The 121122-nt window shown below is 42.4% G+C and overlaps 11 protein-coding genes across 11 annotated transcripts in view; 9 read left to right on the forward strand and 2 right to left on the reverse strand.

Annotated features, from left to right (window-relative positions):
- LOC117058660 (vomeronasal type-2 receptor 26-like) overlaps positions 1–9259 on the forward strand; it is a 10793-nt gene extending 1534 nt beyond the window's left edge. The window contains exons 3-5 of the mRNA XM_033169977.1: positions 803–1663; positions 6552–6678; positions 8358–9259. Of these exons, the coding sequence (XP_033025868.1) occupies positions 803–1663; positions 6552–6678; positions 8358–9259 (1890 nt within the window). The remainder of the gene's footprint in view (positions 1–802; positions 1664–6551; positions 6679–8357) is intronic.
- A 35416-nt stretch (positions 9260–44675) lies between these two features.
- Positions 44676–45565, forward strand: LOC117058721 (vomeronasal type-2 receptor 26-like; the record flags this gene model as incomplete). Its single annotated transcript, XM_033170065.1, has 1 exon — positions 44676–45565. A coding segment is annotated over exon 1 (888 nt), but the record flags the coding sequence as incomplete, so codon positions are not given.
- An 11712-nt stretch (positions 45566–57277) lies between these two features.
- On the forward strand, positions 57278–58208 carry LOC117057461 (vomeronasal type-2 receptor 26-like). The gene has a single exon (XM_033168308.1). It carries the CDS (start codon positions 57282–57284, stop codon positions 58206–58208), a length of 927 nt encoding a protein of 308 aa, XP_033024199.1. The 5' UTR covers positions 57278–57281.
- Positions 58209–58658: 450 nt separating this feature from the next.
- Positions 58659–67814, forward strand: LOC117057462 (vomeronasal type-2 receptor 26-like). The gene is made up of 6 exons (XM_033168309.1): positions 58659–58727; positions 59843–60021; positions 60839–61130; positions 63156–64016; positions 65348–65474; positions 66814–67814. Exons 1-6 carry the CDS (start codon positions 58659–58661, stop codon positions 67713–67715), a joined length of 2430 nt encoding a protein of 809 aa, XP_033024200.1. The 3' UTR covers positions 67716–67814.
- Positions 67815–73271: 5457 nt separating this feature from the next.
- LOC117059486 (vomeronasal type-2 receptor 26-like) lies at positions 73272–80991 on the forward strand. The gene is made up of 4 exons (XM_033171286.1): positions 73272–74105; positions 74816–75043; positions 78326–78452; positions 80090–80991. Exons 1-4 carry the CDS (start codon positions 73272–73274, stop codon positions 80989–80991), a joined length of 2091 nt encoding a protein of 696 aa, XP_033027177.1.
- Positions 80992–81568: 577 nt separating this feature from the next.
- On the forward strand, positions 81569–86938 carry LOC117057463 (vomeronasal type-2 receptor 26-like). Its single transcript, XM_033168310.1, has 4 exons — positions 81569–81642; positions 84256–84393; positions 85489–85780; positions 86066–86938. Exons 1-4 carry the CDS (start codon positions 81569–81571, stop codon positions 86936–86938), a joined length of 1377 nt encoding a protein of 458 aa, XP_033024201.1.
- Positions 86939–90389: 3451 nt separating this feature from the next.
- LOC117057464 (vomeronasal type-2 receptor 26-like) lies at positions 90390–92337 on the forward strand. The gene is made up of 2 exons (XM_033168311.1): positions 90390–90510; positions 91424–92337. Exon 2 carries the CDS (start codon positions 91426–91428, stop codon positions 92335–92337), a length of 912 nt encoding a protein of 303 aa, XP_033024202.1. The 5' UTR covers positions 90390–90510; positions 91424–91425.
- A 2286-nt stretch (positions 92338–94623) lies between these two features.
- Positions 94624–95574, reverse strand: LOC117057465 (olfactory receptor 11H6-like). The gene has a single exon (XM_033168312.1). It carries the CDS (start codon positions 95572–95574, stop codon positions 94624–94626), a length of 951 nt encoding a protein of 316 aa, XP_033024203.1.
- A 6390-nt stretch (positions 95575–101964) lies between these two features.
- LOC117057466 (olfactory receptor 11G2-like) lies at positions 101965–102912 on the reverse strand. The gene has a single exon (XM_033168313.1). It carries the CDS (start codon positions 102910–102912, stop codon positions 101965–101967), a length of 948 nt encoding a protein of 315 aa, XP_033024204.1.
- Positions 102913–112202: 9290 nt separating this feature from the next.
- On the forward strand, positions 112203–113165 carry LOC117057467 (olfactory receptor 11G2-like). The gene has a single exon (XM_033168315.1). The coding sequence runs from the start codon at positions 112203–112205 to the stop codon at positions 113163–113165; it is 963 nt and encodes a 320-aa protein (XP_033024206.1).
- A 4661-nt stretch (positions 113166–117826) lies between these two features.
- Positions 117827–118790, forward strand: LOC117057468 (olfactory receptor 11G2-like). Its single transcript, XM_033168316.1, is given in 2 exon segments — positions 117827–118420; positions 118422–118790. Coding segments are annotated over 2 exon segments (963 nt in total).
- Positions 118791–121122: the final 2332 nt, after the last annotated feature.

A 121122-nucleotide genomic window follows, 5' to 3' on the forward strand; every position in this document is an offset into this window, starting at 1 on the left:
TATGAAATGCAGCCATTCTTTGAAATTCCCACTTCTCCGGATTTTGCAAAGCAATTCTCCAATCAAATAATGTGTCCAAAAATGCACAGATTAAGGTAAACTGTGCATAAAAATATATATGTTAGTAAAAATATCCTTAAAATGCATTGTATCAGTGATTATTGCTTTGCAAAAATGTGCATATTAGGCAAAATTTGCATACAAGTTTCAGGAGAAATTTTCATGAGGCTTAAAAAGAAATCTAATTGATGTGGTTCAATAAGAAACTTAAGAGAAATATTGACAGATCCTCCCATTCCTAACACACAGATGGGTCAGATTTAGCTAAAGCCCAAATCCTGAACTGGACAAATTTTGGTGCAACTAGATCTGTTAGGTAGAAATGGTCCCTGATTGGGTCTGGCCCGCAGAGGTGATCTGAGACTGTTGGGGCACGGTCTTGGTAGGAAGAATGTGGTTTGTATTCACATGGCTGTACCAAGCAGTGGATTGAAGCAAGCAGTAAAACTGAGCAATTGTATACCCTAGGCTGAGCATCTGGTGAGTTGAGGTTTCAATCCTGCTAGTTGCAGGAGCCTGCTTCCTCAGTATGTTCATTGCAGGAAAGGAACAGGGAAAGTAGAATGCAGTAGCTGAACAGATATTCAATCCTGCAGTCTGCAGGATCTACTTAAACATCATGGTCCTGGCCAGAAATGAACAGAAGAAAGAAAACACAAGTACACACAAGTAATTGTTATATATTGAAAGCCATTCTTCTCTTCTCATCTTTTTTTAAAAAACAAAAACAAAAAATCCTTAGCTCATATATGGCTCTTCCCCAGTCAAAAATAAACAATCTCAAGGAGTTTTCTTCCACCAGATGTTTCCAAATGGGGACCATCAATATAGAGGAATTATCCAGTTACTGCTGCATTTCCAGTGGACATGGATTGGAGTGGTTTCTCAAGATAGTGAAAATTCAGAAGGTTTTATAGAGAATGCACTTCCAATGTTTTCCCAGAGTGGCATCTGCTTTGACTTCATAGAAACATTCCCAAAGCTAACATCTTCCAGTGGTGTCACGGACATGGTGGAAGAGGGCTTTAATGCTATCAGTGTTATTATGGGAAGCACTACGAATGTCGTGGTTGTCCATGGAGAAATTCACTCCATGATGGCATTGAAAATGGTGCCCCAAGTTTTATACTTTGAGCATATACTAATGAGGACCAAGAGTAAAGTTTGGTTCATGACAGCCCAGGTGGATATCACATCATTTCCATTTCAAAGAAATTGGGACTTAAGTTTCCTTCATGGTTCTCTGTCCCTTGCGATTCACTCAGTGGATCTGTTAGCTTTCCAGAAGTTTCTTCAGATCAAGAACCCAACCACATCAAAAGAAGATGGTTTTATCAAGGACTTCTGGGAAGAGTCATTTGGCTGTTCATTCTCCAGTTCTGTGGCAGATAATATAGGTGGGCAGATCTGCACTGGGGAGGAGAAGATGGAGGCACTTCCCGTGTCTGTTTTTGAAATGAGAATGACTGCTCATAGCTACACCATCTACAATGCAGTCTATGCGGTGGCACATGCTTTGCACACCAGACATTCATCCCAATTCAAGCACAGGGGAATGGCAGAGGGAGTAAGATGGGGGCTTCCAAATCAACAACCGTGGCAGGTAATGTCCTGATCAGATGAAAGCTGAAGATACCTGCATTTCTTTTGGTGCAAAAATGATGGGCGAGCTTTCTCAACCTTCCATGAGATTAACAAGAAAGTTAATCTCATAGAATAACTTAACCATACTTCAAGCCTTTTATTTTACCTCCACAGATTAACAGAACTCCTCTCAGTTTGTAAAATAATTTCTTTCCATCCCTTCACAATCTAGCTGGCAGGTTCAGCTGTGCATCTTTTTTGTGGAGGGAGTTTCAAACCATTGTGCTGCTCTGATATTGTGTCCAGTATGTAATTCAACTATTCCTTGAGGAGGATGGGAGAAGACGGTGGCATCATTTATATGATAAAAACTTTGGTTAATTATTATTTTTGTAAATAATTTTTATTCATTTTCAATTTAAAACATTCAAATTAATAACAAATCGGATTGAATCTCGCCACATTGAAACACAAAAAATGAAACCAATTTTACAATCTGAATTAAATAATTTCAATGAGGTTTCCCTTCTTCTGGATGTCGGGAGAGGTCCACCCATTATTTTTTCCTGCTTTCTTCTCTGTTGTTTTCCCAATTTCCCAATTCTTATCGTAACCTATTATCATATCTCAACAGTTGTTGGCTTATGACTCCCAATAAGATTGAGCAAATGCATATATCCGTTAGCATGCAGGAGGACAATCCAAATTGTATCCTTGTCCCTCAATAAGACCTTTTTCCTTTTCCTTTTTTCCTTTTCAGCACAGCCCCCCTTCCGTTCCATCATCCTGTCTCCATATCTGGGCTGTTTTCCAACTCTCCTTCATTAGATTTATGACGCAGTAACCTCTCAAGTTGTTTAACAAGCTGTTATTACAAAGTCCTTTGAAGAAAATTAGCATCATTATCATAGGGTAGATTTCACAGTCAGCAATCATTTGGTGATTGTTTGGCTTTTCCAGACACCAAACCTGCCCCCCAGGCCCTGGGGGGGGGGGTAGATCCTAGCTTAACTTTCACTTTCACCTTTTATAACAATATTCCGTGCAAGCAAATGCACTGTTTTGCATGAATTCCCCCGAAGTTATAATCCAAAAGGTATTTTCAACTCCCTCGAAAGGGGTAGAGTTCGTTTCTTTCTCTTCTGCACCACACCAACAGATGACATTTTCTCAGCTCCTTCATCTTTTGTCAAGTCTAATTAAAACATACAACAGGGACAGCACAGCCAAATAGCAAGTTAAGATTAAAAGTCCTCCTACCTTCCGTTTAAATAATTAGTTCTTTCTTGGTGAGGTTCGGCATATAACAGCAGATGCAGATATATAGGAGGAAAATTAACTGCTCACTTCACATGAATGAAAACACAACGATAGGAGTCCTTTTCAAATCCAAACTTTGACATCCAGTGACTGGTTCATTTAGCAGATCTTTTTTATCTCCTTCTTTCTAGAACACACCCATTTCTTAGTTCGAATTTCAATAATTTTTAGAAACAGGGATCCTTGGCTCGTGAGACTGACTCTGGAGAGTTCCCACTTCGTGCCGTGGTTCACCCAGAGTCCCTGCCCCCTATCTTGTTGCGGATTGCAGATAATGGATGATCTGTGTGTGATGCAGCCCCCCTACCCTGGGGGGGGGGTCAGCAGGGCTAATTACCCTTATATTAACCCTGAATTACTGGCACGACTGAGGGTCCGATCTCTTGGGAGGCAGCCATATTTCATGGCCAGAACCGGTACCAAAATTTTGGTTAGTTTTAAGTTCATCTGTTCTTTGGTGGAGATGAACATGCCTGACATATTGGATCCATGTGACTTCTGTTGTTGATGTTTTAATGTTTTATTTAGCTGTATCATTTAGGTCTGATTATGTATTTCACTTCATTCTAGGATTTCTAAGTGTAGAGTGGGCTTGAAATATGTTTTTAAAAGCAAAACAAAATATATAACCAAGTTGGGGCTAGGGTATCAAAGATTTATCCAGAGTGTCTTACATTGCATAGAAAGCTGCTTTATACCAAGTAGAGACCACTGGTCCATGTTAATAGGTATTGTCTACACTGACTGGCAGCAACTCCCCAGTATTTCAGGCAAAAGCCTTTCACAGCCCTACATGAAGAGGTTGGGGATTGAACCTGGAACCTTCTGCATTTAAAGCATGAGTCACCAGTGAGCCAAAGCCCTTCCATGGGTGCCTTACTGGAGAAGGAGAAGAGGGTATCACTGCCCCTCTCCTTGCAGTTTTGAAAAAACCTGAAGCAGCAACAGGGCTGCCAACCATATTGTTGGCAGTCGTGATATCTCACTCCACAATATCTCACTCCATACCACAGACTTAAACCATGGGGATTGTGGTCTTTTAAAGGTAGTAGAGGTCACTTGATGGAAAAATCTTAACCTCTCTTGCTAAGCCTACAGTGCACAAGGTTCTTTAGTGTAAGCCAAAACAGTGGAAGAAAAACAGTGGAATCCGAAGAATTGATGCTTTTGAATTATGGTGCTGGAGGAGACTCTTGAGAGTCCCATGGACTGCAAAAAGATCAAACATATCCATCTTTAAAGAAATCAGCCCTGAGAGCTCACTGGAAGGGCAGATCCTGAAGTTGAGGCTCCAATACTTTGGCCACCTCATGAGAAGAGAAGACTCCCTGGAAAAGACCCTGATGTTGAGGAAGATGGAGGGCACAAGGAGAAGGGGATGACAGAGAATGAGATGGTTGGACAGTGTTTTCGAAGCAACTGGCACGAGTTTGCCCAAACTGCGGGAGGCCGTGGAGGATAGGGGTGCCTGGCGTGCTCTGGTCCATGGGGTCACGAAGAGTCGGACACGACTGAATGACTGAACAACAACAACAAAACAGTGGAAGTTAAAGTAGTGGTGCAGATGTGGCCAATATTGTATGATGTAGGGTTTTATGTGACCTTTTGCTGTTTCTAACATTAACTTGCACAAAGCTTTCATGGGTTCATAATACTGAGCCTTGGATGTATTTTCACCATGTTGTATGATAACATAATTAGAACATTTATATAAATTTTCCTTCTTATTTTTTTATTATTTAGCTCCATCACATTCTCAGAAGTATTTCATTTAACAACAGTGCAGGAGAAATGGTGCATTTTGACTCAAATGGTGAATTAATTGCTGGCTTTGACATTATAAACTGGCTCATGTTTCCAAATCACTCCTTTCTTAGAGTCAAAATTGGGAAGATAGACTCTTTGGGTACCCGGGAAAAATCATTCACCATTCATGAGGATGCCATTGTATGGCCCAACCAATTTAACCAGGTGGGTTTTCTGCACCTTTCAGGGTTCATTCCTCCTCCAGGAAGAAGATGGTTACTCAAATGGCTGTTTCTCAGTATTCTATAAATATAGTGAGCCTTGTTCAATCTGAACATTCATGTGCCTATTAATGTTTCTTCTGCACTTACAAGGAACCATTCATTCAGAGTGGTAGCACCAACACTCTAGAACCATAGCTGTCAATTTTTCCCATTTCTTGCAAGGAATCCTATTTGGAATAAGGGAATTTTGACAGCTTGTGTCTAGAACCCACTCCCGATTAATATTAGGCATGATCCTTCACTGTTTTTATGTTTTTGGGTTTGTTTGTTTTTTGCTAAAACACCTTTTTCATTTGTTTAGAATGTGATGGCAGGATAGGTAAGTATGTTGAACACTACTGTCAGCTGATTGAAGCAGGTGGCACTGTGGTCTAAACCACTGAGCCTCTTGGGCTTGCAAATCAAAAGGTCAGCAGTTCATTTCCATGCAATGGGGTGAGTTCCCATTGCTCGGTCCCAGCTTCTGCCAACCTAGCAGTTTGAAAGCATACCAGCTCAAGTAGATAAATAGCTACCACTGTGGCAGGAAGGTAAACAGCATTTTTGTGCATTCTGGCTTCCACCACGGTGTTCCGTTGCACCAGAAGCAGTTTAGTTATGTAGGCCAAATAATAATAATAATAATAATAATAATAATAATAATAATAATAATAATTATACATTAAATACATACACATCACCCGGAAAGCTGTCTGTGGACAAACAGCCTGAAGAAAGATGCACTCTGCACCCCATAGTCACCTTGGACTGGACTTAACCATCCAGGGGTCATTTACCTTTACCTTTTTATCTACACAGATACATGCGGGGGAGGGGAAAGGGAGGGAGGGAGGGAGGGAGATAACTCGCTACTTACACACATTCAACTTGTGGGTATTCAGCTTTACGCACTTGGCAATATTAAACAGGTGACAGCACACTTCTTCCAATAGACGTTTACTTTTGTGTTGTGTTGTTAACCTTTTACTGAAAGGTGGTAAATAAATTTATTAATTTATAAATAATATATTTATTTATGAGATTATTGAGGCCCTGTATAACTGAAGGTCTTCTATTTTGGGTATTAAAGATAAGGAAAAGGTCCCTCTTGGTACTTCTGCCACGCTCAGAAACCTGGGGGATAGCAGTATGAGAAAAGGTGTTCTCTGTGGCAGCTCCCAAAATATGTCCCCTTCCCCACAGAGGCATGTCAAACATCCTCATTTTATAATTACCATTGATTAGTGAAGATGCACCTCTTTATCCTGGCCTTCGACAATTAACAACAATTAAGGCCACCTCTACTGTTTGATGTACATTCCTTTGGTTTGTTTTAAAATGTGCTGTTGATTTTAATGACGATTTATCATTTGATTTAATGACATATATACGACTGTATTTATGTTGCTAACTGGTTTTGTAGCCTTTGATCTAAAAAGTGTTATATAAATTAACCATACCATAATGTGAGCCAAGGACTCAAGTCATGGTGGAAGTTCTAAAAGTCCACTGCATTCGTAATACTCTCTAGTGTTTATGCTATTGCCTAAAACATTATATTCTGATATTCATGGACAGACCCGGCCCATTTCTATATGCAATGATCATTGCAGTTCAGGTTATGGTCGGACCAAGAAGGAAGGGAAGCCATTTTGTTGCTATGATTGCTTTCCATGTCCAGAAGGAAAGATCTCCAATCTGAAAGGTAAGAAAGGTTTTTTAATGTTATATATAGATGTTTGTATGCCACCTATTTCAAAGATTATTTTCACCCTCCCTAGGGCATATAAATGTTCAAGAAGGTGACTCTGGGCTACTAATGAGTTGTGTTTTATTTAATCTGTATATGCTCTCAGCTCAGCTAAGGACTTACCAAACACCAGGTCCAGGCAAACAGAGCCCTTTCTGTCATCAAAACAAACTTTCTGATCTGCTTAAACCATGAGCCACAACTTTCTTGTCAAAATCTTTCCTCTATTCCACTGATCACCTTCATCATGCACACTGATTCACCCTTAAAATAAGCTGAGTAACAGCTGCAGTTCAGAAAGGGTAGAGACACCAATTCTAGTCTCATACCCTCCAACACTCTCTCATCAAAATAGGGATGTCCTATTCCATAATAATAATAACTTTACTATTTATAACCCATCCATCTGACTGGGTTGCCACCCTGGGTGGCTTCTAACAGATATAAAGCATGATAAAAACATTAGACATTAAAAAACCCTTCTCTATACAGATGGCTCAGGGGTCAGATAACTCCATACTCTCCAACATTTCTCTGAGGAAAATAGGGACATTCTAAGGAAAAGTGGGGCATTCTGGGATCAAATCAGAAACCAGGATGGTATCAGGGATGTGTAAATTGAGCTCTCTACATACACAGAAGCCTCAACACTGTGATGGTTTTATACTCCTTACCTATTGCTGTTTATACAACCCAGGTGGGAGCCTGCATAAATCAGTCTTCCTCGGAGCTGTCAGCTGGGACCACTGACTTCCTCTTCTGTCTAAAACACACAAAGTGTGGGATCTTTACGACATTTTTCCTGTGTTCCCGAAGTCTCCCAAGAGGCCTTGAGCGTGCAGATTCATGCATCTGCTCTGCCTCTGACCCTGAACTTAACACTTGCAATGCATGTGAATCTGCCTGTTCTCTCTCCTGTGTCTCTTCTTCCTGCGTTCCCTCCCAGACCACATCCTCCTCCCCCTCCATGGGCTGGGAATACAAATCACCCCTGCTCGCTCCTTTGCCTCCTTCCCCTTCAGCAACTCCATCTTCAATCCCATCCTACTGCCTCTCATACAGCTCAGTCTCGTGGGTGTAGCTTCTGTCAGGGACCTCAGAGTGCTCTGAGGGCACCATGACAGATGGCTTCTGTAAAGCGGGGACATCCATGGAAAATAGGAACACTTGGAGGGACCGTAGCCTGCTGAGATTTAGTTGTATTCCACCAAAATACTGAAGTAGTTACAAAGTGTGCAGCTATCTGCATTATTTCTACAAATATGACACTGAATCAGAGATGGTCAGATGTGAGGGGACCAATGTGGCCTAGTCTACATGGGCCAACAGACACTGGCCTTTTGGGAAGAAGGAACAGAGCAAAAGAGGCAAGCAAAGACCACACCAGGGCCTGGTTCAGTTGGCTAAAGACAGGGCTAACTGAAGAAAGAAACATCTGGTGCCTGCTGCTGGTTCAAAGTCCTGGTTTTTTTGCTTTCTGATCTGCTGTGTTTTCTAAATGTTGTTGATGGCTTTGAAGAGTCGACTAAAAAAGTGGGATAAAAAACAAAAGGCTGTGGAAGCCTTTCCCCCTACCACCACTGAACTCTAAACACATTCAGTAAACATATTCATTGTTTGTTTGTTTTTTTCAGACATGGATGACTGTTTTCAATGTTCAGAAGATCATTATTCAAACATTGGCCAAGATCGATGCCTCCCAAAATACATAAGCTTCCTGACTTACAATGAGCCTCTGGGAATCAGCTTGGCCACTTTTGTTCTTTTATTGACTTTCATAACAGCTTTGGTGCTTAGGATCTTCATCAAGCACAAAGAAACTCCGATAGTCAAAGCCAACAATCGGACCCTCACCTATGTTCTCCTCCTATCCCTCATTCTCTCCTTCCTCTGTCCTTTGCTATTCATTGGCCAGCCCACAAAAATAACCTGCCTCCTTCGACAAACTGCTTTTGGAGTCATCTTCTCAGTAGCAGTGTCTTGCATTTTAGCAAAAACAACTATAGTGGTTCTAGCTTTCATGGCTGCCAAGCCAGGGTCCAGAATGAGGAGGTGGGTGGGGGGAAATCTGGCCATTTCCATTGTTCTTTTCAGCTTCCTCATTCAAATGATGATTTGCAGCGCCTGGCTGATAGTTGCTCCCCCACTCCCTGATTTAGACAAGCACTCAGTGCCTAAAGAAATTGTACTGGAATGTAACGAAGGATCAGTCACCATGTTCTACTGTGTCCTAGGCTTCATGGGAATGCTGGCCATGGTCAGTTTCACTGTGGCTTTCCTAGCTAGGAAGTTACCAGACAGTTTCAATGAAGCCAAGTTTATCACCTTCGGCATTTTGGTCTTTTGCAGTGTGTGGTTGTCCTTTGTTCCAACCTACTTAAGTACCAAGGGAAAGTACATGGTGGCTGTGGAGATCTTTTCTATTTTGGCCTCTAGTTTTGGGTTATTGGGCTGCATCTTCTTCCCCAAATGTTATATCATTTTGGTGAGGCCAGAGTTAAACAGCAGGGGGATGCTTACAATAAGAAAGAAATAAAGCATGAAAAAGTCTGTAATGAGCTTCTAACTTCTAACTTCATCAATACACCACTGGTCCTTTATTATCTAATGAAAGGGTAATAAAAATAACAGTTTTGAATATGTGGCAAACACATTTTCTTCAGCAATTCCAGAGGGAATCCTTAGCATTGGATGAATAACTACATTCATGCTTGATGATTAACAGGGCTATAATTTGAGCTGCTGCTTCTCAAAAAACCCTGTGGACTTACAGTGGCCACTGGCAAACCTAATGCAAAATATGGTAAAATTAATCAGAATTAATCAGACTTGTGATCCACAAGTCTCATTTTGGATACTCCCAAATTGCGTTGTCTTGGGAAAATAAACTACCATTTAAACGAGACATTTTTTTATCTTGCAGAAGAGAAAACATGGTTTCTGTGTGGAACAACCAGTTGCCTTTGAATTGAGAATGGTGGTTTTAGTGGTCTTGCTGCTGGAACTGTTTTCTTACAAAGTATGTAGGGTTCACCTAGCAAAATGCAGGCTCCAAGGTCCACACCGTCCACTTCACACGTTCCATCAGCCAGGAGAGTTCCTCATTGGTGGTATTGTTTCCCATGGTGGCTTCATCTCCTCTCCAGCAACATTCACTGAGGAACCCCCACCAGCGCTGCCTGAAGAGCTTGTGTAAGAACTAAGACTCACATTTATTACTGCAGAGGAATGTTCAAACCAAGAGTTGCAGCCTCAGAATAATCACTAAGGCTGCAAATTTCTACCCATTGACCTAGGGATAACCTCTTTTGATTTCAGTGGGACATATGCTGATGTAAAAATCCATAGGAATCTCTTGTGAATTAAGATAATACTGTAGAGGCTCCAATTTATCGATAGGGAAATGAATATAAATGTATTGAAATGTATATATATTTGTGTGCCTGAGATAACCCTTTTGAAAAGCCGGTTTTGATAGACTTTATGTGAACAGGAGTGTTAGTGAGAATGAATTAAAAGAACCTGTTCTGAACCTGGATGCTCATATCGTTTCATTTTCTGCTCTTAGGCTAAAGTTTGTTTCACAATGACGGTATTTATTATAAAGCATTCATATATTATAAAGGTATCTGAAGAAGTGTGAATGCACATGAAAGCTCATACCAAGAACAAACTTAGTTGGTCTCTAAGGTGCTACTGGACAAGTTTTTTATTTTTAAAATATATTATAAAACATAGAATTCTGTGAATTACAACCACCATCACTGCTTCATGACTAGGGAAGGGGTCATTGCAGGAGAGAGCTCAGAAACTTTGTAAATGTCAGGGAAAGACCTGGATGTGTCACTGGAAGACCTCAGGGGTTTCAGGGTTCCTATGGGCACCACATTAGCAACCCCTGGTCTAGATACCATTGGTCTTAACAGATTGGAAAACTGGGACAAAACTAACAAAATGAATTTCAGTTGGGACAAATGCCAGGTTCTGCACTTAGGCAAGAAATAAGACCTGCACAAATAGAAGATGGGGAACACCTAGCTTGCCAATACAGTCAAACCTTGGGTTACAAACGCTTCATGTTATAAACACTTCGGGTTAAAAACTGCACTAACCCGGAAGTAGTACCTCGGGTTGAGAACTTTGCCCCAGGATGAGAATCGAAATCGTGCACCGGTGGGGCAGTGGCAGTGGGAGGCCCCATTAGCAAAAGCACGCCTCAGGTTAAGAACGGTTTCAGGTTAAGAGAAGATCCTCCGGAATGAATTAAGTCTGTAACCCGAGGTACCACTGTAGTACATATTAAAAGGATCAAGAAGTTTATATCAACAGAAGTGTAGTGCCCCAATCAAAAGAAATGATAGAACAGCTCTGTTCTGCCCTGCTCATACCACAGCTGGAGTACTGTGTTTAGTTGTGTTCAGGATATTGACAAGCTGCAACATATGCGGAGGAGGGTGACACATATGATCAAGGGTCTGGAAGCCGAACATTAGGAAGAAAAGTTGAGGGGGTTGGGTATGTTTAGCTATGAAAATAGAAGAGTGAGGGGATGTAGGATAGCCAATTTCAGATATCTCAAGAGCTGTCACCGGGAAGATGGAGCAAGCTTGTTTTCTCTTGCTCCAGAGGGTAGGACCGGAACCAATGGATTCAAGTTGCAAGAAAGGAGATTCTGGGTAAACATCAGGAAGACCTTGCTGATTATAAGAACCACTCAGCAGTGGAATGGACTGAGAGTTAACTCCACTGAACGCAAAATGATTAACTACTGTGTTGATATGTAAAAGGATATATCAGTTCCTTCTGATACTGTTTACAATTGTCATTCTAGGGTGGTGCCTAAGGTTTACCAACACATCGTGGCCTTGGCATTTGCAGTCAAGGAGATGAACAAAGACCCTCACATCTTACCCAATATCACCTTGGGCTTTCATTTATATGACAGCTATTACAATGCAAGGAGCACATATCTGGCCACACTGCTGCTTTTATCCAGGGTGGAGAAATTTGTTCCTAACTATATATGTGATGTCAAAAATAATCTGGCTGGGGTCATTGGAGGACTGGATTCTGAGATCTCTTTTTATGTTGCAACTGTTTTGGATATCTATAAGATCCCGCAGGTAGGACACCCATGTACAATACCTCTATTAGATTGCATTGAGAAAGAGGCTGAATTCACAGCACCAGTTCGGGGGAGCAAAACGCATTCAGGCTGAGGATGAAATTAGGAGCAGAACCATGTATACCACCTTCAGATCCTTGGGAAATATATGTGGTACAGAGTAATAAAATAAAATAACCATAATAAAGGGAAAGAAAGGCTGCAATACCAGAAAAAAATATGTCACACTACCAATCTCTTACACACACCTCAAGGACACAGACCTCCCTAAGGTCACTGAATGTTTAGGGGGAAAGGGTTTTCAGATGAAACACACTCTGAAGGTATGGCAAATTGCAGATACAGTCCAATTCTGCAGGAGAACAGTAATGGTACTGAGCAGCTGGTTCCAATGTGAAATAAATGTTCATAAGTGAAGTCTGAGAAGCCTTGAAGAAGAAAAGGCAGAAATTGAAGTTGTGGCAGTTGGGGTGAAGACAAATGAAGATTCAGAGAAGAAATGTATATCCTCCCCATGTTGCAGTTCTGATGTGGCTGCAGTAAATAATGTCCATTGCAGTGTTAGGCAATCCTCTGTTTAGGGCATGGTGTGTCCCTCCAATCAGTTTTATCCATCGTACAAGACTCTGCCAAATTTTGAAAGTATGCGTAAGTTTAAAAAATATAAAAGAATATAGGAACAATGCCCCTGTCTGGTCAACAGAACAAATGTGCAACAAGCAGGAAAGGGGGATTTCCAGACCATCTGCATGTGTGTCATCTGTGTAAATGAAACAGGGCATGCAATGCCTGGTGGGTGTCAAAGGGCATATCTGACTAACAGGATTCACCACATAATGCATATGAATAGTTTGAAAGAACTCTGCAAATATTACTTTGTCTCTTCTCTTCCTCCATTCCCTCTTTAGCTCATTTATGGCTCTGCTCCTGTGATGAATAATAAAAGCCCAGGGCTTCCCTTCTACCAGATGGATGCCCCAGAAGCCCTTCAGTATGAGGGAATTCTCTCTTTGCTATTGCATTTCAGGTGGACGTGGATTGGAGTCATTGCAACGGACAATGAAAATGGAGAAAGATTTGTGCAAACCATTTTTCCAATGTTTACCAAGAGTGGTGTCTGCTTTGCATTCCTAGAAAGAATTCCCAATTTTAGTTTTATTTCTGAAATTACTGGAATGCTACAACAGGGTGCAACAATAAGCCATAAAATGTTTAATAGCAAAGCTAACGTAGTGGTTGCCTCTGGAGAATCTTATTCCATGGCAACTTTTAGATGGCTTCCAAACCTATCAGAACATGATGACATAAAAAATAATGTAAAAAGTAAAGTATGGATAATAACAGCCCAGGTTGAGTTTGCTTCATTTGTCTTTCAAAGGTATTGGGATGCAGGAATATTCAATGGTGCTATATCCTTTGAAATTCACTTCAAAAAACCACCAGGATTTCACCAGTATGTTGTGCACAGAAACCCTTCTGGCAAAGATGGGGACGGTTTTATCAGGGACTTCTGGCAACAGGCCTTTGGATGTGTATTCCCAGATATCACTTCAGACAAGGTGGAGGGGAATATTTGCACAGGAGAAGAGAAGCTGGAGAGCCTTCCTGGATCATTTTTTGAAATGAGCATGACAGGCCACAGTTACAGCATCCACAGTGCTGTCTATGCCATGGCCCATGCTTTACATGCCATGTCCACATCCAAACTCAGGCACAGAGGAATGCCATACCGAGGGAGAGGGAAGAATCTGATTCAACCGTTTTGGCAGGTAAAGGCTGAACAGCCTCAATTGGGAAAGCCCTGTTACTTCCTTACACTCTATGGGTTTCCAAAGTCCTATCAGCTTGCTCTTTCCTCTCAGAGTTCAAACATTTGCGCAGGTGTATTAGGAAAAAACCCAGAACTGAATTTATAATTCTACAGGCAGAGTAGGAGGTGGCACTGATGGTATCCTAGATGATTCCCCACATATTGTGCTGCTTGCAAATGACAGTAGACCCTATAGGGAAAGGAAATGATGGCTGTGTCCTTCCTTGAGCAGGTACTGCCCTGTGTTTGAGCAGAAAGAATTTGTATGAGGGAAGCTTTGCAGTCGGACAGTAATGATAAAATCACTTCAATAGTAGCTGAATTTTTAAGCTCAGTCCATACAGAAAGACTAAGTCATTGCAAAGAGGATTAGGAGATTTCAACTAAATAGTAATATAGTTATTATATTGTTATATCATTTATATCAATTGATGTTTTAACTAAGGATTCTTATGAGAAGTTTTAAGTTATTTTTTATGGACTAGTATTGAATTTTAGAGTTAAAGATTTAATTAATACAAGCCTTATTTTGTTGAGCTCATATTTTATATATTTTAAACATAATATCTGTCCAAAAATGTTTGGTTTGTTGTGCCGAATAAAGGTTATTGAATATAAAAATATAATTCTACAGACAGAGTAGGAGGTGGCACTGATATGATAGTATCCTTGATTATTCCCCACATGTTATGCTGCTTGCAAATGACAGTAGACCCTATAGGGAAGGGAAATGATGGCCGTGTCCTTCCTTGAGCAGGTACTGCCCTGTGTTTGAGCAGAAAGCAATTGTATGAGGGAAGCTTTGCAGTCAAATGATATCCCACTCCATTCGAAGTTTGATTTCAGATCATGTCCGTTGCCAAACATTTTGGCTCCCAAACATCGAAAACCTGGAAGTAAGTGTTCCGGTTTTCAAACAGGAATTGAAAAAGCCAATAGGAAGCAACGCCTTGGAAATCGAACGTTTCAGAAGTCGAAAGTCCTTCCAGAACAGATTGCATTCAAATTCCAAGTTTTGACTGTACTGTGCTGTGTTTGAAGAGAAAGCATTTGTATGAGGGAAGCTTTACATCCCAGTGGGGTGCCACTGCATTCATATATACGAAGCTGTGGTAACGGTTGAGAGAGATGTTTGGCATTCCCTCTATCCCATATCAACCAATTCCTTCCTTAGAGCAGGTGGTCGCACACCACTGCTGTGTCTTCCGAGATGTTCATTGATGGGGAGGAGGAGGGGGAGGAGGAGAGAGAGAAACCTCGCTACTCACACATATTTAACTTATGGGCATTCAGTGAGAGACGGGTTGGAAGGAAGTTTGAGAGAGAGGCATGCATGTGAAAGAAAATTGGTTGACTCTCTGCAAGCTTGGACCTGAATCAACCCCTCATCATTTGTTGTAGGCTCTTCTCATAGGGAAAAAATGCTCCTCCCTGCATTAGACTGCAGTCTTTTTGAAACACGTCTTTTCTGTTTTCAATCTAGCTCCATCACTTTCTGAGAAGCATCTCATTTAACAATACAGCAGGAGGTGTGGTCTTCATCAACCAGAATGGAGAGGCAGCATCTAGCTTGGATATTATCAATTGGATTATATTTGCCAACCAAAGTTTGCACCGGGCAAGAGTTGGCAGGATAGATCCGCAGGCCTCCCCAGACCAATCACTATTCCTTGATGAAGATGCCATCACGTGGCACAGTTGGTTTAACCAGGTAGAGTTGCATTGTTTGCTAATTCAAAAGAGATTCAGTATTGAATAAGCAATCATTATCCACCTGCAGGTCTACTCACTATCTTTTGAGGTGTAAATTGGTGAGTGGTGTATGACCGAAGCATCCAGGTACCAGATTAAGAGCCAAAACTTTACTGCTAGAAGACCAATATTTTATTAAGGAGGTTACAAAACAGAAGAAACCTTTTACTACAAAATAAAGTTAAGCATAGCTACAGGGTAAATATGCCTTAGGGGGCTCCTAGTTCAGATGAAAATAACAAAAGCTAGATTGTCTCAGACTAATCCCAACCATTCAGACCCCACTACAAGCTGCATCCATGCAAATGTGGTTTTTGCACCAAACAATCCTTCAACTGAATGTGGGTCATTAGGTTCAGATCAAATATTAGGTTTTCTATGAAAAGGCCTGGGACAGGAGGGCAGGTTTTCTTTCAGTCTAATAGAGCCTCTGGGTACATTTCCCCAGCACAAGAGGGTATTCATGCTCAGAGACCATGAAGCTACAAAGTGGATTTCTTCATGATCATTGTGACCTTGAAGCAACAATATATCAAACAATGCAGACAAGTGGTAAGTTGGACTAATTAAATGGATTGTTTTTTCTGCTGGAAGACTCCAACCAGAATCCGAAGTAGAAAAAGAAAACTATTGTAAAATAAACCAAAGCAATTTGTATTTCTTTACACTTATTAAATACTGATTTCTGACAGAGTGAAAGATGATGTATGAATTGATAAGCCCCAGGACATTGTGTTTCTTACTAGAAATGTGGGGAAAGGAGCATAATAATACCAACGGAAGAAACTGAGAATAGACAGCAGCAGGTGCAGGAGAACACTCATCTCCTCAGGGTGCCAGTGGAAGAGGTGGAAGGAGAAGTGGTGGAGAATGAGAGAGTGAAGGAGGGACATGAGAAGAAAGGTGTGAAGAGCAAGAGAATATTAGTAATGGATACATCAATCTTTAAAAAGGAGTGATCTCAAAATTAGTTTTAAAATGTATTGTCAGGGACTGGGTAGAGGAGGAATGGTGGAGACCTCCTCCACAGCCCGACCCTTCCAGAGAAGAAGAAGACAGTTCAGAATTACAACAGGGGTTTGAGGGAGGTCACAGCTCAGAGGAAGATGAGGGGGCAAGTTGGGAAATAATGGGAGAGGAGAAGGAGGCAGAGCTGGAGCAGCTGGCTGACACTTTATCACTAGAAAGCATTCCAGACCCACCATGTCCCAGATCCCAGCAAGCCTTAAAAGTAGGAGAGTAAAGGGCTTGAAGACAGATGGCCCTAAGTGGCAACAATAGGTGGGGTGCTGTTGACGAATGAGGGTGTGGGAGAGAAGGGGGATGGAGATTGACTCAGGACAACCCCATGATTCCAAGAGGATGCATTCCCAAGCCTCTCTGTAAATACTGAATAAAAAGTAGATGGTAAGGATTTTTCCTTTTCTTATCCAATCCTGGCAACCTGCAGTGGGACTTGGTTCCTCTGCCACCTGACAGGCATATTTTGTTCTAAACATGCTGAGAATTGTGTTGCAGGTTGCCAAAGAAGCAATTGCTCTCTGTATAGCCATTACATATTACTGAAGTGCTGTGTCAGCTCAGTAACATGCAGAAAGGCCCCAAAACATAAAGGATTCCAAATACATATGTCTGAACCTTCTGCTCTTTCATTTACGGAATAGACTCGGCCTCTTTCTGTATGTACTGAGAGATGTCTTCCAGGATCCAGCAAGAAAGTGAAGGAGGGACAGCCCCCTTGCTGCTACGATTGCATCCCATGTGCAGAGGGGAAGATTGCAAACCAGGATGGTAGGAGAAATAATTAGATTAAATAGATCCAGACTCAGTACTTAGCATTGAACGGTGCTGTGAGGAAGGTTGAGTTTAAGTTTCAAAAGAGATGATCTACTGTTTGTGTGATCCTGCCTCTTTGTGATCATTGCCCTTCAGATAGTCTAAATATGCTAATCAAATGAGAATGACTATGCATTGAGAGTAGTTGGGTGGTTCAAATCATATCTAGAGAGGGCCTTGCTACTCCTTCTGACTGTGACACTTACATGACCACATAACTCTGAACCAATTAAATTCAACAATACCACATTACAGAGCATCAGGCAGTATACAACATGTCTTTTAATTTGAGCAGAGCTCTTTTCTTCTCAGACAGAAAGTCAACATCAGACCCGACAAGGTGATATGAGCTAAAAGTCATTTCCTTATTTTTTCCAGATATGAATGACTGCAATAAATGCCCAGACAGAGACTATCCGAGCATGAACCGGAATGCATGTCTACCCAAGGATATAAGCTTCTTGTCTTACGAAGAACCTTTGGGCATCAGTTTAGCCTGTTGCTCTCTTTCCCTTTCCTTGATCACAGCTCTGGTTCTAGGTATATTTATAAAACACCACGACACACCCATTGTCATTGCAAACAACCAAAACCTCACCTACACTCTCCTCATCTCTCTCCTGCTCTGCTTCCTTTGTGCACTGCTCTTCATTGGCCGACCAGAGAAGGTGACCTGCCTCCTCCGACAAACAGCTTTTGGTATCATCTTCTCAACCGCTGTTTCTTGTGTCCTGGCAAAAACCTTCACAGTGGTTTTGGCCTTCATGGCTACAAAACCAGAATCCAGGATGAAGAAATGGGTGGGGAAAGGACTAGGCCACTCCATTCTCCTTTCCTGCTCCATTGTTCAAGTGGGCATATGTACAGTGTGGCTGGCAACCTCTCCCCCATACCCAGATGTGGACAGGCACTCAGTGATGGAAGAAATCATACTAGAGTGTAATGAGGGGTCTGTGGCAATGTTTTACTGTGTCCTCATCTACATGAGCTGCCTGGCAACTGTAAGTTTTGCTGTGGCTTTCCTCGCCAGGAAGTTACCAGACAGTTTCAACGAAGCCAAGTTCATCACTTTCAGCATGTTGGTCTTCTGCAGTGTTTGGCTGTCCTTTATTCCTTCCTACCTGAGCACCAAGGGAAAATATATGGTAGCTGTGGAGATCTTCTCCATCTTAGCCTCCGGTGGTGGGATGCTGGGTTGCATCTTTTCCCCCAAATGTTACATAATCATTCTGAGGCCTGAGCTGAACAACAGGGAACAGCTAATAAGGAAGAAAAATTAAAGAAATAAGAAATCTATCCTTTGCTGTATTTTGAGCTTTTCTCTTTGTGTACAGTAGAATATTTGCAAATACGTGTTCAGCAGTTGCCTTATATAAATTTTTCTAGATGTGGTGATTGATGTTAGCCAATCATAAATATTAAGTATTGAATTCACTCCTGAGAAAAGAGTGAACAGGGGATTAAACTCTGATGCTCTGAAAAAGCCATTTTCTGTGTTGGGGAACCAAGAAGCTGTCAGCTTCCAGGAATCTTGGCAAAGTTAAGAGACTTATGCCCCAAAACCACATGAAAGCCCACAGTTTCCCACAGATTTCGGTTTCACTTTGCAGCCAGCGCTTCCACAAAAGGGATGAAGAATTAAAAGTAATATAGAATGAACACTCTTATCCATCAAAACACCCTTCCCAAAACACTCTTTCTTTCTTTTTAAAAAATTATTTTTTTAATTAAGAAAAATTAAATCAATACAATTTATCAATGTTACAACCAATTACATTTTACGCCATTTCTCTTTCCAGTCTATTTCTGAAATTCCTTTGTATTAAGACAGCTACTTTGAGATCTTTCATAGAATGTCCTGGGAGATTGAAGTGTTCTCCTACTGGTTTCTCTGTCTTGTGATTCCTGATATCAGATTTATGTCCATTTATCCTTTGGCATAGGGTTTGGCCTGGAAATAGACTGGAAAGAGAAGTGGCTGAATTGCAACTAATCACCAAACTTAAAACCATGGAGAAACCTGGTCTGAACAAAGACATTGGATTCTTATCTCATTATACATGACAAAGCTATCTTTAGCCATCTCACCCCTTGCCTTTCCCTGTAAGACCAATTGCAGTCATTAAGAGTCATCAACAGGTTTTCCACACCTATCAGCTGATCCACCCATTCCCACCACCCTTCTGAGTAATAAGGGTCTGGTGACTTCCGTTTCAGTGTATCTGAAGAAGTGTGCATGCACACGAAAGCTCATACCAAGAACAAACTTAATTGGACTCTAAGGTGCTACTGGAAAAATCCATTGAAGTTGAAAAGTGTCCCTGGATTAATGGGAAAAAATCTGGTAACCTTAAAATAGAACTAATAAAAGGGTCAAATGATACAGGGTTGTCTTCCACGTACTTAAGATCAGGTAACTTGGGTGGCTGAAGAGAATATCAAATAAATTCATAGAGGATAGGAATATTAGTGGGTTGAATCAGTTGAAACAAAATGCCTGTGCGAGCTCCAACCCCCAACAAAGAAATGAATAGAAACATAGGCTTCTGACACCTTCAACCGCTAGCAGGATGGCTGAGATTTGTTTATTTTTCTGGATTTGCTTGGAACCCGTGAGAAAGCAGACCTTTGATGCCATTGAACTCAGATTATGCAAACATCTGGCCATCTCCATTGTTCTTTTCAGCTTCCTCATTCAAATGATGATTTGCAGTGCCTGGCTGATAGTTGCTCCCCCCAGGGGCGTCGCAGGAGGGCGGAGGGGGCGGGGGGCTCCGGGCGGCGCCCCTGCTGGGGGTGACACATCGGGGGCAGCCCCGCCCACTGGGCTTTTTAAAAACTTTTTTTAAATTCTTTTTAGGCTATTTTTGGCACTGCCGGGGTGGAGCCGCAGGGGCCGCCAGCGAGTCGGGGTGTCACCCCCCCCTCGCTGGCCGCCCCTGCGGCTCTGCCCCGGCAGCGCCGAAAATAGCCCCCGCCCTCCAGCGGCTTTTCGTGCTGCTGGCTGGCTTGCAGAGGTGGGGCAAGGAGAGGGGCGGGCCAGTGAAGAGGGGTGACACCCCTCTTCGCTGACCCGCCCCTCTCCCTGCCCCACTTGCGCTCCCCCGAGGGGGCCCGGGCGGTGGCTTCGGGAGTCTCTGCAGCTTGCAGAGGCTCCCAAAGCCCCCGCCCGGCATCCCCCGGGGGCGGGGGGTCGCCGCGTGTGCATGCGTCATGACGCACACGCCACGATGCCCCGCCCCGGGAATGCCGGGCCGCTGCTTCGGGAGCCTCTGCGAGCTGCAGATAGTCCCGAAGCCCCCGCCCGGCATCCCCGGGGGCGGGGCGTCACAGCGTGTTTGTGCGTCATGACGTCATGACGCACGCACGCGCCACGAAGCCACAGCCCCCAGGGGTGCCTCTTGGCCTCCCGCCCCGGGCAGACAAGGGGCTAGGAACGCCCCTGGCTCCCCCACTCCCTGATTTAGACAAGCACTCAGTGCCTAAAGAAATTGCACTGGAATGTAACGAAGGATCAGTCACCATGTTCTACTGTGTCCTAGGCTTCATGGGAATGCAGGCCATGGTCAGTTTCACTGTGGCTTTCCTAGCTAGGAAGTTACCAGACAGTTTCAATGAAGCCAAGTTTATCACCTTCGGCATTTTGGTCTTTTGCAGTGTGTGGTTGTCCTTTGTTCCAACCTACTTAAGTACCAAGGGAAAGTACATGGTGGCTGTGGAGATCTTTTCTATTTCGGCCTCTAGTTTTGGGTTATTGGGCTGCATCTTCTTCCCAAAATGTTATATCATTTTGGTGAGGCCAGAGTTAAACAGCAGGAGAATGCTTACAATAAGAAAGAAATAAAGCATGAAAAAGTCTATAATGAGGTTCTAACTTCATCAATACACCACTGGTCCTTTATTATCTAATGAAAGGGTAATAAAAAAAATAACAGTTCTGAATATGTGGCAAACACATTTTCTTCAGCAATTCTATAGGGAATTCTTAGCACTGGATGAATAACTACATTCATGCTTGATTATTAACAGGGCTATAATTTGAGCTGCTGCTTCTCAAAAAACAATGGGGACTTACAGTGGCCACTGGTAAACCTAATGCAAAGTATACTAAAATTGATAAAAAATAATCAGACTTGTGATCCACAAGTCTCATTTTGGATACTCCCAGATTGTGTCATCTTGGGAAAATAAACTACCATTTAAACGAGACAATTTTTATCTTGGAGAAGATAAAATGTGGTTTATGTGTAGAACAACCAGTTGCCTTTGTATTGAGAATGATGGTTTTAGTGGTCTTGCTGCTGGAACTGATTTCTTACAATGTATGTCAGGCTCACCTAGCAAAATGCAGGCTCCAAGGTCCACACCGTCCACTTCACACGTATCATCAGCCAGGAGAGTTCCTCATTGGTGGCATTGTTTTCCATGGTAGCTTCATCTCCTCTCCGGCAACGTTCACTGAGGAACCCCCACCAGCGCTGCCTGAAGAGCTTGTGTAAGAACTAAGCCACTCCTTCATTACTGCAAAGGAATGATCAAGCCTAGAGTTGCAGCCTCGGAATAATCACTAAGGCTACAAACTTATACCCATTTACGTTTGGGATAACCACTTTTGATTTCAGTGTGCGGATGTAGAAATCCATAGGAATCTCTTGTGAATTAAGGGAATAGTGTAGAAGCTACCATTTCTCGATAGGGAAATGAATATAAATGTATTGAAATGTGTATATTTTTGTAATTCTGAGGTAGCCCTTTAGAAAAGCTGATTTTGATAGACTTTATGTGAACAGGAGTGTTAGTGAGAGTGAATTAAAAAAAATAGCCTGTCCTGAACCTGAATGCTCATATTGTTTCATTTCCTGATCTTAGGCTAATGTTTGTTTCATTATGATGGTATATACATGTATTATGAAGCATAGAATTTTGTGAATTACAAAATGAATTTCAGTAGGGACAAATGTCAGGTTCTGCACATAGGCGGGAATTACCAGCTACACAAATCTAAGATAGGGAACACCTGGCAATGCCAGTAGCACATGTGAAAAGGATCAAGAAGTTTATATCAACAGAAGTACAGTGTCCCAATCAGAAGAAGTAATAGAACAGCTCTCTTCTGCCCTGCTCAGTCCACATCTGGAGTACTGTGTTCAGTTGTGTTCAGGATATTGACAAGCTGCAACATATGCGAAGGAGGGTGACACATAAGATCGAGGGTCTGGAAGCCAAACCTTAGGAGGGAAAGTTGAGGGGGTTGGGTATGTTTAGTTTAAAAATAGATGACTGAGGGGATGTAGAATAGCCATTTTCAATTATGTCAAGGGCTGTCACCAGGAAGATGGATCAAGCTTGTTTTCTCATGATCCAGAGGGTAGGACCAGAACCAGTGGAATCAAGTTGCAAGAGAGGAGATTCTGTCTAAACAGGAAGAACTTGCTGATTGTAAGAATTGTTCAGCAATAGAATGGACTGGGAATTAACTCCCCTGAAATCGACATGATTAACTATTGTGTTGATATGTAAAATGATATATCAGTTCCTTCTGATGCTATTTTCAACTCTCATTCTAGGGTGGTGCCTAAGCTTTACCAGAACACTGTGGCCATGGCATTTGCAGTCAAGGAGATCAACAAAGACCCTCACATCCTTCCCAACATCACCTTGGGCTTCCACTTATATGACAGCTATAAAAATGCAAGGAGCACATATCTTGCAACACTGCTGCTTTTATCCAGGGTGGAGAAATTTGTTCCTAACTATATATGTGATGTTGAAAATAATCTGGCAGGGGTCATTGGGGGCCTGGATTCTGAAATCTCCTTTTATGTGGCAACTGTTTTGGATATCTATAAGATTCCGCAGGTAGGACACTTATGTACTATACCTCTATTACCTTGCATAAAGAGGCTGATTTCACAGCACCTGTTCAGGGTGTACTACCTGTTCAGGGTGGGGTTAAAATTGGAGCAGAACCAGTTTTTTGGAAAATAAAGATGGTACAAAATTAAAATTAAATAAAATTACCTGAATAAGGGGAAAGAAAGGGTGCAATACCAGAAAAATATGCGGTACCCCCAATCTCTTACACACACCTCAAGGGCATCCCAAAGGCCAATGATGGGAGAGTGGACTTCTCCCTCAACAGCCATGACACCATACCCAATATGTAAATGTTTAAGGGGAAAGCACTTTCTAATTAAACACACTCTGGAGGTATGACAAATTGCAGATATAATCCAGTTATGCAGGAAAACAGTAATAGTACTGAGCAGCTGGTTCCAAAGTGAAATAAATGTTTGTAAATGATGTCTGAGAAGTCTTGAAAAAGAAGAGGGAGAAATTGCAGTTCTGCTGTGTGTTGGGGTTAGTGCATCATGAAGACGAAAGAAGCTCCAGAGAAGGAAGGTGTATCAGACACAAGTTGCAATTCTGACATGGCTACAGTAAACAATGTCTCATGTAGGGGTAGGCAATCCTCTGTTTAGGGCATGGTGTGTCCCTCCAATACTTTTTGTCCATCATACAAGATGCTGCTGAATTTTGCAAGTATGCATAAGTAAAGAAAGAAAGAAAGAAAGAAAGAAAGAAAGAAAGAAAGAAAGAAAGAAAGAAAACAAATGTGTAACAAGCAGGAAAGGGGGATGATCTCAATTTCCAGACCATCTGCATGTGTGTCATCTGTGTAAATGAAACAGGGCATGCAATGCCTGGTGGGTGGCAAAGGGCATATCTGACTAACAGGATTCACCACATAATGTATATGAATAGTTTGATAGAATTCTGCAAATATTACTTTGTCTCTTCTCTTCCTCCATTCCCTCTTTAGCTCATTTATGGCTCTGCTCCTGTGATGAATGATAAAAGCACAGGGCTTCCCTTCTACCAGATGGCAGCCCCAGAAGCCCTTCAGTATGAGGGAATTCTCTCTTTGCTTCTGCATTTCAGGTGGACGTGGATTGGAGTCATTGCAACAGACAATGACAATGGAGAAAGATTTGTGCAAACCATCTCCCCAATGTTTACCAAGAGTGGTGTCTGCTTTGCATTCCTAGAAAGAATCCCCAATTTTAGTTTTATTTCGGAAATTAGTGGCATGTTAAATCAGGGGGCAATGATAAACCAGAAAATTTTAAGCAGCAAAGCTAACATAGTGGTTGCCTCTGGAGAATCTTATTCCATGGCATCTTTAAGATTGCTTTCATACTTTTCAGATCATGATGACATGACAAAGCATGTAGAAAGTAAAGTATGGATAATAACAGCCCAGGTTGAGTTTGCTTCATTTGTCTTTCAAAGGAGCTGGAATTCAGGATTCTTCAATGGTGCTATAGCCTTTGAAATTCATTTCAGAAACCCACCAGGATTTCATCAGTATGTTGTGCACAAAAACCCTTCTCACACAAATGGGGACGGATTTATCAGGGACTTCTGGCAACAGGCCTTTGAATGTGTATTCCCAGATATCACAGCAGACAAGGTGGAGGGGAATATTTGCACTGGAGAAGAGAAGCTGGAGAGCCTTCCTGGATCACTTTTTGAAATGAGCATGACAGGCCACAGTTACAGCATCCACAGTGCTGTCTACGCCATGGCCCATGCTTTACATGCCATGTCCACATCCAGACTCAGACATAGAGGAATGGCATACGGAGGGAGAGGGAAGAATCCAATTCAACTGTTTTGGCAGGTAAAGGCTGAACATCCTCAACTGGGAAAGCCCTGTTACTTCCTGACATTCTATGGGTTCCCAAAATCCTATCAGCTTGCTCTTTCCTCTCAGAGTTCAAACATTTGCGCAGGTGTATTAGGAAAAAACCCAGAACTGAATTTATAATTCTACAGACAGAGTAGGAGATGGCACTGATGGTATCCTAGATGATTCTCCACATATTGTGCTGCATGTAAATGGTAGTAGACCCTATAGGGAAGGGAAATGTTGGTTGTGCCCTTCTTTGAGCAGGTACTGCCTTGTGTTTGAGCAGAATGCATTTGTATGAGGGAAGCTTTGCCGTCCAGTGATATCCCACTCCATTCAAAGATAGGAAGCAGTGGTAACCGTTGAGAGAGATGTTCAGCATTCCCTCTATCCCATATCAACCAAATCCTTCCTTAGAGCAGGTGGTCGCACACCACTGCCGTGTCCTCTGAGATGTTCAGCGACGGAGAGGAGGAGGAAGAGGAGAGAGAGAAACCTCACTACTCACACATATTTATCTTCTGGGCATTCAGAGAGAGACAGGTTGTAAGGAAGTTTGAGAGACAGACGTGTGTGAAAGAAAATTGGTTGGCTCTCCCGGTGCTTGGACTTGAATCCACTGACAGTTGATTAAATCACCTCTCACCATTTACTGTTGGTTCTTCCCACAGAAAAAGACAATTGCTCTTTAGACTGCAGCCTTTTCCTTTCTTTTTTTAAGATTAATCTTCATTGGTTTAAAATCAACACATACAGAACATTTATTAAAAAAGAGCAAAAAAGAAAAGAAAGGAAAGAAACAAAAACATAGCAAAATTATACAAAAGGAAAAAAAACATACAGTACATCTTTTACACAAAAACAAAGAAAAATATGTAACACTGCTTCACCAATACAAAAAGTATTTCAACTTCCGAAATGCTTGATCCTTTGCGTCCTCAATTCCTTGCTTCTGATATTCCAAAAAAAAAAATGATCTGTACTAAATCTTGTTTGTATTCTTTCTACCTTATTTCAATTTGAGAGTTATTTGATGCATTCAAAAGGTTTTATATGGGGACACTGTTTTTTTAGGTATTGTCTATACATCTCCCACTCCTCTTTAAACTTTTGGGTTGATCGATCTCTAATTTTTTCTGTCATATATGCTAATTACATATATTCTAACAGTTTTACTTGCCACTCCTCTTTTGATGGAATTTTATCTCCCTTCCACCCCTTAGTAACCAGCATCCTTGCTGCCGTTGTATAAAAAGATTCTTCTTTTCTTTCTTTGGGATGTCTGGTGTCATTATGCCTAAGAGGATGGTTTCTGGTCTTTTGTTAAATGTTATCTTGAACAATTTTTTAAATTCATTGTGTATGAGGTCCCAAAAGCTTTTTTTTTTTTTTCAACCCCACCACATGTGGTATAATGTTCCCTCTAACTCTCTACACCTCCAGCATAAATTTGAGTTGGTTCTATACATTTTTGATAGTTTACTGGGGGTGATGTATATCATCTTCTTAAAATTCTCTTTTATAGTAAAACATGCCGTGAAATTCAGTTCCCTCCTCCATAGGTTTTCCCATTCCTCCATATGTATGTTATAGCTGAAATCCTTCACCCACTTAACCATAACCAACTTCACCTCCTCCTCCTTTACCTCCCAATCTAATAATAATCTGTACATTTTGGAGAGTAGTTTTCCTATGTTTTTTAATAAGCCCTTTTCTAGTTCCAAGATTCCCATTGCAAATCTATCTTTCTATCAGCCTTAAGGACATTGTTCAATTGATGATATTGTATCCAACCTGTAAAATGTTGTCTTATAACTTCATATTTTCTCACTTTTAGTTGATTATCTAAAAATTCTTTATATGTTGCCCAATTCTTATTCATGTTTTTTTTTTCTTTACTGAGAGGGCTTCTGTTCTAGTAAATTTCTGTATTTATCCCATACACTGTACAGTGATTTCCTTATCACATGATTCATGTTTGTACCTTCACTTTCTGGTACCACAGATAGGCATGCTACCCATATCGGTTATCAAAACCTTCTAGATCTAGTAAGTCAGTATTCTGTAGATCCATCCAGTCTTTGAACCAACAAAGACATGCGGCTTCGTAGTACAACCTTAGACTGCAGCCTTTTCCAAACAATTGCCTTTTCTGCTTTCAATCTAGCTCCATCACTTTATGAGAGGCATCTCATTTAACAATACGTCAGGAGATGTGGTCTTCATCAACCAGAATGGAGAGGCAGCATCTAGCTTGGATATTATCAATTGGATTATATTTGCCAACCAAAGTTTGCACAGAGCAAGAGTTGGCAGGATAGATCCACAAGCTCCTACAGACCAAGCATTTATCCTTGATAAAGATGCCATCACATGGCATAGTTGGTTTAACCAGGTAGGGTTGAATTGTTTGCTGATTCCAGAGAGATTCAGTATTGAATAAGCAATCATTATCCACCTGCATGTCTACGAGTTGATGAGTGGTATATGACCAAAGCATTCAGGTACTAGATTATGAACCAAAAGCTCATTGCTAGAAGTCACACATGGATTAAAATAAAATATTTTATTAAGGGGGTTACAAAACAGAATCCCAGCCATTCAGATACCCCACTACAAGCTACATCCATGCAAATGTGGTTTTTGAATCAAACAATTCTTCATCTGAATGTGGGTAATTAGGTTCAGGTCAAATGTTAGTTTTCTATGAAAAGGCCTAGAGAAGAAAAGGGCAGGTTTTATTTCAGTCAAATAGAGCCTCTGAGTACATTTCCCCAGCACTAAAGGGTTTCTGGGCTGAAAGACCATGAATCTACGAAGTGGATTTCTGCACGATCATTATGATCTTGAAGCAACCTTACATCAAACAGTGCACACAAGTGGTAAATTGGACTGATTAAATGGATTACTTTTTTCCCCACTGGAAGACTTCAACCAGAATCCTAAGTAGAAAAAGAAAGCTATTGTAAAATAAACCAAAGAAATTGGGATTTCTTTAAACTTATTAAATACTGGTTTTTAACTGAGTGAAATATGATGTATGAATTGATAACTCCAAGGATTTTGTCTTCCTTGCTAGAAAGGTGGGTAAATGAAGTGGTTGGGGAAAGGAGGCATAATAATACCAGAGGACAAAACTGAGAAGAGACACCAGCAGATGCAGCAGACCACTCGTCTTCTAAGGGGAAGAGGTGGAAGCAGGAGAAGTTTTAGAGAATGAGAAAGTGAAGGAGGGAAATGAGAGGAAAGGTGTGAAGAGCAAGAGAGAGAGAGCATTAGGAATGGATGCATCAATCTTTTAAAAAGAGTGATCTCAAAATAGGTTTTCAAAGGTATATTTTTGTTCTCACCATGCTGAGAATTGTGTTGCAGCATTCTAAGGAGTGTCATAGGTCTTGGATAGCTTCAGTCCAATCCATGTATTTGTCCAGAATATTTTTGTATTGGAATTCACAAAGAAATAATAATAATAATAATAATAATAATAATAATAATAATAATAATACAGCCCAATCTGGGAAGGTTTCCCCAGCCACTCTGGAAGTCTTATTCGGAACTCTTTCCCAGGCAGCATCTGATTAGTCCAAGTATAGGTGTAGCTAAAGACACCAAAATCAGTTCTAGAGCTGTTTACCTAGTCAGCAACATACTCAAGAGTAAGAATTATATTTTAAAAAAATTAACAGGGAAACTAGAGTAACTTCAAAGTGTACTTTAATGGACAGGGCAATCTTTGCAGAACAGATGGGGCACTGCACATCCCAGAGCAATATTGAGGTAATATCACATAACTTTAAATATTGCTAGTAATAATAAGAAAAGAAGCAATGACTCTTTGTATTGCCATTACACATTACTGAAAGGCTGTGTTTAGTTTAGTAACATAGAGAAAGGCCCAAGAACATAAAGGGATTCCAAACTCATTAGTCTCTTGATGAACCTTCTGCTCTTTCATTTATGGAATAGACTCAGCCTCTTTCTGTCTGTACTGAGAGATGTCTTCCAGGATTCAGCAAGAAAGTGAAGGAGGGACACCCACCTTGCTGCTACGATTGCATCCCATGTGCAGAGGGGAAGATTGCAAACCAGGATGGTAAAAGAAATAAATAGATTAAATAGATCCAGACTCAGCACTTCAGACTGAAAGGTGTTGTAAGGATGGCTGAGTTTAAGGTTCAAAAGAGGTGTTGATCTACTGTGTGTGTGATCCTGCATCTTTGTGGTCATTGCCCTTCAGATAGTCTACATATGCTAATCAAAGGAGAATGACTGCATTGAGAGTAGCCAGGTGGTATGTGGTTCAATTCATATCAAGAGGGGGTGGAGCTTGTCACTCATTCTGACTTACTTGGACTGCACCAAGGCTACTGGAATGATACGTTCCAATATCATGAGCAGGAATGGCCCTGGCTGTGCCATTTACATACCGAATAGCTCTGAACTGATTGAATTCAACAATACCACATTACAGAGCATCAGACAGTATTCAACATGTGTTTTGGTTTGAACAGAGCTTCATTTCTTCTCAGACAGAAAGTAAACATTTCAGCAAGCTGATATATGAGCTAATTTCTTTATTTTTCCGCAGATATGAATGACTGTAATAAATGCCCAGACAAGGAATATCCAAGCAAGAATCGGGATGCATGTCTATCCAAGGATATCAGCTTCTTGTCTTATGAAGAACCTTTGGGCATCAGTTTAGCCTGTTGCTCTCTTTCCCTTTCCTTGATCACAGCTCTGGTTCTAGGTATATTTATAAAACACCACGACACACCCATTGTCATTGCAAACAACCGAAACCTCACCTACACTCTCCTCATTTCTATCCTGCTCTGCTTCCTTTGTGCATTGCTCTTCATTGGCCGACCAGAGAAGGTCACATGCCTCCTCCGACAAACAGCTTTTAGCATCATCTTTTCAACTGCTGTTTCTTGTGTCCTGGCAAAAACCTTCACGGTGGTTTTGGCCTTCATGGCTACAAAACCAGAATCCAGGATGAAGAAATGGGTGGGGAAAGGACTAGGCCACTCCATTCTCCTTTTCTGCTCCATTGTTCAAGCAGGCATATGTACTGTGTGGCTGGCAACCTCTCCCCCATACCCAGATGTGGACATGCACTCAGTGAAGGAAGAAATTATACTAGAATGTAATGAGGGGTCTGTGACCATGTTTTATTGTGTCCTCATCTACATGAGCTGCCTGGCAACTGTAAGTTTTGTTGTGGCTTTCCTCGCCAGGAAGTTACCAGACAGTTTCAACGAAGCCAAGTTTATCACCTTCAGCATGTTGGTCTTCTGCAGTGTTTGGCTGTCCTTTATTCCTTCCTACCTGAGCACCAAGGGAAAATATATGGTAGCTGTGGAGATCTTCTCCATCTTAGCCTCTGGTGGTGGGTTGCTGGGTTGCATCTTTTCCCCCAAATGTTACATAATCATTTTGAGGCCTGAGCTGAACAATAGGCAACAGCTAACAAGGAAGAAAAATTAAAGAAATAAGAAACGTATCCTTTGCTGTATTTTGAGCTTTTCTTTGTGTGTACAGTAGAATATTTCTTCTTCTTCTTCTTCGGTGAAAGTGTTGCGAATAAATTGAAAGTAACTTTTCCACTTTGTGTTTCCATTGTGTAAAATAGATGTGTTTAATTTTGTTAGAGTTAACGCTATTAAAATCTTAAGGTGGAGATGGGAGATTTAATCCATTTTTATTCACCATTTTATACATCTGAGCACTGATGTCAGGGACATAACAGAGTCAGACGAATGTGGGGTAAGGTCTGACTATGAGAATGAGAGAACACAGTCACAGCCAGATTGGGTGAATTTAGACTGTTAGAGCAACAGACACAGGAAACGAGCAACTCTGGAACAAACAGGGAGACTACCTTGAGGGTGTTGCTATGCAACCAGAGGGAAGGCAGTGAACGCGGTATACTTTGTTAGATAGTGCAGATGAAGTCTGTCCTATTTCTCTTCGAAGCAGACAGGTGGAAAGGGTTAAGAGTCATCGGAAGGACAGGTGGGGAAGGACCGGGTATTGTTGGGCTCCGTGTTGCTTGTGAGATTGGGACTCTGATTGAGCACCTCGTAACCAAGAGATGGTGGGCTTTTGCTGCTCTCTGAATATTAATTGTAGATAAACATACCATAAATCTGCCAAGAGACTAATTACTTCTTATCGGAGCTTGTTGCCTTCATTACATCTGAGCTCTTTCATTTGCTCATGCAATAATTGCTGCATGATACCAACACTCATTGTAGTGTTCAACAACATTTTTGCCACCCTAACAGTCTCTGCCTTGAACACTTGTGTCTCTCTCCTACTGAAGGAGAGGTTTTATTTATTGTGATTTCACCATGCTATGTATTATCTGAAAAGGAGAACATTTATTTAAAAAACAGGACTGCACAGCAACAATCTAGTTTCTTTTTTTTCTTTTTTCTTTTTTCTTTTTTTTAAATTAAAATTTAAACTTTATTACAGAAAAAACAACGATATGATAAGAAAAAACAAAAAAGTGAATATACATAACATTATGCACAATGTTGCAAATAAACTTGTATACATATTTCCACACTGTATTCTAAAAAGGGGGGAGAAAAAAGTAAGAAATAAAAATAAAAAATATATAAAGAAGAAGAAAAAAATAGAATAGCAAATTACTACACCTTCACTCTTTAAACAATTTAGCATATGGATCATATTTAAAAGAAATTAATAGAAGACTTCCACCGCTTTCCCGCACAGCACTCATTTGTCTTGTTCAAAAATACTCTGTCCTTCATTATTTTTCCTTCCTTAAATTCTCTCTTAAACTGTCTGTTTCTTGGATTCTTATGTTTCCCGCAGCGTTAATCTAAACACAGCCCAATTTTTGTACCTGGACCCTGCTTACCTAGATATTCATTCAGGCATTCCCATTGTCTCTGGATTATACCCTTTGTTTTTTGCCATATTAAATCCATCAGTTTTGCTAATTCCAAATACTCATATAACTTACTTAACCATTCCCCCTTTGTTGGAAGGTAATTTCCTTTCCAATGGCTTGCTACGAATATTCTCGCTGCTGTTGTTGCGTACATGAAGGTATTAGTTTTGTCACTAGGAATATCGTTATACAGAATTCCTAATAAATATGTTTCTGCCCTTTTGGTGAATGATATTTTTATCAATTTTCTAATCTCTTCATGAATCATATCCCAAAATCTCTGGGCAGGTCCACCACATATGGTATAATGTGCCAATCGTTCTGTTACATCTCCAGCATTTATTACTGATTGACTGATTTATTTTTGCCAATCTATCTGGTGCCAAATACCACCTGTGGTGCATCTTCATATAATTTTCTCTTAGTAAGTAGCAGGCTGTAAAATTTATATTTTTCATCCAAAAAAAATCAGTCTTTATATTCAATTTCATAATCTAGATCTCGTTCCCACTTTTACATATTCTTTTCTTTAATTTCTTGTTCTAAATCAACATTATCTAATAATCTGTACATTTTGGAGAGTGTCTTTTGGTTATTCTGAAGAACTTCTTTTTCTAATTTTTTTATTTTATTCCCAAACCCCCTAGTCCTTATATCTTTCGCATACGTCACTTTAAGCTGAAAATATTCTAACCAGTTTATTCCCATTATTTTAAGATCTTTGTAATCCTTTTATTTAGTATTCCCATTCGTTCCTTCTATCATATCTCTATACATTGGCCAGGTATTTTTCCTATAGTTTTTAATGTAGAGTTTGCAATCTAGTTTCATCATGATCAGTCGGACATATTCCCAAACCGATGGTACATAAGATGGGCTGAAATCCTATGCACCCCTTGCATCCAACTTGTACCTAAAACTCTGCATAAGCCCAGAGCCGTCTCATCCATTGGGGCTGGTGGCGCGGCGCACCAGGGCGCAATGGCCTGGAGGGCGCCTCCGCCCTCCAGCCCCGCTGGCAGCGCCTGCCGGCAGCGCCCTCTGACTCCCGGCAAGGGAGCTGGCCGGCCACGCCACGCCCTCTGGCTGCCCAGCAGAGCACAGGAGCTCTGCGCGCCCTTCCAGCGCTTCCGGGACGGGAGGCGAGGGCAGCCGGATCGCGCTCTGCGCGCAGCCGGCCGCCCGCCCGATCGCGCTCCGCGCGCAGCCGCCCGCCCGCCCGATCGCGCTCCGCGCGCAGCCGGCCGGCCCGCCCGCCCGCCCGATGCAGCGCGAGCTGCCCAGCCGCGCCGCGCCGCGCCGCGCCGCCTGCCTGTGCGCGGGAGCGCGAGCCGGCCGCCCTTGCCTCCCATCCCGGAAGCGCTGGAAGGGCGCGCAGAGCGCCGCTCCAGCGCCACGCCCCTCATCCCCCGCTCGCCCACCCCCCTCCCAAGGGGCGGCAAGCGCGGGAGGGAGGCGGCGGAGAGGCGGCATGGCGGGGGCGCCGGAGGGATAGCCGCGCCAGGGCGGCAGATCCCCTTAAGACGGCTCTGCATAAGCCTGCACCAGAGAATTGTAGAGTTGGAAGGGACCCCTGAGGGTCATCTAGCCAAACCCCTGGGGCAATGCAGGAATCTCAACTAGACCATCCCTGACCAATGGCCATCCGACTTCTGTTTTTCCCCTCAGCCAGGACACATAACAACGGAGACTGGAGGTGGGGGAAAGATAAATTTTGACAACTAGACCATCCATGACCGATGGCCATCCTTCTTCTGTTTTTCCCCTCAGCCAGGACACAAAATGGATGAATGCATAACAACAGAGACTGGAGGTGGGGGAGGGAAGCCCAGCAGAGGGTAGGGCAGTAGGGCGGTTCATTAAAAAAAAAATGCCTGCTCCAAAGCTCTTGTCTTACTAAACTAGGGATTATATAGCTATATCTGAAATTTCATGCATATCAGTTAATATCTTGACCCTGCTCCACTGAATTGAAATTTCAGCCTTCACAACATAGGAAAACAGCCAAGTAAACAGCTATTTTCATGGAGGAGGGTCAAGATATTAACTGATATGCATGAGATTTCATATATAGCTATATAATTCCTATTGTAGTAAGATAAGACTTTTGGAGCAGGCATTTTCAAAACAATTTTTTTTAATGAACCACCCTAGTAGGGCAGTAATTGTTCCTTGATAATTTGTCACCCCCCTCCATGATGGCACTTGGGGCGACCCGCCCCCCTTCCTACGCCCCGCCTATTCCTACTCACTAGTTGTTTCTTTTAATCCACTCCCTGCAATCACTCACTACAACATTAGTTCTGTACTAATAAATAGTGGGTTAAGCATCCGCAGAAAATGTTTTCCATTGTTTTGGGGGTTAATGTGATCCCAAATACGAATACTTCGAATTTTTATTTAAAAGCTAATTTTTTTAATTTCAGCCTACTAAAGATATTCTTTAAAGTTAACCATATTTTACAAGTCATGTAAAACTTTGCAATAAAATACCATGGAATTCAATGAAACTTTGCAATAAAAGATCATGGAATTCAATTAAACTTAGTCGCAAGTAACTCTTATGGATAGGCTTGCAGTCATGCCACATGGCTGGTGTGAACCCAGGTCTGCTCAGCCAAATTCCATGATGCTGACTACACCGTGCTACATTTTGGAGTCTCCATTGCTTACAAGGTCTTCTATTATGAGCTTCTAAGTTCTCATTTCACCCATACGCCACTGTTCCGTTATTATCGAATGAAAGGGAATTAAAAATAACAGTTCTGAATATGTGACAAACACAGCAATTCAACAGGAAACCTCTAGCACTGAATAAATAACTACATTCTTCCTTGATTCTAAACAGGGCTACAATTAAATCTGCTGCTCCTCAAAAATCCCTGTGGATTTCCACTGGCAACATAACACAAAGGATACTACAACTTAACCGGAATTATTTAAATAGTGTCTGGGAGCAGCAAGTCTGATCTTGGATACGCCCAGATTGTGTCCTCACAGGAAAATAAAGTACCATTTAAATGAGACAAATTTTATCTTGGAGAAACTAATTCTAGATTTGCCAGTGAAATCATTGTTTCTGTGTAGAACAGACAGTTGCCTTTGTGTTGAGAATGGTGGTTTTAGTGGTCTTGCTGCTGGTACTGATTTCTTACAATGTATGTGAAGTTCATCTAGCTAAATGCAGGCTCCAAGGTCCACACCGTCCACTTCACACGTATCATCAGCCAGGGGAGTTCCTCATTGGTGGCATTGTTTCCCATGGTGGTTTCATCTCCTCTCCAGCAACATTCACTGAGGAGCCCCCACCAGCACTGCCTGAAGAGCTTGTGTAAGAACTAAGCCACTCATTTATTACATCAAAGTAATGATCAAACCTAGAATAATAATGGCTGAGGCTAAAAACCTATACCCATTTACGTTTGGGATAACCACTTTTGATTTCAGTGGGACATATGCTGATGTAGAAATCCAGAGGAATCTCTTGTGGATTAAGAGAAAAGGGTTGAAGCTCCCATTTTTCGATAGGGAAATGAATACAAAAGTATATATATTTGTGTGTCTGAGACAGCCCATTTCATATCCGATTTTGATAGACTTTATCTGAACAGGAGTGTTAGTGAGAATGAATTAAACAAAAAATACCTGTTCTGAAGCTGAATGCCCATATCGTTTCATTTTCTGACCTTAGGCTAAAGTTTCTTTCACAATGATGGTACATATTATGAAGTATAGAATTCTTTGAATTACAACCACCATCACTGCCACATGAGTAAGGAAGGGGTCATTGCAGGGGAGAGCTCAGAAACTTTGTAAATGCCAGGGAAAGACCTAGATGTGTCAGGGGAAGGTCTAGATACCATTGATCTTTACAAATTGGAGAACTGGGACAAAACTAACAAGATGAATTTCAATAGGGACAAATGTCAGGTTCTGCACATAGGCGGGAATTACCAGTTACACAAAACTAAGATAGGGAACACCTGGCATGCCAGTAGCACAAGTGAAAAGGATCAAGGAGTCTGCATCAACAGAAGTACAGTGTCCCAATCAGAAGAAGTAATAGAACAGCTCTCTTCTGCCCTGCTCAGTCCACATCTGGAGTACTGTGTTCAGTTGTGTTCAGGATATTGACAAGCTGCAACATATGCGGAGGAGGGTGACACATAAGATCAAGGGTCCGGAAGCCAAACCTTAGGAGGGAAAGTTGAGGGGGTTGGGTATGTTTAGCTTTGAAAATAGAAGACTGAGGGGATGTAGGATAGCCATTTTCAATTATGTCAAGGGCTGTCACCAGGAAGATGGATCAAGCTTGTTTTCTCTTGCTCCAGAGGGTAGGACCAGAACCAATGGAATCAAGTTGCAAGAGAGGAGATACATCATAAGAACTGTTCAGCAGTGGAATCGAAAGGGAGTTAACTCCACTGAACACAATATGATTAACCTCTGGCTTGATATGTAAACCATATATCTGTTGATGTTCCTACTGATACAGTTTGCAACTCTCATTCTAGGGTGGTACCTAAGGGTTACCAGCACATCTTGGCCTTAGTATTTGCAGTGAAGGAGATCAACCAAGACCCTCACATCCTACCCAACATCACCCTGGGCTTCCACTTATATGACAGCTATAACTATGCAAGGAGCACATATCTTGCCACACTGCTGCTTTTATCCAGGGTGGAGAAATTAGTTCCTAACTATATATGTGATGTCGAAAATAATCTGGCTGGGGTCATTGGAGGACTGGATGCTGAAATCTCCTTTTATGTGGCCACTGTTTTGGATATCTATAAAATTCCACAGGTAGGACACCCATGTACAATACCTCTATTAGCTTGCATAAAGGAAGAGGCTGGATTCTCAGCACCAATTCAGGGTGTATCACCAGTTCAGGGTGAGGATGAAATGGTGAGCAGAACCATGTACAACACCCTCACCAGCCATTTTTGCATATGCAGCATTTTTTGCTTAGTGAGAGGGGTATCTGAATTTTATTGCAGGGGAAGCAGGGAAATTGCATACAGGTATGTGCCAGTGCAATAATTATTCCTCTTCATGACACCACAACCAACAAATGAATGTTTAGGGGGGGAAGGGCTTTCAAATTAAACACACTCTGGATGTATGACAAATTGCAGATACAGTACAGTTCTGTGGGAGAACAGTAATAGTACAGAACAGCCGGTTCCACAGTGAAGTAAATGATCGTAAATGAATTCTGAGAAGTCTTGAAAAAGAAGAGGAAGAAATGGCAGTTCTGCTGTGTTCATCATAAAGATGAAAGAAGCTCCAGAGAAGAAACATTTATCTGACCCTCTGTTTAGAGTCAGATTGCCTAATTTTGCAAGTATGCAAAAGGATTTCGGTTTTTTTAAGATAAAATAGGAAGCATATCCCTCTCTGGTCAACAGAAGAAATGTTTAAAAAGCATTAATCCCAATTTTCAGGCCATTTGCATGCCTGGTGGGTGGCAAATGGCATATCTGACAAAGATTCGCCACATGAAGTATATGAATAGTTTGAAAGAACTCTGCAAATTTTACTTTGTTTCTTCTCTTCCTCCATTCCCTCTGTAGCTCATTTATGGCTCTGCTCCTGTGATGAATGATAAAAGCCCAGGGCTTCCCTTCTACCAGATGGCAGCCCCAGAAGCCCTTCAGTATAAGGGAATTCTCTCTTTGCTTCTGCATTGCAGGTGGACATGGATTGGAGTCATTGCAACGGACAATGATAATGGAGAAAGATTTGTGCAAACCATTTTCCCAATGTTTACCAAGAGTGGTGTCTGCTTTGCATTCATAGAAAGAATCCCCAATTTTACTTTTATATCTGAAATGTATGGCATGCTACAACAAGCAGCCAATATACAAGATCAAATTTTTAGCAGCAAAGCTAACGTAGTGGTTGCCTCTGGAGAATCTTATTCCATGGCAACTTTTAGGTGGCTTTCATACCTATCAGAACATGAGGACATGACAAAGAATGTAGAAAGTAAAGTATGGATTGTAACAGCCCAGGTTGAGTTCACTTCATTCATCTCTCAGAGGAACTGGGATTCAGGAATATTCCATGGCGCTATAGCCTTTGAAATTCACTTCAGAAACCCACCAGGATTTCATCAGTATGTTGTTCACAGAAACCCTTCCGGCACAGATGGGGACGGTTTTATCAGGGACTTCTGGCAACAGGCCTTTGGATGTGTATTCCCAGATATCACTGCAGACATGGTGGAGGGGAATATTTGCACTGGAGAAGAGAAGCTGGAGAGCCTTCCTGGATCACTTTTTGAAATGAGCATGACAAGCCACAGTTATAGCATTCACAGTGCTGTCTATGCCATGGCCCATGCTTTACATGCCATGTCCACATCCAAACTCAGGCACAGAGGAATGCCGTATGGAAGGAGACGGAAGAATCCAAAACAACTGTTTTGGCAGGTAAAGGCTAAGCATCCTCAACAGAGAGAGCTCTGTTACTTCCTCATAATCAGAGTTGTGCCCAACCTTAGGAGGGGGGGCATGACATCACAGTTGACCTATCACCCTCCGTCTTACCTTTGTGAAAGGGACACACTAAGGCGAATAAACTTCACCCTGCCATATCCCTGTGCTCCCTGGCGATCATCAGAAGAACCCGCTAAGGTGAAGATAGGGTGTCTTCACTCTTGCTCATCCTTTTGAGGATCACGGTTTTATTTTGGAAACATTGGATGGCCCTCGGCACCCACCCCCCAGACGGTACCTCTGTTGAATACACATGGGCTCACAAAATGTTGTCGCCTTGGTCTTTCCTCTCAGACTTCAAACATTTGGGCAGAGTTCAGAAATGAATGTATAATTCTGCTGATAGAGGAGAAGGCACTGATATGATGGTATCCTAGATAATTCCCCACATATTGTCATAGTTGCCAACACTCCCTGCTGTTCCCCACTGCTATATACATCGCTGTCAACCCTCCCTGCTGTTTCCCAATGCTATAATAAGGGAATTTCCCACCAAAAAAGGAAAAGGTTGGCAGCTATGCATATTGTGCTGCTTGCAAATCTGGACTACGTAATGGCAGTATACTTCAGAGGAAAGGGAAATAACGGTTGTGTCATATTTTGAGTGAATACTGCCCTGTATTTGAGAAGTAAGCATTTGTATGAGAGAAGCTTGGCAGCCCAATGAAACGCCACTGCATTCACAAATAGGAAGCAGTGGTCCTAGTCAATAGAGAGGTTCGCCATTCTCTCTAGCCCATATCCACCAAATCCTTCCTCAGAGCAGGTGGCTGCACAACACTGTGTCTCATGGAGAGAGAGAAAGGAAAAGATGGGAAATGGAGTGTGGGGAAGAAGAGCTGTAAGAAAGACTGAGAGAAAGGCATGTTTGTGAAAGATAATGGGTTGGCTCTCTCCACTCACAGTTGCCTAAATCATGAATCACCATTTGCTGGATGCTCTGCACACAGGAAAAATGGTTGCTCAACCCTGTATTAGACTGTAGCCTTTTCTAAACACCTGTCTTTTCTGTTTTCGATCTAGCTCCATCACTTTCTGAGAAGTATCTCATTTAACAATACTGCAGGAGATGTGGTCCTCATCAACCAGAATGGAGAGGCAGCATCTAGCTTGGATATTGTCAATTGGATTATATTCACAAACCAAAGTTTGCATAGAGTGAAAGTTGGGAGGATAGATCCACAAGCTCCTCCAGACCAAAAATTCATCCTTGATGAAGATGCCATAACATGGCACAGTTGGTTTAACCAGGTAGGGCCACATTTTTATCTAATTCAGAAGAGATTCAGTATTCAAGAAGAAATAATTATCCACCTGACTATCTAATCACTGTCTTTTGAGCTGCAGGTTACTGAGCAGTGGATGGCCAATGCAGGGTCACCAACTTGAATAAAATATTGGGTGGGGCAGGTAAGCCCCACCACTGCTTCTATGTAACTTATGCCCCTGGTTTGTCTGCACCCTCTTCCTTCTCTATTGGCCCCATGTGGGATCCAGAAACGTTCTGGAGAAAAGTTAAGTTGCCACTAGATGCCACTTTCCAGTCACTTCAGCACCATCTTCAGTTTAAAAAGCAAAATTCATTACAATAAATAAATAAATAAATAAATAAATAAATAAAGTAGCATCAATGAGTTGTATGAGGTTGCCATGGTACCATACTGGGAATCCCAGGCTCAAAGGTTTGGATAAAGCACTTCATGAATAAATACCATATATACTTGAGTATAAGCCTAGTTTTTCAGCACATTTTTTGTGCTGAAAAAGCTGCCCTCGGCTTATACTCGAGTGAGGCGGGTGGTGGGGGTGGCGAGAAAGAAGCCCTTTCTCTCCGCTCGTGCCGCCACCCGGTCTCCCCAGTCAACCATTCCTTAAGAAGTGTACAAGAACGGCGGTTCTTTGCTCTCCCCAGGCAGCTTGTTCCATTCCTGAACTGCTCGCATAAATGCAAACTTGGCAAAGGAAGAGAGGAAGGAGCAGCCAAAGGGTTGCTTTTGGGCTGCTCATTCCTCCTCCTCCTCCACAGCGGCAAAGGTGAACCGGCTTATACTCGAGTCAATAAGCTTTCCCAGGTTTTTGTAGGAAAATTAGGTGCCTCGGTTTATATTCGGGTCGGCTTATACTCGGGTATATACGGTAAGTAAATTCACCATGCATATCCCTAGAAGAATGTTCCCTGTGGAGCACCCTCCCTCCAGATGTCAAGGAGATAAAGACCTACAAAACTTTTAGAAGACATCCGAAGGCAGCCCTCTATCGGAACAAGTAGGTTACAAAACAGAAGAACCCTTTTACTATAAAATACAGTTAAGCAAGGCTGACAGTGCAAACACACCTTGGGGAAGCTGACTGAAAACCAAAATAGTGAAATCTCGGTTGTCTCGCCCTAATCCCAACCCTTCATCTGAATGTGGGTCATTAGGCCCAAGTCAAATACCAGTTATTCTATGAAAAGGCCTGGATACAGGAGGGCAGGTTTTCTTTCAGCCAATCATGGCCTCTGCGTACATTTCCCCTGCGCTAGGGGGTGTACATCTAAAATAAGCCAAAGGACTTGTTATTTCCTTATAAATATTAAATACTGTTTTTTAATGAGTGAAATATGATGTATCAATTGATAACCCCCCCCCCCCCGGATTTTGTCTTTCTTGCAAGAAAGTTGAGAAATTGAAGTGGTTGGGGAAAGGAGGCACAATAATACCAGAGGAAGAAACTGAGAACAGACAGGAACAGATGCAGCAGACCATTCTTCTTCTTCTTCAAAAACAAAACAAAACTTTATTTAAACATTTAAGTGTTGCAAAACAAAACAAGAGGAAAAACCCAACAGTTCAAACAAACAATATATACATAGCTGTCAACTTTTCCCTTTTCTTAAGGAAATTCCCTTATTCTCAATAGGATTCCTCGCAAGAAAAGGGAAAATTGACAACTATGAATATTATTCAATATATTCAAACAAACCTAAATAAAGAAAGAAAAAGAAAAAGAAAAAAACCTTCCCCCCTTCCCCCCATCCCTCACACTTCCCTCTATCTTCCTTTAACTGCTGTACTATTTCTTATTGTTGCGTTGTTCACTATATTATTTATTTATTTATTTATTTATCCTATCATTCCTACTAAATTTCGTGTCACCTTGCAGCTATTAAGTTATACCATATTAATTTTCAGACTTTAGCACCCACTTTCACTATGTATTCCTTAACACAGTCCCACTCTTCCTTAATTGCTTGATTACAACATCCTCCAATTAATGCTGTTAATTGTGCCATCTCCGCAAATTCAGACATCTTTATTCTCCGTTCTACTAATTCTGGTATTTTGGCAGATATCCAGTTTTTCACTACTGTAGTACAATTCTTGCTGCTGCGGTTGCATAAAGAAATACATTCCTATTGTTAAAACAAAACAAAATAAAAAATTCTTTCCAGTAGCACCTTAGAGACCAACTAAGTTTGTTCTTGGTATGAGCTTTCGTGTGCATGCACACTTCTTCAGATACACTGAAACGGAAGTCACCAGACCCTTAAATATAGTGAGGGAGTGGGGAGGGGTATTACTCAGAAGGGTGGTGGGAATGGGTGATCAGCTGATAGGTGTGGAAAACCTGCTGATGACTCTCAACAGCTGCAATTAGTCTTGCAGGGAAAGGCAAGGGGTGAGATGGCTAAAGATAGATTTGTCATGTATAATGAGATAAGAATCCAATGTCTTTGTTCAGACCAGGTTTCTCCATGGTTTTAAGTTTGGTGATTAGTTGCAATTCAGCCACTTCTCTTTCCAGTCTATTTCTGAAATTTCTCCTCGTGTATCATTGGCCGATATTGTTTCACCATCTTGCACCCCCGCCACATGTGGTACATCGTCTCCACTTCTGTTTTACATCTCCAACATAAATTTTATACATCTTTGATAGTTTAACTGGTGTGAGGTACCAGCGGTAAAACATTTTCATTATATTTTCCTTAATTGAGTGTTGTTCAATCGTTCAGTCGTGTCCGACTCTTCGTGACCCCATGGACCAGAACACGCCAGGCACGCCTATCCTTCACTGCCTCTCGCAGTTTGGCCAAACTCATGTTAGTAGCTTCAAGAACACTGTCCAACCATCTCATCTTCTGTCGTCCCCTTCTCCTTGTGCCCTCCATCTTTCCCAGCATCAGGGTCTTTTCTAGGGATTCTTCTCTTCTCATGAGGTGGCCAAAGTACTGGAGCCTCAACTTCAGGATCTGTCCTTCTAGTGAGTACTCAGGGCTGATTTCTTTGAGAATGGATAGGTTTGATCTTCTTGCAGTCCATGGGACTCTCAAGAGTCTCCTCCAGCACCATAATTCAAAAGCATCAATTCTACGGCGTTCAGCCTTCTTTATGGTCCAGCTCTCACTTCCGTACATTACTACTGGGAAAACCATAGCTTTAACTATACGGACCTCTGTCGGCAAGGTGACGTCTTTGCTTTTTAAGATGCTGTCTAGGTTTGTCATTGCTTTTCTCCCAAGAAGCAGGCGTCTTCTAATTTCGTGACTGCTGTCACCATCTGCAGTGATCATGGAACCCAAGAAAGTGAAATCTCTCAATTTGATCTGTTTTTCATCTGATTTGGTCAAACAGAAACAGACCATTCATCTTCTAAGGGTATCAGTGGAAGAGGTGGAAGCAGAAGAAATGGTGAAGATTGAGAGAGTGAAGGAGGGGGCTGAGAGGAAAGGTGTGAAGAGCAAGAGACAGAGCATTATGAATGGATGAATGGATGCACCGATCTTTAAAAAGAGTTATCTCAAAATATGTATTCCAGAGTATATTTTCCCCTTAATATGCAGAGTGTCAAATCTCTTGGATAGCTTCATTCCAATACATGTATTTGGCCAGAATTTTTTTGTATGGGAACTCATAAAAAATGCATTCCTCAAAATATCCTTATTTGGAACACTTTCCCAGACTGCATCTGATGGGTCAAAGAATAGGTGTAGCCACCAGCACAAAAATTAATCCTAGAGATGTCTACCTAGCAGACAACATGTTCAAAAGTAACAATTCTAACAAACTTAACAGGTACACTAGAGTAACTTCAGAGTGTACATTAATGGGCAGGGCAATCTATGCAGAACAGATAGGGCAATGTTATGTAAGCACAACACCTGCACATCCCAGAACAATAGAGGGATTATCACATCACTTTAAACATTACTACTACTAAAAAGAAAAGTAGCAATTGCTCTTGGTAGAGGCATTCCACGTATTACTGAAGTGCCGTGTCAGTCTGGAAACATAGAGAAGACCCTTAGAACCTGAAACATTCTGAACTCATTGTTCTCTTGCTGAACCTTCTGCTCTTTCATTTATGGATTAGACTCAGCCGCTTTCTGTCTGTACTGAAAGATGTCTTCCAGGATCAAGCAAGAAAGTGAAGGAGGGACAGCCACCTTGCTGTTATGATTGCATCCCATGCCCAGAGGGGAAGATTGCAAACCAGGATGGTAAGGGAAATAATCAGATTAAATGGATCCATTTGATTGAAAGGTGTAAGGATGGCTGAGGTTAAGTTTCAAAAGAAGATATAAGTTATTATGTATGTGTCCCTGCCTCTTGGTGGTCATTGTCCTTCAAATATTGGTAGTGGTATTAGTAGTAGTAGTAGTAGTAGTAGTAACAATAATTTGTATGCTGCCTATCTGACTGGGTTGTCCCAACAATTCTGAGCAGCTTCCAAAAAAAAAACCATCAACCACAGTAAAACATGAAACATTAAAAAGTTCCCTATATAGGGCTGCATTCAGGTGTCTTCTAAAAGTCAGATTGTTGTTTATTTCCTTGACACCTGACTGTGTTGTGGGCACAGGGTGGGCACAACTACCAAGAAGGTTCTGTCCCTGGTTTCCTGTAACCTCACATCTCGCAATGGGAGAACTGCCAAAAGGCTCTCAGAGCTTGATCTCAGTGTACAGGCTGAACAATACAGGATAAATATTTAGACAGATTGTTGGAATATGTTAATCAAATGAGAATAACAATCAATTGATAATGCAAGGTGGTATGTGGTTCAAATAATATCCAGAGGTGTCCTTGTCACTCCTTCCAACATAAACAAGCTGCACCCAAACTAGTGTGGTGATACATTCATATATAAGGAGGAAGGGCCCTGGCTGTGTCACTTATAGGACCACATCACTCTGAACCACATGATAGAATACAGGACAAGTGTTTTAATTTGAGCTGAGCTCTTTTCTTCTCAGACAGAAAGTAAACATTTCAGCAAGCTGGCGTGAAAGGAGCTAAAGACCATATCCTTATTTTTTCCAGATATGAATGACTGTAAGAAATGTCCAGACAAAGATTATCCAAGCAAGAACCGGGATGCATGTCTACCCAAGGATATCAGCTTCTTGTCTTATGAAGAACCTTTGGGCATCAGTTTAGCCTGTTGCTCTCTTTCCCTTTCCTTGATCACAGCTCTGGTTCTAGGTATATTTATAAAACACCACGACACACCCATTGTCATTGCAAACAACCGAAACCTCACCTATACTCTCCTCATCTCTCTCCTGCTCTGCTTCCTTTGTGCATTGCTCTTCATTGGCCGACCAGAGAAGGTCACATGCCTCCTCCGACAAACAGCTTTTGGCATCATCTTCTCAACCGCTGTTTCTTCTGTCCTGGCAAAAACCTTCACAGTGGTTTTGGCCTTCATGGCTACAAAACCAGAATCCAGGATGAGGAAATGGGTGGGGAAAGGACTAGGCCACTCCATTCTCCTTTCCTGCTCCATTGTTCAAGTGGGCATATGTACTGTGTGGCTGGCAACCTCTCCCCCATACCCAGATGTGGACATGCACTCAATGACAGAAGAAATTATACTAGAATGTAATGAAGGGTCTGTGACCATGTTTTACTGTGTCCTCATCTACATGAGCTGCCTGGCAACTGTAAGTTTTGCTGTGGCTTTTCCCGCTAGGAAGTTACCAGACAGTTTCAACGAAGCCAAGTTCATCACTTTCAGCATGTTGGTCTTCTGCAGTGTTTGGCTGTCCTTTATTCCTTCCTACCTGAGCACCAAGGGAAAATATATGGTAGCTGTGGAGATCTTCTCCATCTTGGCCTCCAGTGTTGGGTTGCTGGGTTGCATCTTTTCCCCTAAATGTTACATAATCATTCTGAGGCCTGAGCTGAACAACAGGGAACAGTTAATAAGGAAGAAAAATTAAAGAAATAATAAAGATTTATAGTCCTTTTATTACAGCATTATGTAATAACCTGAGCACCAAGGGGAAATATATGGTAGCTGTGGAGATCTTCTCTATCTTAGCCTCCGATGTTGGGTTACTGGGCTGCATCTTCATCCCCAAATGTTATATCATTATGGTGAGACCAGAGTTAAATAGCAGGGGACAGCTTATTAAAAGAAAGAATTAAAGCATGAACAAGTCTATTTGATGTAGCATATGATAGCTGGACTAAATCTTCTTGTATTCATTTCATCTTCTCAGAATTCCTCAGCCCAACAAAACTGTTCGCCACAGCCAATACAGCAGCCCATGTAGCTGGTCTGCCCAAAAAGCAGTCTGATTCAGGAAAACAGAATTCTGGTCTGGTGATTGCCAAGATGTGTTTAGTCTTCTTATGCTATGGTCACTTCCAGATTATTCTGAGAATGACCAAAAGGGTCAATTTTTATTTGGGAGCCTGTTTATCCATTAGTTCATAGATGATGTCCATGTACCTGCTGGAATCCTCCACCCCATCTACCACACAAAATCTTCCACCCCATCTACCACACAAAATACTGAGCGATGAATGGTCAATCAGAAGGTCACCAGTGCTTGAAAAATTTCCAGGATGTTTTAAATAATAAAATCTCAGAAAGTATTTGCAGTGATTCCCCAATAATGCTCGGTGTGTGTGTGTGTGAGAGAGAGAGACCTAAATTAAAGGTAAAACTAGGTGGCCTGAAGCTTTCCCACTTCTTGAAATATCAATTGACATGTTTAGAGAGATTTCAGTGAAATGGATAATTGGATTGAATTTGCAGGGAAACAAGCTGTCAGTCAGGCTAAGCCCTAACCTGAGTTTTGGTGTGCTATAGCTAACCCTCCATACCAATCCCTTTAGAGCACTTATATATTTAAGTGAGAGTACCATGGACTGCAAGAATATCAAACCTATCCATTCTTAAGGAAATCATCCCTGAGTGCTCACTGGAAGGACAGATCCTGAAGCTGAAGCACCAATACTTTGGCCACCTCATGAGAAGATAAGACTCCCTGGAAAAGACCCTGATGTTGGGAAAGAAAGCACAAGGAGAAGGGGTTGACAGAGGATCAGATGGTTGGACAGTGTTCTCGAAGCAACCAACATGAATCTGACCAAACTGTGGGAGGCAGTGGAAGACAGGAGTGCCTGGCGTGCTCTGGTCCATGGGATCACGAATAGTCAGAGAAGACTAAAAAATAACAACAAATTTAAGTGAAATTTGTACAAAATTGGGGAAAATATTAAGTAACATGAAACTTAATCTTAAATGCAAATTTAATGTGTATCTATTCTCTCTGCCCATTTTTTTTCCTGTGAGGAACAAAACTAAGCTGGCTGGGAAAATGCCTGTAGCTCAAGATGGAGCAGGTATAGAAGAGAATCTCTCACTTCAGTTGCCCATCAAGTTCCTGGATGTGTGGCTTGCACCACACAAGGGCTGAACACTGGGTGACTTCTAGGGAGAGGGGCTGGGTATTTCCCAACCTGAAAAGAATGTCATTACATCAGCATGGACAGGTGGAATGAGGAACTGGATCCTTATCCTAGGGCCATGCCAACCCCACCTTCTGCAGTAGTCAGTAAAGATTTGGACTGATTTCACCCAACTCTACTTTCTGTCTGAGTTATTTTCACTATTGTTACAGGGCCAGGGAATGTGCCTACCTGGATGATTCTATTTGATTCGTTAATCGGATCTATATAATTGGATGTAATTTGCAGGGAATTTACAGGGAAACAAGCTAAGTAGAAGCACCAACCTAAGCTAGAGAGAAATATACCAACAAGGAGACAGGCAGCTATGTGGGCATGAACCATAGCAGAGCCACCCTTCCAAGTTCATTCTTCTCTGAATTTGATGTTCTTTCCCATTCATAATAATGTTTAAGTATGAGGACTTCTGTACAAATACTTTGAATTTTTAATTAAAAGCTAAAGGTTGCATTTCAGCCTACTAAAGATATTCTTTTAAAGTTAACCATATTTTACAAGTCATGTAAAACATTGCAATAAAATACCACGGAGTTCAATGAAACTTAGTCACAAGTAACTCTTATGTGTAGGGTTGCAGTCATGCCACATGGCTGGTGTGAATCCAGGTCTGCTCAGCCATATTCCATGATGCTGACTACACCGTGCTACATTTTGGAGTCTCCATTGCTTACAAGGTCTTCTATTATGAGCTTCAAAGTTCTCATTTCACCCAAACACCACTGTTCCGTTATTATCGAATGAAAGGGAATTAAAAATAACAATTCTGAATATGTGACAAACACAGCAATTCAACAGGGAACCTCTAGCACTGAATAAATAACTACATTCTTCCTTGATTCTAAACAGGGCTACAATTAAATCTGCTGCTCCTCAAAAATCCCTGTGGATTTCCACTGGCAACATAACACAAAGGATACAACAACTTAACCAGAATTATTTAAATAGTGTCTGGGAGCAGCAAGTCTGATCTCGGATACTCCCAGATTGTGTCAGAAGAAGAAGAAGAAGAAGAAGAAGAAGAAGAAGAAGAAGAAGAAGAAGAAGAAGAAGAGTTTGGATTTGATATCCCGCTTTTCACTACCCGAAGGAGTCTCAAAGCTGCTAACATTCTCCTTTCCCCTCCTTCCCCACAACAAACACTCTGTGAGGTGAGTGGGGCTGAGAGACTTCAGAGAAGTGTGACTAGCCCAAGGTGACTAGCCCAGCAGCTGCATGTGGAGGAGCGGAGACGTGAACCCGGTTCCCCAGATTACAAGTCTACCGCTCTTAACCACTGCACCACACTGGAAAATAAACTACTATTTAAATGAGACAATTTTTATCTTGGAGAAACTAATTCTAGATTTGCCAGTGAAATCATGGTTTCTGTGTAGAACAACCAGTTGCCTTTGTATTGAGAATGGTGGTTTTAGTGGTCTTGCTGCTGGAACTGTTTTCTTACAAAGTATGTTGGGCTCACCTAGCAAAATGCAGGCTCCAAGGTCCACACCGTCCACTTCACACGTTCCATCAGCCAGGAGAGTTCCTCATTGGTGGCATTGTTTCCCATGGTGGTTTCATCTCCTCTCCAGCAACATTCACTCAGGAACCCCCACCAGCGCTGCCTGGAGAGCTTGTGTAAGAACTAAGCCACTCATTTATTACATCAAAGTAATGATCAAACCTAGAATAATAATGGCTGAGGCTGCAAATTTATACCGATTTACATTTGGGATAACCACTTTGGATTTCAGTGGGACATATGCTGATGTAGAAATCCATAGGAATCTCTTGTGAATTAAGAGAAAAGGGTTGAAGCTCCCTTTTTTGATAGGGAAATGAAATCAAAAGTATATATATTTGTGTGTCTGAGACAGCCCATTTCATATCCGACTTTGATAGACTTTATCAGAACAGGAGTGTTAGTGAGAATAAATTAAACAAAAAATACCTGTTCTGAAGCTGAATGCCCATATCGTTTCATTTTCTGACCTTAGGCTAAAGTTTCTTTCACAATGATGGTATATATTAAGAAGTATAGAATTCTCTGAATTACAACCACCATCACTGCCTCATGAATGCACGGGAGAGCTCCGAAACTTTGTAAATGTCAGGGAAAGACGTAGGTTTGTCAGGGAAAGGTCTAGATAACATTGATCTTAACAGATTGGAATTTCAATAGGGACAAATGTCAGGTTCTGCAGTTAGGCAGGTAATATCAGCTGCACAAATCTAAGATAGGGAACACCTGGCATGCCAGTAGCACATGTGAAAAGGATCAAGGAGTCTGCATCAACAGAAGTATAGTGCCCCGATCCAAAGAAGTAATAGAGCACCTCTCATCTGCCCTACTCCGACCACACCTGGAGTACTGTGTTCAGTTGTGTTCAGCAGAATTTAAGAAGGATTTTGACAAGCTGCAACGTGTGCAGAAGGGAGTGACACATGTGATCAAGTGACTGGAATCCAAACCTTTGGAGGAAAAGTTGAGGGGGTTGGGTATGTTTACCTATGAAAATGGAAGACTGAGGGGATGTAGGATAGACATTTTCAAATATCTTGATATGTAAACCATGTATCTGTTACAGACGTTCCTACTGATACAGTTTGCAACTCTCATTCTAGGGTGGTGCCTAAGATTTACCAGCACATCTTGGCCTTGGTATTTGCAGTGAAGGAGATCAACAAAGACCCTCAAATCCTACCCAACATCACCTTGGGCTTCCACTTATATGACAGCCATAACTATGCAAGGAGCACATATCTTGCCATACTACTGCTTTTATCCAGGGTGGAGAAATTAGTTCCTAACTATATATGTGATGTTGAAAATAATCTGGCTGGGATCATTGGAGGACTGGATTCTGAAATCTCCTTTTATGTGGCCACTGTTTTGGATATCTATAAGATTCCACAGGTAGGACACCCATGTACAATACCTCTATTAGTTTGCATAAAGAAAGAGGCTGAATTCTCAGCACCAATTCAGGGTGTATCACCAGTTCAGGGTGAGGATGAAATGGTGAGCAGAACCATGTACAGCACCCTCACCAGCCATTTTTGCATATGCAGCATTTTTTGCTTAGTGAGAAGTGTATCTGAATTTTATTGCAGGGGAAGCAGGGAAATTGCATACAGGTATGTGCCAGTGCAATAATTATTCCTCTTCATGACACCACAACCAACAAATGAATGTTGGGGGGGGGGGAAGGGCTTTCAAATTCAACACACTCTGGAGGTATGACAAATTGCAGATACAGTACAGTTCTGTGGGAGAACAGTAATAGTACAGAACAGCCGGTTCCACAGTGAAGTAAATGATCGTAAATGAATTCTGAGAAGTCTTGAAAACGAAGAGGAAGAAATGGCAGTTCTGCTGTGTTCATCATAAAGATGAAAGAAGCTCCAGAGAAGAAACGTTTATCTGACCCTCTGTTTAGAGTCAGATTGCCTAATTTTGCAAGTATGCAAAAGGTTTTTAAAAAAAAGATAAAATAGGAAGCATACCCCTCTCTGGTCAACAGAACAACTGTTTAAAAAGCATTAATCGCAATTTTCAGGCCATTTGCATGGCTGGTGGGTGGCAAAGGGCATATCTGACAAAGAAGATTCGCCACATAAATTATATGAATAGTTTGAAAGAACTTTGCAAATATTACTTTGTCTCTTCTCTTCCTCCATTCCCTCTTTAGCTCATTTATGGCTCTACTCCAGTGATGAATGATAAAAGCCCAGGGCTTCCCTTCTACCAGATGGCAGCCCCGGAAACCCTTCAGTATAAGGGAATTCTCTCTTTGCTTCTGCATTGCAGGTGGACGTGGATTGGAGTCATTGCAACAGACAATGACAATGGAGAAAGATTTGTGCAAACCATTTCCCCAATGTTTACCAAGAGTGGTGTCTGCTTTGCATTCCTAGAAAGAATCCCCAATTTTAGTTTTATTTCAGAAATTACTGGCATGTTAAATCAGGGGGCAATGATAAACCAGAAAATCTTTAGCAGCAAAGCTAATGTAGTGGTTGCCTCTGGAGAATCTTATTCCATGGCAACTTTTAGGTGGCTTTCATACCTATCAGAACATGAGGACATGACAAAGAATGTAGAAAGTAAAGTATGGATAATAACAGCCCAGGTTGAGTTTGCTTCATTTGTCTTTCAAAGGAACTGGGATTCAGGGTTCTTCAATGGTGCTATATCCTTTGAAATTCACTTCAGAAACCCACCAGGATTTCATCAGTATGTTGTTCACAGAAACCCTTTCAGCACAGATGGGGACGGTTTTATCAGGGACTTCTGGCAACAGGCCTTTGGATGTGTATTCCCAGATATCACTGCAGACAAGGTGGAGGGGAATATTTGCACAGGAGAAGAGAAGCTGGAGAGCCTTCCTGGATCACTTTTTGAAATGAGCATGACAAGCCACAGTTACAGCATCCACAGTGCTGTCTATGCCATGGCCCATGCTTTACATGCCACGTCCACATCCAAACTCAGGCACAGAGGAATGTCATACGGAAGGAGAGGGAAGAATCCGAAACAACAGTTTTGGCAGGTAAAGGTTGTACATCCTCAACAGAGAGAGCTCTGTTACTTCCTCATAATCAGAGTTGTGCCCAACATTGGCGGGGGCATGGTGAGTATATGACATCACAGTTGACCTATCACCCTCCGTCTTACCTTTGTGAAAGGGACACACTAAGGCGAATAAACTTCACCCTGCCATATCCCTGTGCTCCCTGGCGATCATCAGAAGGACCCACAAAGGTGAAGATAGGGTGTCTTTGCTCGGGCACAACCTTTGGAGGATCACAGTTTTATTTTGGAAATATCGGATGCCCCTCGGCACCCACCCCCCAGACGGCACCTCAGTTGAATATGTAGGGGTTCACAAAATGCTATCACCTCGGTCTTTCCTCTCAGAGTTCAAACATTTGGGCAGAGTTCAGAAATGAATGTATAATTCTGCTGATAGAGGAGAAGACACTGATATGATGGTATCCTAGATGATTCCCTGCATATTGTCATAGCTGTCAACCCTCCCTGCTGTTTCCCAATGCAATAATAAGGGAATTTCCCACAAAAAAAGGAAAAGGTTGACAGCTATGCATATTGTGCTGCTTGCAAATCTGGACTACGTAATGGCAGTATACTTCAGAGGAAAGGGAAATAATGGTTGTGTCATATTTTGAGTGAATACTGCCCTGTAATTGAGGAGAAAGCATTTGTATGAGAGAAGCTTTGCAGCACAATGAAAAGCCACTGCATTCACAAATAGGAAGCAGGGTCATAGTCAATAGAGAGGTTCGCCATTCTCTCTATCCCATATCCACCAAATCCTTCCTCAGAGCAGGTGGCTGCACAACACTGTGTCTCATGGAGAGGGAGAAAGGAAAAGATGGGAAATGGAGTGTGGGGAAGAAGGGCTGTAAGAAAGACTGAGAGAAAGGCATGTTTGTGAAAGATAATGGGTTGGCTCTCTCCATGCTTGGACCTGACTCCACTCACAGTTGCCTAAATCATGAATCACCATTTGCTGGATGCTCTGCACACAGGAAAAATGGTTGCTCAACCCTGTATTAGACTGTAGCCTTTTCTAAACACCTGTCTTTTCTGTTTTCGATCTAGCTCCATCACTTTCTGAGAAGTATCTCATTTAACAATACTGCAGGAGATGTGGTCTTCATCAACCAGAATGGAGAGGCAGCATCTAGCTTGGATATTGTCAATTGGATTATATTCACAAACCAAAGTTTGCATAGAGTGAAAGTTGGGAGGATAGATCCACAAGCTCCTCCAGACCAAAAATTCATCCTTGATGAAGATGCCATAACATGGCACAGTTGGTTTAACCAGGTAGGGCCACATTTTTATCTAATTCAGAAGAGATTCAGTATTCAAGAAGAAATAATTATCCACCTGACTATCTAATCACTGTCTTTTGTTTGTTTGTTTTTATTAAAAATTCATAAGATTTTCCAATTAAAAGCACAAATCATTACATGGTTAAGCTTTTCATACTCCCCCCTCTCCCACCGAGGGGAGCAAAATATCCAACCCCCCCCCCCTCTCACAGGAGTACATAAAACCATTCCACTTTTAACCTCATACTATACTTAAATCATTGCTTAAGCCCAACCCCTTTCCTGGGCCAGGTATTCATACTTCCCACAAATTCATCTTTTAAACTGACTTCCCCGAATCCCCCCCCCTGTTGACTTCAAAGTAACACATAATTCCCAGTTTTCCTCTCATCTTCCAAATCTAATTTAAACCACATTTCTTTCCTCCTTAACACTTTTATAAACATTGATATTCCACAATTAATTACTAACATTTTCTTTTCTACCTCAGCTTCATTGTACTTCTGCACTTTCCTAATTCCTCAGCCAATTTTTCCCCCTTCCCTCCTTTCGGCCTCAAAGAATTCAGATAATTTTTTTTTCTTTTTTAACATTTTCCATTGTCACAGTGTCCATGTCCATTTGTCAAAACGATATATAACTGAAATACCATATAATGAATCCAAACTTTTTAATCTACCCCACCCCAACCCTTTCAAACAAACTCACCTTGGGGAAGCTGACTGAAAACCAAAATAGTGAAATCTAGGTTGTCTCGCCCTAATCCCAACCCTTCATCTGAATGTGGGTCATTAGGCCCAAGTCAAATACCAGTTATTCTATGAAAAGGCCTGGATACAGGAGGGCAGGTTTTCTTTCAGCCAATCATGGCTTCTGCATACATTTCCCCTGCGCTAGGGGGTGTACATCTAAAATAAGCCAAAGGAATTGTTATTTCCTTATAAATATTAAATACTGGTTTTTGACTGAGTGAAATATGATGCATGAATTGATAACCCCCCCACCCCCGGATTTTGTCTTTCTTGCAAGAAAGGTGAAAAAATGAAGTGGTTGGGGAAAGGAGGCACAATAATACCAGAGGAAGAAACTGAGAACAGACAGGAGCAGATGCAGAAGACCATTCTTCTTCTTCTTTTTTAAAAAAAACTTTATTTCAACATTTAAGTGTCGCAAAACGAAACAAGAGAAAAAAAACCTGACAGTTCAAAACAAACAAACAACTTCTCCCTTTTTTAAGGGAAATTCCCTTTTCCTGAATACGATTCCTCGCAAGAAAATGGAAAAGTTGACAGCTATGAATATATATTCAATATATTCAAACAAACCTAAATAAAGGAAGAAGAACAAAAACAAAATAAACCTTCCCCCCTTCCCCCCCCCATCCCTCACACTTGCCTCTATCCATGTCCGATCTTATTTTACCTGCTGTACTATTTCTTATTGTTGCGTTGTTCACTATATTGTTTGTTTATTTATTTATTTATTTATTTATTTATTTATCCTATCATTCCTACTAAATTTCGTGTCACCTTGTGGCTATTAAGTTATACCATATCAATTTTCAGACTTTAGCACCCACTTTCACCATGTATTCCTTAACACAGTCCCACTCTTTCTTAATAGCTTGATTAGAACATCCTCCGATTAATGCTGTTAATTGTGCCATCTCCGCAAATTCAGACATCTTTATTCTCTGTTCTACTAGTTCTGGTATTTTGGCAGATTTCCAGTTTTTCACTAGTAAAATTCTGGCTGCCACAGTTGCATAAAGAAATACATTCCTATAGTTCATAGGGATATCATTCGAAACTAAACTTAATTTTAAAAAAACCTCTGGTTTCTTCAAGATTGAAATTCTAAATATCCTTTTAAGCTCCTCGTGTATCCTTGTGCAATATTGTTTCACCATCTTGCACCCCCACCACATGTGATACATCGTCGCCACTTCTGTTTCACATCTCCAACATAAATTTTATACATCTTTGATAGTTTAACTGGTGTGAGGTACCAGCGGTAAAACATTTTCATTATATTTTCCTTAATTTGAAGCCTTATTTGCCCCTACGGGTTCCTACAGTTGCACCCGGCGAGAAAACATGGAAGCAGAAAAGACACCTGAGGCTGCTGGCTTCAGAGAGAGAAAGATTTATTTTCTGCATGCAGAGGCACTTGCAGTGTTCAGACACCCAAGCAAGTACAAAAGCTAGTCAATTTTCAGACAGTTCTTATAGACAGTTCCCTGGTTCATCTTCCCACCCTAGGAATCTTGTCCTTGCCCATATAAGGAACATTTCCTGTTGTACATTTCCTTGTACATATAAGGCAAAAGGACATTTAGCCCTGAGTTGGTTCCTGTGCACTTCAGCAAGGCCATCCTATCTGTCTCTGACCTAGACAGTTCCTCTCTGTGCAAGGTTGACCTTCTACTGTTATCTCCAGATTCTTAGTCATAGCTTACATGGTAATATGCCAGAGTGCAATGCAGATCAAAGTTCACAGCAAAAAGAAAGATTTCATACAGAAAAGCCTCCAATCAAAAGAGTCTCTAACAGTACATTCAGGTAAATATATCCAGGTTAGCTAATTAACCCCTTCAAATTGAGTAGCACGCTGTGAAATTTATATCTGTTTTCCATCTGTTTTGGTCAAACAGAAACAGACCAATCATCTTATAAGGCTATCAGTGGAAGAGGTGGAAGCAGAAGAAGTGGTGAAGATTGAGAGAGTGAAGGAGGGGGCTGAGAGGAAAGGTGTGAAGAGCAAGAGACAGAGCATTATGAATGGATGAATGGATGCATCAATCTTTAAAAAGAGTTATCTCAAAATATGTATTCCAAAGTATATTTTCCCCTTTATATGCTGAGTGTCAAATCTCTTGGATAGCTTCATTCCAATTCATGTATTTGGCCAGAATTTTTTTGTATGGGAACTCACAAATAACGCATTCCTCAAAAAACCCTTATTTGGAACTCTTTCCCAGACTGCATCAAATGGGTCAAAGAATAGGTGTAGCCACCAGCACCAAAATTAATCCTAGAGATGTCTACCTAGCAGACAATATGTTCAGAAGTAACAATTCTAACAAACTTAACAGGTACACTAGAGTAACTTCAGAGTGTACATTAATGGGCAGGGCAATCTATGCAGAACAGATAGGGCAATGTTATGTAAGCACAACACCTGCACACCCCAGAACAATAGAGGGGTTATCACATCACTTTAAACATTACTACTACTAAAAAGAAAAGTAGCAATTGCTCTTGGTAGAGGCATTCCACGTATTACTGAAGTGCCGTGTCAGTTTGGAAACATAGAGAAGACCCTTAGAACCTGAAACATTCTGAACTCATTGTTCTCTTGCTGAACCTTCTGCTCTTTCATTTATGGATTAGACTCAGCCGCTTTCTGTCTGTACTGAAAGATGTCTTCCAGGATCAAGCAAGAAAGTGAAGGAGGGACAGCCACCTTGCTGTTATGATTGCATCCCATGCCCAGAGGGGAAGATTGCAAACCAGGATGGTAAGGAAAATAATCAGATTAAATGGATCCATTCGATTGAAAGGTGTAAGGATGGCTGAGGTTAAGTTTCAAAAGAAGACATAAGTTATTGTGTTGTTTCCCTGACTCTTGGTGGTCATTGTCCTTCAGATATTGGTATTGGTAGTAGTAGTAGTAGTAGTAGTAACAATAATTTGCATGCTGCCTATCTGACTGGGTTGTCCCAACAATTCTGAGCAGCTTCCAAAAAAATAAATAAAACATCAACCACAGTAAAACATGAAACATTAAAAAGTTCCCTATATAGGGCTGCATTCAGGTGTCTTCTAAAAGTCAGATTGTTGTTTATTTCCTTGACACCTGACTGTGTTGTGGGCACAGGGTGGGCACAACTACCATGAAGGTTCTGTCCCTGGTTGCCTGTAACCTCACATCTCGCAATGGGAGAACTGCCAAAAGGCTCTCAGAGCTGGATCTCAGTGTACAGGCTGAACAATGGGGGTATACAGGATAAATATTTAGACAGATTGTTGGAATATGTTAATCAAATGAGAATAACAATCAATTGAGAATAGCAAGGTGGTATGTGGTTCAAATAATATCCAGAGGTGTCCTTGTCACTCCTTCCAACTTAAAAAGCTGCACCCAAGCTAGCGTGGTGATACATTCATATATAAGGAGGAAGGGCCCTGGCTGTGTCACTTATAGGACCACATCACTCTGAACCACATGATAGAATACAGGACAAGTGTTTTAATTTGAGCAGAGCTCTTTTCTTCCCCAACAACTAGTCAACATTTCAGGAAGCTGACATGATATGAGCTAATGGTCATTTCCTTATTTTTTCCAGATATGAATGACTGTTATAAATGCCCAGACAAAGAATATCCAAGCAAGAACCGGGATGAATGTCTACCCAAGTATATCAGCTTCTTGTCATATGAAGAACCTTTGGGCATTAGTTTAGCCTGTTGCTCTCTTTCCCTTTTCTTGATCACAGCTCTGGTTCTAGGTACATTTATAAAACATCAAGACACACCCATTGTCATTGCAAACAACCGAAACCTCACCTACACTCTCCTCATCTCTCTCCTGCTCTGCTTCCTTTGTGCATTGCTCTTCATTGGCCGACCAGAGAAGGTCACGTGCCTCCTCCGACAAACAGCTTTTGGCATCATCTTCTCAACCGCTGTTTCTTGTGTCCTGGCAAAAACCTTCACAGTGGTTTTGGCCTTCATGGCTACAAAACCAGAATCCAGGATGAGGAAATGGGTGGGGAAAGGACTAGGCCACTCCATTCTCCTTTCCTGCTCCATTGTTCAAGTGGGCATATGTACTGTGTGGCTGGCAACCTCCCCTCCATACCCAGATGTGGACATGCAATCAGTGACAGAAGAAATTATACTAGAATGTAATGAGGGGTCTGTGACAATGTTTTACTGTGTCCTCATCTACATGAGCTGCCTGGCCACTGTAAGTTTTGTTGTGGCTTTCTTTGCCAGGAAGTTACCAGACAGTTTCAATGAAGCCAAGTTTATCACTTTCAGCATGTTGGTCTTCTGCAGTGTTTGGCTGTCCTTTATTCCTTCCTACCTGAGCACCAAGGGAAAATATATGGTAGCTGTGGAGATCTTCTCCATCTTAGCCTCCGGTGTTGGTTTGCTGTGTTGCATCTTTTCCCCTAAATGTTACATAATCATTCTGAGGCCTGAGCTGAACAACAGGGAGCAGTTAATAAGGATGAAAAATTAAAGAAATAATAAAGATTTATAGTCCTTTTATTACAGCAGTATGTTGCAAGCCCAAAGAGGCAATCCTCCACAAGGATATCAGCTGCCTACTCTGACTTCTCCTCATTTCCGCAGCAAGAAGCGCACCACTGGGTAGTCCCTCCCCACTGCGTCTCCTTTGTTCTCTGACAAACTCAGACCTCTGAGTTTGGGGGCTTGGAGGGGGTTCCACCCCACACTCTTGATTGACAATTTGCATCATTTGCACCTTTTAAGTACAGCCTTCTAATTTCCCCCCTATGTCATAAATTAGCTCCACCATGTTCTCAGATGTATTCATTTTAACAAGAGTGTGGAGGAAACAGTGTCCTTCAGTCAAAATGGGGAATTAGTTGCTGTATTTGACATTATAAACTAGGTCACATTTCCAAAACACTCCTTCTTCAGGATCAAAGTTGGAAAGATTGAGCCAATGGTTCACCAGGACAATGTCTTCATCATTAATGAGGATGTCATCGTATGGCCCAACCAGTTTAAACAGGTAGCGACTGTGCACATTTTGGAATATATTTGAATAATGTTCAAAAAGTCACATTTTCTCCAGATTTTGAAGTGGCTGTGATGGAGCTCTCAACACACTGGGTGATAACCAATGTAATTCATACTCATTGTTGTTGTTCAGTCTTTCAGTCGTGTCCGACTCTTTGTGATCCCATGGACCAGAGCACGCCAGGCACCCCTATCCTCCACTGCCTCCCGCAGTTTGGCCAAACTCATGCCAGTCGCTTCGAGAACACTGTCCAACCATCTCGTCCTCTGTTGTCCCCTTCTCCTTGTGCTCTCCATCTTTCCCAACATCAGGGTCTTTTCCAGGGAGTCTTCTCTTCTCATGAGGTGGCCAAAGTACTGGAGACCCAACTTCAGGACCTGCCCTTCCAGTGAGCACTCAGGGCTGATTTCTTTAAGGATGGATAAGCTTGAGTCCATGGGGCTCTCAAGAGTCTCCTCCAGCACCATAATTCACTTCCATACATTACTACTGGGAAAACCAGGAAAGTAAAATCTCTCATTGTACATCCACATAAATATAATCCATAACTCCCTTGATTTTAATAGGTCTGTTCTGGTTATGACTTGGATTAGACATCACCCTTTCAGAACAATATGAGTGTAATTTATAATTTTTCTTGATTTAAAAGTCCTTCTGTTTCCTGTTTTCTTTCTAAAATCCAGTGGTACATTAAAGAGAAGAAAGGAAGAAGGGACTTAGAAAAGCCTTTGGCTGAGATAAACATGTTTTCCTTAAAATATTACACAGAATCTGTTATTCAAAGCAAGTGATTACCTCTCCTGTAATTATTCAGAATTACATCTTTTCCCCTTCCCTAGGGACCTCCTCTGCCTAGATGAAAAAAGATGAAACTAAGACTGGAGGGTCTTATTAATACCTATGAACTATAGAGAGTTGGGTCTGTAGACATACAGAGACTCATCAGTCTGGCTTTGAATCAGCTGTGTGAATGACCATTTGAGTTAGGCTTTGCTGCTCGGGATCTCAGGAATGGAAGTAACAGAAAATGTGAACTTGTGCGTAAATGAAGAATCCCTTGCAATATGGTAGTGTTTTGGTTGCTGGTGCTCTTACTGCCGTTGCAGGGGGTGTGCAAGTTTCTTCATATTCCTCAATGTTCCATCAGAGAACCTGTCCCTATTCTTCACAAATATTATCAGTCAGGAGACCTCATAATTGCTGGCATTATTTCTCAGATCTACATATTTTCAGATACCCTAACCTTTGAAAAACACCCATCTCAGGAATTTTCAGACGACCATATGTAAGTAGCTGCATTTGGAGGGGGGGGGGACATAGTATATCATAAATAAATTTACAGCCAACCCAGCCAGTGTGTTTGACTTCACCTGGATTTGCCTCCAGTGGAATTAGAATTGGACCTCATGTCTTAACATCCACCTCATTTGATCTTACATTTATACAGGCAGGAATCTGATATCTAAACCCATCCTCTGGTGGTTATGTAAACTCAAAATGGCAATAAACAGTGTATTGGGCAAGATAATATTTGTGTTCTTTCTCCATTTCACTTTGGGAGATTTGACAGAACTCCTGGAACAGCTTTAAATAGGGGTATTGTAAACAGTTCATTCAATTTCAAGACCCTCTTCATATTCACATATAGAAGCTGCGATTTATTTAATTTTCATGTCCTATTTAATTGTTGTGAATGCAGTGAGAAACATTGCAAAATATGTTTATTTGCTGTGAAATGAAGGTATACCCTAACTAATTGGCATTGCTTACTCAAACTTGTGAAAAAATAAAAAGTGGAGGAATATTAAACAGATATTAAACATACAAAACATCTCATCCAGATTCTCTAGAGGCCAGAATAAATAAAAACACCTTATTGAATTATGTCTTCTGTAGATATACTAAGAGACTGCCCAAGCATCCTGGGCAGTTGAGATGGTTTTAAGAGACGTCATAGATTCATGAGCCACTTTACTTTGATACGCCTGTGAGATTACAACATGTTTTTGTACAGTATCTGAACTGGATTCTGAACTGAAAAGCAGTCAATGTTCTGATCTGAAGCAGATGAACTGTAATGTGGCATATAACTCTCAATACAGGGTGCTGACTCACCTCTACCAGCATATCCTGGCCTTGGCATTTGCTGTAAAGGAGATCAATGAAACTCCCCAGATCTTGCCCAACGTCACCCTGGGCTTCCACATTTATAACAGCCATTTCAGTGCAAGCTGGACCTATGAAGCCTCAATGGAGCTTCTCTCAAGAAGGGCCAAGGTCATCCCTAACTATAAATGTGATGCTGAGAGCACTCCAATAGCAGTCATTGGGGGACCTAATTCTTATGTCTGTCTTCATATGGCACCCATCCTGTCTACCTACAAGATACCACAAGTAAGATCTAAATACATTCACACCTGAATTTCCCCAAATTCACACTTCAGAAGCAATACATTAAATGAAATGCAGCCATTCTTTGAAATTCCCACTTCTCTGGATTTTGCAAAGCAGGCCTCCAGTCCAAATGTTTGCATAAAAATGCACATATTAGTAATAATATCCTTAAAATGCATTGTATCAGTGATTATTGCTTTGCAAAAATGTGCATGTTGGGTAAAATTTGCATACTGTACATGTTTTGTATTTTAGGAGAAATTTAGTCCTGCAGTCTGTAGGGTCTACTTAACCAGCATGGTCCCTATCAGAAATGAACAGAATAAGCAGACTCTAGCATGATGGTTTCATCTACTCATCACTGGAGAATTCACTCCTGCAGAGTTCAGGGATCTGCTGAGCAACTATTTCTGAGATTTTTGAATCACTGTGAGTTTGTATTGTAATAGTGATTGCATTTTTTTAAAAAAAATAATGCTGTCATTATTATGAGCAGTTTTGAGGTCAGTTTTGTCATTTGGAAAGCAAATGCAAATATTACTTCAAAATCACAACTCAGGAAACATATGTTCCCTCCAGGGAATGTCCTGGCAAAACAATTGGCCTTCATTCACATTAATGCCTCCTAATATAAACACCTCATGAGAAGAGAAGATTCCCTGGAAAAGACCCTGATGTTGGGGAAGATGGAGGGCACAAGGAGAAGGGGACAACAGAGGATGAGATGGTTGGACAGTGTTCTCGAAGCTACTAACATGAGTTTGGCCAAACTGCGAGAGGCAGTGAAGGATAGGGGTGCCTGGCGTGCTCTGGTCCATGGGGTCACGAAGAGTCGGACACGACTGAACGACTGAACAACAACAATATAAACATTGAAGGATCAATTGGGTTTCTGATTATGCTTGAGTATAATCACCACAATATGGCAAGCCTCTCACTAAAAATTCACACAGAGAACACAAATGTTGTTGTTGTTGTTTAGTTGTTTAGTCGTGTCCGACTCTTCATGATCCCATGGACCAGAGCACGCCAGGCACCTCTATCCTCCACTGCCTCCCGCAGTTTGGTCAGACTCACTGTCCAACCATCTCGTCCTCTGTCGCCCCCTTCTCCTTGTGCCCTCCATCTTTCCCAACATCAGGGTCTTTTCCAGGGAGTCTTCTCTTCTCATGAGGTGGCCAATGCATCAGAGCCTCAGCTTCAGGATCTGCCCTTCCAGTGAGCACTCAGAGCTGATTTCCTTAAGATTGGATAGGGTTGATCTTCTTGCAGTCAGTGGGACTCTCAAGAGTCTCCCCCAGCACCATAATTCAAAAGCATCAATTCTTCGGCGATCAGCCTTCTTTATGGTCCAGCTCTCACTTCCATACATTACTACTGGGGAAACCATAGCTTTAACTATGCGGACCTTTGTCGGCAAGGTGATGTCTCTGCTTTTTAAGATGCTGTCTAGGTTTTTCATTGCTTTTCTCCCAAGAAGCAGGCATCTTTTAATTTCGTGACTGCTATCACTATCTGCAGTGATCATGGAATCCAAGAAAGTGAAATCTCTCACTACCTCCATTTCTTCCCCTTCTATTTGCCAGGAGGTGATGGGACCAGTGGCCATGATCTTAGTTTTTTGATGTTGAGCTTCAGACCATATTTTGCACCCTCCTCTTTCACCCTCATTAAAAGGTTATTTAATTCCTCCTCACTTTCTGCCATCAAGGTTGTATCATCAGCATATCTGAGATTGTTGATATTTCTTCTGGCAATCTTAATTCCAGTTTGGGATTCATCCAGTCCAGACTTTCGCTTGATGAATTCTGCATATAAGTTAAATAAGCAGGGAGACAATATACAGCCTTGTTGTCCTCCTTTCCTAATTTTGAACCAATCATTCATTCTATATCCAGTTCTAACTGTAGCTTCTTGTCTCCCATAGAGATTTCTCAGGAGGTAAACACAAATACACACAAGCAAATGTTTTATATTGATAATCACTTCCCCCCTCTCACTTCTTTTTTTAAAAAAAATCCTTAGGTCATATATGGTTCTTCCCCAGTCATGAATAAACAATCTCAAGGAGTTTTCTTCCACCAGATGTTTCCAAATGGGGACCATCAATATAGAGGAATTATCCAGTTACTGCTGCATTTCAAGTGGACATGGATTGGAGTGGTTTCTCAAGATGGGGAAAATACAGAAGGGTTTATAGAGAATGTACTTCCAATCTTTTCCCAGAGTGGCATCTGCTTTGACTTCATAGAAACATTCCCAAAGCTAACATCTTCCAGTGGTGTCATGGACATGGTGGAGGAGGGCTTTCACAGTGTCAGTGTTCTTATGGGAAGCACTACGAATGTTGTGGTTGTACATGGAGAAATTCAGACAATGATGGCATTGAAAATGGTGCCCCAAGTTTTAAACTTTGAGCATATACTAATGAGGACCAAGAGTAAAGTTTGGTTCATGACTGCCCAGATGGATATCACATCATTTCCATTTCAAAGAAATTGGGACTTAAGTTTCCTTCATGGTTCTCTGTCCCTTGCGATTCACTCCGTGGATCTGTTAGCTTTCCTGAAGTTTCTTCAGATCAAGAACCCAACCACAGAAAAAGAAGATGGTTTTATCAAGGACTTCTGGGAAGAGTCATTTGGCTGTTCATTCTCCAGTTCTGTGGCAGATAATATAGGTGGGCAGATCTGCACTGGGGAGGAGAAGATGGAGACACTTCCTGTGTCTGTTTTTGAAATGAGAATGACAGCCCATAGCTACACAATCTACAATGCAGTCTATGCAGTGGCACATGCTTTGCACATCAGACATTCATCCCAATTCAAGCACAGGGGGATAACAGAGGGAGTAGGATGGGGGCTTCCAAATCCACAACCGTGGCAGGTAATGTCCTGAAGATATTTCCATATTTTTGGGGGTGGGGGTGGGCAAGCTCTCTCAACCTTCCATGAGATTAACAAATTGTTGGACTTGTATTGTTTTATTCAGCTATATAATTTAGGTCTGATTTTGTATTGCAATTCACTCTAGGATCTATTAGCGTAGAGTGAGTTTTTTTTAAAAAAGATTTTGTTTTTTTAAAAAAAAAACCAAATACAGTGTTACCTCAGGTTACAGACGCTTCAGGTTACAGACACTGCAGGTTACAAACTGTGCTAACCCAGAAATAGTACCTCGGGTTAAGAACTTTGCTTCAGGATGAGAACAGAAATTGCACGGCAGCGGCACAGCAGCAGCTGGAGGCCCCATTAGCTAAAGTGGTACCTCAGGTTAAGAACAGTTTCAGGTAAAGAACAGACCTCCAGAACAAATTAAGTTCTTAACCGAAGGTATCACTGTAACCACATTGGGGTTAGGATATCAAAAAATTCTTAAGCGTTTCTGTCATTACATAGAAACCTGTCTTATACCGAGTACAGACCACTGGTCCATGTAGATCAAGCAGTGGTGCAATTGTGGCCAATGTTCCATGATGTAGGATTTTATGTGACCTTTTGCTGTTTCTAACATTAGCTTGCACAAAGCTTTCAAGAGATTGTAATCCCAAGCCTTCCTGTTGCATGTATTTTCACCACATTGCATGATTTGAATTTTTGAATATTTTGAATATTTATATAAATCTTCCTTCTTATTTTCATTATTTAGCTCCATCACATTCTCAGAAGTATTTCATTTAACAACAGTGCAGGAGAAAAGGTGTGTTTTGACCAAAATGGCAAATTAATTGCTGGCTTTGACGTTATAAACTGGCTCACGTTTCCAAATCAGTCTTTTCTTAGGGTCAAAATTGGGAAGATAGACTCCCTGGGTACCCAGGAGAAACCATTCACCATTCATGAGGATGCCATTGTATGGCCCAACCAATTTAAACAGGTGGGTTCTCTGCACAATTCAGGGTTCATTCCATCATTTGCCCAATGGTCAAGAAGAAGATAGTTCCCTATGTAGCTGTTTCTCAATATTCTGTAAATATAGTGAACCCTATTCAAATACCATTATTCAAGTACCATAAGTACCATTATCCCTCCACATCAACTATTACCACTAGCTGGTTCAATAATTGATGTGATATATATATATATATATATATATATATATATATATATATATATATATATATATATATATATATATATGTTATGGTGGAGGATTTAAAAGCATTTGCAATATTCTCTAGTGTTACCAAAACATTATATTCTGATATTTATGGACAGACCCAGCCCATTTCTATATGTAATGATCACTGCGGTTCAGGTTATAGTCGGACCAAGAAGGAAGGGAAGCCATTTTGTTGCTATGATTGCATTCCATGTCCAGAAGGAAAGATCTCCAACCAGAAAGGTAAGAAAGCATAAAACATGTTACATATAGATGTATGTATGCCACATATTTCACAGTTGATTTTTTGATCTGGTTATGTATATCAACGTGTGGGGGGGGGGGGTTGCAGTAATTTCCCTGTTGTTCGAAATATTGCCCCAGTTAACTGGTAATTGATAAGAAATACATTATAATTTAACTACAAACCTGTTTTTAAACAGTGTTGCGTCACTATTTAGTTATGATTCGAGAGAACCATATGAATACATGGGAATTTACATAAATAAGTACCAGATTTCAAGCATTACTAAATCTAAATCTGATCCATTAACAATTGACTGAAACAAATACTACAGCCTCAGTGGAGAGAAGGGAAGTAATGTTAAGTGACATTGTGTAATATCTAGGGAGAAAAGACAACTTCACGATGTAGCTATCTTTGCAAACAGAAAATGGTCACAAGACATAGATTTCCTGTGAAACTACCATTATTAACTAAATGGTAAGGCTGTTGAAAATGAGTTTCTTAATTTGCCCGAATGGGTGAGATGGTATTGACTAAACAGGGCTGGTGAGATTAAAATCTGTTTGGAAAAAAAATGTATCTTAAAACATTAGCAGAACGATGAATATATTTCAGCTTATGAAAGTGGGGACATGCTAATATCGAAGAGAAGTCAACAACATTAGTTCTGAACTAATGAATGATGGGTTATGCACCTGCAGAATATGTTTTCTATTGTTTTGGGGGTTAATGTGATCCCAAGTCTCTTAAGGTATAGGGAGATACAAGAAGGTCACTCAGAGCTGCTAATGAGTCTTGAATTCTTTTATCTGTACAAACTCTCATCTCAGCTAAAGCACCAAGCACCAGGCCCAGGAAACAGATCCCTTTCTATCATTAAAACAAATTTTTCGGTCTGCTTAAACCATGAGCTTGAACTTTCTTATCAAAATTTTCTTCTGTTCTACATCACAGCTGATCACCTTTACAATGCACTTAGATTCGCCCTTAAAATGAGCTGAGTAACAATTTCAGATTCAGATTCAGATTCAGAAACTGTGGAACCACCAATTCTAGTCGGCTGAGATTTAATTTAATTCCAACTACTGAAGTAGTCTACGAAGTACACAATTATTTCCATTATTTCCAAAGATAAGACGTTGAGTCAGGAATGGTCAGATGTAGGAGATGCAGGGTGGGGACAGTGTGACCTAGTCTGTGTGGGCCAGCAGACACTTTGACGAATAAAGTAGAAAAGTAGAATATAAAGCAAAAGGACTGTGAAAACCTTCCCTCCTGCCACCACTGACTCTTAAAAGTGTACAATAAATATATTTTCTTTCTTTCTTTTTTCAGACATGGATGACTGTGCTCAATGTCCAGAAGATCAGTACCCAAACATTGAGCATGATATATGTCTTCCAAAAGATATAAGCTTCCTGTCTCATGATGAACCTCTGGGAGTCAGTTTGGTCACTTTTGCTCTTTTATTGACTTTCATTACATCTTTGGTGCTTAGGATCTTCATCAAGCACAAAGAAACTCCCATTGTCAAGGCCAACAATCGGACCCTCACCTATGTTCTCCTCCTAGCCCTCATTCTCTCCTTCCTCTGTCCTTTGCTATTCATTGGCCAGCCCACAAAAACAACCTGCCTCCTTCGACAAACTGCTTTTGGAGTCATCTTCTCAGTAGCAGTGTCTTGCATCTTAGCAAAAACAACTATAGTGGTTCTAGCTTTCATGGCTACCAAGCCAGGGTCCAGAATGAGGAGATGGGTGGGGAAACATCTGGCCATCTCCATTGTTCTTTTCAGCTTCCTCATTCAAATGATGATTTGCAGTGCCTGGCTGATAGTTGCTCCCCCACACCCTGATTTAGACAAGCATTCAGTGCCTAAAGAAATTGTACTGGAATGTAACGAAGGATCAGTCACCATGTTCTACTGTGTCCTAGGCTTCATGGGAATGCAGGCCATGGTCAGTTTCACTGTGGCTTTCCTAGCTAGGAAGTTACCAGACAGTTTCAATGAAGCCAAGTTTATCGCCTTCAGCATGTTGGTCTTTTGTAGTGTGTGGTTGTCCTTTGTTCCAACCTACTTAAGCACCAAGGGAAAGTACATGGTGGCTGTGGAGATCTTTTCTATTTTGGCCTCTAGTTTTGGGTTACTGGGCTGCATCTTCTTCCCCAAATGTTATATCATTTTGGTGAGGCCAGAGTTAAACAGCAGGGGACAGCTTATTATAAGAAAGAATTAAAACATGAACAAGTCTATTTGATGTAGCAAATCATAGCTGGACTAAATCTCCTTGTATTCATTTCATCTTCTTCTCAGAATGCCTCAACCCAACAAAACTGTTCCCCACAGCCAATACAGCAGCCCATGTAGCTGGTCTGCCCAAAAAGTACTCTGATTAAGGGAAATCAGGTCCTCCATTAAAAGAGGGCACGTGTTGCGGTGAGACCGGCAACCCGACCCAGTGTTGTGGGGGTAAATGGAAAGCAAGGCCACAACCCCTGATAGGTCGGTCTCATGTTGCTGGGGTGAAATCTGGCCAATGGGGCATCGTAAAATGCAGCAATGCGGGACCTATTTGAGCCCATGCGAGGCTTTTGAGCTTACTCTTTGGGGCCTAACGCATTGGAACACCCACCCACCACTCCCTATATTTAGGGTTTGAATTGACCTTGCTATGCCATCATGTGTCATCTGTCGTTGGGACAGGGGCACGGTAGGAATTTCCCCCACTTGGCTGATTGGCTGGTGCCATTTGGGTTTTGCCTGCCGCGTTGCAACTAGTCACAACTTGTAAGTTGCGGATAGGCTCTGGTTCAGGTGATAGGCATGGAACGTGATGTGGCCACGCCTATGGAAATGCAGGATATTCCAGTACAGGAATCCAGGGACTCAATGGTTTGTCGGTCCCCGAAAGGGGTCCAGCCAGTGGCCGAGTCCTGGGGACATCAGAGGGGAGAAACTGGGAAATATTCGGAGAGCAGCAGGAGGAAGAAGAAGCACCAGGGGAGAGACAGCTGACAGACTCAGTGTCTTTAGAAAGCATTCCTGACCCGACCCCCCCAGGACCCAGCGGGCATTGAGAGTAGGAGAACAGAAAGCTCAGAGGCAAAAAGCACAGATCAGCCAACGCAGGGATGATGTATAATAGGAGAGATGGAGCAGGTGGGACTTTACTCAGAGCAACACCATTGCTGAAATAGAGGCACCTTTTCTAAGCCTTTCGCTGTGAATATTGAATAAAAGACTTGGTAAGAGCTCTTCTTGTTTATCTGGTTCTTGGCTGCCACCATGGGAGGGATCGGATTCCCTGAAGCTTGACAGGTTTGGAGGGAGGGAATCCTTTGTGGCCCTGTTAATCAGAAATCAAGTATCTCAGTCAGGCTTTAATATGGAGACTGGGTGGGCAGCTCACAAGGACCAAAAAGTAAACTGTATCAATTCATCCCCCGTACTTAATTTATTTCCTGCCTGAAATGAAGATGCTGGTTTTGACCTTCAAAGGGACAAGGTTCAAATGCATATGTGGAAGGTCATTCTTGTTCAAGTGAAGCACCTTGTCAACATCATGCCTCCACAACTGGAACTAATCTACCCAATAGTGCTCTTGATACTTCCATGAATCAGATGTGTTACCCCCCAAATGCTGTATTATTTCATTGAAACCCGAGTTAATCAGCAAAATGCCAACTATTGCTGCTACTACTACTACTACTACTACTACTACTACTACTACTAAAAATATGATGCAATACTAACCACACATACCTGGGAGTCACCCCCCACTTAATTCAGTAGCACTTACTTCTGAGTAGACATGGGTTGGATTCACAATTAATATCACGAACCATACAACACCACATGCAATGCAGCACTCTGTTACAGATCTTGCAGGCTCTATTCCTATCTCCATTCCCCTGTCAAATGAGGGATCCAGGATGGAGCACTGTTGTGAAATATCCCACCAACAACTTCATAGGTTTCATTCATAAGGTCTCACCACTGTTTGATTGTTATGAACACAGTTAGAACTGTCCATTTTTTTCCTTTGAGGCTTTTTGAAGACAATGCCTCTTGAACTGCTGAAGTTCTGTAACCTTCCCTGATACCACTTCATCCACTAGGACTGGAACAGCAACTGAGCAGCTTCCAACCATTAACAGAGGGGACAAGTGAAAAGTGAAACAGGGAGATAATTTTTTGAAAATTTGGAAAGAGGGAAGGCTTGTACAGTCCTTTACCAGGAAAGCAATCATGAATAGTTTCTCTCCCATCCCCCCTTTTCAATACTTCCATTTATGTAAAACCAATGACCAATGAAGTTTTCCATCTGGGCTCCTTCAGAGTTTTCTTTTTTTATTATTTATTAAAGATTTCTTAGTTTACAAAAAATATGTGCATTGTCTCATTTTTCAAGTTGTGTTTTCTACAGATCAGTTTCATTCATTGTGAGACATTAATGTGGCTTTCTGAGTTCCTTTCAGCCACATTCTCCTTCCCATTCCAGATTATTATACGAACAATGCTATGTCGAAATAAATATTTATATTATGTATATTTTGATCTTTCCTCTAAGAGATTTCACATTCTTGTTCTTCATCTGAATAGGACAAGAAGAGACTTTGGCTGAGGTGTGATACACTTGTTTTCTTTTGCAGCATTCCAGAGAATCTGCAAGCCACAACAGGAGATTACCTCTCGTATAATTATCAAATTAGTCATTATATTTCTTTCCCCACCCCTAAGGAGTTCCAGTGGCCATATGCAAAACTATGAATCATGCTATTAATAACCCTTGAGCCATTCAGAACTGGTGCTATAGGAACAGAGACCTCTGCCAGTCTGATCACTGATTCTTTTGCAATGCACTGTTCCAGCTTTGCATCAGCTGAGCAAAGCTTGAATGATGATGCTTGAAAGATGAACTGTTGTGTGTTGTGATTTGCTTGCAAGATGGTATTATCTATGGTGCTGGTGTTAGTGTTGCTGCCCCAGCTGTCATGCAAGGTTTCTATTGTTCAGTGTTCACTCAAGGACCCCCTTCCAATTCTTCACCAATATTATCAGTCTGGAGACTATATAATTGCAGCCATTATGTCACAGATCTATGTATTTCCAAATACCACAAACTTCGATATGCATCCATCCCAAGATATCTCTGATGCTGACTTTATGTATGTAAGCAGTTTTGTGTTTCTTTAACCATATCATACATGTATAAGGAATATATTCCCCTTTGACCTCCTCTCCATCCTCCTCTCTCATAAGTTTTGGTGTTTATGAAAGGGTGCTTTTTTCTAGAAAAAGGGGATGCTGGAACTCACCATGAACACTGCCTGAGAGCCAGTGTGGTGTAGTGGTTAAGAGCGGTAGACTCGTTATCTGGTGAACCGGGTTCGCGTCTCCGCTCCTCCACATGCAGTTGCTGGGTGACCTTGGGCTGGTCACACTTCTTTGAAGTCTCTCAGCCCCACTCACCTCACAGAGTGTTTGTTGTGGGGGAGGAAGGGAAAGGAGAATGTTAGCCGCTTTTGAGACTCCTTCGGGTAGTGATAAAGCAGGATATCAAATCCAAACTCTTCTTCTTCTTCTTCTTCTTCTTCTTCTTCTTCTTCTTCTTCTTCTTCTTCTTCTTCCTTTGTTCTCTTATAATGGCAATGGCACCCACCTGAGAGGTGCCAGAACTGAGTTCTGGTGAGTTCCAGCTGAAAAAAGCCCTGGCAGATCTGATATTTCAACACTGCTTTTGCAGGGTAGTCTAGGTTTGTATCCTTTCATTTCCACAAACCTCCCTGGGCAGTGGCCATATAATCTATTTTTTGCACAATTTCATACATAGATATAGAAAGATAGATATCCTGATCTGTAGAAGATGTCCTTTGATGCAGTTTGTAGCTCTCATTGCAGGCTAATGACACAGCTCTATCAACACATCCTGGCCTTGGTATTTGCTATAAAGGAGATAAACGAAAATCCCCAGATCTTACCTAATGCCACATTGGGATTCCACATCTATAACAGCCATTTCAGAGCATGCCGGACCTATCAAGCCTCATTGGAACTACTCTCCAGAAGGGGCAGATTCATCCCTAATTACAAGTGTGATGTTGAGAACATTCCGGTCGCAGTCATTGGGGGACCTAACTATGAATTCTCTTTCCACATGGCAAATATACTTTGCATGTACAAGATGCCACAAGTAAGATGCATGCATGGAGCATGGATTATTGTTCTCCTGGACTTTGTATCTTTTGGCTTCAGGGTGGTGTTTGAACACATGAGTGATCCAAAATTCATTTCATAAAATGAAAATAAATAACTAAATCTCCCTGAACATAATACACTAGAATGTCAGTTCATTTTTTTATCCAGCCTGACATGTTTTCTTTGTAGCCACAGCTCCATACAGGTCTTTGACCGGACCAAAAAAATTGCCTTGTATCTGCACATTTATTTATTTATTTATTTTTTTTAACTGATCTATTTCTGAGTCACTCTGTGCTCTCGTTTCTGAGTTGCTCTCTGTAAAGGAAAGCTCTAGTTATTCTATTAATTATAATAGAGAATCTAAAAATGGTTAAAAAATATTGTTTTCCACTTTTGGTGGAAGTGGATGAAATTTGCATGTACAGGAGCCCTTTTAGAGTGGATTAAGCCTGTCACCTTATAGGCAGGGAAATCTGAGATTTGGGTGGGGTGGTACAGGACACCTTTAAATCATTTTTTTAAAGAACAAATGAAAAGTCTGTGGCTTTTAAATTTTCTGCCAGAATTTGATGCAATGTCAGAGGAGATGGAGCCTGCCCTGTTTCATAGCAATAGGTGCAGTGTGGCAACCTTCCCTGAATCACCCCATTTCACCCCACAAGTTGGGATATCAACAAATCCAGTGTACATTCCTAGCTCCAAATATCCTTAAAAGGTCTCCTAGTCTGTGTTTTGGCATTAAAACAGGAGATATCTCTCAATGGGCTTTACACTTTAAATTAATATAGATTATGCAAAGATTTCATAAGCTAAAATATGTCAGTCTTGAAATGGTGTTGCAACTTTTCCTTCTCGGCCCTTCCTAAATTTAAATTCACCCACGCAATGCCACATGGGGAAATGTTGAACCTGGTGCCAATTTTAAATGGAGATAGGTGGTTCATCAAGCTGTTGTTGGCATTATTAATTAAATTGACTTGTTACCTAATTCAAAATGTATTTAAGCTACTTACATGCACAGTTCAAGTAAGAAACTATTAAGTTTAACAGAAAGAAAGAAAGGGAGAGAGAAAGAGAGAGAGAGAGAGAGAAAGCTCCCCTGACTATATGTAATACAGAAACAACAGTAAGCAAGAAAACTATATTCCCTCAAATGTCTTGGAGAAGAAAAACACATTAAACTGAGACAAAAGGATCCTAATGTTGGTGCCAGGTAGGCATCTCTATGGGAAAGGGACAACAACCAAAACAACATTTTTCTTGTCACCACCCTCTAAACCTCCAGGACACCTGGATAAGGGCTTCAGGAGACGACTATAGGGGGCAAGTAAGTTAAAATCAGGAGAAGTGTACCATTAGGTCTTGAGGATATAGCTCTATGCCTTTCATATGTGTAATATTTTCAAAAAATGCACATTTATAAATAATTGTTTAATCCCCTTGGTTAACAAGAATCAAAGCTAATTGAAATCTGGATTCAATTTTATTCAGTGTTTGCTTCGCACCAACTCTTCCTTCCTTCCTTCCTTCCTTCCTTCCCTTCCCTTCCCTTCCCTTCCTTTTTTTAAAGGTCCTCTATGGCTCTTCTCCTATGATGAATAACAAAGCTCAAAACGTCTTCTTCCATCGAATGTTTCCTGTTGTGGCTCTTCAGTATCAGGGTATTCTCCAGTTACTGCTGCATTTCAGCTGGATGTGGATTGGACTGATTTCGCAAGACGACGACAGCTCAGAGAGATTTGTCCAAAACGTTCTCCCCATGTTTGCCGAAAGAGGTATCTGCTTTGATTTTATAGAAAGATTCCCCAAACTTACGTTTTCTGCTCAGTTCTCTGAGATGGTGGATGAGGGTTCTGAAGTTATCAGTGTTGTTCTGGGGAGCACTGCGAATGTTGTGGTCATAGATGGTGAAGTTCATGCCATTATGGCAATGAGAATGATGCCTGCGCTTGCAGAAATCGAGGGGATACAAGTGCAATTCAAGGCAAAAGTCTGGATTATGACAGCCCAGATGGATTTCACTTCGTTCTCCTTCCAAAGGGATCAGGACATAAATTTACTACATGGTGCTCTGTCCTTTGCAATTCACTCAAGGGATCTTCTAGCATTCCAGAAATTTCTTCAGAGGAGAAACCCCATTACAGAAAAAGAAGATGGCTTTATCAGGGTCTTCTGGGAAGAGGCATTTATCTGTTCTTTTCCCCAGAGACATTTAGATGAGAAACATGGGGAACCCTGCACTGGCAAAGAGAAGCTGGAGACTCTTCCTGGATCTATTTTTGAAATGAGCATGACTGCCCATAGTTACAGCATCTACAATGCTCTATATGCAGTCGCACATGCTTTGCATTCCATCCATTCATCCAAACACAGAGCAATGATTGATGGCGAGAAATGGGAGATTCTGTATCAAGAGCCATGGCAGGTAATCTCTCCCTCGTCATTAATATTCAGGGCAAATTAAAAAATAAATCCTGCTCACCCAGGCATTTGATGGCTGAAATTTACTGTTCACAGCAGCCTTGATATTATTAGCTGTGAAGATATGTGGCTGGGTTTTTTTGTTTTTTGTTTTTAAATAGATGTTATTATTATTTTAAATCTGAATTGTTTTAAAATGTTTAAATATGACTTTATTTTCTTTTTAATTGTATTTTTTCTTACCTCTTTTGTTTTCCCCCTACCCTAGTTTCTTTTGAGAGCAAGGACATGAAAAAAACTTTTATTTTTAATTTTAATAATAATGATGATTTGTTACTGTGTGACATGATCCATCTAGAATATTTGGTTATGCCTTATCTTTATGTGCTTTTTTAAAAAAGTTCCATACAGGGTTTCCTATTTTGGGGTGCAATTCTTTCATCTCTGGTTGTTGTTGTTGTTATACATTTATTTTATGTTGGTTCGTTTTATGACTTTGTATTAGGTAAACTGCGTTGAGTTTCCTGCACTGATTGGCTAGGTTGGAATCAAAAATAATATGCAATAAATAAATAAACATGACTATTTTTACAGTTACCAAGATTCTTTTCCATGAATAAATTTAAAGGAACAATTCCTCAGTGTGAAACATGTCACCCTACTGTTTATTTATGTATGTCCATGCATCCTCCTGAATTCCCTCTCTCAATTTAGCTCCACCACTTACTGAGAGGTGCCTCATTTAACAATGGTGCTGGGGAAGAGTTTTCCTTTGACCAAAATGGTGAACTAGCAGATGGCTTTGATATTATCAACTGGGTTACATTCCCAAATCAATCGTTTCTTAGAGTCAAAGTTGGCACAATGCACCCGCAGATTACCCCAGACAACAGGTTCAACATTCATGATTGTGTCATTGTATGGCCCAGCACATTCAATGAGGTAAGGTCAATTTCTGGGTGTCTCCAGACTTTTCCTCAATGCTCAAAAATTGATTCACTGCGATACTTTGAAATACATTCCTCTAGGTAAAACTAGATGTGACAGGGAAGATATGATATTATTGCACTGATCTAAATAATATATTTAAGGGACTAAACCACAGAGCCTAGGGCTTGCCGATCGGAAGGTCAGCAGTTCGAATCCCGCCGATGGGGTGAGCTTCTGTTGTTCGGTCCCAGCTCCTGTCCACCTAGCAGTTCGAAAACACATCAAGTGCAAGTAGATAAATAGGTACCACTCCGGCAGGAAGGTAAACGGTGTTTCTGTGCACTACTCTGGTTTGCCAGAAGCAGCTTAGTCATGCTGGCTACATAACCCGGAAGCTGTCTGCAAACGCCGGCTCCCTCAGCCTATAGAGCGAGATGAGCGCGCAACCCCAGAGTCGTCCGCAACTGGACCCAACGATCAGGGGTACCTTTACCTTTACCTTTAAATAATATATTTAAGGAGCTATAACCAGAAGCAGCTGACCAGGTGGGACCAAGCTACTATCCTAGCTGCTCAGGAGGTGGTTTGCTGATCCTTACCAGGACAGAGAGAGGCAGGGTCAGCTGCATTATCAGAAGCACTGGATTTGCTCCACTGCTGCATTTGCACTGCACCCGTCACTCCACAGTCTTGTCTGGAGTGAACTGTAGTTCAGCAGTAGAGCATTTGCTACACATGCAGAAGGACCCAGGTTCAATCAGCAGCATATCCAGGTAAAGTACAGAAGGAACTCTACCTGAAATTTTGCAAAGTTGCTGCCATAAGTGCAGACAATACAGATCTAGATGTCGTCGTCGTCGTCTTCTTCTTTGGTGATCACTCGTAGCCGAGTAAGATTGTCTTCCATAAACACAGTTTTAACTGTGAGTCCAGAAGTGACTGTGGAGGCCAATTTTGGATCCACACGTCCTTCCATAGTGGGGACATAGGTTTTTGGGTGGGAGTTGGTCACGGTGAGGGTTTGCCAAGCGTGCCTTCCTCTTAGCTCGTTTCTCCCTTTCATCCTGAGTTCAAGTGTCTTCAGAACCCATGACACCTTTGGTAAAGGCTGTTCTCCAGTCAGAGCACTCACAGGCCAGTGTATCCCAGTTGTCAGTGTTTATACTACATTTTTTGGATTTGCCTTGGGAGAGTCTTTAAACCTCTATTGTTGACCACCAGCATTACAACGAGTCATTTGGCTATAACTTCTGGGAAGCATAAGAGAACTGACACTCGACTAAAAACACCTTGTGGGAGAGAGAGGACTAAACTAGAAAAGATGCCCATTGTGAAGTATAACAATAGTGATCGATACCAAGGTATAAGGGGGTAGAGTCTTTAATCCTTCACAGTCATCTAATCCTTTAAACCCTCGTGCAGTATCAATAATCCAGCTTTATGTCCAATGCAAAGATGTAGGAACTTGATCTGGATTGTCACTGCAGTCGAGGGGAAAAATTAAATTTCCAGGGTCCCAGTCCAGAACATTTCCACCCCCCATGCAATTTCAATTGACTTTAAAAAGTCAATCATACAATTGCTAATGCTTTCTTCGACTTGCAGTCTGATGAGACCACAAATTTCCCTGATATTCAATGAAGACAAACAGATTTGCTAAAAAAAAATTAAAAGGAGATAATGTTTACTGATCTCCCTTCTTGTAGAACCTCTGTTATCCAGTTTCTATGTGCATTGCAGAAAACAAAGCTACATTATAAGACAAAAAGAAGCAAAGTAGAAAACAACACTGTCAGATTTCAACATTATGTCAAACAACACTTGAATGTGTTTAAAACTGATAATCAACTGGATTAAGTTTTTTTCAAATAATATTTATTGAGAATTTTAAACACACAACATCAAAAAACACAACATCAAAAAACAATTCAAACAAACTACATTAAACAAAAAATTCAAAAAATACTACAACAAAAAAGAAATTAATATCTTTTAAAAAAACCTATATTTTCCTCACATCTTAATTGGACTTCCTCCTGTCTCCTCCTACTGCGTCCCTTGCAAATATCTTAAGTAACTTCCCAATTAATCAATATTTAATCTACTTCTATAACAACAATTTTTGACCTTCTCTTATCACTTATTAAAAAATATAACAATATAACACTTTCTGGCTCTATCTCTACATCTTACTTCACTCCTAAATTCACATCATTTCAACTCGACTTTAAGTTAACAGCCTATCCTTATTTTCAAAACAAAAATTCAAACTTTAAATCTTACAATGTTTTTTTAAATACAATGTAAATTTCCCCCATTCTTTTTCCGCCACGTCGTCTCTCTGGTCACGGATTCTCCCAGTCAATTCTGCAAGCTCCATATAGTCCATCATTTTCATCTGCCATTGTTCGATAGTAGGTAATTCTTCAGTCTTCCAGTTCTTAGCTATTAAAACTCTAGCTGCTATTGTGGCATACAAAATTAAATTTCTATCACATTTCAAAGTATCCTTTCCTAAAATACCTAACAAAAAGGCCTCAGGTTTTTTCTTAAAAGTGTATAAATAAAAAAAAATCAGTTCATTGTATATCTTCTCCCAGAAGTCTCTTACCTTAGGGCACAACCACCACATGTGAAAAAAAGTTCTTTCTGATTGCTTACATTTCCAACATTTGTTGCTTATACCATGGTAAATTTTAGCCAGTTTAACAGGGGTCAAATACCACCTGTATATCATCTTCATAAAGTTCTCTCTCAATAAGCTGCACGCTGTAAATTTTATATTCGTATTCCACAACCTTTCCCAGTCTTCCATCATGATGTTGTGCCCCACATCCTTTGCCCATTCAATCATTGTTGATTTTACCAACTCATCTTGTGTATGCCACCCCAGTAACAAATTGTACATTCTGGAAAGATTTTTGTTTTTTGTTCTATTAGTTCTGTCTCCAACTTGATCAACTGGATTAAGTTTTGAGGCAGTCAATATATTTTTCGGCATCTTTATCATGAAAAAGTTCCAAGAATGTAACAAGAGTAGTAGTTGCAAAATGGGGGAGGAGGTTGTAACCAGTTAAGCTCTACTCAAAGTAGACCCATTAAAATTAACTAAATTAAGTTAGTCATGTCCATTAACTTGATGTGTCTACTCTGAGGATGACAAGCATTGGACACAACGCAATGCATTCTCTGTAAAAAGTCACATTAACATTAAACTATTTCTTGAATGTTGTTTTTTAGATGGCCCAGTGATATAAAACTCCCAATTGGTTCTCTTCTCTTATTTATGGACAGGCACAACCCCTTTCTGTGTGTAATGAAAATTGCCATGTAGGCTATAGAAGGGCTAAAAAGGAAGGAAGGCCATTTTGCTGCTATGATTGCCTCCCATGCCCAGAAGGGAAGATCTCAAACAAGAAGGGTAAGAAGTGTTGCATACATTATTCGCAAACTATATCAGGCAACATACAGTGTATATTAGGGCACTGCTGCCAAAAGACTTTAGTCAGGTCACAAGGAGAGTGGGGGAGCCCCCAACTGCTTATTTAATCAAGATTTTAAACCCTAATTCCTACCTCCCTAATACATGCTTAATCAGGGTTTAAAACCCTGCTTAATCAGGGTTTAAAACCCTGATTAAGCATAGTGCAAGGCTATTGATTTGGTTCAGGATCTGGCTGCAGCTCAGGATGGCCTTGCTTCATCCCTGGATGGATCAGTACCACTCTTTTTTCTCTCTTTGGCAATCATTCATAACCAAGTAAGATTGTCTTCCATGAATACAGTCTTAACAGTGTGTCCGTAAGTGACTGTGAGGGCCAGTTCTGGGTGTGCACATCCTTCCACAGTGGGAACATAGGTTTCTGGGCAGGAGTTGATTACGGTGAGGATTTGCCAAACGTGCCTTCCTCTTAGCTCATTTCTCCCTTTTGCCCTGAGTTTGTGCTTCTTCAAAGTCCACGACGCCTTTGGTAGAGGTGGTCTAAACCACTGAGCCTAGGGCATGCCGATCAAGAAGTTCGAAAGCATGTCAAAGTGCAAGTAGATAAATAGGTACCGCTCCAGCGGGAAGGTAAACAGCGTTTCCATGCGCTGCTCTGGTTCACCAAAGCGGCTTAGGCATGCTGGCCACGTGACCCAGAAAAACTGTCTGCAGACAAATGTCGGCTCCCTCAGCCAGTAAAACGAGATGAGCGCCGCAACTCCAGAGTCGTTCACAACTGGACTTAAATGTCAGGGGTCCTTTACCTTTACCTTATTCTCCAATTGGAACGCTCACCAGATTGGTATGAACAGCAGAAGAGCATAACAACATTCTATTGGGAAGTGTGGCATCACACCCAAGCACATTGAACTAATAGGGTCTTTTAACATACTGCAAAAGTCTGGTGACCAGCCAACCCAATCACAAGCTTACACACAACGAACCTCATTAAAAAGCACCTGGGTTTGCTAGTTAATCAAATCAGCACAAGTCAACTAGCACCTCAACACTACTGAGATGTATGTGTTCTTGAGCATAGCACCTAATTTCAAGCTGTAGCAGAACAGGGCTGTGAGAAGGAATTTCAGCAAATACAGACATCATGGAGGAAGTGAAAACTCCTGGTTGGTGGCATCCAGCGACAGAAAATGTCTTCATTGCTAGACATAGGTTTCTTCATATTTGGTCCAAAACCTACATGACTTGGCTGGCCATATATGGTTTCTTGTGCAAATAATTACAGTGGTACCTCGGGTTGAGAACTTAATTTGTTCTGTAGGTCTGTTCTTAACCTGAAACTGTTCTTAACCTGAGGTACCACTTTAGCTAATGGGGTCTCTGGCTGCCACCACACGATTTCTGTTCTCATCCTGAAGCAAAGTTCTTAACCCGAGGTGCTATTTCTGGGTTAGCACAGTCTGTAACCTGAAGTGTCTGTAACCCGAGGTACCACTGTACTGATCAGTCTTGGCACGAGATACATATTTAAAGTTCATTTTATAAATTCAGTCCTGTTTGATTACAGAGTACACAGCATAGTACACAGAGTGCTCATGCTACCTTTTATTTTTCAGACATGGATGACTGTTTTGAATGCCCAGGAGATCAGTATCCAAACAATGAACAGGATGGATGCCTTCCAAAGCAAATAACTTTCTTGTCTTATGGAGAATATTTGGGGGTCATTTTGGCCACTTTTGCTCTATTATTTGCTTTTATCACAGTTTTTGTGTTTTGGATCTTTGTGAAGAACAAGGAGACTCCCATAGTCAAAGCCAACAACAGGAGCCTTACCTATGCTCTCCTCGTCTCCCTCATTCTCTCTTTCCTCTGTGCTCTGCTATTCATTGGCAGACCTCTTAAAGTGACATGCCTCCTTCGACAAACCGCTTTTGGCATGATCTTCTCAGTGGCAGTTTCTTGCATATTAGCCAAAACCGCCACTGTGGTTCTAGCTTTCATGGCCACCAAGCCAGGGTCAAGGATGAGGAAATGGGTAGGGAAGAGGTTGTCAAATTCTATTGTACTTTCCTGCTCCCTTATCCAAGCCACCATTTGTACTGTGTGGGTGGCAACTTCTCCTCCATTCCTACACTTTGACATCCATTCAATGGCTGAAGAAATTGTATTGGAATGTAATGAAGGTTCACATGTCATGTTTTACTGTGTTCTAGGCTTTATGGGTTTCCTAGCCTTCGTTAGCTTAACTGTGGCTTTCCTAGCTAGGAAATTGCCAGACAGTTTCAATGAAGCCAAGTTTATCACCTTCAGCATGTTGGTCTTTTGCAGTGTGTGGTTGTCCTTTGTTCCAACCTACCTGAGCACCAAGGGGAAATACATGGTGGCTGTGGAGATTTTCTCTATCTTGTCCTCCAGTTTGGGGTTACTTGCCTGCATCTTTTTGCCAAAATGTTATGCTATTTTGCTGAGACCTGAGTTGAACAGCAAGGTGCAGTTAGTAAGAAGAAAGAACTAAAGAACTGGTGTCCATCTAGTCTAGTTACATTTACGACTGATTAAACCTCCTCATTTTCCAATATACAGTATGCAGTTAGCAATTAGATAGGATCCCTTCCAGAATGTCATCAAGGTAGACTAAATTAGTTTAGATGGTGGGATAATCTGGAACCTCTCTAGAATCATAAATTCTCCCATCTCTGAAAACAGCAAGTCATTACAAGCTGAGCCCCAAGTTTTCTAAAGTTTGTTCCCAGCTTGTAATATCTCAACCTAATATCGACCTCATTGTTGATGACCCCTAAACTGATGAGCCCTAAACTAAACTACTCTGACAAAGGAAGAATGTGGTTGAGTATGGTATAGAAGACTTCATTGGTGTATTATTGGTGTCATTAAGACCTGGTTATATATTTAAATTTGTCTTTATGTGAACCAGCAGTTATGTTTCACTTAGTATCATGTTATATTGAATTTACTGTTCTTTTCTCTTTACTAGTTTTTCATAGTGTATTTGTTAATTAAGAAAAGTGCTTAGATGTGAACCCACTCCCTTCTCTGTGTATGCGTGTAGAGTTGTTATTAGCACACAAAAAATGCACTCGTCACTTCTGAATCATTCTGAGCCTCAGCTAAAGTATCCATTTCATGTTCGGGAGTGTGTGAATACGTGAGTGATCAGTCTTTAAACATGATGTCATTGGACTAGTAAAGCCTTCCAGTCCTTCTTTTCACATCCACATTCATCACAGTAAATTCTGAGCACGGAGGAAACAAGAAGCAGCAGTGCAAATGCACCAGCATAGACAATCTGGTGCACACACTGGAAGATTTCAGCTACACATCTCCTTATCCCCCTTAGTAAGCATCAACAACTCATCTTCCAGGAAGCTGGTATAGAAGCTTCATCTCACCCAGCAAGCAACTTCTGGAGGAGACTAGTTGTAGGAATGTAGAGAAATCACCTGCATTATTGGTATTTCTCAGAGTTTTAAAGGCAAGGGATGCAAGGGGCTGTGATTCTTCAGCAGTTTGACTTCACCCCCAGAAGCGCACTCAGTTGTCTTTCGTGACAGACAATGGTGTCCCTTGGTTATTTTTCAACCAAGGAAAGTTGGCATTTTTTTCTCTTGTAGGAAGGATGAACTATTCTTATCAGATAATGTATTTTAAATTAATATAAACTGTGAAATATTTCCAACATAGATCAGGCTTGAAAGAATGTCACTCCCCTTCCTCTGGTAGCCAAACTAGTTCCAAACCTCAGACTCCATGAAATGTCATGTAAAAAAACAAAACTCTAGCATTATTTTTTTATTTAATCAAATGCAAATGTGATTATTTTCTAGAATCGAGCTCTGCTTTGGCATTAAGTGTCAACTAAGGGATTGGCTCTTCTGGATAGAATCCAGAAGGGAACCACAACTAATTAGAAACACGCAATGTTCGTCTTGGTATCCACTTCCGAGAGCAGAACATGTTAGAGCTAGTTCTCTGACCAAACTCTTCTGAGCTTCCTTAAAGAAATGCCTTTATTGAGCTGCTTTTCATGTGATGCCCACTGCAATCTTGGGATGCCACTATAACAAGGTATCATTTGCAGACAGACTTTGTATATGTGGTTAACCTTTGGGGGAAGACATCACTCATTATCTGTTAGCCTGTCTCTTATATAGAGAACAAAGATTGCACTTTCTGAAACCTTTGTTCACTCAAGCAAGCAGGTATACCCCAGCAGAAGTGCTCTGGTTTCTTTATTTAGAGTGACAACAATAGCTTTGAAGAAGTGTGCATGCACACAAAAGCTCATACTAATAACAAACTTAGTTTGTCTCTAAGGTGCTACTGGAAGGAATTTTTTTATTTTTTATTTTGTTTCAACAATAGCTTTGTAACACAGAAGATGGCTGGAAAGAAAGAAAGAAAGAAAGAAAGAAAGAAAGAAAGAAAGAAAGAAAGAAAGAAAGAAAGAAAGAAAGAGATAAATTAGATAAAAGCTCTATAAATTATGGAAGTGAACTGGAGGTTTAATTTGAAACCAAGTTGGATTTGATGTCTTTGGCAATCTCTGCCTTATGTAATGGATGTTGGCTCATATTATGGATGTATGATCTGTATTGTTTTATTGGTGTTGTTGATAGATTAATATTGATTGATTGATTGATTGAGAACAAAGGAACACATGACTTAAGTCCCAATCAATTACCATTTGAAAGAACAAGCCTATCACACTCAGAAGTAATTACTACGGAGAAATTCAATCCCAAAACAAATATCACCAGCAGATATCTCCCTGGTTTGGGGTTAATGAAAGAAGGAAAAGTAGCTAGTCATCAAGGAATTTGTTTGATTCCCCCGCCCCAGGCCATTTGCCATGTTGTGCCAATTTGTCAGCCATATAGACAAAATATGTCATACAATCTCCAAACATGCAAACCCCTGGTTTGGGGTTAATGAAAGAAGGAAAAGTAGCTAGTCATCAAGGAATTTGTTTGATTCCCCCGCCCCAGGCCATTTGCCATGTTGTGCCAATTTGTCAGCCATATAGACAAAATATGTCATACAATCTCCAAACATGCATGTGGGTGTCACTTTCTAAAGTCCAAAATGACACTTCTGTTCATATTGGGGAGTTTCCTTTTTTGAGGGCCTTACTGTAGACATCTGTAGCTGAAAATGAATATTGGAAAACTTTGATTAATCCCCCAAAAATAGATTCCTATCTTAAATAAAGCTATATCCAAATTTAAGTTGTGCAAAGATTATTCCACATATAAGAACAATTGCCTACAAAATAGTTACTTTTAGTGATATATTTTCTTTTTATGGACTCAGATTTCAGACTGACTTCGTTTTTCTACTTTTCCCCGCCTTTGCTAAGACCCATTAGAACTCTCCCTACTAAACAGAACCAGCTGAGACTTTGGCTGTGAGAAGGCAAACTTGATTTTCTTTTCAAATCTGATAGAAAACCTACAATTCAGAACTGATAATTATCTCCCATCTGATTATCAAATTAATCATAATCACTGCTGCTGCTGCTTCTCTTCATCCCAGGGGAGTTTCAGAAGTCACATAAACACTATGAACTAAGACTGGAGGACACAGTGAATAGCCCCTGTGCCCTTCAGAGCTCAAGCTAGATCTAAGGCTCTCTCAGACTGGTTGCTGATTTCCTTACCCTGAGAAGATCGATTTTTTGTGGGCATTCCAGTGAGACTTTCTGAAGCAAGAACATTTGAATGATAATGTGCAGGGTTCCTATTGCTCCATGTTCTTTTAGAGATCCACTTCCAATTCTTCACCAATATTATCAATCTGGGGACATCATCATTGGTGGCATTATGTCTCAAATCTATATAGCTTCAAGTATATTAACCTTCCACAAACCTCCCTCTCCTGAATTATTTGATGACATGTTGTAAGGAATTGTGGGTTTTTTAAAATTTATATATATATATATTAAATGTTTTTTAAATCCTTCATGATTATATGTCTGTGGTGATTTAAGAAGATGGTGATGATTCCAACTTCTCCTTCTCTGGTACTTCAGATGTTTATGATGGGCTGGGGAAGTTCTCAAAATGCTTGGTGCAAGATCTGCCAACCTTAGGTTCATAATTTCAATATATAAGGCAGATCTAAAACTAGCATTTATCCATTATAAAATTACAAGACAGTATAAACAGGATTGTTCACTTTCATTTCATTTAGGTCTTCAGGCTATTTCCCATGGGATACTTTGGATATAGAAAATCCATTTTGGGCTTTTATCAAACCTGCCACAAATGGTTAATCACTCATATTTGGAAGTGATCTTCTTATCAGTTTTGGACAGTACTTGTATGACTGGGTAATCAGGCACTGTCAACTCATTTAAGCAGACTATTATTATTATTATTATTATTATTATTATTATTATTAACACCATCACCATCATGAGTTGCAGTATGGTTGCCAGGAATAGCTGAAAAAGTACATTCCTACTTGAAATATGGCCCCAGGTCACATTCTGTTGTGGTATATCCACCAAAGGTCCACATACAATATGACATTGCACTGGTAGATTTGTTTTCTCTTTTACAAACGATTAGATTATCAGAGTCATAACAGAGTCATAAAACAGTAACAAAAAACCTTAGGTGTTTTAGATTTCTCTCATGCATGCTTCATATTTCAATGGATTAAATCCATATTCATTCAATGGAGTTTGAATCCACATTCAGTCATTCATGCAAGCTTTGTGTGAATGTTGACATGCACATAATATAAACACTTTTACTTTCTGAGATTTTCAGAAAACAATAGGAAGGAGAAAGGTGAGTGTTTCGCAAGCATCTGTAAAAAGAGATGTTACTTAACAGCATTCAAAGCCATGCCAAGAGGTGACTGTAGAGGGAATCATGTCCCTACCTACCTACCTGCCTACCTATCTTTAAAAATTTCCTTGGACGGTGGGCATGCAATCAATTTCTCTAAACATGCACTGTTAAACAATATGTAACTCTCCTTACAGGCCAATGACACAACTCTACCAGCATATTCTGGCCTTGGCATTTGCTGTGAGGGAGATCAATGAAAGCCCACATATCCTTCCCAATATCACACTGGGCTTCCACATCTATAATAGCCATTTCATTGCCAGATGGATCTATCAAGCCTCACTGGCAGTTCTCTCCAGGAAAGGCAGATTTGCTCCTAATTATAAGTGTGATGTTGAGGACACTCCCATAGCTGTCATTGGGGGATCAAACTCGGATTCATGTCTCCAGATGGCAACCATCCTTCATATGTACAAGATGCCCCAGGTAAGATGCGTGCATGGAGCATGGGCAGAGATGAAAACGTGTACACTTGGATTTGATGGTATGCTTGCAGCTTGAACGTTGTTACTTGAACAGTTGTGCACTTAGCCATCTTTAAAAACTGGAGGTGCATCATAGACCTCAAGGACAAAACAATTATGGCCACAAGAAAAGAGATTTTTGATACTGCCTGAAGCAGTTTTTTAAGAAGCGGCGATAGGTCATAACACAATTTGTTACCACTTTTCTTTTCCATTTTATCTCACCATTTGCTGCCCTTACTTTTAGCTCATCTATGGCTCTTCTCCCATGATGGAACACACTGTACAAACTCTTTTCTCCCACTGGATGTTCCCAGATGGGACTCATCAGTACAATGGGCTACTCCAACTTCTCCTGCATTTCAGCTGGCTGTGGATTGGGGTGGTTTCTCAGAATGATGATGCTGGAGAGCAATTTGTACAAAATGTTCTTCCCATGTTTGCCCAGAGGGGTATCTGCTTTGATTTTATAGGAAGATTTCCGAAACTTAAGTTTTCTGGAGAGTTCCATGAAATGGTGGCTGATGGTTCTGAAACAATCCGTGTTATTATGGGAAGCACTGCTAATGCTGTGGTTGTTAATGGTGAAATTGATACCATTATGGTATTGAGAATGATGCCAAAGATTGCAGAAACAGATGATATACCAATGCATGCCACATCAAAAGTCTGGATAATGACTGCGCAGATGGAATTCACATCAATCCCCTTTCAAAGAGGCTGGGAAATCGATTTCCTCCATGGTGCTCTCTCCTTGGCAGTTTCCTCAAAGGAACTTGTAGGATTCCAGAAATTTGTTCAGATGAGAAACCCTGCCTTAGAAAGAGAAGACAGCTTTCTCCAGGTTTTCTGGGAACAGGCATTCATCTGTTCTTTCTCTGATACTTCTTTAGATAAGGAACACGAGGAATCATGCACTGGGGAGGAGAAGGTTGACAGCCTTCCTGGTTCTGTTTTTGAAATGAGCATGACTGCCCAAAGCTACAGTGTCTACAATGCTCTATATACTGTGGCACATGCTTTGCATGCCATGCAATGCTCCAGATCCAAAATCAGAGCAATGGCAAATGAAATGACATTGGACTATCTGAAGCAACAACCATGGCAGGTAAATGTTTGATCCCATTAAAGCAAATGTTATATATCATATTCCAGCACTAAGCTGAAGGTTGCCTCTAGTTTTGCAAATCTTTTGTTGCTGAGAAAATATAATTCCATCCAACTTAATGAATTGTATATTGTTTTTATTCTGAAGTGTGATTCCTGTCCTCATTGCCACTTTGTCTGATTAGGTTGTTATGAATTCTGCAAGTAATTTTTCACATGCAACCCTTATACCCATAGCTGTCAACTTTTCCCTTTTCTTGCGAGGAATCCTATTCGGAATAAGGGAATTTCCCTTTAAAAAAGGGAAAAGTTGACAGCTATGCTTATACCCCTTTGAGGAAGTTTTGCTACTGACCCTAGCTGATTCCAGAATTTGGCACCCTGGTATTAAAATTGACAAAGTTTTGAATTCCCTAAATTTTATCCTCTGAGGCTGAGCACATTTATTACTACTGATGGCAGTCATCATATATGCAAGGAATGAAAGGTTTGTCTCACTATGAGTGTTCCCGAACAGCTCTCTTAATTTTTGCACTTTCTGGTTTGACGCTGGGTGCCATGTCCAGTTTTCCTTAAAGGGAATCCTACTGGTTGTCCCCAGTACCTCCAGTATGTGTCACTTGTTCCTTCATTTCTCTCCACTGCCTTTCCTCGGTCTTCCTCTCCATGTAACATTCTCAGACTTCACTTTTTCCAAACAATCCTGAAATGGCTATTCGTTGTCTCCTAACTTCTAAGCCCATGCTTTAGGATTCTAAACTGATCTCATCCCTACTTAGTAACATAAACTCTTCATGTCAGTTCTGTGCATCTCTACAATGTATTCCAGACCCCAACCATGTTATCCCCCTGTCAGCTTTCCCAAGACACATTCCTTACGGAAAAGATTAAGGTAGGTGCCTCCATTTCCTGCACTTCCCTCTTCACCTAGCTGAAACACTATCTAACATCACAAACCAGCAGATAAGTCAAAAGACACATCAGTACCTGTCCCACAGTGCACATCACATTGGACATCAGGTTTGGGCACATAGGTATTTAGGTTAGACCATTTGGTCAGCTGATATAGTTTAAATAAATTATGAATCAAAGGTCTCAGAGGTGAACTATAATCTCAATTATTTAATAAGGAATCCTTTTGTAGATCTTCATTATGGTTCCTCACCCGCAATTTAGCTCCAACACTTTCTGAGAAGTGTCTCCTTCAACAATAATGCTCCCTTTTGGTCAAAAGAAATCTCTTCTCCGGCACTATTGTTGAAGGAGACACTTCTCAGAAAGTGCACTTATCTGGAGCCATTTCACCAACCTAAATAACCCTCCAAAGCAGTTTTTGCAAATTAATGTGATAGCGAACATCGGGAAATTAACATTATACAGCGGCACCTCTGGTTGCACATGGGATCCGTTCTCGGGTTCTCGGGTCAGATCCCGAGGAATTCGCAACCAGAGGTGCCTGTTCTGCGCATGCTCGCAGCGCATAGAGTGCTTCTGTGCATGCACGCATGGCGATGTCCGGAAAAATACTTCCGGGTTTGCCGCATGCATAACCCGAAGGATACGCAACCAAAGGTATTCTTGAAGCACATGGATGCTGTATATCATTTCCTGTAGGCTTTTGCCTTATTACAATCCACCACATATGGAAAAAGGTATCTTGTTCTTTACATTTCCAACAGATACTAAATTCAGATTTGTACATTTTGGCAGACAAACTGGGTGTTAAGTACCATCTATGCATCATTTTAATATGATTTCCCCTCTAATTATAAAAAGCTGCAAACTTTATATCACTATTCACAATCACTCCTGGTTTAGTCATGTTGGCCACATGACCTGGAAGGCTGTCTGAGGACAAACACCGGCTCCCTCGGCCTGAAAGCAAGATGAGCGCCGCAACCCCATAGTCGCCTTTGACTGGACTTAACCATCCAGGGTCCTTTACCTTTTACTTTATTATGACCAATATCCATTGCCCAGTGTACCATTGAAGATTTCACTAGTTCAGGGGTCTGCAACCTTTAAGACAAAAAGAGCCACTTAGACCCGTTTCCGAAGGGGAAAAAAAACTGGGAGCCGCAAAACCATTGCGACATTTAAAACAAATATAACACTGCATTTTATTTTTAAAAATCCAATTTAAATTTTAAAAAATCCGATTTAAATAAAAAAATCTGATTTTAAAAAAAAAATCCAGTTTTTTATTATTATTATTTTTAATCATTCATTTTTATCCACCCTGGGGACCACTACCAGGTCACAGCCTGATCCAAGGTGGGTTGCAACAGCATACAAATATTTGATTTGTTGTTGTTTTTTTAAAAAAAAATGAGTCCTCAACTGCACACTTGTGTTAAATGTTTGTCCCATGTCTAATTGAAGACTGCTGGCTTTTACAATAATCTTAGTGTCTTTGACCCTTAATATTCCAGACCAGAGGCTATGCTCACCTCTTCCAACCTCCTCTCTTGCTAAATAAAACACAGAATTGCACCAGAGAAGCCTGTGATGTTTGTGCTGACTTGCATACAGGTGGCTGTAGTAGTTCATAGTGTTCAAACCTTTTTAGGGGAGTTCCCTGCCCCCTTAATGACAATGGCAATAGATTTTGCACATGAACACAGATCCAAGTTAGGACTCCTCTCTTCCACGCCAACAGGTGCTTTGCCAAGGCTCCCCTAACACACACTCAGGACAGAGGAAAAACTGCAACCTTTTGGGGCGTCCCGGCCTTGCTCCGGGGCGAAGAGAGACGCGCACCCGCGAGAGCGTGGTCTGAGGCTGTGAGCGGAACCAGGAGCGAAGGAGGCAGCAGCAGGGAAACAGGCGCCGCTTCCTCGACCATTTTTTAAAAGAGGGCTTCCCCCCTCGCCCTCGCCCGCCACCTGCCGCCCCTGGCCCAGCCCGCAGCTGCCTACCTCGTCGTCGCCTCGACGCAGCAGCCAGCAGCAGCTCCACACCAGCAGCAGCAGCCACACCTCCGGAGGGAAACTGCTGCTGTCTGCTGCTGCGCCTGCGCTGGCAGAAACGAGGCACAACGCATGAGCAGAGCAGCACAGCAGCAGCGGCCTCAGCCTCCAGAGGGTGGGCTGCCGGCCAGCTGGAGGGCGGCCGCTGCCGCTGGCCAGCTGGAGAAGTGGACGGGCGTATCTGCCCCGGAGCTGCGGCAAAGGTGTAAAAGAGCTGCATGCGGCTCCGGAGCCATGGGTTGCAGACCCCTGCACTAGTTCATCTTTTGTTTCCCATTCTAATAGCATCTTATACATTTTCGACAAAACATTAACATTACATTCTAGGAGGTTTCTCTCTAATTCTCTCTACATAAAAGGTGCTCTCTGGGGTGGAAAGAAGCATTTTCCTATCTTATTGTCCTATTTCTAAATTGTGGATTTCACCACCTTTGCTGTGCCGTTGAGATGCAATCCCTGAAACTATTATCTTCATTTATTTATGTACAGACACCACCTCCTTCTGTGTGCAATGAGAATTGTCATTTAGGTTACAGTCGGACCAAGAAGGAAGGGAAGCCTTCTTGCTGCTATGATTGTCTTCCATGTCCAGAAGGGAAGATCTCAAACCAGAAAGGTAGGAGATAAACTGTGAACTCTTCAAAAACTATATCAGGATCTTGCTTGATATCAACACTGAGATTTGTATTTGGTGTACAAATCTGAATACAATAGGAGGAATGGAAAAACAATGCAGAGAGACAGACAGACATGCACATACAGACACAAAAAACATGCAAGTATGTATACAATGGCTCCAATCTCCAATCTTTTAGTTAACAGCCAAATACATTAACCTAGAGGAGGGTTTAAAAAGCAACAAAAGGGAAGATCGCCAACTAATTCCTACAGAATATATTTTCTTAATTTTCTCCATATGCTTGGCACAATAAAAGGTTTTCAGGTATCTAAAGTTTACTATAGAAGATGCCTTCACTATTGAAAGCATGTTCCATAGGACTGGGTCCTGTAACAATAAAGACGTGTTCCCGATACCTCAAGATAAGAAATTATCCTATGGATAACCTCAATCATCAAGCTGGAATAGAAGGGTTCAGGCTGTTCCTTTAATAACCTTGACCTGAGTTGAGGGGGTCTGTAAATTAGCCCAGGGACCTTGAATCTGGCTTGGTAATAGAGGACTAGCCAGTGTTGCCATTCTAACAAAGGTCTCATATGTTGTCAGCTTTGTACCACCATTAACAGGAGTCAGGTTAACACACTGCCTAGAAATGGAAGGAGCTGCCAAACCGGCTAGCCAGATAGTGGATGTTAGGAATAAAACTTCAGACCTGTAGACTGCTACCTTCTTGACATTGACCCAGAATGTAGATTCCTTGGTGATCAAAGCTGAATATTACTTCTAAATATAAGGATGTGTTTTTTACAACTGTTCTAGGCATCATAATTCAAGGCTCTAAAATACATAATTTCCACCAAGCATGGCAGAACGGATTTCCATGTAGATAACTCTTTCTTTTCTTTTTCAGACATGGATGATTGTTTTGAATGCCCTGGGGTCCAGTATCCAAACCATGACCAGGATGGATGCCTTCCAAAACAAATAATCTTCTTGTCTTATGGAGAACCTTTGGGGATAATTTTGACATCCTTGGCTCTCTCCTTTTCTCTCCTCACTGCTTTAGTTCTTGGAATATTCCTGAAGCACATGGATACTCCCATAGTCAAGGCCAACAACCGGAACCTCACCTACACTCTCCTCATCTCCCTCTTGCTTTCCTTCCTTTGTGTTTTGCTATTCATTGGCCAGCCTGAAGCACTGACATGCCTCCTTCGACAAACTGCTTTTGGCATGATCTTCTCTGTGGCAGTTTCTTGCATATTGGCCAAAACCACCATTGTGGTTCTGGCTTTCATGGCCACCAAGCCAGGATCCAGGATGAGGAGATGGGTGGGAAAACCGTTGTCCAACTCCATTGTTCTTTCCTGCTCTCTTATTCAAGCCACGGTGTGTACTGTGTGGTTGGCAACTTCTCCCCCTTTCCCTGATTTAGACATTCATACAATGATCCAAGAAACGGTTCTGCTCTGTAATGAGGGGTCAGTCCTTATGTTTTACTGTGTGCTGGGCTACATGGGCTTCTTGGCTTCTGTCGGCTTTGTTGTGGCTTTTCTTGCTCGGAGGTTGCCTGACAGCTTTAATGAAGCCAAGTTCATCACCTTCAGCATGTTAGTGTTCTGCAGTGTTTGGCTGTCCTTTGTCCCAACCTACCTGAGCACAAAAGGAAAATACATGGTGGCTGTGGAGATCTTCTCCATCTTAGCCTCCAGTTTGGGCTTACTGGGGTGCATCTTTTTCCCCAAATGCTATATCATTTTACTGAGGCCTGAAATGAATACCAAGGGACAGTTAATTAGAACAGCAAAGAATCAGCCTAGCTGACCTAACTGAAGCCCATTGCATTTTATTAGTAATGAGTGACATATCCTCCAAGATCTCAGAAAGCTTCTGTTAGAGAATGGGCCTTGATTTGCATGTACTCACTTAGGATGATCCCATTAAAGTATTTCATTTCATTATTACAGCTCTTTATTTAATTTTTATACTGGCCTTCATCCAAAGATTGTCTTTGTCCATGGAGTTTTCTTGGCAGGGATACTGGAGTGGCTTGCCAGTTCCTTCTCAAGGAACTTGGCCACCTCATGAGAAGAGAAGACTCCCTAGAAGAGACCCTGATTTTGGGGGAAATGGAGGGCACAAGGAGAAGGGGACGACAGAGGATGAGATGGTTGGACAGTGTTCTCGAAGAGACTAACATGAGTTTGGCCAAACTGTGGGAGGCAGTGGAGGATAGGGGTGCCTGGCATGCTCTGGTCCATGGGGTCACGAAGAGTCGGACACGACTGAACAACTGAACAACATCCAAAGATTACAGAAAAATGCACAACAGAAAAATACAAAATGAGAACATATCAGTCAATAGCCTGGTTATAGAGAAACATATTTTTCTCGTGCCTAAAGATATGTAATGAAGGTGCCAGGCAGGCTTCCCTGGGGAGAGCATTTCAGAAATGGAGAGTCAGAGAGGTTGAGGTTGGCGTAGGGTGTGATTGTTCATATGTGGTTGGCTTTGATGGTCTTTGGTTTCCTGTGTGAGTGGGGTGGGTGAGTGTTTTTGATCAGGCCAGCCATATTGATTTGTATGCTGTCGGTAGATTTTTGTCATTGTCTTTTTGGGCTGCATGAGGAGCACAAGCAAACAACAGAGAACCTGCACAAACGACGCTGACACCAAACCCTACATATATCAAGTAAAGTAGAAACATCGCCACCGCACCCCACCCATCTCTCCATCCCACCCACCTATCTCCCCCTTTTCTTCCTAATGTCTCAACAAACGAAACTGATGTGTAAAAATGTTACATGGAAAAATACGAGAGACACATTGCATATACTTTTGTAAAACAAGAAGATCCTTAATAAAAAAAAAGAAAGAAAAAGAAAGAAATGAAGAGTCATCTTAGAAAAGGCCCACTCTTGTGATGTCACTTTCTCAAGGGAAGGGCATCAGATGATAATAGCAGGGTCCAGATTGGTTCATATGGAGAGATGTGATCCTTGAGCTATTGCTATCCTGAGCCATTTAAGGCTTTATGGGTCAAACAGCACTTCCCCCAAAGTATCTTATTTGAAAGTTTCCAACATAAAATACAATGAAAACCAATCTAATCTAAAAAAGAAAGAGAGTAAAAATAAGAGAATAAAAAGCAAGAAATAAAAAGTTGTTAAGAGTTATAGGCCGTTTTTTAAATCTTTCTAAGTAATCAGTCACTCGTGCTTCCTGAGAAGAATTCCAACCTGTAAGATTAATCTACTTTACAACCATTAACAATTTTTGTCACCTTTGTGCTGTTTAATTGCCAGATAATTTGTCCAATTAATATTTTTTTCCCTATTTCTATAATAATTAAAATATTGAGGGTGCAGACCTGAAGTTTTTTAATTAAAAAGTGGTTTGTGCAGTGTCAAGCTGATGAAACAATCTGTGTTCTGGGTTCCTTCATGTCCCTTAGAAATCTTATCTTTTCCCCAGGACGAATGACAGGTGACTCTTCGGGACATCTGAGGGCATGCTAATTCTGAGGGGGTGGGGGGTTAGATAGTCAGACTGACAACCTGTCTATCTCTTATCACTCTTCACTAGCAGGGAACTAGCGGGGGAGCATCTCAGTCAGACATTCCCCAAACAGGAATCCCCTGCCCTCTTTTGGAGGGAGAGTATCTCCTCTACCCACCACCCCCACTGAATTTTACTTACTTCTACATGCGTTTCTGTGCACTGCTCTGGTTTGCCAGAAGCAGCTTAGTCATGGTGGCCACATGACCTGGAAGCTGTACGCCGGCTCCCTCGGCCAGTAAAGCGAGATGAGCGCCACAACCCCAGAGTCGTCCGCAACTGGACCTAATGGTCAGGAGTCCCTTTACCCTTTACCTTTACCTACATGCCCCAAATATGCAGACAGGATGGATAATGCCACTTCAGAATGAAGGTAGGGGATACCATTTATGAATACTCCCCGATGTTAAACAAACAAAGCAATGCAAGTGAAAAAACCTCCCAATGCATCATGGCTCTAGGCTTGCCCTCTCTCTGTTATGCAAGTTTTGCACCAGCAGAAAGACTCATTTCTGGTTTTGCTTTGCAACATTTTCATGCTATCCATGTTTTCAAATACACCTCCATTTCTCCAATCTCTTCAACAACCTCCCTGCAGTCTCTTTCATCTGATCATTCCTCAGAGAATAGATCAGAGGATTGAGGAGAGGTGTGATGGCAGTGTAGAAGAGCGTTGCTGCCTTTGTCACATCTGAGTGGCTTTCTCCACCTGGAGCAGCTAAGTATACTCCTGCCACAGAACCGTAGAAAATACTCACCACTACTAGATGGAACGATACAGTGGAGAAAGCCTTCCTACGACTGCCTTGGTTAGAGGTTTTCATCAGTGTGAGAACCACAGTGCCATAGGACAACAGAATACAAAATAAGTTCCCTAAAACCATAACATTCACAAAAACCTGGTGGATGAGAGGAGCATTTCCAAGTGGGTCGCAGGCAAGAGACAGGAGTGGCCCAGGATCACACAACAAATGGTCGATGATGTTGGGTCCACAGAAGGACATCCTGGAGATCACAGATACTGGGACAATGTTCCACAGGAAGCCAAGGATCCAACAAGCAGCCATCAGAGCACAGCAGGCATCCTGGGACATCATTTGTGGGTAACGCAGTGGGTGGCATATGGCCAAGTATCTATCCAATGCCATGGCTGAGAGGAATAAACATTCTGTTGCACCAAGAGAGAAAAAGATGTAGAACTGGAAGAAGCAAGCCTGGAAAGAGATCTTTCCGTCAAGGGACACCAGATCAAAGATCATGCGAGGTACAGTGGCACTCATGTAGCACATCTCCAGCCAGGAGAAGGTGCTTAGAAAGAGATACATGGGAAGTCGTGACAAGTGTGAGTCTAGAGCCACCAGTGTGATAATGGTCAGATTCTCGGCCAAAGTGAGCACATAAAGAACAGTCAAAAAAAGGAGCAGCAGCGAACGCTTCACCTGTCCCCCTCCAAATCCCAGCAAAATGAATTCCGTGACTTCAGTCTCATTGGCCAGTTCCATCTGCAATCAAATAATAATAATAATAATAATAATAATAATAATAGTTATAGTTATAGTAATAATTTATTTATACCCCGCCCATCTGGCTGGGTTTCCCCAGCCACTCTATGCAGCTCCCAAAAGAATCTTAAAAACACAATAAAACATCAAACATTCAAAGCCTCCATAAACAGGGCTGCCTTCAGATGTCTTCTAAAAGTTTTGTAGTTCTTTATCTCCTTAACATCTGGTGGGAGGGTGTTCCACAGGGCGGGCACCACTGCCGAGAAGGCCCTCTGTCTGATTCCCTGTAACCTCACTTCTTGCAGTGAGGGAACCACCAGAAGGCCCTGAGAGCTGGACCTCAGTGTCCGAGCTAAATGATGGGGGTGGAAACGCTCCTTCAAGTATGACTGGGCTGAAGCCGGTGAGGGCTTTAAAGGTCAACACCAACACTTTGAATTGTGCTCAGAAACATACTGGGAGTCAATGAAGGTCTTTCCAGACCAGTGTTATATTGTCTCAGTGGCCACTCTCAGTAACCAGACTAGCTGCCACATTCTGGGTTAGTTGTAGTTTCCAGGTCACCTTCAAAGGTAGCCCCACATAGAGTACATTGCAGTAGTCCAAGCGGGAGATAACCAGAGTATGCACCACTCTGGCAAGACAGTCTCACCCTAACAGAAAGATTAGGGACCCAGGTGGCGCTGTGGGTTAAACCACAGAGCCTAGGGCTTGCCGATCCGAAGCTCGGCGGTTCGAATCCCTGTGATGGGGTGAGCTCCCATTGTTCGGTCCCAGCTCCTGCCCACCTAGCAGTTCAAAAGCACGTCAAAGTGCAAGTAGATAAATAGGGACCACTCCTGCGGGAAGGTAAACGGCGTTTCCGTGTGCTGCTCTGGTTCGCCAGAAAGCGGCTTTGTCATGCTGGCCACATGACCCGGAAGCTGTCTGCAGACAAACGCCGGCTCCCTTGGCCTATAGAGCGAGATGAGCGCCGCAACCCCAGAGTTGGACACGACTGGACCTAATGGTCAGGGGTTCCTTTACCTTTACCTAACAGAAAGATTTACGTAACATAACAGAGAGATTTACATATACCAAAAGGAAGTACCATCTGCCTTCCTGCCTATCACAGCTGTGAGCCTTTGCCTGTATAAGAGTCATTCTTAACTGAGAACGACGCTGTTGCCTGGTGTGCAGTGTAAAACTCTGCATGCTTTTGCAAAAGTAAGTCCTGCTGTATTAATTTGTGTCACTTCCAAGTAACAACTGATCCACACCCTACATAAAACATAATTAAACTTTGGAATTCACTCCTACAGAAGGCAATGTTGGCCACCAAACTATACCCCTTTAAAAGAAAATTAGATCAATTAGTGGAGGACAAGGCTGTCAACAGCTACCAGCCACAATAGCTGCATTCTACCTCCACTGTCAAAGGCATTATGACTGTGAATGCCAGTTTCTGGCAACTGCAGGTGGGCAGAGTGCTGCTGCACTCATGTTCAGCTTGCAGGCTTTCCACAGGCATCTTCTCAGCCACTGTGGGAAAAATGGTGCTGCACCAGAGAAGGCCATGGCCTTATCCAGTAGGCTAGTCTTATGTTCTTATCCTTTTTATGCTTGATAATAACATGTTGCCCTTTTACCCTACACTCTTCTAAGCATCGTGGACAAATGGTTTCAAAAATACACAGGTGTGGAACAGCCCTTGCTTGGAAGCAAGCAGAAATTATTACAGCAAGACTTATTTTGTTTCTCCACGACACAATACAGAAACAGCTACAAAGTTTCCCATACTGGAACAAACTCATGAAAAACAAACAGTTGCAAAATAAGATCGGAGGAAGAGCAAAGGAACAGTGAGTAAAGAGGTTTGCTATGCTGAATCAGATCCTTACTGGCCCAATCTGGCCAATGGTTGCACCCATTCAGAGCCATCCCTCTAATATTCTTACCTCTTCCCCCATTTGAATTATTTGGCACCTCAGTAGCATTCCATGTGTTGACCCACCACCCTGAAGGCATCTCATATAGGTTGTGTTACAAACCAAGAGGAGTATGTTGTTCCACGTGTTTTACAGTGGGACTTGGCAAGAAGAATGAATGGGCCTGTGCACAGATCAAAGGTTGGATGCGTCTGATATATACTGTATATGGTGGCTCATGGGAATGAGCCCCTCAAGAACAATGCCATTAGTATCCACCAAAACAACAGCTCTTTGGAGACTGACTGCCTCCCTCTGAAGCACTGGGGAGCTTCCTTGGGTAATTGGTGTTTTCCTGAGTTCTGAAAAGGGATTTATTAGAGCAACCAAATGGATATAGTGTGTTATGGAGTCTCAAGCTGATAGAGGCACTTGATTGACTTTCTTTTATTTCCTTCTCTTACTGCAAGGGTGGCTAAACTGTGGGCCTCCAGCTGTTCCTGGACTCCCATCATCCCTGGACTTTGGCCATGCTGGTTGGGGTTGATGGGAGCTGGAGTCTAGCAACATCAGGAATGTGGCAGTCCTGCTACCCCCCGTCCAACTGCATCAGGAATCTTCTTTTATTTTATTTTATTTTTAAAAAGCATGATCATCACCCATCTAATGTGTGTTTCGGAAAACACTTTGTGCTTTAGTGTGGATATTGGGGAGAAGTGAACTTTACACAGAACCAGCAAATCATAAGAGTCTGTCTATTATTGATGTAAGCCAAAATTGTTTTGTGGAGTGGGGTGTGTGTGTGTGTGTGTGTGTGATAAATAAGGCAATGGTTTTGAAAAGGAAGGGCAATTTGATGGAGGGAGAGCTAATATTCTTCTACTCTTCTCTCCTCCCTTTGGAAATGATTACATGTAAGGATGGACAAATTTGTCATGTTCGGTTTGTCATTTTTCCAATCTTAAAGTCAGTTAACATTTCCAAAGCTTTTTGTGGTTTTCCTTTTTAAAGAAAAGGGGAAACAAATAAATCCTGTTAAAAGTAACCATCAGTATTTTAGGAGTAATTCTCCTAATACACCCTAGTTGGGGAGGGAGGGTCCCCCAAAATAGCCACATGATTCCTGAACATGCCCAGCGCCCACAGGATGTTGAGAGGAAAGAAAAAGGAAAAAAGAAAACTGTTAACTGGGGGAGGGGGAAATGGAGAGCTGGATATGGAAGACGTGGGTGTGAAGGTCTTTATATCCAATGTAATTCCTAGTCAGAGAAAATGCATTGAAATTGATGAACATGACGATGGACTCACCCACACTTTCACTTGTCCCGTGTCTAGAAAGCTCAGGTCCATGGGGTTTTCTGCTTGTCCTCTGCTTTCTAGGTATGGATCCGAGCATTTTCCCATTTGTCTCACTGCTTACCCCAGGGAAACCAGCTCCTTCCCACTGAATCAGAGTCTACATCAATCTGTGGAAAATCTGACTGACATTTGCTCTGATTCAGTGGGGGAAAAGCAAGTTTTCCCAAGGGAAAGAAGTGGGACAACCGGAAGTTGCCCACCCATTCACTGTTGTCTGCTGGCACCCACCCCTTGATTTGCACCTCTGCCTGCCAATGCCACCTCACTCACTCTGGGATACTTGCTGACTGATAAGGGAGAGCTTTGAAGGCTTCCACCATCATCTACATGTCACATTTTTGTGACTGCCCCCCTCCCCAACATTACCTCTATTTCCAGTCTTGGCTGCTGCTGCTGCTGCTGCTGCTGCTTATACAACCAACATTGAGTAGTAGAAGACCAAAAAAAGTCCCAAAATAGTCCTGCTTCAACCTTGGTAGATACAAGTCTTTCACAGCACCCGATGTTGCATTGGCCGGAAAGGCCTATCTTCTGAGCTACACCAACAAAACTCAGAGACTTGAGACGACCTTGGAGTCCATTTTGTTTTCTTTATTGCAAAGCAATAAGGGTTACAGTCGAATCATTTTCGCAAGCCTGCAACCCCGCCCAAAGGTCTGGGCAGGGGTATTTATAAGATTTCAAACAAAGGATTTCAATTTAACCAATCACATTTCATTACTTCATATTAGTTTAATATGCATGTGCAATAAGCATTGCTAAGTAAACCTTGGTTCTCAGAGATTTGTTACATTCTGTTAGTGTGTTATGTGTAGCTATTTTCATGTATCAACTTATCTTCTAGCTTATGAATGCGTCTTTATGATTGAATATTTGCTTGTTCTTCTATCTCGGTGTGAGACGGCATCTTGCCAAAATCATCAGTTCCTGAAAGCAGCAGGTTACCATAATTCTCTACAGAAGCATATTAAATGATTTATAGGGGTTCACATTATCATATTATGGCCCTTTGGGTCACTGCCACAACATGGCATGGCTCATGCAGAGGAGAGACGCGGGTGGCGCTGTGGTCTAAACCACTGAGCCTCTTGGGCTTGTGATCAGAAGGTCAGCAGTTCGAATCCATGTGATGGAATGTGCTCCTCTTGCTTTGCCCCAGCTTCTGCCAACCTAGCTGTTTGAAAGCACTCCAGTGCAAGTAGATAAAAAGGTATCACTGTGGCATTTCCGTGCACTCTGGCTTCTGTCATGGTGTTCCATTGTGCCAGAAGTGGTTTAGTCATGCTAGTCACATGCCCCAGAAAGCTTCTCTGGACAAACGCCGGCTCCTTCAGCCTGAAAAGATGGGCACCGTATCCCATAGTCACCTTTGACTGGACTTAACCATATAGGGGCTCATGCATAACAGGGGATTTTGGTAGGCCTGAGGAAGTATAAAACCTTTAGAAAACAAACAAAATGTTAAGGCACCCTCTGTAGTGTTTTGGTGGTTGTGTATATGATACTGTATGTATATGTAGCAATATTAGAGTAAACACGGTGAAGTATAATATGTGAATTAAAGTATTGTTAGGTTGGGAGGAGGAGAACATTTGCTTGGAATAGTGAAAGTGATAGGATAGGAGAAAAGTTTAGAGTTTGGCAGTGGAGAGAAGTGAAAAAAATGTGGTTAATAGGCATGAAATGTTGACCAATTGTTGCAGTGGAATAGAGACAGGGAATGGAATAGAATGGAGTATCCTGGAAAGGGGACTGTGTCAAGATAACATGTGTGTGTTGTGCTATGGTTCTCAACTGAAGGAGGAAGCTGCCTTGATTTGGTCTCCCCCCCTGACCTCTTTCCCCTGGTTACTTCATTTTGAGCATCCTGACAGTGCAATACATTTTAAGGAGAGGCACCATTCTTGTCCAAATGGTAAACATCTGATCATTATCTCTCTCATTGCAGGGCTGGATATCTTGGTTTGTTGTTTGTTTTCAATATCCCTTCTCTCCTTTTTCTTGCAAAAAGTAAAAGTATCCGTCAGGATGCTGTCAGCAGCTCCCAGCTAGTTGCCCAAGAAAGTATAAAGACAAGGAAAAGTTTCTTAATATCCTTTTTTATTTAAATATTACAGAGAGAGGCTACATAACCCAGCCTCTTGGATAATGACATTGTCCCGAATGAATCTCCACCTCCCCCCCCCACCTCCGTCTCTCCCACTTCCTCATTCGTCACTTCTACGGGTGCTGCGATGTGCCCTCTGTCTTTGAGCTCTTTGCTCTCCTGCTTTTAAGGCTCACCAGGTTATGGGAGATGGGGGGTCTGGAATGGTTTCTAAATACACCATGTCAGCCAGCTGCTGTTCCTGTCCTGTCTCCTCCTCTTCCGTTATTTCCCAACTTTTCCCCTAATTTGCCTCTGGAAGGGTCAGGATAGGGAGGCAGTCTCCACCGTTCCTCCTCTACCCAGTCCCTGACAGCAGGGGCGTCGCTAGGGGGGGCGGTGGGGGCGGTACACCCCGGGTGACAGGGGAGGGTGGGGGTGACCGGCAGCATGGGGAGTGGCGGGAGGGGCTGCCGCTTGTCACCCCCACGTGCCGCCGCTCGCTCCGTTGCGCAGGGAGCAGCAGTGCACGGTGTGTGCGGTGCTGCTGCTCCCGGGGCAACGGAGCGAACAGCGGTGCATGGGGGTGACAAGCGGCAGCCCCTCCCAGCATTCCCACGTGCTGCCGCTCCCTCCATCACCCTGGGAGCGGCAGCGCACGGCCCGACGACGGAGTGCGCCTGCACAACATTTCGTGCAGGCACACTCTGTCATCAGACTGCCGCTTCCACGGCATCCTTTTGAGCTGCAGAGTGAAAAGGTGACGTCATGACGCCCCGCCCCCGGGGCATTTTGTTTTGCCGCCCCGGGTAGCGCAGAGCCTTTCTCCACCACTGCCTGACAGTATCCATGCTAACCCATAACAAAATCAAAGTTCATATTAAATCCATACCTTTTGTTAAGCTTCACTTTGAGCATGCAAGCTTTTGAGAGACAGAAGAGCAGTAGCTTGGGGTGGGCAGAGTGAAAGGTTGGCTGGTGTTGGAACCATGGAGTTTTTCCTAAATCTTAGTCCTAAAATGGCCAAGGATACTTTTACATAATCAGCTTTCTCTTCCTCCTCTGCATCCTGCCCACTGCCTCCTTCACCTGATCATTCCTCAGACAATAGATCAAAGGATTCAGAAATGGTGTAATTGCAGTAAAGAACAGTGTTACTAATTTAGTAACATGTGATTGGCTTTCTCCACTTGGAACTACATACATCCCAGTCACTGTACCATAGAAAAGGGTGACCACCACTAGGTGGAAGGATATGGTGGAGAAGGCTTTCATTCGATTGCCTCGTCTAGAAGACTTAATCAGCGTGAGAATCACAGCACCATAGGATAGCACAACAAAGAACAGGTTGCCTAGAACAATGAGACCATCCACAGAAAACTGGCAGATAATGGGAATATTTCCGACAGGAGGGCAAGCCAGTGAGAGAATTGGCCCTGGATCACACACAAAGTGGTCAATGATGTTGGGGCCACAGAAGGACAACTTGGAGATCAAAATAACTGGAACAATGTGCCATAGAAAGCCCAAAACCCAACAAGTGGCCACCAGGGCATAGCAGGCATCTCGGGACATCATTTGTGGGTAACGCAGTGGGTGGCAGATGGCCAAGTACCGATCCAAAGCCATGGCTGACAGGAAGAAGCACTCCGTCTGGCCAAGAGAGAAGAAGATGTAGTATTGGAGGAAGCACTCATGGAAGGAGATGACGCCACATGGGAATGCCAGATCAAAGAGCATACGGGGTACAGTGGTGGAGACGTAGCATATCTCTAGCAAGGAGAAGTTGCTCAACAGGATGTACATGGGTAGCCGGGCCAATTGGACATCTGCATGGACCAGCGTGATTATGGTGATGTTCTCAGACAAAGTGAGGATGTAGAGCACAGCAAAAATGGCAAGGAGCAAGTGCCGCTTCTGCTGCCCAATTTGAAAGCCCAGCAAAATGAATTCCTCAACCGTGCTCCCGTTGGCCAGCTCCATCTTGAATGAGAGAAGTCCTATCAAAAACACTCACTAAGTTGTGTACATAATACCATTGTCAATAACGCAAGGATAAAATCGGTGAAACTTAAAAACAAATGTTGGTAGCCAAGGTATAGGTACACAGCATATTCTAGGCTGGGGCCAAAATAGTGTTATTATGTAATTTTAAGGATTAAATGTTAATGGCACTGGTCTTGAATTAGGAATAAAATAATATGGGGAGATGCCTTCTACCAAGACAGACCACTGGTTCATCTTCCTCAGTATTGTCCACACTGTTTTGCAGCAGCTTTTGAGGTTTTCAGTCAGGGGTTTCTCTCTCCAAATCCCAACTGAAGAAGTTATGGCTTGAACCTGGGTCCCGCTGCATGTCAAGCAGCTGCTCTGTCATTGAGCCAAGGCACTTGCCAAGTATTCTAAACTCACGTACGTCTGCTAAAATGTGTATAGGTGGAAACTGGAAGAAAAGTTACTCCATTGATATTGGAATGGTATGTCAGATTATGGAATAACTGAATACTTTTTACTTCAGTTCTGGCAGATCCTCTCTTGCAATGGTGGTGTTGATCTGTAAGCTTCTCTGGGACCCTTTGTGGTAGAAATGGTACAAATAGAAAGATAAGTACCGGTAAATAATAGTGATTATGTCTTCCTTCTCTCACATATGGGATATTTTATAATGGTGTACCATATCAACATTCCCTCCCCATAATCTTATTATCTCTTGTGAAGAGAGCCCATTCAAATGCATCCCTCTGCGTCTCTCACCCCAATCTACTTTGCCTTAGAAAAAGTGTCTGTTTCTTTACCTGAACAGCATGCAAGGGGTCAATCCATCCAGCAGAAAGCTCACCACAATGGTGAGTTTGCAGTGTGTGTTGTGTGTGAAAGAAGTACGGTACCTAGTTGCTTCTGGTGTCTTTCAGCTGTGACACTGTGTGGGTTGGGTGGAAAGATATGGTTGTTCTGCCTGTGGAACAAAGCGTGGATGCTGATGTTATATATTCAACAGCCCTTGGGGACATGCATCTCAGGAATATTACCATTATCTACCAAAACAAACTGTCTTTGAGGACATGCCGTCTTAATTTGCTGTGGTGAAACACAGGAAATTTCCACAGGTAGTTAATTGTCTGTTGTTTTGAGCTGAAGATGCCAAATTGTTCAGGGTGTTAGAAACAGGATTGTGAGGCGCTCCCAAGGGGTCTCTCATAAAAAACAAAGGAATGTGTATTAAGAGAGAAAAGGTGACTTAGTGTAAATAAGAGTAAAGTGAGGCATACCTTCACATACACACTAATTAGGTCTGGATTGGCAGGAACTGACCAGGAAATATAATTTTGGTCTTGTAATAGGCAGATTCATAAAACTGCAGTATGTGGCAGTTGTGAAAAGGGAATTTCATGTTAGGGATCGTTAGGAAAGGGATTGAAAGTAAAACTGTCCAGAGCTTCCGGCGGCTGACGCCATTATGGGTGGTCGTGGGACGCTTCGGCTGCGAAGCACCCAGTTCATCCCGGGGGTTAGGAGCCCTGCAGCCGCATAGCGGGGCTCCGGTTGGGGTGCGGGAAGAGCGTCCCGCACCCTGGGCTCCCCGGCTGTGCCCGTTGTGGCTCCGAACCCTTCCCCCGCGCCCCCTGTAAAGGGGGAGTGGGGGTGAAGGGACGACGGAGCCGGGCTATAGGGGACATGCCCCAACCGGGATGGAAATGCGGCGACAAAGCCTGTGATGAGCGTCTAAGTTCTACCTGTCATTAAGGAGCTGATAAGAACCCAGAGGCTGTGAGTAATTGATTGACTCTTTGTATTCCTGGAACGATCTGGGGGAAAGAAGAAAGGCAGCCCGCCTCCCTCCCTTCGAGTGGTGAAAGAAATTAACTCTTTAAGTGACTGCTGCTACAACAATCAATAGAAAGTATTTGGAATTTGAAAACTGAGTCTGTTGAGATCTCCCTTCGGGGGTTAACTGGGGAAAAAATATCTCCGCTTGAAGTTTTGGTCTTTATACTCCGGCTTCGGAGAAATGGCGGCGATTTGGTTTGTCGTGGGAAAAAATTGAAACAAAGGAAGGAAGAGACAGGAACTGAAATCTGATACTCACCCTCTCTCTCAAAATGCTGGACTTTGCGCTCGCACTGGTATTGTACTCTGATTTAAAGGATGAGGAAATGCTCACTGTCTTGCAGATGGAATTGCTTAATCGGAAACTACAAGTCTTGAGTGGAATTATTCATAAAAAGGATTTACTTTCCACAGAGGAGGCTTTTCAAAAGTTCTACACAATGGAATCAAGCCTTGGCAAAGAGCTGGGAAAGGCGCTTGAAGGATGGTCTGAAATGGCTGGGCAAATCCGGGAAAAGGAATTTGAAACGGGAAAACTTACAATATCCAGACTCCGAGGTGGCAGCTCGGGGTCAAGGGACATGGAATTAAGATTTTTACAAGAAGAAGGAGAAAAAGAAACGGAGGAGCCCAGAATGCAGATGAGGAACGCCCTGAGGCTCGATGCGGGGTTTGTTGTGGATGTCGCCTGGATCTGCGGACACTCAGAGGAAAACAATTGGAGATTTGGCTTTGGAGAAAGACAGAAAAAGACAATGGATAGAGGGGGAGTGGGTTGAAGTATGAAATGTATAATCTAAATGGTCTGCCATGGTATCCGAAATCGGAGTGTGAAGTCTGTTAATTACAAGTTTATTTTAAATAAGTAAGGAGATATTGAATTTTAAGTTAAAAGCAGCATGATAAAGGACAGAAGAAATAAGTTTAGCTATAAGAATATTTGGCTATGATTTAGGCTATAACGCAAAGACTGAGATAAGTATGTTTTCTTTTTTTTAAGTAAAGTTAAATCTTTTTATAGAGAAAAGTTGTTAAGGAAATACTATATTGAATTAAAACCGAAGGTGAAAAGGCGGGGGAAGTCAAACGTCAAGATTTAGAACAAGAAATTTTTTTTTTGTAAGGTTTATAAATAAGAAGAAGAATCCTGACTTTATGTGTATTTGTATTTGTTTTTGTATTTGTAGGTGTGGGGTTGGGTTTGTGTTATATTATGAAAATGCTAATAAAATTTTGTTAAAAAAAAAAATGAAAGTCCAAATCATGACCATATTATTAGCATACAATTTTGAGTTTTCTGAAATAAAATAACATCCCAATTGATACAAATGTAAAGATGAGATGATACTGCCATTCCAGGCAATCAAAAGCTTTATTAATGTCCAAAGAAAGTAAGGCGAAATGACAGTGATGTAAAGATAACATCAAGCAATCTTCGAATAGGGTCAAAAATATGTCTGCAAAGGATAAACCCCGTTTGGTCAGAGTGGATGGGTCTCTAACAACCAAATTTTGCTGCAATGCCAGAAAACAAGAAAACATTTTTTGATCTTGATTCAATAATGTAATAGGGCAGAGGTTTTCAACGTTTCTGAGTCCACAGCTCCCTTGACCAACAACATTCTTTCTGTGGCATCCCTGTGGGCCTCAGGAGCCCAGTTATGCCACCTCTTGTCCAGGGGTGAAGCAATTCACCCTCAAATCCTTCCGTCCTTATTTTAAACAGCTCTTTATTTCTGGACTTCTTAGAAATGAGAGCCTAATTCCAGCTTTAGTGGCCTATTTTCATAACCCATCAAGGCTATTTGAATGAACAACCTCTTACCTACAGTAAAGGGCCTCCCTCCGCATGGATCCCCACTGTATCAGTTTGCCTTATCACCCTGGCAAATTTGTGGCACTCTAGTTTTTCACCCCCCTTGACCCTTCGGTGTGACCCTAGGACACAAACTATCCTCTTTTTCCTTAGGCAAGTTTTGCCCTCTCTTGAGTCTTCACCTCTTTGAGTTTTGATACACTGCTAGAACAACTAAGACGATTTTTCTTGGCACAACAAGGATGAATTTTAAATTTTTTGCAAACATGGTTTTTAAAGATTCATATGGTTACAATCTTAGTTGCATTTCTACATCAATTCCATCGAACTTTTACTTCAAGTTATCCTAATCCTAACCAAAAACACCCACTATCCTGGCCCCATGCCTTTCTTCTTTTTTCTTTCCACTCTATGCTCCCCACTCTCTCCCCTTCCAACTGCCAAAACGGCTGTTCCCTCCTTTTTAAACCGGGAACCGCCCCGCCTCTAAAGGACGCGCTGTCAGTTAAGTTGGAGGTGGATTAACTCCTACTAAGCCAGAGTGTAATGAATCTTCCATCTTAGGGCTAATCCGTTACACCCCCTTCCCCAAAGAGAGGTGCTTCCTCACCAGAGCCGTCTTAAGGGGATCTGCCGCCCTGGCGCGGCTATCCCTCCGGCGCCCCCGCCATGCCGCCTCTCCGCCGCCTCCCTCCCGCGCTTGCCGACCCTTGGGAGGGGGGTGGGCGAGCGGGGGGTGAGGGGCGTGGCGCTGGAGCGGCGCGGGGCTCTGCGCGCCCTTCCAGCACTTCCGGGATGGGAGGCGAGGGCGGCCGGCTCGCGCTCCGCGCGCAGCTGGACGGCGCGGCGCTGCTGGGCAGCTCGCGCTGCATCGGGCGGGCGGCCGGCTGCGCGCGGGAGCGCGAGCCGGCCGCCCTCGCCTCCCAGAGCCCCAGCTGGAGTGCTGGAAGGTCGCGCAAAGCCCCGCGCCGCTCCAGCGCTCCAGCTGGGGCTCTGGGAGGCGAGGGCGGGCGGCTTACAGCCCGCCCGCCGGCGCGCGAGTGCCCGCCTGCCCGTGGGGCGGGGGCGGGTTGGGGAGGAGGAGCCCGGTATGCCGGCGGGCTCGCGGGGGCGCCCCTGGGGCGCCCAGCGCCCTGGCGCACCGCGCCACCGGCTTCTATGGATGAGACGGCTCTGTTCCTCACACTGACCCCAAAATTGGAGGGGGTGGGGAAAGCGGCAGAAAGTGATTTTCCCCATTTCCCCCCAGGCCTTCACATCTGATATTCAGAGGCATTCTGCTGCCAGCAGTGGAGGCAGAGCCGTCTTAAGGGGATCTGGCGCCCTGGCGCGGCTATCCCTCCGGCGCCCCCGCCATGCCGCCTCTCTGCCGCCTCCCTCCCGCGCTTGCCGCCCCTTGGGAGGGGGGTGGGCGATCGGGGGATGAGGGGCGTGGCGCTGGAGCGGCGCGGGGCTCTGCGCGCCCTTCCAGCGCTTCCGGGACGGGAGGCGAGGGCGGCCGGCTCACGCTCCCGCGCGCATCCGGATGGCGCGGCGCAGCCGGGCGGCGCAGCTGGGCAGCTTGTGCTCCATCGGGTGGGCGGCCGGCTGCGCGCGGAGCGCGAGCTGCCCGGCTGCGCCGCGCCACCCGGCTGTGCGCGGGAGCGCAAGCCGGCCGCCCTCGCCTCCCGTCCCGGAAGCGCTGGAAGGGCGCGCAGAGCTGTGCTCCTGTGCTCTGCTGGGCAGCCAGAGGGCGTGGCGTGGCCGGCCAGCTCCCTTGCCGGGAGTTAGAGGGCGCTGCCGGCAGGCGCTGCCAGCGGGGCTGGAGGACGGAGGCGCCCTCCAGGCCATTGCGCCCTGGCGCGCTGCGCCACCAGCCCCAATGGATGAGACGGCTCTGGTGGAGGTGTTCCAGACACCTCATGGCTAGTAACCATAGGTAGCCTTACCCTCCATTAATATTTCTAACCCTCTTTTAAAAACTCCCATGTTGGCAACCATCAATGTAGTGGCTGCAAACTCTATAGATTAACTAGATGCTGTGTGAATCTTCCTACATTCAGCTTCTTTGGATGGTCACAAATGTTATGAAAAGGGGAGAAAACCTTCACAGCGACTACTTTCTCTGCACCATGCATAATCTTATACAACTTTATCATGTCCCACCATACCACTTTTTCCAAACTCAAAATCCCTAAATTTTGTAACCCTTCCTCATAGGGGTCTCACTCCAGTTCCTTCCATCATTTCAGTTGCCCTTTTCTAAAGCTTTCCTAACTCTACCATATTCTCTAAATGTGGTCCAGCCATAAATTGGAATAACAGCACTATGATATTAGGCACTTAAAAAGACCTCGGGTGCATCAGGCACCACCAACCTGGTCTCACAGTGGCCAACCAAGATGCTTATAGGAAGCTCACAAGCAAGACCTGAAACAGCACTCTTCCCAACTGCATTTCCTAACACCTGATATTCAAAGGCATATCACCTCTGACAGTGGAGAAAGAGTATACCCATTACGTGGTCAGGTGGAGTCCCCCAAACCCCAGGCAGCCCCTGAGCAGAATAACGACACAAGACAATGTGCTATGGGATTAAAATTAGGCCACAACTTTATTAAGATTCAGATGTAGGGAGACCTTGGCTCAGGCATTGGGTGTTTATCCTTCCCAGCTCCCCAGCCAGAGCCCTGGGTAACTTCAGGGTTATCCAGCATGTGAGGGGATCGGGCTAGCTCTGGAGAACATATGTTCAAGCGCAGAGAGCCCCTCCCCCTGTTCGCCGCCGCTGGAGGGGGAGGGCAATGACAACCTCTGGGCGTATGGCCAATGCCTCCCCCCAAGACCCCTCTAACAGGAACCCTGGTATCGACGCCGCAATGGGGGCGTGGGGTCACTGCCCCCATGCCCCCCCTTTATGAAGATGATTAAAGGATTCCGCCCAAGGCCTGAAACTGCCAAAGTTGTGACGTATTGCTACGGGAAAGGCGAAACCTGCCAATGCAGGGAAATTCCTTTCCGGCCCTTCAACAGTGGCTTTGACATAGCAGCGCCTGTGTACCTGTGGAGAAGAGGTTAACTTGCAAAAATGAAAAGGTTAATTGAGGGAGTGGAGGGTGGGAGAAGCTCTGGAGCCCGAGTGGTGCTTCCCAGGTATGTAACACCTTCTATTGTGTGGGTCTGTGTTGCCTCCCCTTACCTGGCCAATCCCCCTGGCAACACCTCCCCCGTTTGATGCAGGGAACAAGTGTCATTGTGGCTAGCAGCCATTAATAGCCCTATCCTCAATTCATGTGTCTAATCCTGTTTTAAAGGTGCCCAAGTTGTGTGGGATAAATCCAGCCTCGTATAACCAACATGCTTACCGGTAACTCAAATTAATGCAGGAAAGACTTAAGACCATAGAGTAAACTGTCCTGCCAGGCTTAGCTAGGTCACACACCCTCACCTTAAGAGGAAGGTTTACCAAGCTCTTTCTTCACCCATCTTTCCATCATGTAACCAACCATTAGGATGTCTGGACTGGCTGCTCCAAGCCCAGACCACATAGTTTTAGCAAGCAATCTTTGTGTTTCTATACAAATAATTTAGTAACTTTTACCACTTTTTGTAACCTAAGTCAAACTGCTTCTCTTTTCTTGCTGCTGTATGGGAAAGCACATGAATGTGACCTTACAAGAGCTTGTAAGGAAACTATTTTTTAACTTACCAAATGTGTGTTCTTTTTCTATGCTAAGGGAAGTGGGAAAGTTTGGAAGAAAATTGAAAGGGGCTGTTTTAAAGGTCTAGCAGCTTCTTTGCTACCTGTTTTGTAATTTTAAATCTCTGCTGGGGCTCTCTTACCAAAGAGTACTTGCCCCAAATCTGGATCCTAGGCATTGTCCCCTGGACAATTTAGTGCTTTCAGCTCAAAATAACAGACAATTACCTGTGGAACTTTCCTGTGTTTCACCGCAGCAAATGAAAACAGCCTGTCCCCAAAGAGCGTTTGTTTTGGTGAATAATGAGAACGTTCCTTAGAGACACATCTCCAGTGGCTCTTGCAAATGCATTCAAGCATTAGTCCACAGACAGGCCAACCATCTCTTTCCACAGAGTACACCCAGTTCACAGCGAAAAGACACAGGAAACAACCATATATTTCTTTTACACACAACACCCTCACCAAACTCGGACACTGCCATGGTAGTGAGCCTTCTACTGGATGGATCAACTCCTTGCATGCTGAGATACAGAAACCGAAATCTTTACCAAGACAAATGTGACTGGGGTGAGAGACACAGAGTGATTAATTTGAATGGGCTCCCTTCTCCAGAAATAAGATTATGGGCAAAGAAATGTTGATTCGCCATTATAAAGCACCACCTGAGAGAGAGGATTATCACTTACTTATCTCTTTGTAGCTTTTCTACCCAACTTGTATTCCCAGATAAGTTTACAGACTAATAACAACAACAATAGAAGGAGCACCTGCCTTAGAGAGAGAAACAAGGTGGCGCTGTGGTCTAAATGACTAAGCCACTTGGGCTTGCCGATCAGAAGGTCAGCGGTTCGAATCCCCACGACGGGGTGAGCTCCCGTTGCTCTGTCCCAGCTCTTGCCAGCCTAGCAGTTCAAAAGCATGCCAGTGCAAACAGATAAATAGGTACCGTTGTGGTGGGAAGGTAAACGGTGTTTTCGTGCTATCTGGCTTTGGTCAGTGTTCTGTTGTGCCAGAAGTGGTTTAGTCATGCTGGCCACATGACCCAGAAAGCTGTCTGTGGACAAACATTGGCTCCCTCGGCCTGAAATGAGCACCCCAACCCCATAGTCACCTTTGACTGGACTTAACCGTCCAGGGGTCCTTTACCTTTACCTTTACAGGACTGTCATAAGAATTACTCAGAGATGGTATTCAACAAAATTTGGAGGTCTAAAACGTATCTACCCCCCATTTAGAAAGAGCTGCAATATTCTGTATTCTCAAATATTACTCAGATAACAGTGAGGATAGGGGGACTTTTCTTCCAGTTTCCTGCTACATACATTTTAGCAGAATACTTGGGAAAGGCCATGGCTCAATCGTAGAGCAGCTGCTTTGAATGCAGAAGGTCACAAATTCAATCTCCCGGTAGCTCTGGGAGAGAGAGACCCCTCTCTGAAGGCCTTGAGAGCCTTTGCCAATAAGTGGGGAAGATGGAACAATGGTCTGACTTGTTGTAGGGCAGCTTCCTATATTCCTAATACATCAAGACCAGCATCATTAATCAATTCCTTATGATTGCATAATAACATATTTTGGACATAAGCAGTATAATCTGGCTGCAATTTATCTATTTGTTTTTCAGTTTTCTCTCTATGCTATTATGTACACAAAGGGTCTTCTGAGCAAGCAGTCTATCAGTTTTTTTCAATAAGCAAATGAATACATAAATCAATAAAGGTAAAATGCATGGAACCTAATCACTAGTTATATGTCATATCTGATACCTAATTAGAAGAAACAGGTACTTCTCGGTAATAATCATATGTAAGTTAAAATGAAGCTGGAAGAAGGTTGGCTCTATAAAGACCATGACTACTCATCCTTTGCTTTCGATGGAAACAAAGAGAGGGGGGCAGGCAATGCTTCTTAATGGTTTGCAACAGTGCTTCTCTTCTCTCGTTCAAGATGGAGCTGGCCAACGGGAGCACAGTTGAGGAATTCATTTTGCTGGGTTTTCAAACTGGGCAGCAGAAGCGGCACTTGCTCCTTGCCATTTTTGCTGTGCTGTACATCCTCACTTTGGCTGAGAACATCACCATAATCATGCTGGTCCATGCAGATGTCCAATTGGCCCGGCTACCTATGTACATCCTATTGGGCAACTTCTCCTTGCTAGAGATATGCTACGTCTCCACCACTGTGCCCCATATGCTTTTTGATCTGGCATTCCCATGTGGCGTCATCTCCTTCCATGAGTGCTTCCTCCAATACTACATCTTCTTCTCTCTTGGCCAGACGGAGTGCTTCTTCCTGTCAGCCATGGCTTTGGATCGGTACTTGGCCATCTGCCACCCACTGCGTTACCCACAAATGATGTCCCGAGATGCCTGCTATGCCCTGGTGGCCACTTGTTGGGTTTTGGGCTTTCTATGGCACATTGTTCCAGTTATTTTGATCTCCAGGTTGTCCTTCTGTGGCCCCAACATCATAGACCACTTTATGTGTGATGCTGGGACAATTCTGCTACTGGCTTGCCCCCCAATCAGAAACATTCCCATCATCTACCAGTTTTCCATGGATGCTGTGGGTATTCTAGGCAACCTGTTCTTTGTTGTGCTATCCTATGGTGCTGTGATTCTCACGCTGATGAAATCTTCTGGACAAGGCAGTCGGATTAAAGCCTTCTCCACCATATCCTTCCACCTAGTGGTGGTCACCCTTTTCTATGGCACAGTGGCCGGGATGTATGTGGCTCCAAGTGGAGAAAGCCAATCACAGGCCACCAAAGTAGTAACGCTCTTCTATACAGCAATCACGCCATTTCTGAATCCTTTGATCTATTGTCTGAGGAATGATCAGGTGAAGGAGGCAGTGGGCAGATTGCAGAGGAGGAAGATGGGACTGGTGAAGAGAAAGTTGACTTGGTAAAAAAGCAAAGAAAGAAAAACCACCGTGTTAGCCATATTAAGACCTTGATCCACTGCTCTTCATTGACCTGTATCATGATTTTACTGTGATATTTTATAAGATTATGAATTTCTGTACATGAGATTTACTGTAGCAGACCTTAGATAAATATTTTTATAAATAAATAAAAGAATACCCAAATGTATTTATTCGGTGAAATGTTCCCTAAAATGCTGGGGAATATGAATCAGGATTTAGATAGATGATGATAGATAGATAGATAGATAGATAGATAGATAGATAGATAGATAGATAGATAGATAGATAGATACCGGTAGGTAGGTAGGTAGGTAGGTAGGTAGGTAGGTAGATAGATAGATAGATAGATAGATAGATAGATAGATAGATAGATAGATAGATACCGGTAGGTAGGTAGGTAGGTAGGTAGATAGATAGATAGATAGATAGATAGATAGATAGATAGATAGATAGAAAGAAAGAAAATTGCAAATTCCTATGGAAAGGTGGAGTACTGAATTTAAGGCTGGAGCGATGAGAAGCCAAATTGGCATCCTTACGAGTTCAAAAAGATGGTGAGAGGAAATAGAGGAAAATGAGCTTCCTTGTCATTGTGTTATCCCTTTTCAAAACCATTGTCTCATTTATCTCCCCCAACCAAATCCTATGATTTGCTTCTTTTGTAAAAAAATAAATAAAAAAATAAAAAAAATTTCACTTTCCCCCCAGTAGCCATACTAAAGAACAAAGCTTTCTCCCATCTTCACAACTACACACATTGCATGGGTGTTCATTCTGGTTTTTCATACTGGAAGCTAGCAGCAGAGCAGAAATTAATTTAAACCAATGTCTCCCATTGGGAGGAAGAGAAAGCAGTGTTGAAAACGGCGGAGCTCTTTGTAAGCATTGGCACTGTTGCTTCCACTGGGACTATTTTTGCATTGTTAGCTTCTTTTGTAAAGTCCCCTGTACAACAATGGCACCATAACCAAATAAAACAATATGGTTGTTTTCTGTGTGATTATACTAAACTTGAAGAGCCTTGTCTATAATTAATCATAATCATAATATTTGTTCCCCGCCCTTCTGACTGGGTTGCCCCGGCCACTCCAGGCAGCTTCCAACATATATAAAAACATACTATAACATTACACATTAAAAAGCGTTCCATCAATTTAATTGCTCAAAGGTGTCCATGTTTAGCAAAACAGAATCCAGGTAAACAAGAAATACCTGTAGGAATTTCCTGTGTTTCACCGTGGCAGAGGCAGACCGCAAACCCCCTAAGAGATGCTGTTTCGGTGGATAATGACAATGTTCTTAAGGGGCATATTCCCCAGGGCCACCAAATACTTATCAGAGGCATTCTAGAATTTATCTGCACTTTCTTACCACCCAAACAATCCCATGGCCTGTTATTGCAGAAGGACAAGGCATGTGATGTCCCCACAGCTGGCTAGATCAAGAGTTTGAAAGCTACTGAGGTACTGAAATGGGGTTCCTACCAAGCCAAAGGAAGATGGGTTGGAAAATGGAAAACATAGAGGGATGGGTTTGAATGGGTGACACTTGCAATGCTCAGATTTAGTTTTTTCAAGGAAATGTAAACAGGCTATTATAAAGTTCTGCATGGGGAGGGAGGGAGAAATAAGAGTAAGGGAAATTATATATATATATATATATATATATATATATATATATATATATATATACACACATACATACATACATACATACATACCCCACCAATCTGGCTGGGTTTCCTCAGCCACTCAGGGAGGCTTACAGCACACAAAAAATTGTAAAGCATTAGACATTAAAAATTTCCCGATGCAGGGTTGCCTTCGGATGTCTTCTAAAAGTCAGATAGTTGTTTATTTCCTTGACATCTGATGGGAGGGCGTTCCACGGGGCGGGTGCCACTACCGAGAAGGCCCTCGGAGCACAGAATCAAGATTTCCCAGTTGCACTCCAGATACTAATTTAAACCTGTTTTCCTCAACTCAGACCCCGGAAAATTCTTTCGAAAAATGCTCAGCAGCAGAGGTGGTTTTAGGATATCGTGACTGCTGGGAAATCGCACTGGGTGCCACACTGCAGGGATGCCAACGCAATGTTGTAAAATGGAGCACGAGAGGCAGGGGGGCACCAAATTTTAGTGGCGCACAGGCACTGCTGCAATTTGAGAGCCCAAAGTCCACCACTGGCAGCAGCCACCTTGGCAATTAAATGGTGTCTTAATTACGTTTTTATTAAGCAGCAGTAGCAGCACCTTAGTCTTGCATAAAGCTGCAATGTATTGTTTAGTTTCCTTATGAACAACAGTTGGAAAAACCCTCATTTCAAGGAAGTCATTCAGTGGTCCTGCTTAACCCTCATCTCAAGAGAAAGCTGGATAGAAGATTTACAAGATCACTCTGGGTAAGGCCTTCTTATATCCTGATCACCCATTTTCCTGCACAAAATGTAAATTTAATGGATATTGTTAGCATGTAGAATCATAGAATCATGACAGGTGGCCATCCAACCTTTGCTCAACCCCGACCTCTCTCACCGCCAAAGGAGCACAAGCAAACAACAGAGAACCTACATAAACAACGCTGACACCAAACCCTACTCATATCAAGTAAAAAAGAAACATCGTCACCCCACCGCACCTATCTCCCCATCCCACCCACCTCTCTCCCCCTTTTCTTCCTAATGTCTCAACAACAAAAACTGATTTGTAAAAATGTTATATGGAAAAATACGAGAGAGACATTGCACTACCTTTGTAAATCAAGAAAATCTTTAATAAAAATATTAACTATTTATAAACCTCCAAGGAAGTAGAGTCCACCATCTCCCAAGGGAGATCATTCCAACCATTCCACTGTCAAACAAAAAGTTTTTCCTGATTTTTAATTGGAATCTCCTTTCTTGTAATTTGAGCCCTACGCTCCAGAGCAGGAGAAAACAAGCTTGCTCTATCTTCCATGTGACAGCCCTTGAGATATTTGAAGATCTCTCTTCTCAGTCTCCTCTTTTCCAGGTTAAACATATCCAGTTTCTTCAACCATTCCTTGTAGGCTTGGTGTCCAGACCCTTGATCCTCTTGGTTGTCCTCCTCTGCACACCTTGCAGCTTGTCAACATCCTATGTAAATAGGACATGTAAATATTTCATTTTCTCGCTACCTTTTCCAGAATATTTTGTCCTGCTCCTGTTTGCCCCCACCCAGGCTGATCTTCTCCTAGCTGATTTTGCCATGCTCTTACTCAGCCATTTGAAAAACATAGGAAACTGCCATATACTGAGTCAGACCATTGGTCCATCTAACTCAGCATTGTCCACACTGACTGGCAGTTGCTCTCCAGGGTTTCAAACAAGGGTCTCTCCAGACCAACTTGGAGATGCTGGGGATTGAACCTGGGAGCTTCTGCATGCAAAGGAGATGCTCCACAACTCAGCTCCAAATATCTGAAGGGCTATAAGATCAAAGAAGAAGCAGAATTGTTCCCTGTTGACCCAGAGAGCAGAGCTAAACTCAGTGTGTGGAAATCACAGGGAAGCAGAGCAATAGTAGAGGCTGGCCCATTCAGCAGCTGTCACGTAGTGGTGGTAATTACAGGAAAATTTATTGTCCACAGTCAATTAGTTTCGGAGCCGCTCTCGCTAGAGACCATCCATCACAATTATGATGAAACATCTGAACTTGAGTCCCGCTTCCAGGAGGAAACACGGAACCTTCTGCCTTTCCACTGCTGGGGTCAATGCTTGTCTCTGACCCTTGCCATTTGGTGAGCCCTTGGGCTCACAGAGTCAGCTACCTCCCCTTCCTCTGAGGAAGAGTTCCCCCTCCCCTGTGGACCATTCTTCAGAGAGTTGGCTTGCTTCCAGCCTGCTCTCACTGTCCCAATAAGGCACATTCCTTTCTGCTTCTGAGATGGGGGGTTGCAGCCCACGGCTTTCAGCTGCCTAAGAAAAAGACAAGTCTCCCTCTGTCCCTTCTGCCTGACAGCACCACCCCCCCCCCCACTCAGACTACTCCTCTTGGTTGTGGGCAGTCATGTCCATGACATCTGCTGAGAGAAAGTTGCAGACGGCTTTTGACACCTTAATCTTCATAACGTTCTGTCTTCTTCTCTTCTCCTTCTTTTGGACAAAGCCAAAGAGATCATGCTGGTAGGACTTTGCAAAGTAAGGCTGGCTCCCAAAGATTATTTAGAATGCATTTCAAATGTGTTTTTGCTCATCAAAACGACCACTATTGTTCTGTGCTCCCTTACCACATCCTTTTTTATTACACAAATATAGTTTGATAGCTTGAAGGAAACTAAGTTTTTATAAAGACTCTTCTCTCAAGCAATGTTATTCATATTTAATGGCTATGCAATACCCACACACAAAAAAGCAGGTGTATGTTCCCTATCGATAATCTCACACATTATGGTAAACACAACTTACTCAGCGTTTGCTTAGCTACCATGGTTTAAAAACCTATCTGTAAGATGCATGTGGTGACAAAATCTGACCTGAAATATATGGGAAGGGGGTTACAACACAGTTCCCTCTCTCACTCCACCTAACAGGCATTTCTGCATAGCTTTTGTCCTCCAAAGAAGGAGACAGGTAGCTGATACTTGCATATGGCATGGGCTGATAGTTCTATTATCCACTTGCAGATGGAGATGGCCAATGGGACCACCATCCAGGAATTCATTTTGGTGGGCTTTGGAGATGGGCAACAGAAACGTTTCCTGCTTCTCGTCTTTTTCACCACCCTCTACATTCTCACTTTGGCCGAGAACCTCATGATTATCACACTGGTGGTCCTGGACACCCATTTATCCCGTCTTCCCATGTACGTGCTGCTGAGCAACTTCTCCTGGCTGGAAGTGTGTTATGTGAGTGTAACTGTGCCCCGGATGCTCTTTGACCTGGCATCCCCTCATGGAGGAATCATCCCCTTTCACGACTGTTTGGCTCAGTTCTACCTTTTCTTTTCTCTTGGAAGCACCGAATGCTTCTTCCTTTCAGTCATGGCCTTGGACCGCTACTTGGCCATCTGCCACCCACTGCGCTACCCACAAATCATGTCCCTGGATTCCTGCTATGCCCTTGTGGCTACTTGCTGGGTCCTTGGCTTCCTGTGGAATGTTGTCCCAGTGTCCTTGATCTCCACATTGTCCTTCTGTGGGCCAAACATCATTGATAATCTGCTGTGCGATCCTGGGCTGATTATGTCCCTGGCCTGTTCCCCCACTGGGAAATGTTCCTTTCATCTGTCAGCTTTCTATGACTTCTGGGGTTTTAGTCAATATCTTATTTGTTGTGCTCTCCTATGGTGTTGTGATTCTTACTCTGGTGAAAGCCTCTAGCCGGGGAAATCGTAAGAAGGCTTTCTCCACAATATCATTCCATCTAATTGTGGTGACACTTTTTTACGGGTCAGTAGCAGCCGTCAATTTAATTCCACGTGGAGAAAGCCAGTCAGATCTCAATGCAGCCGTGACGCTGTTCTACACCGCTGTTACCCCCTTTCTCAACCCACTGATCTACTGCCTGAGGAATGATCAGGTGAAAGAGGCACTGGGACGGTTGTTGAGGAACACAGGGAAATGGCGGAGCAGAGTTGTGACAGAGTGAAAAAGGAGGGGAAAGGGGAGGAAAAGAGAACACAATACCCAATCAGTCTGTTGAAGAAATCATGGGTGTGTTTAGTTTTGACCAGAAGAATGAACATCCCTCCTCAACCACATTGTAATGTTCAGTTAAGATTCCTCAAAAATTGACCAGCCCTAACATTGGGCAAAGTGAGATCGCTGCTTCAGGCAATGGATGCTGAATGTCAGGGAGTGTTGGTGAGATGTTGGAGCCCAGAGCTGTGTGGCCCCCTACATGATTCCACTGTCACTGGGACAACTGGAGGATGCTGTCTAGTCGCCAGTAATTTCAAAAAGATTATATTGACAGTCAAGTGTGTGAGACAGGGGTGTGTGTCATCCTGTCCACAGGCAGCAAAATGTCTTGGACCAGCTCTGTTCCAAAAACTAAGCTGGGGATAAGGTCAGGGATGGGAGTATTCATTGCCTGTCAACCACATGACAGTACAGTGGTGCCCCGCTAGACGAAAATAATTCATTCTACGAATTTTTTCATCTAGCGGTTTTTTCGTCTAGCGAAGCAGCAATGACAGCCGCGCTCCGCTAACGAAGAAAAAAAAAAGACAAAAATTTTTCGTCTTGCAAAGCAGCCCCATTGACTTTTTCGTCTTGCGGGGCGGCTTCCGCTAGACGAATGCCGTTCGTCTAGCGAGTTTTTCGTCTAGCGAGGCATTCGTCTAGCGGGGCACCACTGTATAAGAATGTTTACTTCTTCCTTTGAGAACTAGAATGCAAGGGTCAAACATTATTGCCTCAGAATTATTTGGTGTATCTATTATGTAATAATAGATATCTATTATGTAATAAATAGTGTATCTATTATGTAATAAACAAAATTAAACTGATTAACAGTTCCTTTATATAGCAACATGACTTGGGGGGGTGCGTTGTGTGTGTCTTATGCTTAGGAATGGGGGAGAAAAAAATATTTTTGTTGCATTTTTAAAATTAAATTTAGTTACATTTTGAAATAAGAAACATGATAAACTAAACACACACCCTTTTTACTCAACCTGGCGGCATTGTTCAGATCTAGATGATGCTGATGTTGATATAAAGTTCATATAAACACTGAATTGGAGAGAGTGAGAATTGCTAATGCCAATATAAAATAATAATTAAAAATAAATTGTCCAGTAGCACCTTGGAGACCAACTAAGTTTGTTCTTGGTATAAGTTTTTGTGTGCCTGCACACTTCTTCAGATACACTTCAAATACAGTGAGCAAGTGGAAGTCCTCCTTCCCTCTTGAGCAGCTTCTGCAGGACAACACTATATGGGACAGAATGTTATTTTAACATAGTGTTACAGATTTGGGGTACTAGAGTTTTGGGGGTGCACAAGCGCCTGTAATTCTAAGCAGTTAGTGGATGTTAGAAATTACGGTCTGCTAGAAATTACTAAATGCTTGGAGTGGGTAGGAGACAGCTTAGCAGTGTAAAAATGCAGGCTAAGCTTATTTTTCAGGGTGTCACCTGGGATGGAAGTCCTCAAGCATGACAAAGGTGTTGATGGACCATCAAAGGAACATGCTTGGATCTGTGAAATGGAAGTTGCCAGGGTAACTGTGGGCCTGTCACACAGGAAAAACATTGTCCTGGAGAAGGGGAGCCAGTGTTTCTCACTCTGATGAAACCTCTAGCCAGGGCAGTTGTAGGAAGGCTTTCTCCACTATTTGCCGGTATTTCCACTTTGTGGTGGTCACACTTTTCTATGGTGCAGTGGCAGGGGTTTACTTCACATGGAGACAGGGGCGCCGCTAGGGGGGTCGGTAGGGGCGGTACGCCCCAGGTGACAGGGGAGGGTGGGGGTGACAAGCGGCGGCCCCTCCCACACGCCACCGCTCCCTCCATCACCCCGGGAGCAGCAGCGCACGGCCCGACGTTGTGACGTCACGATCGCCGGGCCAGCGCCGCTTCTGCGGCTCCCTTTTTCCGTGGCCAATAGCGCTCAGCAGCCCCACGAGCCGCCTTCCCCCTCTGCTGCTTAAAAGGGGGCTACAGAAGCAGCAGCGGCCCGGCGATCGTGACATCACAACGTGACGCCGCAGCGCCCCGCCCCCGGGGCGTGCTTTTCGCCGCCCTGGGTAGCGCGGAGCCTTCCTCCGCCACTGCATGGAGAAAGTCAATCAGCCACAGTCTTCTGCACGGCTGTCCCACATTTTCTTAACCCCTTGATACTACTATCTGATAAATAGGTAAAAGAGGCACTTGGCTGGTTGTGGAGGCGGTTACTGGGAAGGAAAGAAACAGTTTAAACATAAGAACATAGGAAGCTGCCTTATGCAGAAACAGATACTGTATTTCATCCATTGA

The sequence above is a fragment of the Lacerta agilis genome, chromosome 14 (genome assembly GCF_009819535.1).
Source record: "Lacerta agilis isolate rLacAgi1 chromosome 14, rLacAgi1.pri, whole genome shotgun sequence".
NCBI lineage: Eukaryota > Metazoa > Chordata > Lepidosauria > Squamata > Lacertidae > Lacerta > Lacerta agilis.

Coding starts and splice junctions, on each gene's coding strand:
- LOC117057462 (XM_033168309.1), top strand. CDS start 58,659: ATGGTTCACCAGGACAATGTCTTCATCATTAATGAGGATGTCATCGTA. Junction 61,131..63,155: donor CTACCTACAAGATACCACAA/GTAAGATCTAAA, acceptor AAAAATCCTTAG/GTCATATATGGTTCTTCCCC. Junction 65,475..66,813: donor AAAGATCTCCAACCAGAAAG/GTAAGAAAGCAT, acceptor TTCTTTTTTCAG/ACATGGATGACTGTGCTCAA.
- LOC117057466 (XM_033168313.1), bottom strand. CDS start 102,912: ATGGAGCTGGCCAACGGGAGCACGGTTGAGGAATTCATTTTGCTGGGC.
- LOC117057467 (XM_033168315.1), top strand. CDS start 112,203: ATGGAGCTGGCCAACGGGAGCACAGTTGAGGAATTCATTTTGCTGGGT.
- LOC117059486 (XM_033171286.1), top strand. CDS start 73,272: ATGATGAATAACAAAGCTCAAAACGTCTTCTTCCATCGAATGTTTCCT. Junction 74,106..74,815: donor TGTATCAAGAGCCATGGCAG/GTAATCTCTCCC, acceptor CTCTCAATTTAG/CTCCACCACTTACTGAGAGG. Junction 78,453..80,089: donor GAAGATCTCAAACAAGAAGG/GTAAGAAGTGTT, acceptor TTTATTTTTCAG/ACATGGATGACTGTTTTGAA.
- LOC117057465 (XM_033168312.1), bottom strand. CDS start 95,574: ATGGAACTGGCCAATGAGACTGAAGTCACGGAATTCATTTTGCTGGGA.
- LOC117057464 (XM_033168311.1), top strand. CDS start 91,426: ATGGATGATTGTTTTGAATGCCCTGGGGTCCAGTATCCAAACCATGAC.
- LOC117057463 (XM_033168310.1), top strand. CDS start 81,569: ATGCACTCGTCACTTCTGAATCATTCTGAGCCTCAGCTAAAGTATCCA. Junction 81,643..84,255: donor GTTCGGGAGTGTGTGAATAC/GTGAGTGATCAG, acceptor ATGTTCTTTTAG/AGATCCACTTCCAATTCTTC. Junction 85,781..86,065: donor ATATGTACAAGATGCCCCAG/GTAAGATGCGTG, acceptor CCTTACTTTTAG/CTCATCTATGGCTCTTCTCC.
- LOC117057461 (XM_033168308.1), top strand. CDS start 57,282: ATGGTCATTTCCTTATTTTTTCCAGATATGAATGACTGTTATAAATGC.